The following is a 139831-nucleotide window of genomic DNA, read 5'->3' as shown; positions in this document are numbered from 1 at the left end:
CTATTTCTTTTCCTCCCCTCTCAGTCTACCTCCCACCACCATGCACACACACTTTTGAGACAGGTTCTTGCTGTACTGTTCAGTCTGGTCTTGAACTCACAATCCTCCTGCCTTAGCCTCCTGAATACTTGGGATTATAGGCACATGCCACTACACCCAACTTTCCCCTTTTCTTAAATGCAAAATACTATATAAAATTAATTCTTTTCCAATTGAATAAAGACATGTACCATGAACTCCAGCTCTTTTTTTTTTTTTACTGGGCTGTGCACAAGATCCTTTGGAGGCATGTTTGCCTCTAAACCAAATGGCCCTTATTGTTGTTTTCCAGTTTGGGGGATTGAACCCAAGGCCTCACATGTGCTGTGTAAGTGTTCTACCACTGAGCTACATCTCCAGCCCCACCACCTTATAGTTGTTTTTTTTTTAATATTTACTTTTTAGGTTTAAGTGGACACAATATCTTTATTTTACATTTATGTGGTACTGAGGATCGAACCCAGTGCCTCATGCACACTAAGCGAGCACTCTACCACTGAGCCACAACCCCATCCCCAACCTTATTGTTTTTTGTAATTTTTCTATCTCTTCTGTCCTCATCAGGATGAGAATGTTGATCTAACTGCTTTTTACTTTTAGGTCCTCTCCTTTCTCTTTTCAAATGTGTGTTGGTTTAGGAATTCATACATCTAAACAGGTTAGAATTTTGAGTAAGAAAAGGGTAAGTAGACTATGAATCAAAACTTGACAGGCACACACCTCTAATTCCAGCAGCTCTGAAGGTTAAAGCAGGAGAATCCAAAGTTCGAGGTCAGCCTCAGTAATTTAGTGAGGCTCTAAGTAATTTAGGGAAACCCTGTCTCTAAATAAATAAATAGAGCTCCTCAGCTCAGTGGAAAAATGCACCTGGATTCAATCCCCAGTACCAAATAAAACAAAACAAATTGCTGGGTGTGGTGGCCCTTGCCTCCAGGGCTGGGAGGCTGAGGCAGGAGAATCATAAATTCAAGGCTAGCCTCAGCAATTTAATGAGGCCCTAACTAACTTAGTGAGATCCTAACTTAAAATAAAAAATAAAAAGGACTGGGGATGTAGCTCAGGGCCTCACTAAATTGCTGAGGCTGGCTTTGAACTGGGGATCCTCCTGCCTCAGCTTCCTGAGCTGCTGGGATTATAGGCATGCACCACTGCGCCCGGTTTTGGTATTAATATATAGTTCTAAAATTGAACCAAATATATCCATTTGTTTTTTAATAACCTGAACTCTCATCTGTCATAGTTTGTAGATAAAGAGTAAAAATCTGTGTTAAATAAAAAAATGTATTGGTTTTCACCTCCAAGAAGTTAGGGTCCCTCTTCTTTTCTGTTATTGGCATATAGTTTTTATATCTTATTGTCATCATTCACTTGTGGGCTTTTATTTTATTATTTTTTTAACATGTGGTCTTACTATATTGCCCAGACTGACCTGGAATTCTTAGGCTCAAGGGATTCTCCAGTCTCAGCCTCTTGAGTATCTGGAACAAGAGGTATATGCACTGTGCCAGGAGTTTGGTTTCCTTCCTTCCTTCCTTCCTTCCTTCCTTCCTTCCTTCCTTCCTTCCTTCCTTCCTTCCTTCCTCCCTCCCTCCCAAGGGCATTTACCAGTGAGCTACATCCTCTGGTTCTTTTTAAAATTTTTTATTTTATTTTATTGGTTTGTTTTAGTTACACACTACAATAGAATCCATTTTGACATAATTATACAAGCATGGAATATATCTTATTCTAATTCTGACCCCAGTACCTCTCTTTCCCCTAAAATTTCTTATTTTGAGACAGAGTCTCATTAAGTTGCCCAGACTGACCTTGAACTTGCAATCCTCCTCTCTAAGCATCCTGAGTAGCTGGAAGGTGGCTCCTGGATCTCCATTTTAATAAATGCTTGCTCCATTCATGAACAAATGTCCACCAGGCCTTAATTCAACCCTGATCATTCAAACATACTGCTTTGAGATTTTCTTTCTTTTTTTTTAATATTTATTTTTAAGTTTTAGGTGGACACAATATCTTTATTTTACATTTATGTGGTGCTGAGGATCGAACCCAGTGCCTCGTGCATGCTAGGTGAGCACTCTACCACTGAGCTAAAACCCCAGCCCCTGCTTTGAGATTTTCTAGTCATTCTCCGGGCTGTCCATTAATCTATGGTGACCAACTGTCTGAGTTCTCTTAGGATTGAAAGAATGTGGGAACTTTAGTTTTAAATTAAAGTTGGAGAGGATTTTTGGGATTTTAAATTTTCAGTGCTAAACCAGGATGAGTTGGTCACCCTATTAATAATTCAGTGATGGATTTGAAGGTTGGAAGAAGTGTTGCCTACCTCTGGCTTCTGCAGCTATGGTCATGAATGTGATACTACCAGAATGAGATAGGAGGAGGGTATTTCCAGCTGGGTCTCTTGGAGGTATTAAGCCCTGACTGAGAAGGTCTGCAGCTTGCAAGAATCTTAAATCTATTCATGCAGCAGTAACCAGGCCCCAGGGAATCTAAAGTTTACAAGAGATGGATTAGTAAACCAGAGTGTCAGTTTAATATGTGTCTGTTACTTGTAGAAGTGGCTCCTTCCCTGTTTAAGATACTTGATAAAATGGAAAGGGAAAGTGTTGAAGCCAGGCATTACTGGAGGTTTGTATTGTATGTAGGATTTTAACTGACTTTCCATTGAGGACATCTAGAATAATTGCAATTGGTGGACACCATGGGTGAGGCCCAACAGACTCACCAACTATGTCCAGTGCCTGTGCCCACCATGAGCTCCCTGACACTGTGCTCATCTTTGCCTCATTTCAACACACTTTCCAGTTATGGTCCCTGAGTTTCAATTCATTTCACAACTATTTTGGGGTATGTACTTCCTGCTCTAGATCTCCATCTGATTCATGTTTGAGGGGACCCTGGGGTTATAGGACCCTGGAGTGTTTTGGGAACATTATCTTTAAAGTGGCTAATTTTCTCTTATTTGTTTAGTCAAAAAGATGTTCCTGTTCTAGGCTTTGGCATTCTGCTTTCTTTACAACATTTTCACAGTGGCTCTTGTCTCTAAACGGAGACAGTTACTTTTATGGTTTGCAAGCCCTCTGACCACAGGGACTTTTCACTACCAGCTCCACCTGCTGCCCTGATTCCCAGAGGCCTCCCTCCCTCTCCACCTAGCCTCCCTAATGCCCTCTGGTTGACATACTTTGGAGTTTGCTGCTGGCTAAGAACAGGGAGGGGCTGTCTTGGTGTGGGGTGATGGTGATCTGGAAATAGCCTTGGGGGAGGGGCTTGGCCTTGAGGCTGTGTTGAAGTGCTGTCTGTGCTCATAATACTTGGTACTCAGCAGCCAGAAAAAGAAGGCATCTTGGCAGACAGGCTGGCTTCTTGCTCTCAGGGTATTTATTTATCCACCTGAGCTAGTGACTGTACTGCTATCCAAAGGAAACGTTTTTACTCTGGGCTACCTAGGTGTTTCCTCCTGCCTTGGTCTCCACACTTGATTTAACTGGATCCTGCAAAGGAGGGCCCTGGGATTGCTTGTGGATTGGAGGTGAGCCAGCAGGCCACTCACTTACAGCAGCCTCGATACATTGGCAGGCACTCAGTATCAGCCACTTGTGCAGATGTTCCAAGTGAGGAAAGGTTGGTCATCAGGAGCAGGGGCAGTAAAAAGGTGGACTGAGGCAAGGCCCCCGGGAGTACCAGAAGTAGGAGGGGGAGCTGAGCAGGGACCAGGTATACTCTGATTTTCACTGAAGTTATCTTCCTTCCCACTGGGAGAGCAGGCAGCTGGTTAACACTGTCCAGTCTAGCTGTCCCTGAGTCATCCCCCTGAAAATCCTGACAACTGATAGTGACAGGCTGGCTGCTGCATAGTGGTGACAGGCTTGTGGCCTCCTTGCCTCTCATGAGACAGTCTGGATCATGGCTTCTGAATGCCTGTTCTTTCCCATCAGTCCTACATGGACCTCTTCATAGGGGTCTGGGTGATATATTGCTCTCCCACGCAGAGTTTTACTAAAGATAAACAGGTTTATGGGTAGAATGGTGTCACCAGGCCATAGCCCTGCTTCTCCTTTCCCCCCCTACCCCTACTGTTTTTTCAGTACTGGGGATTAAACCCAGGGGCACTCTACCACTGAGCTCTTTTTGAGACAGAGTCTTGCTAAGTTGCTAAGGCCAGTGAATAAGCTTTCTAATATAAAAAAAGGAAAAAAATCTTAATTTGCCCCAAGTTCCTTGGTTTTCTTCAGTCTTGAAAAATGGCAGAAAATGTACTGGGCCAGTGTTTCACTCTCATGCTATACTCTGCCAGCCCCCATCCTTCTGATCCCATAGGCCTACCCTCTAGCTTTGGCCCCAGACACCCTGAAGGCAGGTTCAGTTCACCAGTCTCCCTGCCCTGGGTGATGGACATTTTGCAATTAAAGTCTATATTCCCCACTTCAGAAATTAAACTTGCCCTCTCTGTACATGCATTCAAAGTCCTCACATCCTCTGACGACCATGGGCTTATTGAATGGCTTCAAAAGACCTGAGCTGGGTGTGGTGATGTATGCCTATAATATCAGTGACTACAGAGGCTGAGGCAGGAGAATCACAAGTTGAAGCCCAGCCTTAGTAACTTAGCAAGGCCCTAAGCAACTTGCTGAGACCCTATCTCAAAATTTTAAAAAAGGCAGTGAGGGGTGGCGGGGCAGGATGTGCCTATAGATGTGGATCAATGGTTAAGCACTCTTGGGTTCAATCCCCAGTACTGAAAAAAATTTAAAAAGATGTCAAGAGATTCTACAACAGCCTATAAGATACCACAAAAGGTAGCAGTGCAATGGTTAGAAACATAGATGCTAACTGGGTGTGGAGGCACATGCCTGTAACCCCAGTGACAGGAGACTAAGGCAGGAAGATTACAAGTTCAAGGCCAGTCTTTACAACTTAGTGAGATTCTGTCTCAAAAAAAATTAAAAGGGCTGGAAATGTAGCTCAGTGGTAGAGCGCCCCTGTGTTCAGTCTTCAGTACTGCAATTAAAAAAAAAAAAGATGCTGGTCAAACCAAGGTTTAAATCCAATTCTGCCATTTACTAGCTGGGTGACTTGAGAAATTGACCACTTTAGTTTCATTTTTATAAAATGAGATCAAGAATAATACCTAACACTTCATAGTGTTATGAGGATTAAACAAAATAATTACTTATGCTACATGTTCACTATTACTACAGTCCTCACCTGTGGGGTATATAAGAGTTAATGGGGGCTTAACAGTCCACCAAAAGTCTAGGGAGAACTGATTTTACCCTTTTGATTCTCATTTCCCTGCAATCTTCCACCAAAAGTGGAAGGCACTGGCCCTTTAAATAACTGGAGAAACCAGAAATTTGGGAGGCTGAGGCAGGAGAATCTCAAATTGGAGACCAGCCTCAGCAATTTAGCAAGGCCCCAAGCTACTCAGTGAAACAATGTCTCAAAATAAAAAATAAATCCCCAGTATGAAAAACAAAAAACAAAATTGGAAACAGCCTGAGAACAAAATTATGGAACTTACTTATGGAACCACTTTTGGTTCTACTTATAGTAGACACTTTGGATTTAGATTCTGGATTTTTTTGTTGTGGTACTGGGGTTGGAACCCTAGGATGCTCTACCACTGAGCTACTTCGCCAGTCTTTTCTTTTTTTTTAAATTTTGGGATAGGATCTTGCTAGATTGTCTGCACTGGCCTCAAACTTGGGATACTCCTACTTCAGCCTTTTGAGTACCTCGGATTATAGTGCCACTGTGCCTGGCATGGACTTGATCTTTTGACTTTATGTTCCTGGGCTCCAGATGCCTAGAACAGTGGCTCTCCCAGACTGGCTCTGTGGCAATGCTTTGCTGGCAAGAAACAGAATGGCACTTAGGCTGACTCTTGCTTGCGTAGGGCCTAGTAGTAGGATGGTGGTCCCAGGCCTGTGGCTGTGATGATCTGAACACTCTGATGTGAGCATATAAACAAGGTGAAATATTCCACACTGGCTATAGTGGGAGGGAACTGCAACAAGTGTCAGGGAACCAGACCCTATCTGTGGGTGTTCTTACCCTGGAAAGGAATTAAGTGGGTCAAACCCCACCTGTGCTCTCTAAAACTAGGATGAAGGAAAAGCCTGTTCTCTGAGTTGAAGATGCTAGAAGTGGGGGTAGGGGGGTGGGCTTCTCAGTGATGAACAGGCATCTCTCTTCCCCAGTGCTGAAGCCTTTGAAGAGACCAGTGACTTGATTTACATCCAGTGTTTTATTAAAGATAAATAGTCTCATAAGAGGAGAAGTAAACGTGTCCCCAGGCCAACAGAGAGTGCGTGTACTGTGTATATGGGATATTTATGAGGTCCCTGATCTGTGCTGAGGGGTGGTCAGTCAGGCAGGGCCTGGGCCAACCAGTAAGGCAGATGAGGGTCCCTGTCCTGGGGGACTCATTGTTCCTGGGTACCCCAGGAGATATAGTCTGGCCGTGTGGCTGCATGGTACTCATCGATGAGCTGCTGCACTATTTCTCTGGACGTGTCCATCTCATCAAAGTTGTCCTTGAAGATGTCCTCCTTGCGGAACTGCTCCATGAAGGCCTCCCGCTTCCGCAGTTTGTCAAACTGGCGACAGGTCCGCTCAAAGAGCTTGGGGCATGTAGAAAGCAGGAGTCACAAAGAAATTAAGGAGCATTATGGCCCAGAGAGCCAGGAAACCCAGGCTGAGTTATCCCCACAGCAAAATGCAGCAGCAGGGGGAGCAGGGATGCAGAGTGGAGAGGCACAGTCAGGAAACTGACTTGGAGAGAAATATGCAAACTCACCGAGGAGATACTGGTATGGTTGGCCATCATGAGCCCACTGACCCGGTGGGCTGAGGGCAGGTAGGGAGACTTCCTTGACAGGGCCACCTGGATGCTGGCTGGGCCCCAGGGGATGAAATTGGCCAACTTCCGTTCACGGATCCTCTGCAGGCTCTTGTGGACCTGCGGTGGGCATGGGAGCGGTGATGGTAGCCACTCCTCTACCCTGTGGGTTCAGGGGACAGGGCAAAGAGGCCTCACTTACCTGGGTGGGGTCCACCTCTCCCTGGATGATGTTGAGGATGGCGATGTAGCAGTGGTTGGTCTGGCGGTCCCGGCCTGTGGACACCATCACGTTCTTGGGCTGCAGCAGCCGCCTCATGACATCCAGGACTGTGGTCTTCCTCACGCTGGCCACCTGAGGGGAAAGTGGGTCACAGAGACCAGGCTGGCATTCAAGGCATAGTCCAAAAGAGGAGCCAACACATGTCCCCATCCAACTCAGGATACTGTGATATATCTGTGGACAATGTCTCTAGGTTCAGGTCTACCCCAAGACTCTGAGGCAGGAGTAGGCTCTTAGCAAACTCATGCCCCTGTGCATGAGCAGAAGCCAACCCCATTCATCCCCGTGCCTGCAGGAGCCAAGGCTGAGGGAAGGTGGACACAAGTCAGTAGGCAAATGGCCTGCTTCCTGCCAGTCTCTGAGCAAGAGCCTTGGGGGGCTGCAAAGGATAGTTCTTGGGCAGAGGGGAGAAAAGAAAGTCAAAGTCAGTGTCTCTGGGCCCAGGCCAACCATGCCCGGGACACTGAAGGCTGCTCTTACTGACTGGTCTGTAGTGAGGGGGGTGTAACCGGTCATGAGGAAGTGGAGCCGTGGTGTGGGAATGAGCGAGGCGATGAGGCCGATGAGGTCGTTGTTCATGTAGCCGGGGTAGCGCAAGGTGGTGGTGCTGGCCGACATGATGGTGGACACCTGGGGATGGGGGTGTACATCATGGGTTTTGGCCCATGTGGGATCTCCCTTCCCAGATGGCCTTCCAGCAATGAGGGTTTCTGGTCCAATGGAGTCTAGGATGGGGCTCACCAGCTGGTTGATCTGGGAGAAGGATGGGTTCTGGATGTGGAGGCGGTCTGTGGCAATCAGGTTCAAGGCTGTATTATCTAGCACCACCTGGGGGACAGAAGAGATTGGCAGATTTTATGGAGGCAGGAATATCAGAAGCTCTGCCTGAGCCTAGGTTCTGAAGCTCTGAGTCTCATGGCTAGACTTTTCAAACTGGCGACAGGTGCTTTCTCACCCCAAAGGAACTTTCCCAGGCCTATGGTATAGGAGGGCCCTAAACAGACTTCCTGAATACATGAAAATGATTAAATAGACAGGGGCATCAGGAATGGGGACAGACAGAACCCCAGACTCACCACGCAGTCTGCGTTCTGGGTCAGCCTCTTGAGTGTGAGGAGTGAGTTGTATGGCTGGACCACTACATCACTCATTTCATCCTGATTGGGGAACACTGAGTATGTCTGCACCAGCTTCTTGGGGTACCTGGTAAGTTTGGGAGAAGAGGAAGAGAGCAACAGCTTAGAGGCTGGGTGAACATGGGCTTCCTCGGTTATTTGGAAACAGCTAAATCTAGATGGGGGAAATTATAGAGACCTGAGTTTTCAAAGTCCATATCCACAAAGAAGGAAGAGCCAATAGATATCCCAAAATCTAGGATTCCAACTCCAAACTTAGCGACATTCCCTGGACCTTCAATCAGAGGCCAGATTCTAGGCTCTGGTTCTGACCAATTGGAATGTGAAATGTTTCTCCATCACAACTTCACTTTCCCTATTATAGGAGGCAATAGAAGGGCTTTTTCCTTCTCATGTAAGTAGGGTGATATGTCTGCTGGGCCTCCCAGTCAGTTAAGAAATCAACTTTAAGTTCATGTCTCTCTTAGCCCCCAAACAGAGACTTACCTGTCATTCAGTCGCTCTAAGAGGTAAGAGCCCAGGCCAGAGCCTGTCCCCCCAGCAATAGAGTGACAAAGCACAAAGCCCTGCATAAGAAATTGACAGTCAGTGTCTATGTATATAATAGCAGGATTTCAAACTAGACCCATCTCACAATTTTTTGGACTCCCTGTCTTTCTTATGTTCTTCTTTCTCTTCCTGTCCCCTCACACATACAGCTTAGGAGACCTTAACTTGTCTTCAAAGATGCTAGTAGCAGTGCAAGGGGTAAATGGATTGATATCATGCCTAGATTCTACAGGGGTGTTGCCAAGTCTTCCACGTGTATAGCCCCACTAGCATTTCTGATATACTTACCTCTAGACTGTCACTGCCATCTGCCTCCCGGTCTATGATGTCAAAAATGTCCTCATGAATCTTCTCTCCCTGAACAGACATGGAGAGGATCAGTGTGGAACAAGACTATGAGACAAAAACTCTGAACTAAGAATACCCTTAATTTTCCTTATAGTACTGAAAGTCCTTTTGTGGAGCACAGCTGCTTTGCCTTTTATTTGCCGTGGTTATAAGCAAGCTTGGTGGTACTAAGGATTGAACCTGGGGCCTCATGAATATTAGGCAAGTGTTCTATCATTGTATATTTAGTTCTATATATCTGAGTGACTCTGGACAGATTACTTAATCTTTTTATGCCTCAGTTTTCTCATCTGCATAATGAAGGTAATAACACACATCTATATTCCCTTATCTAAAATTCTTGGGGCCAGTTTTGTTTTGGAGCTCAAAAGAATTTAATTAATTGATACTGGGATTGAACCCAGAGGCATTTTATCACTAAGCTATATCCCCAGCCCTTTTTAATTAATTTTGTTTTGAGACAGGGTCTTGCTAAATTGCTCAGCCTAGCCTCAAACTTTTTTTTTCCCTTTTTTTTTTTTTGCTACCAGGGATTGAACCCAGAGGTACTGAAACACTGAGTCATATCCCCAGCCCTTTTATATTTTATTTAGACATAGAGTTGCTTACGGCTTCACTAAGTTGCTGAGGCTAGCTTTGAACCCACTATCCTCCTGCTTAGCCTCCTAATAAACCACACCCGGCATGGCCTCAAACTTTCAATCTTCCTGCCTCAGGAAGACGGCAAGCCATCTGAGTAGCTGGGATTAACAGGAGTGTGCTCCTATGGCTGGCAACATATCAGATTTTAGGCAGTTTGAGACATATAATGTATATTAAATAAAACCTCATGGGGGTCTGAGGTGCATTAATCAAATACCTTAATATATCAGCAATGATAAGTTTGGGTAATGACATTAAGTTGGATAGAAAATATAAAATATCCAATCTCCACTAAAATTTGGTTTTACTGCTAAATACAACATGAAATGTTTTTTAGCTTCAGAACTTTTTGGAAGGGCAGGTAACAGATTGGTGACCTGTAGTATCTACCTCTAGGGTTGAGAGGTTTAAATAAGTTAAAATGTGTAAAGCACTTAGAATGGCCTGGTACACAACACTAGCTATTGCAGGTTCTTAACAACATTATAAATTTAACTCTAGGCAAGCACCACCTCTCGCTCTCCAGCATTCACATCACTGATCTGGTTTAATCTCTCTCTAGGAAGTCACAGGCCCTGTCCCCACACAGGGAGTTGTGGGCCCAGCCAGGGAATAGGAAATGACCTGGGAGAATCCACTCGCCCAGTTGTTGCCAGCTCCCCCTCCATGCTCCGATAGGTAGATGTTCTCTGGGTTGTAAAGCTTGGCATAGGAGGAGTTGAGGATGGAATGGATCACCCGGGGCTCCAGATCCAACAGCACTGCTCGCGGGATGTAATGTTCATCATCTGCCTATCAAGGGGAATCCAGGTTCAATCAGCTAGGTGGGCCAAGTCCTGAGTTCTCCCAATCACTGGCTCTGCTAATCCTCCCTCCTCAAGCCAGCCGCCCTGGCTATTCTGTCCACAGGGTTTCCCAGTACCAAGACACTGCCCTTCCCTTCAGGTCCCCTGGGCCACTGTTGGCGTTGACCAAGTCTCCAGGGGCACCTGGTAGAAAAAGACGTCCTTGCGGTCAGTGCCTTCGGTGGCGAACTCTTCCACGATGCCCTCAGGACTGATACCATGCTCGGCGCATAGTTGTTTCCAGAACTCGAACCCAACTGGGGGAGGAGGCAGGCGGGGTAAGAAAAAGGATATCTGGGTCTGGGCAAGATCCAATTAGCAGAAAGGGGACTGAGCTCGGGGGTTCAGGGATAAGAAGTGAAGGTTTAGGTCTCACTAGTGTGTGAGGAAAGGGCTGCATGCCAGTAACTGGGTAGGGGAGGGTCCCTTCGGTTGGACAACTGGACACTGGGTCAGGGATGTCCCGCCTTTCGGACAACTACGATTCTAGGAAGGACCGATGGAGCCTAGGATCCCACAGTGAGATCCCATCGAATCTAAAGAACCTGGGTAGCCGAGGGGCCGGAGGTTCGCTCACTCTGATTGCCGCACTGGCCCAACTGTAGGGTGATGATTTCCCTCGGCATCGCTCCTCAGGCACCAGCGTTGCACCCGCTACCGCCAGCAACGCCGCCGCTCGCCTGCCCGCTCGCCGGCCCGCTCGCCGCAAGACGCAGGCGCCAAACGACCCGCTCCACCCACGAGCTTTCTCCTTTCCAATGAGAATTGAGTTCTGGAGATGGTATTTCCTTATTCATTTGGCTTCAGTGGTGTGGATTGCGCGTGCGTGGTTTCGGATCGGATTCGGCGCCTCGGCACAGGGGACGTACTTTGACGCATTCTTCGCCTTATTTTCTATGCGCATGCGCGCAGCGGCGAGAGGCTGGCTGATTACGCATCTGCGCAGTTGGTGTTATTGTGACTATCGAGCCGCGGCCCCGGATGTTGTGGCTGCCGGGGGGGAGATGGCGGAGGCTGAGGGGGTGGCCGCGACCCCAGGCCCAGTTTCAGGGTCGGCTTTCAGGGGTCGCCCAGCTATGTCAGACTCCTGGGAGCGCGACCAACAAGTTGAGGCGGCGCAGCGGGCCCTGGTGGAGGTCCTGGGGCCTTACGAGCCTCTGCTGAGCCGGGTGCAGGCAGCCCTGGTGTGGGAGCGGCCAGCCAGGAGCGCCCTGTGGTGCCTGGGGCTGAACGCGGCTTTCTGGTGAGAGAATTGGACCCTCAGAAATCCTCCAAGGCGCGAATTAGTCAGGTTTCTCTAGGGTTGTACCTCTCGCCTGCCCTATTTTCTTCGCTGCAATGGCTCCTTCCTGTACCTGCCTAATTTTGCCTCACCTCCTTCCACTCCATCTCGCCTCCAGGCTTTGGTACCCTAGTTCTTCCCAGGACCTTCTAGCTGTCTTCTCTGCTTTATATGCGCCTGCACTCGCCCCACACTTCTGGCAGGAGATCTTGAACCGCTCGCAGTGAGCGAGGGCGCTTCTTGTTAGCCAGGGAACGCTGTTTCTCTTTAACCTCTCTTCTCTTGCCTGCTCAAGTGTGGCTTGAAGATTCTCTCCAGAGATTTTCGTAGCTCTTATGAGAGTAGAGGCTTAAGGTGTTAGCCATAGGTGTGATAAGAAAACAAGCTTGAGCGGTTAGCATGAATTAGCCTGTTACATATTCTCTCACCAGTGAAGAAGGTTGAAGTCTAAGCGTCAGTGTGAGTCTCCAAGAAAATTATAAGTTTTTAAGTAACAGTTATGAAATAGTGATTGTGAGATTTCAACCGTTTTAAAAGCACTTTGATTGCAACTCCTCCCTGTTCAAAAGAATTAGAAAGGCATCCTTAGCCACGGTTTATAAGCGAGGAAATTGACGTTGTCTAATAGTGTGAGTCTTCCTGAGCTTGACAAGTGACTCTATAAATATACTTTTAAGTGTCTGTATGTGTCATGCTCCGGGAAGATGGAATTGCTGCCCCTTTCCTAAATTGTCATAACCTAAAGTGGATTTAGGGCTTCATAGAATCTACCAAGCACACTTTGGGTTTATTATTAATTAGTGAAATATTATTGATGAAATTCCAAGGGAACTGACGTTTAGGGGGACTTCTACAGGGCTGAATGAAATAAAACTATCTTGTATGCCTCAAAACAATAACTTATGTTTAATTTTTTTGTTAGAAATATACTTCTTTTTAAAATTATTGGCTTTGAAATCAAAACATCCTCATCTGAAAAAGTTTTCAGTGAGCTGGAACAGAATAAATAGTTCCATTTTCTTTGGAAGCCTCAGTGTCCAACTACTAAGTCATTTCTTTCCAGTTTGAAGAGGACCTATGTTGAAGATGTCACAACAGTCTCTGGTATTTCTTGATTCCAGAGTCTTTAGTAAAGAAGGCAAAATTTTCCTACCACATACGTGACCCATTTTTGGTAATGCTTTTCTTTGACACCTAGGTACCAACTTTCTTCCCATTGCTCACTGTGAGAACCCTTAACCATAGCACCTCATTCAAGAGCATTTATCTAGTCAAAACTTCATTTCCCACAATAGGTTTAGTTCACCCTAGGAAGAAAGTTGGTCATCATTAAACCAGTTCATAGAATATGGGGGTGAGGTCTGTATATGAGGAGCTCCTTTAACCCAGACACATCTTTAAATGCCACAGTGAACTTAATTTGCTGGGCCCTAACAGTATTTACTTAAGTTTATTAAGATGCTATGCTTAGAATCTCAGTAAGAGCTCCTGTTTTGTACTCTGGGTCTCTTAAAGCTTTGTTGTATTTGGTCTTTATCTCTGGCATTTCCTGGTAGCTTGCCTTCTGTGTATCCAGAACAGTATACTTATTATATTCCCATCACACTCTAGGAAGGTGGGAGAAAGATATAGCAAAATAGAGGTGTGACTTGAGACTGAAAGAACAGTTGGGTATGCCATTTATAGTGAGTATGCATACATGTGAAGGATACACGGATAGTGTTAAGGTCCTAGAGACTACTCTAGCTGTCATAGAATTGTTTAGGGGAAATGAGCTTCCTTGGAAAGTATAGTTTGAAGTTTAAACTGAATGTTAGACTTTGCATACTAAAAAATAGTTTCATATTGAGTAAGAACACTGACATTTCAGCTAGGAATGTGGAAAAGTGACTGTTTAGTTCTCAGACATTTTAAATGTTTAGGAAAAGAAGGAGGATCATTAACTTAGATCAGAAATACTTTGTTTTGTTCTGAATGATGGCACATCATTGACATTTTCTGCATTTTGAGGTATTAGGAAATTGGATAGGGGAACAAAATGTCATTAAAATTCAGGTAGATAGCTCTTAACTTTCAGTGTTCTGTATTCTCAGTTATGATTTTTCTGTACCTGTGACTATGCCTTTTTTTAATTAATTTTTTATTTGTTTTAATTAGTTATACATGACAGTAGAATGCACTTATATACTTTGATATATCATACATAGATAGGATATAATTTCTGAGTATATATATATATTGTAGAATCATATTGGTCATACAGTCACATATCTACATAAAGTCATAATGTCTCTTTCATTCTACTATCTTTCTTATCCCCACATCCCCTGCCTTCCTCGTGACTATGTCTTTTTACATCCTAAAAATAAATAGATTATTTTTTTTTTTGAGAGAGAGAGAATTTTAATATTTATTTTTTAGTTTTCGGCGGACACAACATGTTTATTTGTATGTGGTGTTGAGGATCGAACCCAGGCCGCACGCATGCCAGGCGAGCGTGCTACAGCTTGAGCCACATCCCCAGCCCAATAAATAGATTATTAAATAAAGTAAAACAGATTGATGTAGGTTCCTTGTTACCATAGTATTCTGAGGCTTTCAGTGTTTTTTTGTTTGTTGTTTTTTTTTAGATTTCAGAACTAATATAGTGGCTGTATCAGAGATGTTCAATCCTAAATTACTTCTGGACACTGATCTGTTATCTATACAATAATAATAGAAATGTCAAGCCTTTCCCTCTAATAGCTTGTATTTTCGTTAGCCTCAGCTCCTTCTATTTCAAATGAGTGATATCAAATCAAATGAGTGATTTGAGGGAAGAATATGAGTATTTCCTGACAGCATCAAAAAAGAACAGGTTTAGGGGGCTGGGGATATAGCTCAGTCGGTAGAGTGCCTGCCTCACATGCACGAGGCTCTGGGTTCAATCCCCAGCACCACTACCAAAAAAAAAAAAGAATAGGTTAAACACTTTTTGGTTTGCTTTTTAGGAGATAAGTGGGATGGTGGGTAAATAAGTACTGAAAATATATAGCAACTTCAAATCCCTCCTCTGACTTCCACAAAGAGCACACGGTTCGAGGAGGTCTGGATAACTGCAGACCTCCTTTCCAGTTTTTAACATTCTGTTAGAGTCTAGGTACTCTCTGAATTAGGGAGATTGATTAAGCTTAATCCACAAACTGTTTTCCTGTTGGGATTTGCTTTTGGTCTTTTGTCTGAGACAACCATATTATACTTGGGGGTCATTATGGAATCTCTTGTTTTCACAAATGAAAATAGATAAGTAGGGCTGGGTTTTTTATATATATATAAAATATTTTTATTTTATATAAAGTAAAAGTTAATGTTTGCCTTCTTCCCAAAACAATAAAAATATTTATGAGAAATGATTAAGAGTATAAAATAATTCTGATTTAAAAGGTTAGAATTTGAGTTAAAAATAATAGGATCAGGAAATGGAAGGGAGGCCCCATTTCAGTAGAGACATTTGTTATGTAGGGGGAAAAAGTCTATTATCTAAACCAAATGTGGTGGTTGAGGCAAGAGGATTGAAATTTGAAGCTAGCTTAGGTAATTTGTCTTCTCCCAAAATAAATTTAAAAATTTTAAATGACCTGAGAAATGATGAAGAGTATAAAGCAATTATGATTTAAAAGGTTAAATAACCATGTGTGAGGCTCTTGAGTTCTAGTCCTAGTACCATGAAAATAAATAAAATTTTCATGGGGCATGGTGGCACACACTAGTAATCCCATCTATTTTCAGCTACTTGGGAAACTGAGGCAGGAGCATCGAAGTTCCAGGCCAGCTTCTACAACTTACCAGGACCCTGTCTCAAAATAAAAAGTAGAAAAGGCTGAGGATGTAGCTCAGTGGAAGAGCACTTTCCTAGCATATGTAAGGCCCCAGATCTATCCTCAGTACTGCAGACAAAACAAAACGAAACAAAAAAGCTATTGAACTTTATATGAACTCAGTGCTTCTGGTGGTACTCTTTAGAGGGGGATTCTTTCTGCTTTTAGTAGCCAAGAGTCTCAAGAATGTTTTTGTTAACATTTCCTCTCTTCATTCAGTTTTTACATGTCCAAATTGTAACGTTGGGTGCTTTCTCTCCATTAATATATGGGTAGGTTATTGGCAGCTAGTTGGTTTCCTTTCTGTTTTTATGCAAGAAACAACTACCATTAGGTGACATAGATTAGATCATTTTTTTTCCTTTTAATTTTTCAGTGGCTGGCTCATAAACCAGACAGTCACAAGTGCTGTACACAAATGAGCTTACTGTCTCTATAGGATGGGATGCTTTGTTCTGAAGTGCCATTGAGATAAGCTTACTTTATAATAACAGAGAAACCTAGGAATAGTATCTTCTTTGGTTAAAAATAGTTGAGGGGCTGGGGTTGTGGCTCAGTGGTCTAGAGTGCTTGCGTAGTATGTGTGAAGCATTGGCTTGGATTCTTGGCACCGTAAATAAATAAATAAATAAATGTCTATCGACAACTAAAAAATGTTTAAAAAAGTAGTTGAGTAGTCATTATTTATTATTATAACAAAATTCTAACTTAACCTAATAATAAGGATCCACTGTTAATTGTTTATTTTTATAAATTTTTTAAGCTCTTTCTGGAGACAGATTGCTATTCTAAGGGGCATTTTATTTAGACTGACAATTTAATTGGATTTTACCCCTGACAAAATGAAGGGACACAAAGGAAAAACTGTGAATAAAATTTCACTTTCATAGACATTAGAAAATTCAAATATAGTGACAATGAATTACTAATTTCTGCTTATTAAATTTTAAAAGAAGATAATATTTAATTCAGGGGAATATGTAGAAAGACAGATATATGACTAATAGCAACATAAATTGGAAAGCTTTTCTCTAAAGTAGTTTGGCAAGATATTTAAAATGTTCATACCTTTTCCAAAGGTGAGGGAAGTAGGAAATTATTGCTAATGGGCATGGATTTCTTTGGGGGCGAGGTAAATGCTCTAAAATTAGATAATGGTGATAGTTGCTCAGCTTTATGAAGATACTAAAAACCACGGAATCAGACAATTTGCAAGATTGAATTTTATGGTATACAAACCATATCTCAAAATAAGTTATTTTTAAAAATCGTTAATGCTAATGGGTATCGTGGCCCAGGCCTAAAATCCCAGTGATTTAGGAGGTTCAGGATGTTTCAAGTTTGAGGCCAGCCTGCGTAACTTAGTGAAACTGTCTCAAAATTAAAAATAATAATAATTTTAAAAGGGATTGTGCATGTAGCTCAGTGGTAAAACTCCTCTAAACCCAGTCACCTATTAGAGGAGGGGGAAGTTAATGCCTTTTGACCTAGTAGTCCACTTAAAATAGTTAATCATAAGTAAGGGCAGAGATTTATGTTTAGTGTTTGTATGGTTTAGTTTTTATTTATTACATCAAAATCGGGAATACTTTGATTAGAGAAAGGAGTTTTTTGTTTGTTTATATATATATTTTTTGGGATAGGGTCTTGCTAGTTGCCTAGGTTGGCCTCAAACTTGCAATCCTCCTGCCTCAGTTTCCCAGTTGCTGGGATTACAAGTATTTAGACAACATGTCTGGCTAATTAGAGAAAGTTTTAAAGGACTAATGGTGTATATGTATAATGTAATCATTTTAAAAGTTTTTGATATTTTTCTGGTGATATGGAAAAACCACATCTATGTACTTCATTTATTTTTGGTAGTGCTGGGTCTATGTACCATTAAGTGAAAAAGAAGGTTGTTAAACCAAATATGTCATGTACTTTCATAATATTTCAGTATTTTTTAAAAAATATTTTTTAGTTGTTGATGTACCTTTATTTTTTATTTATTTATATGTGGTGCTGAGGATCATGCTTCTCACATGCTAAAGTGCTCTGCCACTGAGCCACAACACCAGCCCCTTCACAGTATTTTTATATGTGAATATAAAATACCAATTCTTTCTGTAAGTAATTTGTCTTCATTTCAACTTTTTTTATTCAATGGACTACACCCTAAACCTTAAAGCATTGGGAGCAATGGCAACTGTGCAGGTGCAAATCTCTCTAGATCAAAAAAGAATGGTTTCACATTGGTGTGTAACCATTGCCATGTGCTAAAAATCTTCCACATTAGTGGAAAAAAATATTAAAATCAAGATTTCTCTTGGTTTCTAAAATAGATTTACATCTTTATTTCTAAAATAGATTTACATATTTTTTGAGAATAATCTTCATGTTTTATGGAATGTGTGGATGACAGATCATTTTGTAAACTTTTTTTTTTTTTTGGCATGACTGGGAATTGAATCCAGAGCTTCCCACATGCTAGGCAGGCATTCTACCACTGAGCTACATTTCCAGTCCTTTTTATTTTATTTTGAGATAGTGTTTTGCTAAACTGCCCAAGCAGGCCTTGAACTTGTGATCCTCTTGTGTCAGTCTCCCTAGTAGCTGGGATTATAGGCTTGTGTCACTTCATCCAGCTTTAAAACTTTTATTAAGAATAATTTAAAACATATGTATAAGTAGACAGAATAATATATACCACCTTGTATTCAGCTTTAAGTTTTTTCAATTCATTGCCAATTTTGTATTTTTTTTATTATAATTCTTTTCTACCTCTTTCTTTTTATTTTTTTATGTTTATTTACTTTTTATTTTATTTATTTCCTAGGGATTGATCCCAGCGTGCATTACCACTGAGCTACATCTCTAGCTCTTTTATTTTTTATTTTGAGATAGGGTCTCACTAAGTTGCTTAGGCTTTCACTAAGATAACTGAGGCCGGTCCCAAACCAGTGATCCTCCTGTTTCAGCCTCTTGAATTGCTGGGTTTACAGTCATCTACCACCACACCTGGCTCCTCCTCATTGTTTTGAGGCAAATCCTGAATGTTATGTAATTAATCTTTAGATATTTCAGTATGTCTGAAAAATAGACTTAAAAAGTACCATTCATGTAAAATTCAGTCAGTGTTCAAATGACCAATTTTCTCATAAATGATACTTTGGCTTAAAAAAAACCAAAAAAACACAACTTTCTGGGTTAAGAGTCACATGAAGTCCTCATATTGTGACTAGTCTTTGTTTTTTGTCATTTGCTGAAGAAGTCCTTTGGTCCTATAAAGTAAGAGACTAGATTTTACTGACTGCATCCCTGTGGCTTAACATGGCCCCTGTGTTCTATATTTCCTATAAAAAGGTAGTTGAATCTAGAGGCTTCATCAGATTCATGTTCACTTTTTTGGGGGGTGATGCTGGAGGGAAATTTTTTTTTTTTTGGTAAGACTATTTCATAGATAGGGATTTACTAATTTCATTTTTATTTTCTTTAATTACATTTTCTAAACTTTTCTCAATAAACATACTGTCTTTAGAAATAACACAGAACATGCCAGGTATAGTGGCAAACGCCTGTAATCCCAGTGGCTTGGATGGCTGAGGCAGGAGGATTGTGTGTTCAAAGCCAGCCTTGGCAAAAGCGAGGTGCTAAGCAACTCAGTGAGACCCTATCTCTAAATAAAGTACTTAATAGGGCGGGGGATATGGTTCCATGGTAGATTGCCCCTGAGTTCAATCCCCTGTTACCCAACCCCCAAAAAAAGAAATAACAAAAAATAAATACCATTAAGAAAAAATAGATTGTGAGCCCACAATGAGTGGAAGGAGTAACGGGGTATGACAGTCCCTAATTGAGTAATTCACACGTGAATACCCAGCATTGGCTATATTTATATTGTTAAGTTGGAAAGTATATTTACATTGTTTTTGCCAAGTTGGAAGGTTCTCCTGCTGATTAAAGTTGGACAGTATTTTGCATGTTGCCTTATCAAATTTCTGCACTGTTATATATGCTTGTGAATGATTGGCCTACAGAAATCAACATTGCAGGTCTAAACTAACCCAGAGGAACCCTCCCTTCTTTTTCTACTTGAATCACTCTTTCTTCCCCCAACACTGGGGATTGACTCCAGGGCCTCACATATGCTAGGCAAGTATTCCTACCACTGAGTTAGGTCCCCAGTCCTTTTTCCTTCCTTCTTTTCATCCCTCCCACTTTACCTATTTCAGTCTCCTAAGTACCATATCTTCAGTTATGTCTTGCCCTTGTACATAGTTGTAGAATTGGTTGCTTTGAATTTTTACTTCTAACCTCCTAGTTTGCTTCTATAAAATTACAAGCATAATATGACCTCATTTTAACCCAATCCTGAGATATAATCAATCTGAGATTAATATTTTCTACATCTAGGAATTTTGCATTTAGGGCTGGAAGGAAAGAAAGAACAAACACTTATCCACAGGCCCCTGAGAGAATATTAATATTAATTATCTAGTTATCTTGGAAGGGTCAATTCTAGTTCTTTTTTTTTTTTTTTTAGTAACAGGGATTGATCTCAGGGGCTCTTGACCACTGAGCCACAGGGTCTCACTGAGTTGCTTAGCACCTTGCTTTTTTCAGAGGCTGGCTTTGAACTTGGGATCCTCCTGTTTCAGTCTCCTGAGCCGCTGGGATTATAGGCATTCGCCACCACGCCGGGCCAATTCTATTTTGTGTGTGTGTGTGTGTGTGTGTGTGTGTGTGTGTGTGGTGGTGGTGGTGGTGGTGCTGGGGATTGAACCCAGGGTCTGTGCTGTGAGGCAAGCACTCTACCAAGTGAGCTATATCCCCAGCCCCTAATTCTAGTTCTTTAAGGTAATCTTTTTATTGAATTTTGGTCTGTTTAAAAGAAGCTATTTTCCTAAGGAATGTTATTTTTTTAAACTTTTTTTAGTTATACATGGACACAATATCTTTATTTTCTTTATTCTATGTAGTGCCGGGAATTGAACCCAATGCCTCATGTGTGGAAGGCAAGTGCTCTGCCACTGAGCCAAAACCACAGCCCAGGAATATTATTTTATACCACACAGAAAAACTCTTCTTCCTCTGAAGTTCCTACAGTAGTTTGTTCAAGAAAAGGATATATCTAGGCCTAAAATTGACATTATGGACCAGGATTAATCTTGTTCAGGAAAATGCTCAATGCTCATAGCCTATGTGACCCAGAAAATACACCCTTTATGAGATTGGCTGTCACCTGTAGGATAAAACCCCAGTACACTTTGTCATAAAAGGCCCTTCATGACCTGACTCTTGCCTTTCCCCTTGTTCTGATCCCTACCCTCTGTGCTTTGTTCAGTCATACTGTTGGTAATTTCCTTAAATACATTTTGCTAGTTCAATCTTCTCCCATTCTGAATGTCCTTTCTTTCCCATATCATTTTGCCCTGTTTTCTTACCAGTCATCTTTTGCCCAGCTTGGAAGCCAGGATGCAGTGGTGCACACCTATGATCCCAGCAACTTAGGGGCTGATGTAGAAGGATTAAAAGTTCAAAGTCAGGCGTAGCAACTTAATGAGACCATAAGCAACTTAGCAAGACCTGTCTCAAAATAAGAAGGGTTGAGAATGTAGCTAAGTAGTTAAGTGCCCCTGGGTTCAATCCCCAGTCCTACCCCCTCACACCTCCACCCCCTGCAAAAAACATCCCAGCTTAGATATTGGTTCTTATTACCTTGTTATGTTATATTGTAAATACATGCAAATATACTTGAGAGTAAGGTTCAAGTTTTACTTTTCTGTAAGTGGACTGCTTACCACAAGGCCTTGGCAAATAGCACTCAATAAATGTTTGTTTAGTTGAATTGAAACATAGTTTATGTGACTAGTAAGTGGGGGCTATAACAGGCTACTAAAATAATTTAGATTGCTGGACATAGTGGCTTATGAGTATAATCTCAGCAACTCAGGAGGCTAAGGCCAATCTCGGCAATTTAGCAAGACGCTTAGCAAAAGGACTGGGGATGCAGTGCGGTGGTAAAGTACCCTTGGGTTCCGTCCCCAACACCAAAGAATATAGTGTAGGTCTTAGAGACATAGTATTTTTATTGCTGTTATCTTTGGAAAAACCACCCTCTTTGGAAAAGTTTAGCATCTTTTCCTTATTCCAATTTCTATTTGTTAGTAATACTCAAGGAAGGGAAGATCGCAGACAGTCTGGATTGCCTTCCTGAAGAACTCCTTCAAGCAATCTGGAGAGAACAGTGGGTGCTAGAGTAAGAAATTCTAGAGCCTTTATCTTTGACCTTGTTAAATTTGCTTATTTGTTAGGATAATGCACTAGCTTTGGAGAGAAGAGTAATGCCTTCCGCAGTTCTAGAGGCTTATTTTTGCTAAGATGCTTTCATTTTATAATCTCATAGGTAATTACGGTACCATTTAAGTGGTGGGGTAGAAAAAATTGAAATAGGGTTGTCAATGGTGGCTAAATTCCTGGTTCTCCTTATTTCTTTTCTTCCCTCATTTTTGTATAATTTTAAATCCTTTTTTTTTTTTGTACTGAGAATTGAACCCAGGGATGCTTAACCATTGAACTAAGTTCCTAACCCTTTTTTATTTTTATTTTGAGACAGGATCTCCTAAGTTGCTTAGGGTCTTGCCAAGTTGCTGAGGCTGGCCTTGAACTTGCCATCCTCCTACTTCAGCCTCCTGAATTGCTGGGATTACAGGTGTGTGCCACCATGCCTGGCTTAAATGCTGTTTTTTTTTTTTTTTTTAAGTATTTATTTTTTAGTTGTAGGTAGACCCAATACCTTTATTTTATTTTATGTGGTGCTTAGGATCAAACCCAGTGTGTCACGCATGCTGGGTGAGTGCCCTACCACTGAGCCACAACCCCAGCCCAAATGCTGTTTTTAAAGATTATTCAACTAACATGCTTTTATGTTTATTGAAAAAGAAAACCACAAGTGTGTATAGAGAAACGATTTAAAGTTCCTCTGCCAATCCCTGAATATTCACGTGTAATCATATATCCACTTAATCCCAGCAACTCAGGATGCTAAACCAGGAGGATTGCAAGTTCAAGGCCAGCCTCAGCCACTTAGCAAGACCCTGACTAAAAAAATACAAAGAATTGGGGATGTAATTTGCTGAAGTGCCCCTGGGTTCAAATGTCAGTACCAAAAAAGAAAAACCAAAAACCAACAACAAAAAAGAGGTTATTTGGGCTGGGGATATAGCTTAGTTGGTAGAGTGCTTGCCTCGCATGCACAAGACCCTGGGTTTGATCCTCAGCACCACCACCAAAAAAAAAAAAAAAAAGTTATTTGATTTACTCCTCTGCCTTTAGAGAAGCAAATTATATCTGTTCATAGGTAAGATAGCTGAGGTCCAGAATATTTTCCCAAGGTGTATAACTAGTTAGTGTCAGAACAGCAACAACAATAAAAACACTATAACTCAAGGTCATTTACTACAAATCCTGTAGTGCATGTGTTTTATTTTCTGAAATTAATTTGTTAGTTAATGATCTTCCTCCTGTTTTTCCATCTCTGTAGGTTCTTTGCACTGACATCCCTACGTCTTGTATTTTTACTTGCATTTGGCTTGATGATCATTGTTTGTATTGATCAATGGAAGAACAAAATCTGGCCTGAGATAAAAGGTGAGTTTGGTAACATCTAGAAAAATCTCAACTGGAAATGGCCTTTTCTGTGATTTTTGCTTCTAGTTTTGGGTTTTTTTGAGGGGCATGTGGAGCTGAGGACCAACTTTTGAAGTCTGAATTATTGCTTTAGGAGACACTTGAAAGGCATGTTCCCCATCTATGGTTTCTTAAACCTGGGTTCTGCCTTTGCTGCTGTTATTAAGTTCAGGAAATACATATCTACCACCTGATATATTATTGTCTAAATAATTGGCCTGAGGAATAAGTAGTCTTTAAAGATTTAAAAAAATAAATCTCCTTATTGAATATACATCTTTACTGAGGCAGCATCAATTTATCCCTCAAGATTTCTTTTAAATTGCTTATTTGCAAGGCAATAAGATAGGAATTATGACTTACAGAAAGTACCTTACGATGGTTTGTTTTTTCAATAATTATACATAAACGTTATAATTATAGAATAATATCAAAGATGTCGCAATGCAGATTGATTGATATATTCATGTGTTTTTGCCCTAGCCAAGCCTTGAATGAAGAAAAACATTGGGCCAGCTGGAGAGAAAAGTGTGTTTCTAGACAGTCCAATAGCTTGGTTAATTTAGGAAACCACAAGCTAGCCAGGCAAGGTGGCACATGCCTATAATCCCAGCAATTTGGGATGCTGAGGTGTGAGGTACTAGAATGGCAAATTAGAGGCCATCCTTTGCAATTTAGTGAGACCCTGTCTCAAAATAAAAAATGGGCTAGGGATATGTCTTAGTGGTAAAGCACCCCGGGTTCAATCCCCAGGACCAGGAAGCAGGGGGTGCAGGGGAGAATACGAAAACAAAATCATAAGCTGCAAAGTATGTCCTAAGAACAGAGAATTGAGCATTTGGCCCAGAGTGAAGAATGCATAAAAGGGAGTGCTAGGAGGTAAAATTCAAAGTACGCTGGAATTAGATTAGGATTTTTATTTTGGGGGTCATACTGGGGATTGAACCCATTGAAATACATCCCAGCCCTTTTTATTTTACTTTGAGACAGGGTCTCACTAAGTTGTCCAGGTTGACCTTGAATTTGAAATCTTCCTGCCTCAGCCACCATAGTTTCTGGGAATACAGGTGTGTGCCACCACCACACTTGGCTCCTCAGCCTTTTTTTTTTTTGCAGGGCAGGGGTGGTACTGGGGATTGAACCCAGGGGTGCTTTATTACTGAGCTACATCCCCAGTCCCTTTTTTTTTTTTTTGAGATAGAATTTTTAAATTTTTATTTTTCAGTTTTCAGTGATACAACATCTTTATTTTATTTTTATGTGGTGCTGAGAATCGAACCCAGCGCCCCATGCATGCCAGGCGAGCACGTTACCGCTTGAGCCACATCCTCAACCCAAGTCCTTTTTATTTTTTATTTTGAGATAGGGTCTTTTAAGTTGTTTAGTTTCTTAATAACTTGTTGAGGCAGGCCTCAAACTTGTGTTCCTTTTGCCTCAGCCTCCCAAGTTGATAGAATTATAAGCTTGTATCACTGTACCCAACTCCTAGCCCTTTTAAAAATTATTTTGAGACAGTTTCTTATAAATTGCCCAGGCTGCTCTTGAATGTAATTGTCCTGTCTCAGCCTCTTGAGTAGGTGGGAGTCCAAGTTTGCACCACCATACCCAGTTAAGGATTAGATTATATAAGCCCTTAAAGTTAGGCTTAGAAGTTTAGATTTTATCCTATAGGTAGTGAGTGTCATTGAAGATTTTTTTGAGTTACAACTATATACTGAGGTGATAGTAAAGATTAATTTGATAGCATTTTAAAAGAGAGAAAAAGAAAGGAGAAGACCTATTAGGAGATTATAGCAGTGTCTTTGTGGGAAGTAGTCAGAAAGACGTCCATGAAAACAAATCATGGATGGCTTAGAGAGTTGTAAAGAAGGAAGATACATCAAGACTAATAAGTAGTCGGATATGGGTTAAAAGAGTAAGTGATAAACCGGGCGTGGTGATGCATGTCTGTAATCCCAATGGTTTGGGAGGTTGAGGCAGGATTGCAAATTCAAGGCCAGACTCAGCAATTTAGTGAGGTTCTAAACAACTGGGTGAGACCCTGTCTCAAAAAATATAAAAAGGGCTGGAGATATGACTCAGTGATCCTGGGTTCAATCCCTAGTACCAAAAAGGAAATAGTGAGAAAAGCCAATTTTAGTGCCAGACATGGTGGCATACTCCTGTAATCCCAGGGAGGCTCAGGCAGGAGGATAGCAAGTTCAAGACCATCTTCTGCAACCTAGTGAGACCCTGTCTCAAAATTTAGAAAAAGGCCTGGGCATGTAGCTCAGAGGTAGAACACTCCTGGCTTCAATCCATAGTACCACCACCACCACCACAACAAATCCAACTTTGGCATTTTAAAAGTAGAAGAGTAGGAGAATGACACATTTGCAGATATTGCCAAAGGCATGCAGGGAAGTCTGTTTAGGTGGAGGTGTGAATGACGAAAATTGATAGTTTGGGTTTTTTTTGTTTTTTTCCCCTTCCCCTTAGCAAAGTTTATTGAAAAGAAAAAAGGGGAGGAAAATATCCTCAAGGGAGAGAGTGCATCTTCTCAGAGAGGAGAGTGACTTGATATAGGTTTTAGACATGTTAATGTTGAAGTGTTGGCAAGACATTCGAACTAAGTTATACAACTTTTAAATACATTCCCATCCTGTTTTATAGAGACTTTAAGGAATCGTGTAGTTTGTCTGCTGGTTTCATGACTAGTGAATGTCAAAAGACTTTACATCATTCGGGGTAAATAATGGGTGTCTCTTTGAAGAGAATAGATAGATTTCTAGGGTTGGAGTAGTTATAACATGCTTCTGTAGCCTGGCACACATTGATGTGTATGAGCAATCCAGACACACTCAAGATGGGATGGACCGTTTTTCTTGTGTAGGTAATTATAAAGGGTCTCTAGTGGTCCATTTGGACCATACTCCCTTTATCCCCACAAAATGAGCCAAGCATAAGCCTTATTTCCTTGTTTGAACAGGCATAGCAGTTACTCCCTTGTCCCACACTTGTTCTACAGCTCCCTAACTCTGGCAATATAACATGGTGTCTCCTTTTTATTGGTTATTACTGTTTTCTTTTCCCTGAACCCATTAAAACTTGAGCTGTCAGACCAACAGCCTAACATTTTCATGTTTAGTTTTCCCTACCAACTAATGCTGGTGTTTGTTTTAATATTGTAGTGCCAAGACCCGACGCATTAGACAATGAGAGGTATGGAACACTAATTAAATCCCTTTTTGTTGCTCTGATTTATTCTCTTGTAATATTCTGGTTACATGTTGTTAACCTCATGTTCTGGACACACAGTGTAACTGAGAAACCTAGTCTTTTCCAAATAATCATTTTAACAAATCCTAAAGTTTAGATAGCAATATGTTGAGATGGCCAATGTTTGCTGATCTTCATAAGAGAAGTTTCTGAAAAATCAGCATTACAGAGCCCCATAACCTAACATGCCAGGGAATTAGCTGTGATATGCAGCCCCAGTGTGAAAAATTAAAGGCAACTAACATCATTTGTCTCCTGGCTTTTATACCAGGTCATTTCGTGTTTTCTGTGACCTCTGGCTATTTAAAGTTCCTGGTCAGAAAACACATTGGTTCCTGGCATCAACAAGCCAATGCCAAAGATTCCTCTTGTGTCTTACAGCTCCTGCTTCATTTCTCAGTTCATCCACCCCATATGTTTTGTCCAAGGAATTTTCTCTGCTGTGGTTTATTTTGGTTTTGCTTTATTTATTTTGAGGGGCACGTCCACCATTGCCCTCCCTCTAGCAGCAGTGGTGTCAGTCAGACTGTGCTTTACTTGTGTCTCTGAATTGCAATTATAGTGAATTGCAATTATCTGAGTGTGGGGAAAAAAATGTTTCTAAGCACAAAGGGCCTTGGAGCTGGTGGCAGGTTTATACACGTGGATTGGGCCACTTGCTCATAGGGTGGAGTTGTCAGAACAAGTTTGCCCTCCTAGTCCCTAAATTCAAGTTTCAACCTGATGAGCCAAGAAGAAAGTCATGCTTCACCTCCAATGCACCTGGGACTAGCCACTCCCCATCCCCTGTTTAAACCGGAAGCACTGATTGCCTGCACAGCAAGATGGGGGGACCTTTAACACCCTCCTTTCACAGCTCCCCCTTCTCTCTCCCATAGCTGGGGCTTTGTGCACCCTCGGTTGCTCAGCGTGCCCGAGCTCTGCCACCATGTAGCTGAAGTCTGGGTTAGTGGGACCATTTTCATAAGGAATCTTTTGCTTTTCAAAAAGCAAAACCCAGGCAAGGTAAGATTCTCCCCTTTTTCACTTTCATCTGTAGCTTCTCAGTTGAATTTATGCTAAATTGAAACAGTTCCTTTACTGTATATCTTCATTCAATAAAGAAAAGACTGCTGTAGTTGTAGAAACAGAGGGAAGTTGTAGGATGGTACTTCTGACTGACATTAGGACTAAGGAAAGAGATTGATGACTTGGTTGGTGTGCTTGTCACCTAGAGTAGGCCATTTTCTTTTTTTTTCTTTTTTTGCGGTGCTGGGGATCAAACCCCAGGCCTCATGCATGCTAGGCTAGGCAAGCACTTTACCACTGAGCTGCACTCCTAATCCCCATAGAGTAAGCTATTTTCTTGCCCTAAAACAGGAAAGAAAGCTTGCTTCTGTGCATTCTGTGTCATACTAAACATGTGGTAGGTTGTTGGGTTTTATTTATTTATTTATTTATTTATTGTCTTCTGTTTTGTTATTTTGACTTAAAAATCCCACCCACCAGCACTTGCTTTCAGAGAGAATTTTTGGCTAAGTCCTATTCAAACCAGTTTCCCGGCATGAAAGGTATTGCTATATGGGGTTAGCCAAGTAAAAGGAGTTTGAATAGAAGGAAATATCCTTCTTTTCCTCCTGAACAGGATCATCTTTGGATGTAAGAGTAGCTACATCTTTTCTTCTGACATGTCTATGTTTGGCTCTAGAACATAAAGCATCTTCAGTCACATTTCCTCTGTAATTCCCCATCCACACCGAATTTTATTTCTTAACCTTCCCAGTTCTGCTTGCTGAGCTGTGGGATACTGACATTTATGGCTGTCTTGGGTCGCTACATCCCTGGGCTTCTGCTATCTTACTTGATGCGTAAGTATGGTATATACCTCCCCTTTAAGCAGTACCTTGCTCATAGCTTTTGCAACCCACAGCTTACCCTGGATTGAGGGAGAGAGGTTTTATATCTTGGTTCTCTAGAAAGTGACCTTCCTGTATTTATATTGCCTGTTTAGTGTCATGAAAATGTCTTTTCACCTGTAGCAGCGTCTCCACATATAAAGTCATTTCATTTCTTTTCTTTGTGGTGCTGGGAATCAAACCCAGGGCCTCATACATTGCTGGGCAGGTGCTCTATCACTGAACTATAGCCTCAGCTCGTATCCATTTCTTACTAAGTCAGTTTTAGAAATTGATAAGGGTGTATGGATATGGTGGCATACTCCTATAATCTGAGTTACTCAGGAGGCTGAGGCAGGAGGATTGCAAGTTCAAGGCCAGTCTGGCAACTTAGCAAGACCCTGTCTCAAAATAAAAAGAGCAAGGCTCTACCACTGTAGCTCAATGGTAGAGTGCCCTTGGGTTCAACCCCCAGTATTGGGGGGAAAAAATAATGAGGTTCCACTAACATATGTGAATATATGATACATCCTACTATAAAGGATTGTCTGTCCCTGTAAAGGAGGGAGTTTATAAAACATGATTCTTAGAGTTCCTCAATTAGGATCTGTTTACCCTGGACCACTCTTTTCCTCCTTAGAGTACATTTTATTTATATCAATTTAGTTGTTTCCTCTTGGTATGTATTCTGCTTAGAACTGAAAGAACTGAGTAGTTCCAGCTGTGGCTATTATACATCAGAACTTCACATGATTGATTATGTAGTTTCTGAGGCATTGTTACCATTTGGCCTTGTTTATGGCTCAGTGACACCCCTATGTAAGTGACCATACTACCAGGTTCTGTCCTTGGGCTGTCAGCAGTATACTGTGCTGTGCATAGCTCTGTACTAGACCTTGTGGGTGGCTACAGAAATCCCTGCCCTCAAACTTCCCACGGGAGACTCAAGAAGATGACCAGCAGAATTAAGCACATTTATTCCATACTAAATGTTCAAGCCCTAAGGACATAACAGACACAAAGAACAAGAGTTAGGATTTCTTCTAGTAGCCCTTTCTTCATTTTGCTACTGTTCCCACTCCTACTCTCAGTTGTCACTGTCATGATGTGGCCCCTTGCTGTGTACCATCGACTGTGGGATCGAGCCTATGTACGGCTGAAGCCAGCTCTGCAGCGGCTGGATTTCAGTGTCCGTGGCTACATGATGTCCAAGCAGAGAGATAGACAATGTAAGTGTCATGGGGAGATTTCTTTCCACTTGGGAAGTGTGGGGAAGAGAACGAAAAGCCCATAGGTCTGACATACGGGTTAGGTGGGAGAAGTGGGAGAAGCTAGAAATGGCTTGTGGGGGTGGAGAGTGGTAAATAAAATCAATATTCTATTCCAGGGAAATCTATGCAGGTTTGCCAGCTTTCCTCATTTGGAGTCCCAGACTTGCCCTTTAATCTGAGAAAAATTCTCACCAGTTGAATGAAAGAAATTTGAAGATGGCCCTGATATTATCTGCCATTTATGAAGCATTTCCCATGCATGGCTATTCATGGCTCTTCATTCATCATTTTATTTAACCATTTACAACCTTGAGAAGTGGGTGTTCCATTTGAGGAAGTTGAGGCTCACAGTTAGTAAATGTCAGTACAGGTCTTTCCAAATCAACCTGGCCTCTCATCACTACCAAAAGCTGCCTTTCAAATGAGATTAAAAACTGCCATCTTTCAGGCTGGAGGTGTACCAGCTTGAGATCCATCCAAAACATTCGTGATAGAGGAGCAAACTTTTCATTCTCTTAGGTCTTGTCAGGTTGAGTGTTTCATTAAGCCCTGGCCTTTATAGAGCCCTACATGTGGTCATCAAGACCCAGCTTATCCTGGGCCAGCCAGTTGAATACTATCAGTCCTCAAAAGCCTAATTTAACCAAAGTTGGTATCTCCTTTTGCCCTCTATTATAGTGTCCACTTGCTACCTTAACATTAAGTCTGCCCTAGCTGATCCTGAGGTGTTTACCAGCCTTGTAGTAACTGACTAGAACAGAAACATGGGGATTCGTAGAAGGAAGATGTTGGAAGAGAGATTTCTCTCCTGTGTTATCAACTCATCTTGCCACTTAGGGCTCAGCAGCCTCACCCTCATTTACTGTTATATAGGCATAAGGGTCATATTCAGAGGATCTCTTTTATGTTCTGATTTTATGCCTTTTAAGTCCAAAGAGGGTTTTTTCCCCTCAAGTGAAGGCATCAAGGCTCTGCTCTTTCCACATAGTGCGTCGCAGAGCTCTATACCCAGAACGTACCATGGACAACCATAGTGACAGTGAAGAGGAGCTTGCTGCCTTCTGTCCTCAGGTAACTTGAATGTGGGAGTACTCCACTGGCCAGTTTTTTTTAGGTTCCCTTTTATACATCTGGCAGCTTACATTTAGGCAGTAACCAGATTTCAAGACCCCAGAATCCCCTTGCTCCTGAGAGCAGTGACAAGGAGTGAAATAAGTGTTACATTGGGACTTTGTATCCAGATTTCAACTTGGGCCTGGTGACCAGCACACTCCCTCCCACATCTCCTTTTGCCCTACCATCATGGAGAATTTCTGGAGCTGGTATGATCATTTTTTAAACACCTAGCCCACCTTTAGGTTCTGGCAGAATGTCTCTTCCCGGTCACCTGTGAAAAGTAATCTCATAGTCAGTTACATTTGTGTGTGTTGCGGGTGAGGGGGTGTCAGTTCTTAAGAATTTAAGTAGCTAATTGATTCCCAAGACTGCTGTTCTTTCTATGTTTAAGAGATGGACAATTAAGAGCATTTTCTTTGGGTGTGAATAACCTAAAAGGAGTCAAGATTTTGAATAAAGTCCCCATCTCTCCCTGGTTACACTGATGGCCTTGGGGGGTAGCCTCAAAATTAGTAGAGCTATAACTAGGAACTGCTTCTGATTCTAATGGCATTATCTCTTCAGATTTGTTGGTCTTTTCTTTTTCTAAGCTGGATGATTCTGCTGTTGCCAGGGAATTGGCTATCACTGACTCAGAACACTCAGATGCTGAGGTCTCCTGTGCAGACAATGGCACATTCAATCTTTCCAGGGGCCAAACACCTCTAACAGAAGGTTCTGAAGGTGAGGAGAACCTCTGACCTGGGTTGATAGTGGCTCTGACTGTTGCTTCTCAGCTTCCCTGGACAGAGGGGATACAGGCACCCCCACACCACGCTTGTCTCCTATGCTGTGGCAGAGCAGCCTAAGGGGTGTGGGTGCATCCAGGATGGCACTGCTACTCTCATTGAAGCCCTCAGTCCCTTAGTAGACTTAGTCTCAACCTCATGGGCACAGGAGAGGAACAGGGGGCGGGAATTCTCTGGCTAGTAGTGATCATAACCATCTATGAGTAGAGAAGAGCTAACTAGTCCCATGGGTTTTGCTTCATCATGAGATACCCAGGGTGAGAAAAATATGGTTATGTGGCTTGACATTTTGTGAGTCTGGAGCACTGGAGGACCAGGTAGTTGCCGTGTCTAATATACCCTGTATTCTCTCAGACCTAGATGGTCATAGTGATCCAGAGGAATCCTTTGCCCGAGACCTTCCAGACTTCCCTTCCATTAATGTGGACCCTGCTGGCCTGGATGATGAGGATGATACCAGCATTGGGATGCCTAGCTTGATGTACCGTTCTGCACCAGGAGCTGAGGATCCCCAGGTTCTCCCTTCCAGCCGGGATGAGGCTATACTGCCAGAGCTCCTGCTTGGTGCCCTGCCTGTAGGATCCAACCTCACCAGCAACCTTGCCAGCCTGGTCTCCCAGGGTATGATCCAGCTGGCCATGTCAGGAGCCTCCCAATCAGGCCCTTCTGGCCCACCTCCCCGGAGAGCAACAAGAGGCTTCCTCAGAGCCCCTAGTTCAGACCTGGACACTGATGCTGAGGGAGATGACTTTGAACTTCTGGACCAGTCAGAGCTGAATCAGCTGGACCCTGCCAGTTCTAGGAGCCAATGAGGAGACAGACTCCTTTTAGGGGGTCATTGTGGTTTAGGTTTTTTTTTTTTTTTTCCCTCCACTTAGGGTGATGGGGCAGGGGAAGAACCCAGGTCCCATCTCCTGAATGATATTTGTATGCTGGGTGGCCTGACTGATGCTCAGAGGCCTGTTTAGAGAGGATACTCCTTCCCCTACTACCAGCTGGACATCCATTTCTGTGCTTAGGCATCGAACTAAGAGTGTGCTCTCCTAAAGGAGGCTTCTCTCCATCAGGATGGTACTTTGGGGAACAAAGTCAGGGATATTGGTTCCTTTTTGAGAAGTGCTGCTGTTTGCTTTTAGGTCTGGGTGCTCAGGGGCCCTCAATGATAGAAGAGTCCCTTTCTTTCCTTCCCTTGCCTCCCTAAAACCCCCCAAAATCAGGCAGCAGCTGGAAGAGTTGTCATCTTCTGTCAGACCATGCTTTGATTTGTTTTTTCAAAGCACACTTGTCCTTTGGTTCTGCAAAGCAGACCTGTTCCCTCTTCCTTTAGCTTGTCCTCATTTCTTGAGGGCTGACTCCCAGTGTTCCAAAATAAGGCTTGTGAAATTTAAGAAATGTGAACATGATGTAGGGATGGGAGTCTTCTACATTACCTTGGGCCAATAGGGGTCAACTGGCTGGGAGGGTTTGTGAGCGCTTCTGTGTCTTGAGGTCTCGCTGAATCTTCCGAAGCTATGTGGTTGTCTTTGGTGCTGCTAACCCCTGGCTCTATTTGACCAACAGTCTGAGCAGTGAGCAAAGCAATACCATACTCAATTATATGTTCTCTTCCTTCCTCTGCTCCTCCTCTGGAGAAGCAATAATTCCATGGGGGATGGCAAAGTAGCACTTTACAAATGGCTCTGTGGCATTCATCCTAGGAGCCACAGCTCTTCTTGCACCAGCTCCTTTACTGCTTTTATTTTCAATTGCTTTCCAATTTGGCAGGACTTTCTTTAAGGATGAGCCCAGATAGCAAGAATTATGTCTGTGCAGCAGAGACCCCTCTAAGGGTATCTGTTCTGCAACCCTTAGTAATATAATGCAAGACAAAAACCCAAAAATATTTGGTTCTAAACCTGTGCCAGCCTACTCCCTCTCTGCCTCCATAATCAGAGCTCAAGCCAAACTCTGCTGTCCTCTTTCCCTCTTGTATTAATCCTTTGCCGATCCTCAGGGACTACTCCCCCGACACCCCCATTCTTGGGTGAGGATGTTGGACAGAGCCCATTTTCATGTGCTGCAGGTGGGAGTGTACTAACATGTTTGCTCTTGGTTGATGGACAAAGTACAGAGGCCAGGGAGTGAAAACGGTTAACAGTGAAAAGGGGAAGAGCTAGGTGCCTGTTTGATAGTCACTTATGTGTGAAGGTTAGGGGTAATGGCATTTCCTCACTTTAGGTTCTCAAACAATTTGGATGTCATCGCTCTTTCCAGAGTCCAGATGTCTTACAGATGAGCTCTGATGTGGAAAAAAAAATGGGAGGTGTGGGAAAGGAGTGGGATTTTGTGGGTTTGCATGAGTGTGTAGCTTCAGGCCTTGGGAGTTGGCAAGAGGGAGGGAAGGAAGAAGAGCAAAACATTTGGAAAGTCTTTTACTGGGGGATCCTGCTCTGAATCTCCTTAAATCCTCCACTGTGAATTGAGGGTGGGTGGGTGGGTGAGTGCTGGGGAATAAATCTTGTATGAGAACAATCTCAGACTGATGTTGAGTGGTGTCCTTCCTTGATAGATTAGGTCTCCTCTTGCGAATCTGAGTTTTGGTTAATTTGAGGTGACAGCCTCAGAAGAGGAACCCCAGGTGTTAGGAACCCACCCATCCCTGTTTTTCCTTTGTGATGGCCAGAACAATCACCACAGTATGAGGCCACTTCCTCTCCTGGTAGAGCCCAGACATGAGTATAACTGACCTCCCGACTGGTATTTAGCTAGCAGTTCCATCATTTCTAATACCTAATTTTTGTCCCCTAAACATAGACAAGCACAAGTTTTAAATAAAGGCTAATAAAGTTTTGGGTAGAAAAAGGCTTCAAAAGTAGCATCATGCTCCTTTAGAATCTTTGAGCCTCAAGGACAGCTGCTCTTCGGCCTTCAGCTGACCTCAGAAACTAGAAAGACTTATTTCAGGCTCTGTCCTGCTGGCCACTGTGGTTCGGAGTGGAAAGCACCTGCCAGGTGTTGCCGTGAGACAGCTTGGGCTAACGCTTTTCTACAAGCTTTGTGGCTTAAGACTACTCCCCCACGCCCCCACCCAGGGCCCCTAGCCCTCCCTTTCCTCAGGTCTCAAACCATAGTAGGTGTCGAGCGCCCCCTGTGTGTGAAGCTCGGTAACGAGCAAATAAGGAGTGTGGCTTGCTTTAAAAAAAAAAAAAATTATATTTATGTGGTGCTGAGGCTGGAACCCAGTGCCTCGTGCATGCTAGGTGAGCGCTCTACCACTGAACCCCAGCCCCAGCCCCCAGAGTGTGGTTTTTCAAAACTCCCCTCCTCCAAGTACCTATCGGTCTTATTTTTCAAGTGATAAAGCTGCCGAAAGTGCACTGGACCGTGGGATCAGAACACGTTCATTGAAGGTAACTAGCTCTGTGTGTGACCTTGAACTAGTCATTTGCCCAGTGCGGGAGTTGATCCCTGAAATTTCTTCCGGTTTCAACTCTGGGAACAGGAAGATCTCAAGGTCGCGAGTGCTCAGCTGCGGCTAGAAGTAGATCTCAAAAACTTGTAGGCGTTGTTTACTACAGCTTTCGTTTCAGGGTCGGGGGGTGCCTGTCGCTGCCGCCTCACACCCGGGTCGTGGAAGGGTCAAGCTTTGGTGCGCAAGCTCCCGGCTGAACTGAACTACGGCGTCCGGGCTGGGCCGCGGAGTTCCGCGGAAATCCTTCCCCTTCAGCCAATCACTGCTTGAGGCCCTCCCGCGTTGCCGGAAAGAGCTGTAGCCCCGAGCAACTACGACGTCTGGCTTTCTGAATTTGGCGGCGGGAAAGGCCATGAGTAAAGCCCGGGCAGAAGCTGCGGCGGGAGGTAACGGAGCGCTAGCACGATTCGGGAGGGGAGCGGGAGAGACCGGCCTAGTGACACGGTCTCGTCTCACCGTCTCGTCTCTCTCCGCAGCCCCTGGCCTCCTCCTGAAGTACCTGCAGGAGCAGAACCGGCCCTATAGCGCCCAGGATGTATTCGGGAACCTGCAGAAGGAACACGGTCTGGGCAAGGCGGTGAGGACCTTTGAGGATTCCCTCCCCGCGGAGCTCCTGTAATCAGGCTGGGTTCCTGACCTCCCGGGGCTTCCGCCCTCTCCCATTACTGGCTGAAATCTCCCCTGCCTGGGCCCAAAGACTCCTCTTATTGCCCTCCCTTCCCTTCTGCCAGGCGGTGGTGAAGGCGCTGGAGCAGCTGGCCCAACAAGGCAAGATCAAAGAGAAGATGTACGGCAAGCAGAAGATCTATTTTGCGGATCAGGTGAGGAGAGCCTGCGCACATTATGACCTATATCAGATCCCAACACTGAATCAACTAGTATCAACTCTTTGGCACCCCACCAGCGCTCTACCACTGAGTCACAACCCTGCCCTGGGATTTGTATTCTTTAGCCTAGACCTTCACTTGGATGTCTCTGACTTCAGTATCAGAATCAATCCTGCAAAAGAAGAATGCCTTCCTAACTGGCTCCTCCCTAGCATTCTTCTCCCTTAGTGGAATCACTTTTCACCCAAACCAGAGACTTGAGAGTAATTCCTGACTTTTCCCCTGCAATGTCTAGTCCATCAAGTAGAGCTGATTTTTTTCTTGAGTCCAATTTCCTTTCCCTCTGCTATCACTGCTCTAGTCCAGGCCTTGTTGTCTACTAATGTCCCCCCAAAAGATCTCACCTCCTCGAACATGTCTTGAACACTACAGCCAGAATCATCTATCTAAATGCAAATATGATCATGTACCATCCCCTACATAAAACTCTTAAATGCCTCATGTGTGCTCCATAGAACAGGTAAAAGGCACCTGAAGACTTGCTGCAGCCAGCCTCTGGCTTCACCTGCCCTTATTATTTCTTCACCCATCAATACTAAACAATTTAGGTATGTTTTATTCCTCTGTCCCTTGCTTTTCCTCCTTCTGCCTCTGCCCACTTAAATCTTATTCAGTCCTTTGAAATTTCACTCAGTCCCCACTCTCTCCAGAAACCCAGAAATGCTCTCCAGAAGGAGGAGCCAACTTCTCCTTTTTCAGGCTCTTATGCCTTTTGAGTCATGAGGTATATAATTTTCTTTCTACTTGTCTCCCTCACTAAACTAAGGTTCCTCTGGGCAGACCTCATTTTGTGTTCATCTTTGTTGACTCATTACCCCAGTATCTAACATCTAAAAGACATTACTCGTTTAATTGAAGTAAAGTATAACAAATTACTACTCTATTGAGAATTATCTAAAAGAGGGGTTGGCAAACTTCTGTAAAGGGCTTCACAGTATTTTAGCTTTGCAGGCCCTATGGTCTTTTTCAAAAACATGCAGAATTTAGTTTGCTGTTTGCAGGTCCCTGCTGTAAACATTTATCTTGCCTATGCATAAAGTCTAAACTGCCCAAGCTGGCATTCCCATCCTTGCTAGACTGGGTCCTATTCCCAGGTGATGTGACTCTCACTGATCTGCAATAGGTTTTGTTTTTTATGATGCTGAGGCCTGAACACAGGGCCTTACTATGCTTAGATAAATGCTCTACCAACTGAACTCCACCCTAGGGTAATCCTTTTCTAGCAGCCTCTCATGAGAGGGGCTCCTTAGACTTCCATTAGAATCCCTTATCTAAATAGAGCCTCTTGTGCTTCTTCACTTGTAAGATTCTTTGGGTTTCCCGACTCCCCCTACTCCCTCTAGGCAAGGATGAAACCCAGGACTTTGTATGTGCTAGGCAAGCACTTTGCCACTGAGCTACATCTCCAACTCCATTAGATTCTACCTATTGCTGAAACTCATGATCTAGGTGTCCCCACCTTGGTAAGAATGTTTCTTTACTCCTTTAGCCCAGTGAGTAGGTTTTATCACTAATGGAAAGATGTTTCTGTCCTATTTATTATCCTGCCAACCTGGACGCTCTTTGAGGTTAGGCATTAGGTTTCAACTTTTTTTACACATTTTCATTGGGACCAGTATTCAAATGAATGACTTGTTACTGCCTTCCTGATATTTTTTTTTCCTTTTTATGCCTCACATTAATTCATTTATACTTTTTCTCTTGTCTCTGGCAGAACCAGTTTGAAATGGTGAGTGATGCTGACCTTCACAGCCTGGATGCCAAAATCGTGGCCCTCACTGCCAAGGTGCAGAGCTTGCAGCAGAGTTGCCGCCACATGGAGGCTGGTAGGACTGGGGAGCCCTTGCAAGGTGCCCATAGGGCCAAGTTCAGTGTGGAGGTCAGGAACTGCTAAGTGAATGGCTCACTGATTACAGTGTCTTGTTGCAGAGAAGACCACTTTGCTGGGCCGCCTCAGGCATTACATTAAAAGAAATGTAGAGCTAGGTGCAGTGGTGCACGCCTATAATTCCAGTGGCTTGGGAGGCTGAGACAGGAGGATCGCGAGTTCAGTGCCATCCTGAGCAAAAATCAAGGTGCTAAGCAACTCAGTGAGACCCTGTGTCTAAATAAAACACAAAATAGGTCTGGGCATGTGGCTCAGTGGTTAAGTGTCCCTGAGTTCAATCCCCCGTACCAAAAAAAAAGAAAGAAAGAAAAATGTAGAATCACTAATGGCTTTTGTGTACAAATGGGCAAGACATGCATTTGCTTCCTCTGCCGTGATCTTCAGCACACTGCCCCCATGTTTTCCTCTATTCCTGCTTTAACTGGCTACACATTAGTCTGCTCAACCTCATGGCCCACTACTTGTAGCTGGAAGACAAAGAAAAATAGAATGAACTGGTGACTCTGTAAGCCTTATTTTCCTGAATGTGGGGTCTTATTCTAGTAGATCTCAGAGCAAGGTAGAATTCACATTCCTACTTCAAAGAGTACCCCCTGACTGGGAAAGACAGAACCTCTCTGTCAGGGGTGGCAAGTGACCTCAGGAGGATGTGGTTTCAGAGCTGAAGGAGTTAACTAGTGCCCTGACTACTCCGGAGATGCAGAAAGAGATTGAGGAGTTAAAGAAGGAATGTGCTGGCTACCTAGAGAGATTGAAGAACATCAAAGCTGCCACCAACCATGTCACTCCAGAGGAGAAAGAGCAGGTGAGCTGGGAGGAAGGCTAGAGTTGCTTGCGCAGGATTGAGGACAAGGGTTGATCCTCAACAGGTAACTGTGGGCCTGAGGGATTTAGAGTAACCTGTTTCTTCTTTCTAGGTTTACAGAGACAGGCAGAAATACTGTAAGGAGTGGAGGAAGCGGAAGAGAATGGTGAGTTGGAGCTCCAAGGGAGGCTCTGGGAGTGCTTTAAAAAAATGGCAGCCACAAAGAAATTGCTGCCCAATGTCATGGTCTGACAGTTAGTGCCCAGTGTTGCCCACCTAAAAAGGGGTGGTTTTGCTGGGCGTGGTGGCACATGCCTGTAATCCCAGTGACTCTCTGGAGGCTAAGGCCAGGAAGATTGTTGAGTTCAAAGTCAGCCCTCAGCAAAAGTGAGGTGCTAAGCAACTCAGTGAGACCCTGACTCTAAATATAAAATAGTCCTGGAGATGTAGCTCAGTGGCTGAGTGCCCCTGAGTCCAATCCCCGGTACCCCAAAAATAAAAAGAGGTGGTTTTGTTTCATCAGGCAACAGAGCTATCCGATGCAATCCTTGAAGGCTACCCTAAGAGCAAGAAGCAATTCTTTGTAAGTGGCCCTCTCTCCCTTCCTCCCCTAGGGCCATCACCCTGGGATGTCTCATTCACTTCTGTCTCTGTCCTACAGGAGGAAGTTGGGATAGAGACAGATGAAGATTATAAAGTCACACTCCCAGATCCCTGAGGGGGCCCTCTGTGAAAACTGGAGGATGGAAACACAGAGATGCTAGGACTGGCCACTTTTGTTTAGAATGGCTTTTTTTTGTTGTTCCTGCTGCGCTTCACCTTGGAGAATAGTGAGAAGAGAGGCACTAGCCCAGTGCATTGGGAAGAGGGAGGGCTGGTGGCCAGGAAAGGATGGTCACACCCATTTCATTTTCCACATTTTAACAACTTGAACTTAACATGCACACTTAGAATGAAGCTAAAAGAAAGCATTTTATAATATTTATTGTGATATAATTTGATATAAAAATATTTAATGTCCTCTGAATATTCAAACCTCCCAGACATCAAACCTGAAGAAAGCAGCAGGGAGCTTGGGAAATAAAGTAGAGACAGGCTGCTATACCTCAGCATTTGAGAAGCCTAAGACATCCCCCAGTACTTTCATCCCAGGACACATTTTGATTATTTTCTGTACCCTTTCCCCCCACTCCTAAGTCCTGGGAGAAGTGCAGACAGCACTGGGTGATGATAGAGAAACTGGACAGAAAGACTGAGGTGGTTTTGAGGCCCAGAAACTGTACTGAAGTTGCATTGTTGATGTTTAGAAAAATAAAAAATTTCAAGTTTGTAGTGCTGTGTCTCATCTGCCTTTGCTGTGCAGGACTACTGCTGGGGAACAGGGCAAGGATGGATAGGGAGGAAGGAGGTGATGGAACATAAGGCAAAAATAGAAACCCAATAGCCCTGCCCTCAGCTGGCCAGAAAGCTCCAGTCTCATCTTAGACTAACCAGGCAGCCCTAGTCTAAGCCTTTCAACCTTCATGGCTGTGGGACTATTTCCTCTCACTCCTTTTTTCCCACCCAACTACTTCTAAAACATCCATGCTTGAGTCATGTTACCCAAGAAACCAAAACAGGCAGTTTCCATGTACACACAAATCATGAACAGAAATCCGAGGTTTAGAGAAAGAGCTGAAAGGCCAGGAGTTCTTTGGGATACTCAGAACAGACTCCGGTCCTGAGGACTTACAGGGAGAAGAAGACTGGGTAGGTTTGACTTTATGGTCAATATAATAAATTAATCAGAAGCTTTCACAAAACAAAACCCCTAACTCCACTGAAGATGAAGTGAAGCTGGGAAGCCCAAACACCAAGTAGAAACCAGCTGACTGGTGTGAGGTGTCACAGTCCAATCTCAGGCCCAGCAGTCCCAAGACCAAATAGGAAACTCAAAAATCTCTTGCTGGCCATTCTGCATGTTTCCAAGAGCCATCAGTAAAGTTGATTTTTCAATTGATGCAGGACGCCAATCACGATCTCCCGCAGGGTCTGGTGAGGGCAGCAGAAAACAAAGCTCAGGAAGGTACAGAGCTACCTTTTGACATGCTCTTTAAGAAAAGTGCATTAAAGAGCTAGGGGTGTAGTTCAGTGGTAGAACACTTGCCTGGGGGATTCTATCCCCAGCATGGCAAAAAATAACAAAACTGCATGGAAAGAGGTATATGATAAAGCAAGTATAATAAAATGTTACTGGTAGAAGGCAGTTAACTTTTCTTAAATATTTTTTTTTGGTTGTAGGTGGACACAATGCCTTTATTTTTTATTTATTCATATATGGTGCTGAGGATTGAACCCAGCGCCCCATATGCACTAGGCAGGCATTCTACCGCTGAGCTACAACCCCAGTCCCAGCAGTTAATTATTCTAAAATTCAATGTTGCAGTATGTTTAAAGCATTTCACAATTATAATGTTGGGAAACAAATAAGTCTTGAATACAAGTTCAAGCCTTGAGAAAAAGCAGCCAGGCTTTAGAAGCAGAAGATAGTTCAATACCATTAATATATCTCTTCTTACAAATAAACAATCAAAAGCTCTTGGGGCAACTATTTTAATGGGCCTGGGAGTGAGGGCCTGAAATCTGCATGTTTCCAAAAACTGTAGGTAACTGCTGCAGGTGATCAGGGCTTCCACACAAGGCAGCCAAAGAATGATACATGAGGCAGCAATAGTGTAACATGGGTTAAACAAAAGCCAAGAGAGGGCTCTGGCATTGAGTGCTCACACCATACTTGCCAATGAGACCTTAATGTGAAAATCTCGGCTGGAAGCACAGAAGATAACAGAATACTGAAAGTTGAAAGACACTTAAAGTGGCTATCCTACTTTTCTGAACAAAAAGTGGCTTTGTTCACTATATCTGAGGGTAATGTTAGAACCCCAGATCATTTCTGTCCCATACCTGAGGCTTACAGTGCTCCTCAATCCAGCTGAAAACACAAGCTGATAGCTCTTGGAAGCTGGCCACAGAGATGGAGGCATTGAAGGACTCAAACAGGGAGTCCATGACACCTTGAAACACATTAAACTTGTCCTGGTCAGAGACCTGGTCCTCTCCCTCATGGGGGTTGTCCTGATGTGCCTTCACAATCTGCTCATAGTTTCTGAAAGCAAATAGGCATAGATGAGGTGCTATAGCAGCTCCCCACCACCCAGGAAAAAAATGATGAGGTTGCTCTATGCACTTGCCCACCACCCCTCCTTTCATTGGAGTTTTGGGGATGTATTCAATACTACTACCAGGTCAGAAATGGTGAGTCTCCAGCTGTCCTTCACTAACAGGCGTTTTCTGAATGCCATATATAAGGTGCTATCTGGGATACAGTCTTGCTTCACAGTGGCTGACTCAGGTAGTGCGAATATTATCTACACATATTACCTGGTGTAGCCTTTGCACAAGGCAAAGGTGTGTGCCGCAGTCAGCCTCAGTCCCCTCAGAAGCTAATTTCCCCAGTTCAGCACCCCTCTTACACTTTCATTATCTTTAGGGCTGTGACATCCTTGCGTAGTGTAGACACCTCCTCTTCCTGCTTTTTCTTCTCCTTGTGTAAAAACTGGATGTAGTCGATGGCTGGGGTGGAAGCAGAGGAAATCTCAACCAGGAGAACAAAACTGAATTTGATTTCCCTCCTCCACACCCATTATCCCATTACAACCACCACACCAGGACCAGGCCTGGGATGGGTATGTAGTGCTGCCCTCTTCACAGCCCCTGTTGGCTCCACCCCTCAGTTCTCTCCCCGTCCATACTCTTCTGTAGAACGATGGCTTTGCTGAGCTTTTGAGAGCCAATGGAGAAGTCCTGCTGCTGGCAGGTGGGGACGATGGTCTGAAGGTCATCATAGCCTCTCTGTGGAAACAACATGAGAAAGGGGATCCTTAACCCTGAGGGATTAAGTCAAGATGGCACAAAGCTTCCATGACACCAGTTCCATTCTCACAAACTGCGGGGGGTGGGGGTGGAAAGAAGATGTTCATGCCCAGGGACTAGATCATGCACAGCTCCTGGAAAGATGATGTTCATGCCCAGGGACTATATCAGCTCACCCGTAAGGCTATTTGGAGCTGTTTGAGGTGGTCTGGGCAGAGAAAATCTAAAATACATAGCGCCCCCCCCCCCCCAATCACCTTGATGGCGTCCCTCCTCTTCTGCTCCGACTGGGTATGTGCTCGCCGCCGGCGGTCTTTGTAAGATTCCTTGTAGGACTCCTGGTGGTAATCACTGTCCTCATCATCTACGCTCAGAGTTGGGGGCAGGGAGAGGTCACCTTAGGGCCCAGTGGGGCCCAGCTAGCCCACCTTTCCCTGATGGGAAGAACCCAGTGCCCAGAGATGGCAGATGGGCAAAGAATCAGTCAAATATCCTGGATGAGGTAAAAGACACACCCTGTGTCTGGCACTCAAGACTCCAACACCCCCATGTGGTCAGCTGGAGCTTCCCTGTCTAGGAAAGATACTAAAATGATGGCATAACTGAGACCCCCAGGTGGGCAGGAGGGTGTTGCTGCCTACCTGTGTTGGGGACAGAAGAGGCACTGGTGGAACCGATGCTATTAGCTCTGGACACTACACTTCCCTTACGAGTGTTTTCTACAAAAAGCCCTGGAAAAGAGAGGTTCCAATCACTAAGGACTGGAATGGAGTGCATTGCCAGCCCTCATAGACAACTGTGGGCACAAAGGCTTCCTTAAATGACTGCCAGCCGTCCTGAGCCACCCACTTCCTGCCATATCATGCTGCAAAGCTCCTGTCTCCCATATCTACACTGCTCCATAGTCAAACCCTCTGGCTCACAAAGGGACATCTGAACATTTGAGAACCAGTGAACAGCTGTCACTATTTCCATCACTTCCTGGTCCAGAGCAGAGGAATCAGGTGTCACCCATGGTTGCTTCCTGCCCATTCTCCAGTTCCTTTTTCATGTCTCAAGCCAGGACCTTGGCTCAGAGACAGTGGACTGTGCTCAGGTGTGGCTAGCAAGGCCACAAGAATTTATACAGCTGAAACAGGAGAATCATTCCAAAAGCCCAAGACAATAGGGGAGGCACTCACTCACCAGGGTCCAGGCTGTTGTCACTGTAGGCATACTCCACCTGCAAGCACCAAGCAAGGGAGAAGCCCATCAGACACAAGTGTGCTGACAGCCGAAGGGTTCCCCGAACGCAAAGCTGGGATAGGCTGTGAGAGCGCCGCCCCTCTGCATGATCCCTTCCGCCCCACTCATCCTCCGGCCCCCAGCCCCCTCGTTCCCTCGCGCTCGCGCGCACACGCCTCGTTTGTCTCTACACCTTGGCAGCCGCGGGGTAAAAACTGTCTATCTGCAGCCCTGGGAGACTCTGGGGACAGGAAGGAAGCCCCTAATCTTCTCGAACCCCTGTGTGCACGAGCCCAGCCCGCTCTTCCCTGGAGCCGGCGCACGCGCCCACGGGGCTTGCCTTGACCCAGGGGTCCTCGGGAGAGGCGCCTGGCTCCGTCATCTTGGACCTATGGAACCGGAAACAACTAAGCGGGCGGGCCCCCTGCTGCGAGGAAGCGGAGAGGCGCGTCCACGTGACTAGAGTTCACCAATCCACGACGGAGAGGCAGGGATGGGGCGAGAGTGCTGCGCACGCGCGTCTCAAGACTTTAAAACTGACTGGAGGTGGTTCTCCTTGGCGTTGGACCTACAACTGGTCGGTGATAGGGATCTGCTCCTCGCCTGTCCCTGCCTTTCTGCAGTTTAGGGTCTAGAATGGCGGCCACATGAAGCACCTTCTATGAAATGGGATCCCTTCAAAAGGCTTTTGTGAGGGCTGGGGATAGATAGATATATATATATTTCGATGTAGAGCCAGTGCTTCTCACGTGAAGGGCCATGGGTTCCATCCTCAGCACTACCCAAGGGGGAAAAAGTTTTCTAAATATTGTTGCAGATCCTGTGCGCATGTGCACTCACCTGCACCTGCAGACCTTGTCCCTAGGTTAGAAACTGGGCGGAGCACTCCTGCTTCACATCATCTGACCCCATCAAGCTGCAAGTTCTGAGGGCAGAGCCACTACCCAGCATTGATCTTCCAAAACCCAGCCCAGTAGCTGGCAGGGTGCTTGTGGAATTAAATAATCCTTGCAAAAAGTTTGTTGTTTTGCTGCTTTATAGTGAGGAATTAGAAGTACCTAAAAAGTCTCTCACTCAAAAGTCTCTCTCACAGCTAGTAAGTGGGAAGAACGAGGATGACATCAGTCTGGCTAACTTCAAAGGCCATATACTTAACCACTGTAATCCTGATTTCTGGCTCAGGTCTGGGCCCTGAACTTGTGGCATAAGAGTCCAAAGACACTTTAGAGACGCTGGAGCAGGAAGCAGACACCATACAGGCAGCACCTGTAGACATTCACCTTTAATTCTGTTAGAAATTCCAGTGTTTGCCCTGACCCCAGTCAGTGGTGGGCATCAGACATTTGTGGGCAAGAATAGGGATGGAACTCCACAGGGGCCTACTCCCCAATAAGCCACATCTTTACTGTTGATTAAACGTCAGCATGCTGCATAGGATTCCTGTGTCTATCAGGCCCAGCCATGTCCTGCACAGCTTAGCTTGAAGCCCTCTAGGCCTGAGACTGGAAGAGCATCAAGGTACCCATTCCTCCACAACACTGGATCTCATCTACTCCAGAGGCCACTGCGGTCCCACAGAGAATTCATTATCAGTCACGGGCCTGAGGAGTTTTGGATATGCGCTTCTGCAGGAGATTCCAGGCTTTTTCCACCTTCCGACAGTCCAGGATATTGGAAGAAAGGACAACGTCAGGCAAACACCCACTGGACATTCCCTCCCTACAACCCTTTCTTTCCCTGGGCATCAACCTGGAGTTGGGTGACATGTGGCTCCCACAAGGTGCTCAGCACCACGTGGCTCTGGTCCACAAGCTGCTGCCCACTCATCTGGCTCTGTAGCCTGCTTTGAGCGGCAGCTTCACTTAGGCCATCCCTCTCCACAATGCGTCGTACAGCCTGGGCACAGACGAGGCATTTGTCAGGAAGGATCCCAGCTCAGCCTGCTGGATCAGAGCAGGATACCATCTGCAGTAGGGATGGGGTAAGGGTGGGGTCCAGATACCTCTGTCTCAGGGATGACAACGGTCCACACCTCATGTACCATGTTCTGCCAGCCGGCTTCAAGCAGCATGGCGGCATCAATCACACACACATCCTTTCCTGTGGGGAGACCCCAGTCACTGTCAGCAGCACTCTAATGCTTACTATCAATCAGAGGCCCACAAAAACAAGTCCCAGGGAAAGTGGATAGCCATGCTGGGGGCAGGGAAGCTCTCGGGGAGAATCTGCTCAACTCTTCCCTTCAACTGTTCCCATCATCCCTCCCACTCACCCTCAGCCACAGCTAGATCCATCTCCTCTCGGGCCAGCTTTGCAATAACTGGCCACACAATGTCGGTGAGTATCTTCATCTGCTTCTGGGGAGGGGAAAGAGGAAGTAGGCAGAGGTTACTTTCCCTGAGTGATGGAGCCAGCCCAGGAGGTGGGAGTTGGGAACAAATGAGCAGAAATCCAAATTCTGGGTCAGAATTTAGGAGGAGCTAAAGAGCCCTGAGAGGTGTGTGTTTACCTTGTTTCCAAACACCCGGCTGCCTAGGATCTTCCTATTGATGATGCCATCTTTATGGAGAATATCTGAGTGACAGAGAAGGAAGACTAAGCAAAGAGACCAAGCCATCTCCTCACTTCAAGCCACCTCTAGCCCTCCCCAGTTGTTACCTGTTCCAAAGGCCTCCACCACAGGTTGGTATGCAGGGCCACTTGGGGCGTAGGCCCGATGGCCCAAGTGGTCACTGTCGATGACAAATGCCCCCAGGCCCTTCAGCCGCTGAGCTATTGAGCTCTTCCCAGAGCCACTGATGCCAGTCAGCCCAATCACGTAGAGACCTGAAGGGAGCTCTGGCCTCTTCTGGGGTAGATGAGAAGGAACCCCATAGTTACTAGGGCCCTTAGGTTCATGCTTGAGGCTGAACCCCTCAATTTTTACTCTCCAGCATTTCCAGCACGCCCAAACACAAGTGAAAGAGGAAAGGTAGGCTTACATTTGGAGGCCGAAGCAGCTTTCCCAGCAGTCTTTGGCGGGAGTTGGAGGAACTGACTTTCTCTTCTTCATGTTGCTCGTGGCTTTCGTCCTTCACCAGCTGGATCTGATACAAGGCAAGCTCCTCCAAGTCCTGGGGTAAAGGGGGAAGGATGAGAAAAGAGTGAGAGGAGGAAGGAAGAACCCAGATCCCCTTTATCCTCTTCTACCTACCCAAGGAAGGGAAGCTGGGAACCAGTTTCTTCCTGCTTCTTCCCACCACCCTGACCCCTCTCTTCCCTCCTCTGGAGCCATGGTACTTCCAACAGCACCCCATAAAGGTTTTCCCCCTTCCCATCCACACCCTCTGCCAGTCTCCCAGGGGTTACATTCTCAAGGCGGAAGCGGTTGGCGGCCATCCCCCCACGATAGGTCTCCTCGCTGACCACCAGGAACTCCAAGGAGGGGTCAGAGCCAGCAGGCCCATAGGGGTCCAGTAGGGGGATGATATCAAAAGTCAGGGAGGGCTTGATGTCCACCAGGAACTCACTCAGATGTTCCACACGTTCTGCATAAGGCTGGAGCAGCTCAGGGAGCAACTTGCCTGGGGAAGGAGCCCAGAAAAACAGTGAGGCTTTTTTACTGGGGAAGAAGAGTGTGGGCCTGTTTGGGGAAGAGTGTCCCTAGGCCCTGTATCTCCAGAGGAGGGTGACAGGAAGAAAGTATTAAACTGGGAGTCTGTTGCAGGGGGACATGAAGGGGAGGAAATGGACGAGCACCATAGTCTCTGCAAGGGCTGGCATGAGTCCAGAGAACAAGCCACCGAGAGATTACTCCAGAGAACTAACAATGCTAATGGGCATCAGAGTTAGAGAATCCCAAGAGCCATGTCATCCCTGAGTTCATTCTTACTGTCTGTAGCACTACTACCTTACAATTCATTTGTCTATTTATTCCCAGTGTCTCAAATTTTACAGTTGATCACCTGGAGAATCTTAAAAGTAGATTCCTTAGTTCCACATTTGGGAGGTCTAACTGGTGATTGAACCACAAACTAAGAAAGCTTCCTCAATACAATGAATCAAAATGCATTGTTGTCATATATACCTAATTAAAATTAATTAATTAATTAACTTAAAAAAAAGCTTCCTCAGCACCAACTGTCAAGCATTGCGACATTTGGAATGGGTGTGAACTAATAGCCCTATCTTTCTTGATCTTGGCATTAACGGTGGTGGTTGGGAGAGGAAATTTGGGAAATCCTCCACTACCCTAATGCAGGGTCCCTCTCACTCACTCTTTAACAGATCTTTATCTGCTACTCCCACCACAAGCTGCTCCTGGGCCAGGATGCATGCAACACTGAGCAACACCTTGTGAGCATTGTGCAAGCGGTCAAACGTGCCACCCACAGCCCCACGGTGGTAGCCACGCACAGGCTGCTTTGGAGACCTAGCCACAGGGGAAGCTGGCCTAATGGTGGAGGATAAGGGTACATCCAGAGACTCCACAAGCAGCATTCCGGTCCCATAATCCGGGTACAGCAGCACTGAAGACAGTTGTGGACAACAGCTGTAACAGCTGGTGGCATATCGTTCTAGTTGTTGCTTAACTGGATTGTACTGACTTCCATCCAGGGTCTGGAAGTCAGTCAGCACTACTTCTGGCGGGTGGGCCAAATTCTGGACTGAGCTGGGCAGTGGAGGGAGAAAGGCGCTCTTGGTTTGGATGTTGGTCAGTAGAATTCTGACGTCCAGGTGCCTGTGGAGGTTGGCGCCAGCGTAAAGGTGCGCGATGAAATCGAGAACCTCAAACGTGGCCTGCACCGGGCTGGACTGGGGCTGGGCAGGGCCCTCCAGACTCATGCCCGGCTGCAGGTGTACATAGAGTGTGTGATTCACCAGGCGGGCAGCTGAGGTCAGGATAGGAGCGAGGCGAGGGGCCAGGGAGGCCAGTGGCGTCGTCAGCACCAGGAGGCCCGACTGGAATACAGCCATGCTGCCTAGGCCTACGGACAGTCAGGGAGAGGAAATGAGGATGGCTAAGGGGCTATTGGTTGAAGCCGAGACCTGCACTGAGCCTTGGACCCAGAAGGAGACCTGGAGCCAGGAGAAGGCCTGGCCGATCGCGCAATGACTTCTCTGAAGTAAACCAAAATCCTGGGAAGGGGGAACTGGAGAGGAATCCCTGCGTCATAGGGCTGGGGATCCAGGAACTGGGCCCTCTTACTAAACTGCACTGGGTCTTCAAGAAATCGAAGGAGGGGCCTAAAGGGGGACGCTGACGTTTAGGTTGGTTCCCTACTAGCTGAACCCCCAAGGCTTTGGTTCCACTTACACCAGCCGCGGAGGCTTCCCGAGCGGCGGCCCGGAAGCACTGCCTTTGGAACCACAACTCCGAGGTATGGAAACCGAGAGAGGCCAAACATCTCAACTTCGGAACTCAAATCTCACGGAACTCTCGTGAGGTTTCTTGTGGAACGGAGCATGTACTGTTGATGAGGCGGAGCTGAGCGCGGAGGTTGTGAGACTGATTAAATCTTGGCTCCAGATCCATCCGGACTGGGCAGAAAAGGGCAAGGCAGGCTTGAAAGCCCAGATGGCGGATTCCCTTCAGTCCTGGAGAAGAGAGATTGGTTTCAACTAGGTTAACCAAAAGGCAACCAGAACTAATACCGGCTTTCCTCCTTAATTCCAGTGACAGAGGTAGGGGTCACAAAATTGCACTTGCACTAGGAGAGGCGTTCCTAGAGCCTCCTGGTCCTCCCGCTCCCAGCCCGAGGATTTTCATTTGATAGATTACTGGGCAACTTTACCCAAGTCCCATTTCGCACATGGGATGTATGGGACCCTGAATGTTCCAGGGGTACATAGAGACCGGTTCTCATGGCTTCTATAGGATGCTCGCCGCACCACGCACCTTAGTGCGCCTGCTTTCAAGAGAGGAGAAGGAGCTCTGCGTGTGAGCTCAGTAGAGCTACCAGGGTCTCTAAACAGGAGAAAAGTGGGTAAGGGCGTGAGACATAGTGGTAAAGATTTACCTCGAAGTTAATGAGGGCTGATTAGACTGGAGTTTGGAGCGGTGTGGGGGAGAAAGCCAGGTTGCTATTAGAAGACTTTTCAGGTAAATTGTTCACGGAGATCTGAAAAGGGAAAGCAATCAATCCTCAAGATTCCAGTAATGAAGCCGGGCGCTGTGACGCACACCTGTAATCCCAGCGGCTCAGGAGGCTGAGACAGGAGGATGGAGAGTTCAAAACCAGTCTCAGCAACGGCGAGGGACTAAGCAAATCAGTGAGACCGTCTCTAAATAAAATACAAAATAGGGATGGGGGATGTGACTAGGGGTTGAGTGCCCCTGAGTTCAATCCCCGGTACCCCCCCCTCACAAAAAAAAAAAAAAGAGAGAGAGGCTTTAACCTTTATTTTATTTATTTGTTTTTATGTGGTGCTGAGGATTGAACCCATTGCCTCACCCTTGGTAGGCAAACGCTCCACCACTGAGCTACAGCCCTAGCCTGTCGTATTCTTAAAGCCTCTAAAAGTGTATAATCCCTCAGCCCCACAAATCTGCCTTTGTAGTCAAGGAATGCACAATTGTGAAGCCACAAAGGCATTAAGGGACCAGGCTGCTTGCAAGTGACATCTTAAATTGGATTTTAAAGAGAAAAACTTGATTTGAAGAAGCAAAGACTGTCTGAGAATGTCCCAAAACATCTGGACAGTCTCATCTGGCACACAGAGTTACTCTTTTTCAGCAAGTGTGTTATTTAGCCCCTTCCATGTTCAGGTGGGGTTCTAAGCACAAGGGATAGAGCAGTGAGCAAAAATAACAAAGTCTCTGCTCTCCTGGAGTTTAGATTCCTGTGTGTCTTGGGATGGGGTGGTGAATTAAACAATTTAAAAAATTCTGTAATATATCTATTGGTGATGAGGGCTATGAAGAATAATAAAGCAGAGTAAGGGGACCGACCATACTGGAGGGAAAGGAATGCTGTTTTAGATAGGGTGTTCCAGGGAAACAGCAAACACCTGAGGGAAGAGAGAGAATGAGAGATCAGGGATAAAGCAAACCAGACAGAGGAGATGGCAAATGCAAAGATCCTGAGACAGGACCAGGGGGACCAAAGTGAATGGATATGAAGAGTGGTGGGAGATGAGATCAGAAGAACATAGGGGTCAGATCACAGCAGTTCTTGTAAACATTGGCTTTTACTGAAATGGAAAGCAACAGAAGGCATTTTTTTTAAAATATTTATTTTTTAGTTTTTTTCAGCGGACACATCTTTGTTTATATGTGGTGCTGGGGATCGAACCCGGGCCGCACGCATGCCAGGCGAGCACACTCTCGCTTGAGCCACATCCCCAGCCCCCCAGAAGGCATTTTGATGAGAAGAATTTCATTTTTAAAAAAATCATTCTGACTGTACTGTGGAAAATTTTACTGTTGGAGGGCAAGAGCAAAATCAAGAAAACCACTTGGGAGGCTACTACATAGAGAGAGATGATAGTGTGAGGAACAGGATGATTTCCCAATATGCTTTGAAGGTTGAAGATATAGGGTGGAGTTGTCAGTATTTGCTGAAAGATTGATTGAAAGATGAGGGGAGCTGGGTGTGGTGGCGAACACTTGTAATCCCAGCAGCTCAGAAGGCTGAGACAGTAGAACTGCAAGTGTAAAGCCAACCTCAGCAATTTAGCCAGACCCATCTCAAAATAAAAACTGGCTGGGCACAGTGGCACACGTATTAATCACAGCAGCTCAGGAGGCTGAGGCAGGAGGATTACCAGTTCAAAACCAGCCTCAGCAAAAAGGCCCTAAGCAATTCAGTGAGACTCTGTCTCTAAATAAAATACAAGACAGAAGGGGTTGGGGATGTAGCCCAGTTGGTAGAGAGCTTGCCTCACATGCACAAGGCCATGGGTTCAATCTCCAGCACCAAAAAAAAAAAGGGCTGGGGATGTGGCTTCCTTGGTAAGCACCTCTAGGTTCACTTCATGGTATTAAAAAAAAAAAAATGGGGTTGGCTGCAATTAAGTAATAATTCAAGGTTTTTGGATTGAGCATCTGGACAAATGGAGTTGTCATCACCCACTGAAATGAGGAAGACTGAAGGAGGAGGAAGTATTCCCCAATCATTGAACACGTTATGATTACTAGACATCATGTGACACTGAGTAGGCAGCTGGAAATATAAACCTGGTGTTTGCAGGAAATGATGAGGTTGGAGATATGTACATTTTTGGGGTGTTGTGGGGGGCATTAACATCTAAATGGTATTTGAAATCATTCCACAACGTAGATTATTGAGAATGTGGATATATGAAATATAGAGGGGTCACACTTAGACTCTCTTACCACCTGTATGTTTGCTTGTTCGCTCTCACAGAAGTGCAAAGGAGAAGCCTGGGGTGGGGGCAGGCTGTAAGAGCAGATCCCATGCCTCAGAAATTCATACCACCTTGGCCCTCTGCCCTTCCGTGGACTTCCTGGATGCTGTAAGGACAGCAGATTCATCTGGGCCTGCAGAGCAGGGAGACCAACAGGGGTGGGGTAGCTGAGACTCCTTCCTCCAAGTTGCAGAGGCAACCAGCAGTCCAGTGGGCCAGAGAAAATCCTTATCTGGAGGACAGGACAGAATGTACTGCCGCCTTCCCCTGATGTCCCACACAGAGGCCCAAGAACCACAGTAGGTTTCTCTACTGGTCCTTCACTTCCTCTGAGACATGACCCCCCAACCTAGTCCCTACCTCAGTACCACCCCCTTCTGGGACACTCCTGCCCCTTTCCCCTGCCTGTCATCCCCTCTCCTCACTTATACCTGTTCTCTCTTGGCTCCCTACCTCTGCCCATCCCCCAGCAGACCTCCACAGAAGTTAGGAGATTGGCTCCTATGGTTCCTGCCATGGAGTGCCCCTCTGTAGGATCAGGAAGTATAGACCACTGAACACACTAGCCAGGACTGAAGCCCCAGCTGTACCTCCTGGGAAGAGGCAGCCTTGTGGCTGATGGGGACCTCTCCGCTGAAGAGTTCAGTTTGAGGCAGGGGAACAAAGAGGTACTCAGTGGGGTGTCCCCTTTGCTTTATTTAGCATAGTGGGGGTCTAGCTCAGTAGTAGAGTGCTGGCCTAAGTCAGCACTGGGTTCCATCCCCAGCACTGCAAACAAAACCAAACCCTCCACACTAGCACTTTACAGGTATTATCTCACTTGGTCTTCAACCCATGAGAGAGGTATTGAACTCATTTTACAGATAAGAACAGATTCAGGGTTGGAGTTGTGGCTCAGTGGCAGAGTGCTTACATGTGGGAGGCACGGGGTTTGATCCTCAGCATCACATAAAAATAAACAAAACAAAGATATTAAAAAAGAAAAAGGGGCTAGGATTGTGGCTCAGTGGTAGAGCACTTGCCTAGCAGGGGTGGGACCCAGGTTCCTCAGCACCACATAAAAATAAAGGCATTGTGTTGTGTCCATCTACACCTAAAATAAATATTTTTAAAAGAAAGAAAGAAAAGTAAACAGATAAAGGCCAGGTCACAACCGGGCTTTCTCCAAACTTGAGTCCACCTAACTTCCACTGCTGCAGACTTCCCTTGGGCATCCAGACAGTTCTAGTATGCAGGCAGTCCCCTGGATTTGAGGCGTGACCCCGTGTTATCTCCCTCTGCTGGATATCTGTCTCCACATAGGTAGAACTGGGGCTCCGAGAATTGTCCTGATCATTCACCTGCTGCGCACCAGCGCAATGCAGCCGCCACCCCTGCGCTATCCCCTGCACATCCTGTGAGGCAAAGGAGGGCGCGAGGAGACAGTAGCAGACAAAGCCTTTATTTCGGGGCTGCAGGAGACGCACCGAGCTCAGGGTCCTCCGGTTCTCTGGTCCCAGCTGCCTCGGCAGGCTGGTCTGCGAACACAGCACGGTGCATGGCGGTCACGTAGCTGCAGCCACTGGGGTCCTCGAGGCGCAGCCGGGACAGGGGCAGGAAGCGCTCCGTGCTGTAGTAGCGCAGGGATGGCTTTGGGGCACGCAGCGCAGTGAGGAAGACCTGCGGGGCCGGAATAGAAGCGTGGGCTTGGATCATGGTGTGCCTCCCTCGAGTCCCTGAGAGCACTCACCTCTGTCACCTCCTCTGGGTCCTGCGCCTCACGGATGATCTGCTCGCAGTGGCGCTGGTAGAGTGAGAAGAGGTGGCGGGTCTGGGCATCTGTGTGGTTCAGCGCCCCTCCCGGGCCGCCCTCTAACTTTTCATAGAAGGCGGTGTGCACTGGACCGCACTCGATGAGGCTCACACTGCGGACAAGAGCGGCGAGTTGGCGGAAGCGGACATCAGGGCTGGCCTGGGTCCGCGGAGAGGAAAGCCGCTGCGCGCGCAGGCTGCTTTGCATAACCGAAATGTTTGCGAAGCGGCTGACTGCCGGAGAAGTGCTCCCGTGTCCACCTGAGGCTTCGAGGGAGACTTTAGTCTGGGTGGGTAACTAGAACGGTGTGACCTCTGTGGACCTATGCTTTTCCATCACAATACCGACACCTTAGTCGGCAAGTGAATGAGATCATGTGTGTCAAAGGCCCAGCACAGTGCCCGCCACACAACCATCGGAGTCTGGGAAGGAGGGCCAGGGACCCACTGGAGAGCGACCCCAACAAAAATCCCGGGCTTGGGTTTCCAAGGGTTCAGAAGTTTCAGGTGACTTACTGGACTCCAAAGGGCAGCAGCAGAACCGCCAGACTCTCGCACAAACCCTCAAGCGCGAACTTGCTGGCGCAGTACACTGCGTTGAAGGGAAGCCCTTGGAAGAGAGGTGAGGTCGCTGAGTTCTGCAGCTCAGACCTGCGTCCAGGCGGGGAGCGGCCTGGGGAGGCCCCGCCCCTTCTACTCACCCATCAGGCCTCCCACGCTCCCGGTCACCAATATGCGGCCTGAGCGGCGCCGCTTCATGTCCGGCAAGAAGGCCTGCAGTGTTCGCACCGTCCCAACCACATTCACGTCCAGCACCGAGCCCACGGCGCCCAGCCCGTGGGCCTCTAGGGGTCCAAGAAGACCCCGTCCCGCGTTGCACACTGTAAGAAGAGAGACCTGCCCTATGCGACCGACCAGTCACCGACCGACCAGTGACAGCCCCAGACTATCCCCTGGGGTTCCCTGTGCTTGGGGCATTCTGATTTGGGCTCTGGAAAAGGATGGCTCTTGTACACATTTCGCGGGGGAGGCTCACCCAGCACATCCACACGGCCCTCGGTCACGCGTGCCCGGGCAGCAGCCACAGAATCTGAGTCCCTCACGTCCAATTCCAGCGTCTCTAGCGAGTCGGAAGGGCATCCCCGGGCCCGGGCTGCCTTCCACAGCTGGCCTTGAGCCCTCAGGTCCCTCAACGTGGCATACACTGAAGGTTTGGGAGAGGATGAAGATTTGAATGCCCTGCTTACCTCTAGGGGAAATCTATCCATGCTGGCCCCTCTTATACCTTTAAAGCTCCTGGACGGGTCCGAAGCCAGCCGAAGGGCCAGGTGCAGGCCGATGCCGGAGGAGCAGCCAGTGATGAGCACCACGGTGCGATCCATGGGGAGATTCTTGAGAAGCAGCTCAGGAGTAGCAGGTCAGGAGCAGCAGAGTCCTAGGCGCAGGTCTCTGGGCTGGATATCACCTGCTTCACCCCGCCCCTGCCTGCAGTGCCCCCACCCCTTGTTGTGTCTCAGAGGCAATCTCAAGGCTGAGAACTCCCCTGACCGGCTCTCCCCACCCTGCTCTGGATCAAAGCAGAGAAAAGGCCACTGATTTAACACCAAATTTCCCTAGTTGCTGGTCAGAGGGAGGGCAAGCAGGAGGGCACTGAGCAGCACCATGGGTAGACTTCCTGGATATGTCTGTGTCCTAAGGGACAATTTTCGTTACCAAAGTTTGCTGCTTTGCTGTAAAAGTAAATGCTTTGGGGGGGGGGTTCTCAGTACAAAGGCCGGGGGTTAGTATTAAGCATAGGAGGCAAAAGGGAGGTGGGGAGAACTGGCCCCACACCAGGGTCCATGCTGTAGCCCAGACATCTTGGCAGTGACTTTTTCATTCTGACAGACCCAGGCTGATTCATGAGTTTATTATATTGACAGAAAACTTTAATCCCAATTTACGGATGATGGTAAAGGGCAGTTCACTTCCCTCCAAGCTACCCATACCTGCCCTCACAGCAGGCCTTGACTCCTCCAATGGCTGGGGCTATCTTGTGACACTATCTAGCTCCAGGCTCTAGAATCTGTCCCAGCCTGGAGTTTGGGAAGAACTGGGCCCCAGGGATGGTCAGTCTGTCACAAAGAGCCATTCACCACCCTGGGGTAATATTTGAGGAAGACCTTCTTGGTTAGGTCCACAGTATCACCTTGAGGCTGACTGGAATATCTCTTTTTGCTCAGAACAAAGGACTTCTCCAGCTGGAAGACATTTTTGTCAAACTCCTTCTGTTTAAAAGGAACACTCTGAGCCAAGCTGCCTGCCAGTGTCTCCAGGAAGAGGCGCCAACGTGGAGCATAGTAATCTTCTACCAGTCCCGCCAATTGTTTGTTAGCGTAATCTAGGATGTTGCCCTCTGGACCCCACAAGGTCAACTGATAGAGGCTATTCTGCTCATAGAATTGGGCCTCAGTCTCATTGACTGCCATTGCCCGGGCCTGCTCCAGCCAACTGCCCAGCAAGAAGCGTTTGTCAGTAGCTAGCACCTCATCCAGTACAGGCAGAAGTTCATAAGCTAGGATGCCTCCAGCCTGCAGTAGGAGAATCAGGTCCTTCTTCCTGTAGGAGATCTTCACCTCCTCATAGTACAAGCTGACCATCTCTTGGATTGCCTGGCGGGTGATGTCCACCAAGTCATAGCGGAAGGCCAAGCTGGTGGTTAGGTTGGGTGCTGCTTTCAACAACAGCCGCCAGGCCTCAAACACATCCGATCGGTTGTACCAGACAGTGGTATTTATCTTTAGGGAAGGCCGCTTGACCAGTGGGCTGCGATTGTGCCCAACACAGGCCTTACCAGAGCAGTTGTAGACACTTCTGAGCAATAGCTTCCAGGCTTCCTTTGCATCTTCCTGAGACAACCCATACCGCCGGTCAGCAAAGCCAGTCACCCACGCCACCAAATCTGGTACTGGGTCCTTTCGCCAGCCCAGCTCAGTCATGAGGGTATAGACCACTTCATTCTGGCCAATGCCCTCAGGAGCTATGCCAGTGCCTACCATGGTGGAATTGGGGTAGAGGCGTGCAGCCTGAGGGCCTTGGTTCACAGCCTCCAGGGATCCAAATAGGCCATGGTTGCCCCCGAAATTATGCAGCATGCACCAGATGAAGGGCTGGCCATAGAAGGAGTCTGTGCGGCTATACACAGGCTGGTTCTCGGCAAACAGGTCCAGAACCAGGAGACGGCCCAGGGGCACAGCCCTCAGCACAGCCTTGACCTGGTCAGGCCCCCAGAACTTAGGCTGGTGCTGGAAAAGCCAGCCTTGGAGCAGCCACACGGCATCAGGATCCGCTGCAGTGGTGGGAGTGGGAAGGACAGACAAGAGGGGTGATAAGAGGAGAAGGCCAGGGGAGTGCTGAGCCCATTCTACAAATGATGAAAATGGAGGTCCAGAGAAGGCAAATGACCCTGTCACAGGGGACACCTTCCCCCTCTGGCTGCCCCATGGGGACATATATGGGGACACACCACTACATATTTCCTTCCTCATCCTACCTCCCCCCTAACTGGGATCTCCAGGATAGTGACTTCTTGCTTCACAGGCATTAAAATTGAGATGTTAAGACATGGACTCCTGGGCCCCAGCTTCTGAGCCTTGATTCAGAAGTTCTGGGTTGGGCCCTAAAAATGTGTATATCTGGGGCTGGGGCTGGGGCTCAGCAGCAGAGCACTCTCCTAGCACATGCAAGGCCCTGGTTTGATCCTCAGCACCACATAAAAACAAATAAAAGGTATTAAAAAAAATGTGGGTATCTGGGCTGAAGTTGTGGCTCAGGGGTAGAGCGCTTGCCTAACACGTGTGAGGCATTGGGTTTGATCCCTGGCACCACATAAACATAAGGGTACTATGTCCATCTACAACTAAAAAAAAAAATTGTTTTTAAATGTGCATATCTGATAGTGCTATGGTTTGGATATGTTTTGAGTATAACTCCCAAGGGTTCATGTGTTTAAAATTTTATCCCCATTACAAGGTATTAAGAAGGTGCAAACTTAATCCCATTATGGTGTCTGCAGATGAGGATTTGGGAGTAAGCCTTTGGGATTTCATTGCAGTAACTAAAAGTGGACCAATAAGATAGGCTCCAGGGTGGGGCTCATGCCACTGGTTCTAGACTACATTTGCAGCAGCTCTGTTCAAGGAAGACTGAGCCAACCTGCTCCCTTCCTGGCTAACATGTAGACCTCCATTAAGCCATTCCTGCCTTGGGCCCCTTCTACCCATCCTTACAAGTGGCAGGAAGGAGCCTGGGGTTCACATTTGTGAAGCAAGATGGATACCTACTAGTTTGGGGTATAAGCCCCAACACTGGCCTGCATTACCTGCTTTAGCAATGAGGGAGAGATCAAATCAAATCTTTTCAGTAGTTAGCACTTAGTGATTCTTTACAGGCCAGGCATCATGTACCTATGAATTAGTCCCATTGTACAGATGAAACAACTGAGACACTGGGAGTGAGGTAACTTGTAAGTTACCAGGGACTATTAGTGTCAGGGTTTGCACCCTAGTTATCTCGCTCCAGAGCTCATCTCTCAACCACAATGGGATTAAATGAGATGGCATGTGTGCCTGGGAAACTGTAAAGGGCTGTGTATTACAGTGAGGGGTAGCCCCAGTCTCTCCTCCCATCCCTACTGACCTCTGCCATCCCCATCTACCTGAAGGTCCAGGGGTCTTCCCTTGCCCACCTCCCCAGGGCACCGTACCTGCGATCATGGCCTCATAGACAGCAGTGGTGATTGCAGCAAGGTAGGAGGGCTGTGAAGAGGGAGGTTGCATCTCATTGAAAGTGTCAGCCCCGTAGATGTGGTTGGTACCAAACTCTTTGCTCAGCTCCCATAGGAAGAGGCTCCCAATAAGGGGGAACATGGGGTCTTCTGGAGCCAGAAGGTAGGGGCAGGAGTAGGAGCAGTTGAAATGTCCCCAACTGCTCAATCGGGTGACATTCATCTGTGGGAACACCCTAGTGGAGAGCAAAAGCTCAGAGAATTACTGGAGGCTGACATAGCATTCCTCTTGGCCCATAATTCCTTCCTTACCAGTCTAATTTATCTCTAGTTCCTGGAGTGCATCTTTGTTTCTTGTGCTTCTTCACACACACTGCCCCCTGCCTGGGCATCTTTTCCTCTTCCCTCCTTGCTTATCCTCTTGGTTCTTCCCCACTATCCTTTAAGTTTTACCTGTCTGGAAAGCTTTTGCTATCCCTCCACCTCCACTGGCTGAAATTTTAAACACATTCCTTGTTCAAGATAAGGCTCAGTACTGCTTCTGCCCTGAGCCCTTTCTGGCCCTCTTCCACAAGAGCCAGTGTACATTCCTGCCCTTATCACTGGGTCATATCCCTCTGCTAGCTTATCTCTCCTCAGAGACAGAGCCCAGGGCACCTTCACCACTGCATCCCTAGGGCCCAGCAGACAGCAGTATCTGGCAGACTTGCACAGCTGGACAAACATCACAAAAGGAATGAGGTTCCTGCTATCACTCACAGTGCAAGGGAGGCCAGCAGTGTGAGTGGTGGGAACCAGGTGTTTGTGGGCACGAAGGAGGCCCCTGGGGGTGTTGGCAAGGCTTCCTGAATGAGGGGATGTTTCAGTTCGGCCTTGAAGACTTTTCTAGCCACAGGAGAGGAGTGTATAGTACAGAGAAGAGGAAAAGAGACCAGTGTATCCCCTACTACCACTAATTAGAGCAGCTGCTAGCAAACACTCTGCCAGGTCATATTCACACCCAAACCCTGATGGTAAAGGTGGTAAGGATCCCATTTACAAGTGATGAAAATAAGGCACAGGGGAGTCATGGTAATCCATCCAAGGTCACACAGTTCGTTGGTAGCAGAGGCAGGAATCAAACCCAGGCCTGCATCCATAGCTTCAGTATTTAAGTCATGTTTTAACAGAAGAAAAAACTCCATTGTTGAGCTGCACAGGGAGAAGGGAAAGCCTCACCTGGTGAGAGCCTTGGGGATGTGCCCTGCGAATGCAGGTAACACGGGGATCATGCCAAACGAGCGCATCCGGTCCAGGATCCGATGCTGGGAGAAACAGGAGGGGGGCTGGTGAGCATGACCTCTGCAGCCCCATGGGGGTCCCTTACTCACTCAGGACACAGTCACTGTGATCTGGTCAAGAGCCCTGAGTCTGGTCAAAAACCACACCCTCCCTAGGTCTGTGACCTCAGCACCAATTCTGCCCCTTCCATTTCCCATTCTTTTTTTTTTTTTTTTTTTTTTTGGTGGTGCTGGGGATTGAACCTAGGGCCTGCTACATGCAAGTCAAGCACTCTACCAACTGAGCTATGTCCCCAGCCCCCTTTCCCATTCTTTTACCTGTAAATAAATCTGCTTGAGGTGCCAGAAGCGGGACAGGGGGCCACCCCAGGTGTGCAGATTGCCCATGCGCCCCCAGGCCAGGAAGGCAGGACCAGTGAAGTATTCATTGATTTCTGACTCTGTCAGGCCCAAGGCCAGGTACACCTGGGGAAGAGGGAGATCCCTTCACATATAAATATATTCATTGACATTTGCCAACTGATTCATTCAACAAACATTCACTCATTGCTTCTCTGTGCTGGAAGCTACAGTACTAAGTCAAAATTGGACCACAATCTAGGGAAAACAGATCTGAGTTCACTAAGCTGTCATCTTTGATGTATGGGTGAGGAGATGGGACACAAAGGGGTTTTCCCAAAAACCAGGAAGAAGTCTTAGAAGGTTTCATGGAGCAAAGTTCACCAGATGGAAGGGAAAAGAGCCAGAGCACTTGGAGGTTCCCTTGGAGGCAGATCGAGACTGCTAATATGGGAGAATCTACAGGATCAGGAGACTGGTCTGGGGTGGCGGGTGGTAGGGGAGAGAAGCCCTGGGTTCATCAACTGTTTTAGCATGATGCTGGGGTCTAGCTCATCTCAGGAATGGAAGCCTCAATTTCTGAGGTCTGGACCCATTGTGCACTCCACAAACACTTCTGGAGCCCTTATTCTCTGTATGCCTGACACTGCTGGCCAGGGGCAGATGGACAAGTGGGGGACGTGTGGTGGACAGTAGAGTGTGGATGGGCTAGGTGGGCACGCACCCGCTGCCAGATGGCCTCCTGACCATTCCAGGCCAGTGCCAGGTTGATGCCATTCAGTGCCATCCAGTCAATCTCTTTCTCCCAGCGGGCCCAGTCCCACCACACGAAGGAGTAGCTTTGTGTGCACACATTCTGGTAATAGCGGTACCTGCAGGTGGAGGCAGGAGTTGAGTAGGTTACTGGGGGCAGAGAAGATATTTCCTATCCCTGAGTGTCCATCACCTGGAAGAGCTCAGAGATAGTCTGGCTCTGGAATAACTCCCCTGGCACCCAGTGGAATTGGGGAAGAGTTCCAAATGTGGGCCCTCTTCTGTTTCTTTCTAGGATCCACCCCAGGTGGAGCTGAGGCTTGAGTAGTTGAGTTTCTGAGGTGCCTGCCCACTAGTTCCCAATACTCTAGCCTGGCAGATATTTGTGGGAACATATTTCATTCCCATTCAACACTTTCAGAGCCCCAGCTATAGTGTCTATGTGGCAAAGTTGGTCCTTGACTAGGAAGTGGAGGGTCCCAGTTCAGGAAGGGGGCTCCCTGCCCCACAATCTGAGGGGGAGGTAGATGTGAACACATCACCTTCATGCAGTGTAGCAAGTGCTAGAATAGAGGTCTGTGAGCAGGGTGGACGTCATTCCTCAGTCAGCATCTTCAAATAGAGTGTAGGGAAGGAATGAAATAAAATTTGCCCATCACAATTATGCACCATCATAGTGCAAACCCTCACAATCAACACTGCTGGGGGACATCACTGTTTCCATTTTTCAGATGGGCCAGCTGAGGCTCTGAGAGGCTGACATAAGAACGCATGGCTGTTAAAGGTGAAGCTAGGATTTGAAAGCAGAGCTATTGGACTCGAAGGCCACCAATTCCTTCTCAGGCTTTCAGTTTTCTGCAGCTCCAGCCCATTGTTGGAGTGAGGCGAAGGGTAGGCGCCCCCAGGGCTGGAGGCTGGAGGCAGCTGCCCCGGAGGCGGTCGGGACCCATACCTGTGGGGCGTGGTCTCAGCCAGCTCTTCCGGCACCACAGGCAGCGGCTGTGGTAAGTGCAGCTGAGAACCCGACCAGACCACCTGGCAGCCACAGAAGTCGCGCAGGTAGCGGTGCAGCCCGGCGGCGGCAGCCACACCCGTGGAGCCGCGCACCTGCACGCGCGCTCCGCCGCCGCCGCTCAGGCGGTAGGTGTCCAAGCCCGACTCGGTCGCCAGGGCGCGCTCCACAGACACCGAGAAATCGGCCGCCGGCCCGGGCCCCAGCAGCCGGACCACCAGCGCCCGCACGACCGACTCCTCCCGGGCCTCATCGACCGAAGAGCCCCCAACCCCTGCCAGAAGCAGGAACCCCAGAGCTGCGGCCACCGTAGCGGCCTCCATGGTCTCATCATGGCGGCGCCCAGCCAACAACCAATCCGGGCTCGGGACCAGGATAGCGGAACAGCGGGTGTCCAATCAGCTGTGGGCCTCCGGCCACGTGAAACTTAGGCTGGCACTCCGGTTTGCTGCCGGGAGACTCTGCTTCCGGGCCCAGACCCACCCCCTGAGAGTTGTCTTCTGACTACTTGCGCGTGACCCCATCAAACTCCCAGGGCCGCTCGGGGCGCGCTGCCCTTCCCAAATTGCCTTCAGGTACAGCGCGGGTTCATCGGCAAGTCACTTCCCTTCCGTCCAGCCACCCACCCTTTAAAAGAAAAAATGGGGGTGGGGGACGTGTTCCGTGGCGCACTCCTGTAGTCCCAGCCACTGGAGAGGCAGAAGCAGGAGGATCGCAAGTTTAAGGCCAACCTGGGCAGTTTAGACCAAGTCTCAAAATAGATGAGAAAACTGGGGGCGGGGTAGAGTTGGGGAATGAATCTAGGGCTTCACGCTTGCTGGCACGCAGGCGCTATTCCATTGAGATACATACCCAGTTCCCCTCCTACCCAATAAATATGAATTTGGAGATTATTTTTTCTTTTTTAAAATTTATTTATACATTACCAGGGATAAATAAAACTCAGGGCGCTTAACCACTGATCCACGTCCCCAGCCCGTTTTTAAATTTTTTTGTTTTGAGACAAGGTTTCGCTAAATTGCTGAGACTGACTTTGAACTTGCAATCCTTCTCCTTCATCCTTCCGAGCTGCTGGGATTATAGGCTTGCGCCACCATGCCCAGCTGAAATTTATTTTGTATTAGACACTGCCATAGCTACTAGGTACTAGCAAAATACTAATAGATGCTCCCCACCTTCCTTACCTGGGGAGACCTGGATACAATATTTATGTTGGAATTTCCTTCATGGTTGCTACGCTGTAAAGAAGTGCAGGGGAACCTAGCCTAAGGCTTCCAAAAGGCAGCCACGTTTAATCTGAAACCCAAGCATGAGTAGAACTTGTCTAGGAGAAGAGGTAAAGAGGAATGCATAGAGAAAGCACCAGGGAGTTAAAGAACATGGTGATTTTTAAGGAACTGAAAGGTCAGGTGGTTAAAGGTGGGCATAGGAGGGCACTCCATAGGGCCCTCAAAGGGCAGCAACAGCAGACACAGTGGCACACATCTGTAATCCCAGCTACTCCGGTGGCTGAGGCAGGAGAGTTGCAATTTAGTGAGTCCCTGTCTCAAAACATTAGAAGGGCTAGGAATGTAGCTCTGTGGAAGTCACCCTTGGGTTTGATCCCCAGGAATGGAAAAAAAAATTAGAAGGTGGCAGCAGCACAGACTTGCCTTCTTCATACAGATGGGAAACTGAGGGCCAGAGGAAGTGACTTGGGCAAGATCCATAAGCAGTAGTAACAGGGAACAGACAGACATGAGTTGTGGGAACATGAGGTTAAGGGAATAGTTTTTAAAATGGGCCCCATCAGCCAGGCATGGTGGTGCACAGTGATTTGGAAGACAGAGGCAGGAGGATCACAAGTTCAAAACCAGCCTCAGCAACTTAGCGAGACCCTGTTTCAAAATAAAAAGGGCTGGGGCTGGGGCTCAGTGGTTAAGTGCCCCTGGATTCAGTCTCTGGTTCAGGGTAGAGGGGGGGAAAGGCCAAATGTGCTGACCTCCAAGTGATTTCACTTTTAAAAAACAATTTAGGGGGCTGGGGATGTGGCTCAAGCGGTAGCATGCTCGCCTGGCCTGCGTGCGGCCTGGGTTCGATCCTCAGCACCACATACAAACAAAGATGTTGTGTCTGCTAAAAAAAAAAACCTAAAAATAAATAAATAAATATTAAAATATTCTCTCTCTCTCTCTCTCTCTCTCTCTCTCTCTCTCTTAAAAAAAAAAATTAGCTGGGTGTGGTACTACCTGTAATCTGCAGGAGAAATGTAAGCCCGAAATAATGCTGTTAAGAGGAACAAAAGTAACCCTCAAGTGGGGGACTTTTGTGACTTACACATATAGGATTCCAGAATTTAGGGAGATAAGGATAATTCCCTCAACCATAGAATCTGTTACGAACAGGTTCCAATTAGAATTTGTCAGCATGGGCCAAAGTGGCCTAGAGTTGTCTTGGCAGTGGGGACTTGAAAGTCAAGAGGTAGCTAGGTGCAGTGGTACACGCCTGTAATCCCAGCAGCTGGGGAGGCTGAGGCAGGAGGATCACAAATTCAAAGCAAGTTCAGCAAAGGTGAGATGCTAAGCAATTCACTGAGACCCTGTCTCTAAATAAAATATAAAATAGGGCTGGGGATGTGGCTCAGTGGCCAAGTGCCCTTGGGTTCAATCCATAGTACCCCCGCCCTCCAGAAAAAAAAAAAGAGGTGTATCTAAACCTGGTGTGGTGGACCATGCCTGTAATCCCAGCATCTCTGGAGGCTGAGGCAGGAGGATCACAAATTCAAGGCCAGCCTCAGCAATTTAGCAAGGCCCTAAGCAACTTAGACCCTATCTCAAGATAAAAATAAAAAGGGCTGGGGATATGGCTAGTGATAAAGCCCCTCTGGGTTCAATCCCCAGTACCAAAAAAAAGTGTGTCTAGGCAGGAGTCTCTTGAAACTTTCCTGGGGCCCCAATAAAACTAGAGGGAGGAGGAACACACTATCCCTCTCCTCTCTGAGAGGACCCACTCTCTCCCTTGAGAGTGTCCCCTTTTCCCCTTTCCTGTTCCTTCTAATGAATTCATGCCTGTTACTCTGAATGACATATCTGAAAACTTTCTGAACTGATTGCAAGAATCAGGGTTTGAAGAGGGGGGGTCTCTGCTGCCTCAGTTTCCCAGCAGACCCCAGCCCTGTAACAGTAGCAGAACAGCTCTGGGACTAGAATTATTTGGAATTCCTGGTTCCTTGAGCAGGGTTCTGGCCACTACTCCCCAGACAGTGCCACTTCTCAGACTGCCTGTCTGGACAGGGAGGGTTTAATGGCTGTGTGAGGCAGAGCGTGGTGGGCTCTTGGGAAAGACATCTGAGTCCTTTGGAGGCATAGTTGATTTTGGGGATAATGGCTGTGTGAGGCAGAGCGTGGTGGGCTCTTGGGAAAGACATCTGAGTCCTTTGGAGGCATAGTTGATTTTGGGGGATTGTCATCATAGGAGTGGAGGAGTTTAGGGACAGGGAAGGGGTTTGAGCGGGGTTATATAGTGCAGAGGAACCTGAAAGAGGACATAAGAGCCCACTGAGTGTGTCTACTCCTCGCTGCAAACAAAGCTGCAATGCCCTACTCAGTCTGGCTCAGCAAGCAGCTGAGGTGTGGCCCCTCCTCCTATTCAGTTGCTAGAATATGGAAGTTTCTCAGTCTTCCCCAGGAAGAAGTTCCAAGACTACCCCTGAGACTTCTCCCTGGGCCACCTTCTATTCCCCCCTCAAACCCCCCTTGGCTCCAGGTGAGATCTGTTAGACTCTCCTCCTTCGGGTTCTGTTTCACCAGCATTTCTGGATCTTAGGGAACATGTAGATGGTGGGGTGAGGATTGGGCTGCTGGTCTCCTGTCAGACTAGTGCCTCTGTGTCAGGTCTGGATTCAGCCAGGTGGTAGGGGGTTGGCTGGCAGGGACAGCAAATTGGGACCACCATCCAGGGGGCCTAAGTCCATGGTTGCTGGATCAGGAGTGCCTCTTGTCACACTCCCACCACCACCAGAATGACACACACACATTCTTAGAGGCTGGGAACTCTTGTTTTAGTAGAGGGCTGACTTCATAGATTAAGATACATCTCCAGGATAAAATATTAAGCATTCTCTTGAAAAAAAAAGGAATATGTTGCTGAGTCTCAGAAAATGATACCCCCAAATATGCTGCTTTGGCGCACTGAGTGCTTTGATCTAAAGAACATTGGAAGGGCCTCAGAAGCACAGGCTCTTTTTCTTGTCTGTTTTTGCAGTGCACAAAGTCTTTTTTCCTGATCTTCTGCCCTTCTCTCTCCTCCCCTTTCTCCACCAAGGCAGGGGAAACTCTTCCCCAAGGTGGGTTATAGAAACTGATACCCATTGCCCCAGAAGCCAGCCATAAAACCTGGAACTATTACTCTTTCCCCTGACTTAATTTTTTCTTTCTTCCTTTTTTTTTTTTTTTTTGTGGTACTAGGGATTGAACCCAGGGGCACGTTATCATTGAGCTACATCCAACCCTTTTTTTAAAAAAATTGAGACAGGTTCTTGGTAAGTTGCTCAGGCTGACCTCAAACTTGTGATCCTCCTGCCTCAACTTTCAGAATCCGTGGGATTACAGGCAGGCCCACCATACCTGGTGGTCTTCCCTTGTTTTTCTTTATAAGAGCTAGCCATAGAAAAATTATCTACATACAATGTCTGTTAATAAGTCATAAGACTCTCCTTCCAGAACGGGTGTTGCTCCGTACTATAGGAGAAAGGAATGCTACACGGAGGCCAAGAAACTAGACAGATCTTGCTGGGTTTTCCTTTCCAGTCTTACCATTAGGTTAGACTCTTTTGTTCAGTCACATTTCTACTTGGTCATCCACTCTTCATCAAATCTAAGCATAAAAATGAGCCACTTATTTCTGAAGGCTCCTATGTCACATAAACAACTTTTTTTTTTATGGTACTGGGGATTGAACTCAGGGGCACTTGACCACTGAGCCACACCCCCAGCCCTATTTTATATTATTATTATTATTATTATTTTTTAAATATTTATTGTTTAGTTTTCGGCGGACACAACATCTTTGTTTGTATGTGGTGCTGAGGATCGAACCCGGGCCGCACGCATGTCAGGCGAGTGCGCTACCGCTTGAGCCACATCCCCAGCCCAGCCTATTTTATATTATTTAGAGAGGATCTCACTGAGTTTTTAGCCCCTCGTTTTTGCTGAGGCACGATCCTCTGCTTCAGCCTCCCAAGCCACTGGGATTACAGGCATGCACCACCATGCCCAGCTTGTCACACAAAACTAAATCAAAAATAAAAGAAAAGCATAAATCAATTATGCTTTTCTTTTATTAATTAGTCTTTTGTTATAGATAGGACTGTTGGCTATGCTTTTTTGTGTGTGTGCGTGTGTGTGGTGCTGGGGATTGAACCCAGGGCCTTGTGCATGCAAGGCAAGCACTTTACCAGCTGAGCTATACCCCCAGCCCTTGGCTATGATCTTTCTGATGGGCAAGGAAAGATATCACATCTTTCTTCCCCTACAACATGTGCTAGTTCAGAATGTTCTACAGAATATATTTTTAAAAGGTTGGGTGTGGTGACCCACATCTGTAATTCTAGCAACTTGGGAGCAGGATCACAAGTTCCAGGCCAGTTTTAGCCATTTAGCCAGACCCTGTCTCAAAATTAAAAAAAATAAAAAGGACTAGGGATATAGCTCAGTGATAAAGCACCCCTGGGTTCAAACCCTAGTACCAAATATATAAATGAATGTGTGTGTGTGTGTGTGTGTATACATATTAATTCAAGCTGGGTGTGGTGCACCCCTATAGTCACATCTACTTGGGAGGCAGAGGCAGGAGGATCCCTTGAGCCCAGGAGTCCCAGACCTGGGTATCAGTGAGATGCACCCCCGCTCAAGAAAAAAATAAAAACAAAAAATATCAAGCTAATGAGTATAGTACACTACAATTGTGTTACAAATAAACAAACAAGGGCTGGGGCTGTAGCTTTGCAGCAGAGCACTTGCCCACGTGAGACACTGGGTTTGATCCTCAGCACCATATAAAAATAAACAAAGGCGGGCTAGGGATGTGGCTCAAGCGGTAGCGCGCTCGCCTGGCATGCGTGCAGCTTGTTCAATCCTCAGCACCACATACAAACAAAGATGTTGTGTCTGCAGAAAACTAAAAAATAAATTAAAATAAACAAAGGCAATCTGTCCATCTACAACTCTAAAAAACAAACAAACAAACAAACAAACAAACAAGCTGGGCACAGTGGCACATGCCTGTAATCCCAGCAGCTCGGGAGGTTGAGGCAGAAGGATCATGAATTTAAAGCCAATCTCAGCAAACACGAGACAGTAAGCCACTCAGTGAGACCCTGTCTCTAAATAAAATACAAAATAGGGTTAGGGATGTGGCTCAGTGGTTGAGTGCCCCTGAGTTCAATCCAGGTGCCAAAATAAATAAATAAACAAAAAACTACTGTGAAAGTGCTGGAGTACTTGATCACTGAGAGTGGAAGACTTGCTTATTTATAATAGGGCCCTTTTTACTGTTTGATTCTTTTACCATGTGACACATTTTATTACTCTTTCAGTTAATGTGTGAAACAAGCTGCCTGGGGGCCCTGCTTGCTCTCCATCTCATCTGTCTTTTGTCCCTGGCCAGCCTGTTGCTCTGCCCACACACCCCAGAATAGTCTCAGGAGTGCTTCTTCCTCTGCCCTACCAATCCAGTTACTTGCCGATCAAGTCCAGCTAGGAACCCAGCCCACTTGGCCTGAAGAATGAGTTCTCCCCTGTCTGGCCATTAGGGGGCAGCCTAAACCTAGGACCTGCCTTGTGGTCGCTGGAAGCTGTTGGGGGAGCAGGGGGCACTCCCTGAATTGAAGGGCAGAGACTGCCAGAAAGCTTTGCATACCCATGCCATATGCCTTATACCCAGAGCTCCTGGAAAGTAAAATGTGTAGTCCCATCCAATGAAGGTGGTGATGGAATTGTCCCTTATCTATGATGGCTGGGACTCCCCAAGACCAGGAGGCCCATGTGACCCTACCCTACACTGATTCTAAGGCCTCAGATGGCGGGTATTTCCTGAACAAAAGTACAGACCAACTCATACGTTTGGGGTTCGGGGATTCTACAGGAAAAGGTGTTATCCTTAAAAACAGGAGCAGTGGGGGCTGGGTTTAGTGGTTGAGGGCTTGCCTAGCATCCATGAGGCCCTGGGTTCAGTCCCCAGTACCACAAAAAAATTCAGGAGCAATAGAACCATCCTGTTCCTTACCCCCACCCAGTATTCCGGGACTTTCTGCAGACTCCAGCTCAGCCCATGGTCAGTCCATCTTTAGCTGGCTGTGCTGCAAACAGTCCAAGGCCACTATATTCTGAGAACTCATACCAAGGACCAATGGGGTATGCTTCCCCTAAGTTCTTATCAGCCAGACAAGAGAGGAATTTCTTTCCAGGGAAATGCTGGGCCTCTTTATCTTCCACTTTGTTGAGATTACATGCAAAAAACTTTACCAATTTAAAATATACAGTGAAGTGGTTTTAGAATTGTGCAACCATCATCTTTTTTTTTTTTTAGTTGTAGTTGGACTAACACCTTTATTTCACTTATTTATTTTTATGTGGTGCTGAGGATCGAACCCAGGGTCTCGCACGTGGGAGGCGGGCACTCTACCGCTGAGCCACAACCCCAGCCCGCAACCATCATCTTAAGGCTAACTATATTTTCCTCATCCCCCAGAAGAGACTCCTCCCTCAACTGCAGTCTCTCCAACGCTTTTTTTTTTTTTTTTTTTTTGGGTGGCACTAGGGATTGCACGATGCATGTTCTACCATTGAGTTATATCCATGGTCCTTTATTTTTTTATTATTAATTTTTTAGTTGTAGATGGACACAATACCTTTATTTATTAATTTTTATGAGGTGCTGAGGATCCAACTTAGTGCCTCACACATGCTAGGCAGTGCTTTACCACTGAGCTACAACCCAGCTCTCGTTCCTTTATTTTCTAAGACAGGATCTTGCTAAATTGCCCAAGCAATTCTCTTGCCTCATCCTCCAGAGTTGCTGGGATTACAGGTGTATGCTACAGGTCTGTTTAGCATTTAACTGCCAGACTGCTTTCCAAAATAGCTGTTCCATTCAGCAGTGAGCTAGGGTTTCAACTTCTCACAAACACTTGGAATTGTCTCTCTTCAGTGGATGTGCTATGGTATCTCATTTTGATTTGCAATAAACCTGTGAAAAGATGTTGAGCATCTTTTGACCATTGAAACAACTTATTTGGGGGGCTGGGGATGTGGCTCAAGTGGTAGCATGCTCACTTAGCACTTGGTTCGATTCTCAGCACCACATAAATGTAAAATAAAGATATTGTGTCCACCTTAAAAAAAACTAAAAAAAAAATTTTAAAAAAATGAAACAGCTTATTTGAAGAAATGTCTAATGCTTTGCCTGTTTTAAAAAATTGTCTTTAAACTGAGCACAGTGGCACATGATTGTAATCCCATCTAATTGAGTGGGTGAGACAGGAAGATCACCAAGTTTGAGATTTGAGGCCAGCCTGGGCATGACCCTGTCTCAAAAATAAATAAGGGCTGGGGTTGTAGTTCAGAAGCAGAGCACTTGCGTGAGGCATGTGTGAGGCATTGGGTTCAATCCTCAGCACCACATAAAAGTAAATAAATAAAATAAAGGTATCGTGCCCATCTACAACTAAAAAAAATTTTTTAAAATAAGTAGAGAAAAATTTAAAAAGTAATAAAAAGGGCTGAGGATATAGCTCAGTTGGTAGACTGTTGGCTCACATGCACAAGGGCCTGGGTTCATCCCCCAGCACCACAAAAAATAAAAAAGTAAAAAGGGGTAGAGATGTAACTCAGTGGTAAAGCTCCTTTGGGTTCAATCCCCCTACAGCCAAGGGAGGGAAAAGTCTTTATTCTTGGTTTGGAGAGTTATTTATCTTTATTTATTTTTATGTGGTGCTGAGGATTGAGGAAGAGTTATTTATATATTCTAAGTCCCTTACCATATGTATGATTTGCTGCAAATACTTTATTCTTTTCTCATACAAGTGGTTGAACCCAGGCCCTTGCACATGCTAGGTGAGTGTTCTACCACAATGCCCCCTCCCTATCCCCTTTTTAAAAAGTGTGTCTTTATTTTTGAGACAGGTTTTTGCTAAACTGCCGAGGCTGGCCTCAAACTTGGAATCCTGCCTCAGCCTCTGGAATTATTAGAGGTGTTTACCACCATACCCAGTGTTCTTTCCATTTTCTTGATTTCTGACCTTTAAAGCACATCTTATCTACATTTTTATCTTGTTACTTGTGCTTTGGGTGTCATATCTAAAAATCAATGCCTAACTCAGGGTCACCAAGATGTGCTCCTATGATTTCCTCTCAGGGCATTTTGGTTTTAACTCTTACATTTAACTGTATTTTGAGTTCATTTTTGTACAGTATGAGGTAGCAGTGCAATTTGTTCCTTTGTATGTGGATACCCAGTATTAGGACCATTTGTTAAAAAAAAAAAAAAAGTTTGTTCTTCACCAAAATACCTCGGTCCCTCTGTCAAGTCACCGGAACATAAACGTTGAGATTTATTCCTGGACTCTCAATTCTATTTCATTGATTTTAAATATCTATTCTGATTAGGCCTTTTTGAGGCAGTAACAGAGCACAGGCGAAAAGAGCTCATTGACCAGAATTTTCATCCTAACCCTTTTATCTGAGGAGCCTGGGGTGGGCGTACTTCAGAGGCAGATGCACTGCTATTGGGGAGTAAAGGTTGAGGCTAGAGTGAGATAAGGACCAAAAAGTGAACAGTATGTCCTGGTTCCTCCCACCCATCCCTGAGCAGCAGATGTCAGATTGCACTTTTTGTGAGGCCCCAGCCCTGGAGGAATGAGGAGGGAGAATGTGTAAACCTCACAGGACAAGTTAGGAGGGGAGAAGGGCCCTTCTTGTGCAGCGGGGTTCCCTGCAAGGTCCTGCTGGCTCTTTGGCCTGCTGCCTGCCTACCTCAGCATTTCACATTCCTCAGCTTCCCTGAGAAACCCACGCAGAACCTCCACTTACACCATGACCAATTACTCCAGGGCTCAAAACAGCCAGGCCTCTGAGCCCAGAGAGCACACTTGGAGAAGGGAGAGGTCAGATGCCCAAACCCCCTCCTCCCCATCCTGTTAGAATATACAGTGAGGGAAGAAAAATTGAAGCCGGGCTTCCCTGTCCCCTTCATGCCACTTGCAGTGTCTGCAAAGCTGCCTTGGCTCATCTGAGCGAGCAGCCACCTGGGAAACTTGAGATAAGGTCAAAATTTCACAAACTGCCCAGTCAGGGCCATGGCAGCTGTGGCCTCTGATCGGAAATAAAAGCAGAAAAGCTGGCAGGATGCAGAGTGTGTGGGGCACCAAATGGACTCAAGGGCTGAACCCAGAGCGACACAGGGGCTGTGAGCACAGACACAGGCAGCCTCACTGGAGAGTCAAACACATTTTATTCAGCACAGGAATGTCTAAAGAGAGGGGCCTTGGGTAGGGTTCCTGACCAAGAACTCTGCTTCAAATCCCACTGTACACAGAATAAAGATCACCACGTGAACCAGGGCACAAGAGGTGTGGGGCTTTGTACAAGATCTGTGTCAGGTCAGAATAGGCCAGCACACAGTGAAGCAGGGGCAGGGTGGTCCATGTCCAGGGCCAGCCCAGCCTAGAAGAGTGTGTGAACAGCTCTCTGTAGCTCACTCAGAAACACCAGGGTGGGAGGAGGGCATGAGTATGGCTGCTTCAGGGTATTACCTCCACCTCGAAGGTTGTGGGGATGAATTTAGCTAGAGCAGCTCAGGATGCTGCGCCAGCACATGATTTGAAGGCCCCAGCCCAAGGGCGTGCAGGGGTGATGGGTGTGGTTCCTTGGCAGGGCTGTGCAACTCTTACTGGAAGCTCTGCCAGTCAGCTCCAATCAGCAAACCTTAAATAATGCTGACCTTCCCTGCCTAGGCCTCCCCTCCTGAGACCAGAGGTCAGTGTGGAAGTGAGAGAGAGCACTACTGGACAGAGCAAAGTGGCCTGCAGGCAGAACCAGCCTTGATGACTGTAGTCCTGTACTCAAGACATCATGATCAAGGGGTAGGGAAGGTCTCAGGTTCTCCACCAGGAAAGAGCTTGAATCTGAGCTCTCTGCCCTGAGGGTGTGCTACGGGCAGGGCCTGAGCAAGGCCTGAGCAAGGCCTGGGCAGTAGCCAATCCAAGGGAGGGAAGCCTGTTGGTGTGCCAACCAGGACCTCTGTTCTGTGCACTCCCAGCTGTCCTATGTTGTACTGGGTGCAAATGGGGGTGGGGTGGGGTGGGAGTGTAGCATGGAGGTTAGGAAGATGCTGCTGGGTATCTTGAGACCCTTGAGGATAACAAAGAGAAGTCACTCAAAATGGCCAGTTAGGTCTAGCTGAATTCCTGATTAAAAAGCATTGGAGAGGGGGAGGCAAAGAACAACACATTTTCCTGCATCCATCCCTGCTAATCTGAGTAGGTCTTCTTAGAGCATTCCCCCTGGAAGAGAGCTCCCCTCCAGTACCCAGCCAGTAACTCCAGTAGCAGGAGTGGAGGACTCAAAAGTGTAGATGCCAGTGGCATGGTTGCTCCTTCCATCAGGAAGCCCAGGGCTCAGAGCATGGCATGCCTGCACAAATCAATTCACCACCAGGGGGCGAGGAGAGCCATCTCTGGCTGGATGGAGGCTGGGAGGTAAATGCTGGTGCCCAGTTGGTATAAGTGCCAGCCAGAGCCCAACTTCTCTAAAACATTCATACCCGACACACAAAGCTGGATGGTGAGAGACCCAGGGAAGCCAGCTCCTAATGATTTGGCTGGAGAAGGGGGTGTGGGTGACACAAATGCCCTGGTGTCCAGGAATCACAACCAACAGGCAAAAGGAACACAGCTAATCAGTGTGGAAGGAGGCAGGGAGGGGACCAGGGTGCATGGTCCCACCAAGGGCTTACTCATCAAACTTCCCTTCCCGAATGTGTTCAAAGGAGAAGGGTAGGAACTTGAAACCGGTCCCACTGTAGAATTTATTCTGGAACTCGACCCTGGAAAGAGGGAAAAGAACAGATGTCATCCCACAGAAACTTCTGTTTGTTTTTGAGAAAATATCTTGCTATAGTGCCTAGGTTGGCCTCCAGCTCCTGGGCTCAAGCAATCCTTTTACCTCAGCCTCCCCAGTAACTGGGATAACAGGGATACGTCACAATGCCTGGCCCATAGAAACCTCTTGAAGCTTTTTGGGACTTCCCAGTAGACCCAAAAAGATGTGCTGTGCCTACCTTCCTCCAGGCCTCACATTCCTGGGTGCACTTGTGAAAACTCTGTTCTCAGTCCACTTCCCATAGTGTGGAAACCACTTTTAAAACCCAGATCTGCCCTCATCAAGAACTCAATATAGGATGAGTGGACAGGGAGTTCCTCAGTTCCTGTTCTTGTGTTTTCCAGAGGGTGTTTATGCAGAACTCTTTGTAGAGAGCCACATGCAAAAAGCATCAAGTTGGCTTGAGTCTCTAACGGCAATGAAGTTCATGAAGAAGGGTCCCCCATGGGCCTTCCTGGAAAGGGCTTACATAAACCACCTCTAAGGGAAGCCCCTTCAAGGGTCCCTGGGCCAACACCACTGTTCTTGTTTGTTCCTTTTCTTCGGAGGAGGAAGGAGAAGGGGGGCTTGCGAGTGAATGCTGAAGGCTTTCAGTTTGAGGGCGGAAATTCCTAGGAAAGGGGGGAAGTTAGGAGGGGAAGTCTTCTCAAAGCAATGGCAAAAATATTCTCCAACCACAAAAACATCTGAGAAAAAATTCTTCTCTGGGGACCAAAAGGAAAGACAGGGTCTTAACTCCCTTCCCAGGCAGTGAGGCGACCATTCCTGCAGCTCTCCTTGGGGCCCTTTCTAACTCAGAGGGGCAGGAAGAAGCGGGAGCAGGGCTGCCTGGATCCTTTCCTCCCCCACTCGCCCTGGAGGGCTGCCCAGCAGCCAAAGCACCACCAAATATGGGCAGAAAAATGCATGATTCAGATGATAAAAAAGCCAAGGAGAGTTGCCCTGAGGCACAGTTTCCACTTGGTACTTTGTGACACCACAACCCTGCAAGAACAGGCAGGCGTGGGGACTGTGAGGAGACAGGTGACGGGAGGGTGCAGGGCAAAGGCTTCAGGAAACTTTAAGGCTTCAAGAATCCTTTAGTTCCCTTGCTTATCCTCTGGCCTCAGCCACCGCTTGCCCTCCAAGCCAAGGCGGCAAGATTTAAACAGGGAGTGGGAAATGGCCAGTGACACTGGGGGTTCCCAGAGGTCCTTTGGCCTTGGGTTACTGACTGAGGACACCAAGTGGCAGCTGTCAGCTCCACCCCCTGGGAGAAGAGTGAAGCAGGATTTTCTGTGTGGGAGTGAGAGCACTGCTTTGTCCCTCCACTCCCACATTCCGCAGGAGCTGGGCCAAGGTCCCAAAGCCTCCCTGGCCCTGGACACTTCCCATTTGAGATAGCCCACTCCTCCTGGGAAACAGGATTCAGGAGGGAATGGAATGGTCCTTCAAAGTGAAGTCAGTCACAGGGTTGCTCCAAGAGCAGTTCCAAACCAGGACCTGGGTCACCCCACATTCAATGCCCTAAAAATTCCTCCTTCAGGTTCCAGCTACTGAGGCTGCCTCTGCAGCCACATGGTGGGGAACAGGGGTAGCTTCTGCTTCTCACTTCTGTTGGGTCTAAATGCTGTGTGTGTGTGTGTGTTGCTAGGAATGGAACCCAGGGGTTCCTCACCTCTGAACTACATCCCCTGCACTTTTTAATTTATTTTGAGCTGGGCGCAGTGGCGCACACCTATAATTTCAGCAGCTGGGGAGGCTGAGGCAGGAGGAACACGAGTTCAAAGCCAGCCTCAGCAAAAGCTAGGTGCTAAGCAACTCAGTGAGACCCTGTCTCTAAATAAAATACAAAATAGGGCTGGGGATGTGGCTCAGTGGTAGAGTCCCAGAGTTCAATCCCCAGTACCCCCCAAAAAAGAAAAAAATTTCTTTTGCGACAGTCTGGTCTCAAACTTGCCACCCTCCTGCCTCAGTCTCCAGAGTCACTGACTTAGCAACAGATTTATATATACTCTCTTCATTCTACAATTGATAGCCAGTGAACAAGCCATACTACAGGGTCCAGCTCAAGACCTAGGGGAAACTGTCCACATTGGTGGGGTATATTGCCCCTGAATTCCAGTGAGGCAGTCAGAATTTTGACCCCCTGGCTGGCTAATCACACAATACTAATTTCCAAACAAGGCAAATGGAGTAGGTGCTATGCTTTCAGATGGCCATGGGGGTACCACCCTTCTCTTGGTTCCCTTCTGCTTACCATGTGGGCCCACTGGGGTCTAGAAGGGGACACATATCTGGGATGAGGCAATAAATTCTGCTGTGTGGGCAGACAGAAGATCCCTTTCACACCACCTGAGACTGCCCCTCCCACCAGCTAGTACTTGAGGCTGGAGACTTAGGGTGGCCACAACCACAGACATCTTTTGTTTTTTCCATGTTGCTGGGGATCAAACACAAGGCCCCACACATGCTAGCTAAGCAGTCAACCACTGAACTACATTCTCAGCTCAACATCTTATGCCTACCTAGGTTCATCTGACTTAACCTGTCTCCCCAGTCAGTGGTCCTTACCCCAAGCTCCCAGCACAAAACTGGAAAGCAATTTCCCTATCAGTCTCCCCACCCTCCTCCCCTGAACCAAGGAAACATGCACTTCCTGAAAAAGTATAGACATAAAAGTCCTCTGTGCTGGGACAAGAACGGCCTCCTGGACACTCTGAAAGCTCTTTTTCTTTATGGGTCACTGCACTGCTCTGCTCAGGGAGTCTCCCTGGCTCTGCCATGCCCAAGCCACTAAAATGCACCTCTAGAATCCAAACTGATATGAGAAGAACCTTGTGAAGGATGACAGGTTTCTCTATCATGGCTTCCAGGTCCCACAGGTGGCAAAGGACACCCAGTGACCCATAGAGACTAAATGGGAGACCAAAAGAGATCACTCCTACCATGGACAGAAAACCATTTTTCTTGACTGGGTGAAGAAGGAAGGGGTTCTGGGACCCCTTCCTTTTCTGGAGAGGTGTGACTGAGGCAGTTTTGGAAACTCAGTCTGGATTGAACTGCTTTTCTGGCTCTTTCTTCTCTCTCTGAGCAGTTCTGATGTCCTATCTGATGGTCCAAATGTCAGTCAATGATGTCAGCCTAGAGCCACATTCCAGGGGTTCTTATTTCTCCTGGGGCTGCCTTATCTCAAACACTCCATGTTGTCAGACTGTGGCAACACTGCATTCCTTATGACAAAGTGCTTCCCATTTATGCCCAATTAACCATCAACAAATTTGTGATTGCACCAGTGTGCACATTCAGATACATGTAGAATCTGCTAGATAAGAAGGAATCAGGTTCCTTGGAAGGGAGGCCACAGGCAACAGTCTTTCTGCAAAAACATCAGCTGTAACTACAATCAGATCCCTCCCTGCCTTATTCCTTCTCTGAGGAAGAAATATCTAACTATGGTGGGCAAGAAAACCAAGCATACAATGCATGGTAGGCAGGAGGAAAAGAGAGATACAACTCAGAAGACAGACAGACTTGGCAGATTAGTACTTAACCTGTTATGTTTTAAAATATGTCACCCACCTTCTTATAACAAGTCATGATCTTAGACTATTGCTGTATATGTTATCAAGTCAAATATTTTTTCCTCTCGTTCTCACTGAAGAGACTTGAGAACTTTGTGCAATGGAGTGGCCCTGGAATCGGGAAACACCACGGATGAAATAAGAAGCATGAGGATGCCTATGTTGGATGCCTGGACAACCAGCAGGGATATCCCTGTGGCCATCTTCCACGGGACCAGCTGTTCCTACTTCTGAGCAGTGACCACAACTCTGAACTCCTCCTGCTACTCTGGACAACTGTTAAGACCCAAGAACCCTTGGCGCACATGCACATTCAGCCAGGAGAGGGCGCATAAGCACCAATTTCATTCACTTTTTTGGAGTGGCCCCAGAAGTGCCATTGGTGACACCCCTCCAAAGAAGGGATTCTGAAAGTTCAGAAAGGAGTTTTTCACTGTTTTTTTAATCTTCTGCCAATATTAACTAGTAAACAGAAATAAAACTATGACGTGCAGCAGGCGTATTCCTTGCAAACTGTATCTAAGAGCATTCAGATGGTATCTCATGCTTCCTTTTGGGATCTCTCCTTTCCAAAGAGGCCAAAAGCAGTTTCTTTATGAGATACCCTAGCCAGATGCCCTCTCTCCCAGGCATCCCACTATTCAGCAGGATAGCCACAATCTATACCTGAACACCTGTTTAAAGGATATGCCAGAGCACTGTGACGGACACTTGGTGTGTGCGTTATTTCCTGTTTGCTCCCAGTAACCTTATCACATGGATATTGTCCTCTCTCTCCATGTGAGAGAAAGGCAGGTTCAGAGAGCTGGTGCTCTGCTCAGGGCCACCTGCTCAGTATAGTAGGGTCGAGATCCAAACTCAAGTCAGCCTGACTCGAAAGCCTGTTCTCCTGTCACTCACCCACCTCCTCAGACTCCTTCGGGAGAACATGGGAAGACACTTTCACTCAAAGGCCATGTGAGCCTGAGGAAGAAGTAATTCTTTTTTTGGTACTGGTGACTGAACCCAGGGGTTTTCTACTACTGAGCTAAAACTCAAGTCCTTTTTAATTTTTATTTTGAGACAGGGTCTTACTAACTTGCCCAAGCTGACCTCAAACTTGTAATCCCCCTGCCTCTACCTCCAGAGTCACTTGGATTATAGGCATGTGCCATCACACCTTGCAAGAAGTAATTCTCCTAGCAATGAAGCATGGCATCACTCCGGAGATGAGGCCCAAGTGTAGGCAGCCTTCCTCATGACCCAGCCTGCCTGCCTTGGCCATCTTTTCAACAGCTCTGTTCCAGCGCCTTGATGGCTCCTCACCCTGCCTAGGGAGGAGGTAATGAGCCTTCATGTGGGCTGGAATCAAGGTGGGGTAGTCACTGTTCCCTCAGCTCAGGGCTCAGGAGACAGAGACATTAACAAGAAAGAAAGGAGGCCAAGAGGGCAGGCAAGAAAAAGTGAGTCATCACAGGCTGGTTACGCAGACGCTCCCTCACCGGGAGTGGCTGAGGAAGTGTGGTGGGGAGGTTCACTGATAAGCTGAGAACAGGGAGCCAAGCCAGCGGTCTGAAACAGGCAGACTCCTAACCTCCCAGCTCCAAGTAAACAAGGCACTGGGTAGGGAGGAGGCAGCCAGGAGGGGAAGGGCCAAGCCAGAGAAAGCATCTACTGACATGGCGGCAGTCTCCCAGAGCAGCTTTTGAGGGAATAGTCCCAGCCAAAGCTTTGCTGCTTCCCCCATAACTGAGCATAACCAACTGTGAGGAGGTTGGGCTGTAATCCAGTCAGGAGAAAAGTCAAAGAAAAAGGAGAGCGAGAAGAGCTTGCCCCTCAGCAAGTGCTGCTAGATTTCCTCAGGTCTGGAAAACATGACAGACATTCAAAATCCTCTTCTGGCCTTAAGACCACCAAGACATCACTGAGGCAGGTTCAGTGAGTTTATGACCCCTCACCACTTGTAACAGTGGGGGTGAGGGGTGAGTGTTCCTCTGGGGACAGGATCCAGGGCTTCCAGAAACTCTGGATTTTGAGACTCCAAAAAGGAGGGAGAATCATAACATAAAGAAGGAAATGGAGCCCAGTGTGGTGGCGCCTGTAATCCCAGCAACTCAGGAGGCTGAGGCAGGAGGATCATGAGTTCAAAGCCAGCCTCAGCAACTAAGCAACTCAGTGAGACCCTGTCTCTAAATAAAATACAAAATAGGGCTGGGGATGTGGCTCAGGGGTGAGTACCCCTGAGTTCAATACTAGTACCCCCCGTCAACCCCCCCCCCAAAAGAAGGAAATAGAGACATAAAGGGTTGCCCAGTTTTTAGTATTAGTATGTCCCATGCACATTGAGAAATACTAAAAATTATTCACTGTTTAAAATTCAAATTTAACTCAGTGTCCTATTTTTTTATTTGCTAAATCTGACAACTCTCATTGAGGTCACCCGTCACAACCAAGTTTTCCCACTCCTGAGCTCACTCTCTCCAGGCAGAGCCATTAAGAGTCACACAGTACCTTAAAGAGAACAAGCAAGCAAACAAGAAAACCCAAAGTTGTCTTTCCAGCTGCTTTAGTATACCCGGCTGTATGATGTAGCCAGGAACCCCCGGTCACAACGAAGCCGTTAAGCTACTATCCTGCCCAAACAGCACTAGCACAGGGATAAAAGGATAAAGCTGGGATGCAGTGTGCTCTAGCCCTTTCCTGGACCAAGACTCTATAGTGCTTTTACTGCTCTAAAGATATGAGAGAAAAAAACAAGAACAAAATAATCTTAAACAGAGAACACCAACTCCAGCAATGTGTGTTTTTTATTGGGGTGGGGGTGAGCAGGTGGTGGTACTGGGGTTTTAACCCACGGGCACTTTACCACTGAGCTATATCCCCAGCCCTTTTTATTTTCATATAGATAGGGTTCTGCTAAATTGCTGAGGCTGGGGGTGTAGCTCAGGCCTAGCTGCAAGAGGCCTTGGGTTCAATCCCCAGTATTGCCACAAACTAACAAAACAATAAATTGCTGAGTCTGCTCTCAAACTTGTGATCCTTCTACCTCAGCCTCCCAAGTCACTGGGATTACAATTAAGTGCCACCACCTAGCTTCAAGAGAATTAGAGAACGCTAAAGGCAGGGGATGAGAACCTGATGACACTTACCAGGGAACCCTCCCTGAAACCCATGAAAAGATAAGCTAGGCTTTTCTGTGGTCTGTTTCCAAAGCTCAGTGCCAACACAGGCACTAGGGTAATGCCATGAGAGCCAGCAAAGGGATAGCTCCCACCTCCTAGAAGACAGACCCTTGATTTTATGCAGAAGGAGAGCCGTGCACTCCCTGCAGGCAAGGAGGTGTCCCACCCCTATCTCCTGCTCCTCACCAGTGTAATCGCAGTGCGTGAAGGAAGGCTGAGAGGCCCTCCATGATCAGCAGGATGGCCACGGTCAGTGTGGCAAAAGCGGCAAAGATGAAAAACAGCGCCAGTCCTCCGGCTAAGCTCTTCACACTCAGGCCGATGTGGATCACCATGGTCCAAAGCACCTCGGAGAGTTCTGGGAAATGGGGAGACACAAAGTCTGATTCAGTCTAACAAGAGGTGGCTGTGGACCTTGTATTTATCTCTGGCATCCTTCCCTGGAGGGTTCCTTGCCCTGTGGATTCCCACAGTTAGGTAGGTTCACCATGCACAGCTAAACTAGCATAAGTGGTAATCAAAGAAAAAGGATAGCGAGAAGAGGCCCCTCAGCAACTGCTGCTGGATTTCCTCAGGTCTGGAGAACATGTACTCATTCTGCTTGGATTCAGGTGCCAGAATAATTCTAGAACCTTCACATGCTGGATAAACCTTCACGCAATTGAGGGTGTGCCCAGAGAAAGGAAAACCCGATTCTGGGTGGGAGGGAAACATACTCACGTGCATGAGCAAGGCTGAGCGCCCAGAGCCGCAGGTAGGAGGCGGTGTTGGAGATGCAGCCCAGGCAGTACTCAATGGTGTGGATGGCCTGGTGGACCATGGTGTCCCCAAAGTCAAACTGTTGTGGGAGGTAATCAGAGAGATGGTATCAGGCCAGTAGGGAGTGCAGGAGTACTGAGTTGTTTCCTAGTACTTTTGAGCCCAGGCCAGTTCAGGGGACTACACTTCTTAAGTCTGGCACCTCACCTTTGGAAGGGCTGGGAACACCCAGTGCTGTACTCAGGTACTTAGTAGAGATGCCTTCTCCAGAAATCCTGCCTGGCTTGGCTCCCAACTGGGAAACCCTACCCCTTCAATATACTACACTGCATCGATTTCCCCGCAAGTATTGGAGAGTGAACCAGGGGTGCTTTACGACTTTAGTCCTGTTTATTATGACACAGGGTCTAAGTTGTTCAGGTTGACACTGAACTTGTGATCTTCCTGCCTCAGCCTCCCCTCCTAAGTGGCTGGTTAATGAGATTCTTCTCAACATGTTTGTTTTCTCTCCCTGCTGGGCTTTGAACTCAAGTCAAGTATGTGCTGTGTCTGGCACTCAGTTGGGAGGAAGACTGGGCTTGGGATCATAAGGACTTGTCAGTGGACTGAGCCCAGCTGATTCCCACCTTCTGCTGATGCCCACCAGGGAGCCCTGCTGGGAATCTGGCAGCTCTCTCAAGCCTGCAGAAGACTAAGCCTCTATGACATCTTTACTTATTCTTTTATAGCCTTTTGGGATCAAAATCACCTTTTTCTTCTGTGACTTCTGAAGACATTACCAGGAAAATTTTGACAGTCTTACCAATTCCCACATGGATAGCTGCTTAAGGCCAAACAGCTTGCCTTGGGTTTTTGTTTTCCTCATGCTCCCTTTCTTCCAGCTTTCCTTTCAACATCAAGAATTATTTCTAAAAGAAAGAGGTGGGCTAGAACAGGCTCTGAGGAGTCCACTTTAAGGACTGCTCCAAGAACAACTGGGGGAAATACAGGTTTTTGAGTAGTATATTCTAGAAGCCCCAGGTGGAGTAATCAATAGCCCATAAAAGACCACAGGACATTCCCCTTCTTGGGTCTCCTCCCTAGAGCCGAGCCTAGGAGCCTCATGGACCTCAGGACTCCTGTGGCTCAGCCACTGCCTGGCCCTCAGGTCAGTGTCTATTTTTCACCCCAGTTTCTAAACTGTATTTAGGGACTAGGCTGGTAAAGCCAAAGTGCAGTGGGACCAGTTCCAGCATGCCACCTTTCATGAATGCCTCACTTTGTTTCACCTCTGACTATGCCCTGCCTTATTTCTGGACTTTTCTCATGGAACAGGCTCTTTGAATCTCTTACCTACCCTGAAAACACAGTAACCCTAGTTTTCCTGAGGTACCTTAACCCTAGCAACGCTGTGAGCAGCTTTTCCCCACTACTGCTGTCTGTGCTGAGGGGAAGTCAAGTCCACAGCTCTAAGACGCCCAGGGGCTCCCTGAGAAGCTGCCCTTTTTAGCATTTTTATTCCCCTCAGGATTCTCCCATTGAAAAAGGAAAGGGAGAGGGGGAAGCTACCCTTCCAGGCATTATCCTCACTTTCTCCTCTCCTTCACTCCCATCTTCCTGCTTGGTCATAGTTTCTGAGGTGATGTGAGAAGTAAGTGAAAAATCTAGCCCAGCATTTGGAAGCACTGGCCCCACAGAAGTCAACTTGGACGGAACCATGAGTCAAGGAGCACTCCCCATCTGCAGGCTTATCTCAGCTTCCCCTGGCTCCATTCATTCCATATCTTGGCTTCTGCCTTCTTCTAAGGAAGGTGGCCACCTTACCTCCCCATGGTTAAATACTATGTCCTTGACTGTGTTTCTGTAGTGTCTGTCACTTCCTCCTTCTTGAGACACTTGTTTTCCCTTGGACTTTATTATTCTAACTTTCTGAACATTCTTTATTCATCTCCACCACAGTTCTTCCTTAAACACTGAGGTTCCCTGGAGTTCCAACCTCAGCCCTTTAGGTCTTTCCTGTGGGACTGCCACTCAGGGCCTCAACAGTCCCAAATGAACATCTCCATCTCCCTGTTGCCTATTCTCAATTAGCTGTGCTATGTGTTGCTGTGCTGTACTTTCTGGTACACCACAGGCCTTGATTCAACACCACCTGAACAAAATTAATTAGCTGCTCCCCTCTGCCTCCAAAAAGACCTATTTCCATTCCATGTCCAATCCTGGCAGTCTATCTTACTCGCACTCTCTATATTCACCAAGGCACTGGGACCTTAGCTTTTGAAGCCAGGGGTGCTTCACCACAGCACTATATCCCCAACCCTTTTTATTTTTATTTATTTATTTTTTGGGTCCCAGGGATTGAACACAGGGGCACTCAACCATTGCGCCACATCCCCAGCCCTATTTTGTATTTTATTTAGAGACAAGGTCTCACTGAGTTTCTTAGTACCTCGCCATTGCTGAGGCTGGCTTTGAATTAATGATCCTCCTGTCTCAGCCTCCTGAGCTGCTGGGATTACAGGTGCCTTTTTATTTTTTGAGACAGGATCTCACTAAGTTGCTGAGGCTGGCCTTCAACTTCTGATCCTCCTGCGTTAGCTTTCCAAGTTGCTTGGATTATAGGTGTGCCCTAGCTTCAGCAGCTTTTACTTTGGTTTTTTTTTTTTTTTGATTTATTTGATTTATTTTTAGTTGTAGTTGGACACAATACCCTTATTTTATTTATTTATTTTTATGTGGTGCTGAGGATCGAACCCGGGCTGCACGCATGCCAGGCGAGCGCGCTACCACTTGAGCCACATCCCCAGCCCCAACTTTCTTAATGTCTCATATTGGCCCCTTCATTTCCAACTCCTCCTATAAATGCCTTACTTCACTTCAGGCTGCCCAATTCTTTCCTGAATCACATCAGACTAGATGGTGTCCCTGTCTTCAGACTGTGCCCCTCCCCCACCCAACAACCCCTACAACTCTAACCCTGGAGCTAGTTCAGCAATGCACATGTGCCTGTGTTGCTCCAGCTTTTCCACTCTCGGATGGCTCCTGTTGCCCCAAGGAGGCAACAACTACTATGGCATGTTTCTGCCAAACCTCTCGTCTCATCTCCCACCAGTCCTCCAACTCCTGACTCTGCTCCAGCCAAGCTGAACACCTGCTCATCTCCACCCCCAGAAACCCCTGCTTGTCCAGGCTATGCTCAGGAATAAGTCCCTGAGGGAATCCTTTTCTGAATTCTTCCCAACCTCATCCCAGTGTTTCTCAAGGCCTTATCTGTGCTCCCACAGCATCCTGAGCAGTGCCCATCATGGCATCCGCCACCCAGACTGTCTCCCCACTTTGGGAGATGCTTAAAGGCAAGAACTATGGGCTTTTTTCCCTTGGTCTCTACAGCACTAAACATATGGCTTGATGACACACAGAAGGTGAATGAATGACTAGATGGGTTGGTGAGTGTTTGGACAGGTGGGTGAGTATGGGGATGAGTTGGTGAATCACCTCATGAGAAGCCAGTGGGGAGGGGGCTGTTGACCCTTGCTGAGTGGTTACAACTTTTTAAAAAAATATATATTTATTTATTTTTAGTTGTAATTGGACACAATACCTCTATTTCACTTATTTACTTTTATGTGGTGCTGAGGATCCAACCCAGGGTCTCGCATGTGCGGGGTGCGCTCTCTACCGCTGAGCCACAACCCCAGCCCCTAGTTACAACTTTTGAGACTATCAAGTGTCCTGGTCCTTATTTGCAACAAAAATGAGTGCCTCCCAGGGAACACACAAGGGTTTGCATCCAAGCAAAATGGGGAAATTCTAGAAGCAGGCTGGACTTTTTAAGGGAATTTTCTTTGTTTAGTATCATTATGTAACTGATATAGTTACCTAAATTTTGGCTGAAGAGTATCAGTGCCTGATAAAGATACAATGTTATGACTATTAAGGAAGCACAGTGAACTAAATCTCTGAGTTGGGTGGCCAAAGACTGGGAAGGCTGAATTAGAGTCTATCTTCTTTGACTGTCCAACCCAAAGGACATGGCTACAAACAAGGACATTGATAAAAGATGGCTGGCTGAACCATTCTGACTAAGACCATGCATTGTGTACTCGATGAGGACAACATTTAGAATGCAATATTGTGGGAGGTGGTGATACCGGGAGAAGGTTGGGTTTCTTGCTAACGTGGAACATTGTCTCCCCAATCATGCCAGGCAGCTCAGCCAATGACTGCACAGAACAAAGAAAATCCTTGATGCCAGCAAAGGAGCCTCTCCAAATGTCAGGAAGACAAGCACTGCCTGTTTTACACAGGTCAGTGAGGTTTTCCATTCCCATTCCACTGCCCTTAGACAGAGGACCAGGAGAGCCAGGAAAGGAAGGGTCTAGGCATTTTAAAGAAGTTTTGTTTTGTTTTTCGGGGGTGGGGGGTAGGAGAAAGATGTAAACAGTGCAGCAAGGCCTTTTAAACACCCAATTCAGAACATGTGTTGCCAAATGAAATATTGCTGAGCTAGAAGGCCTTCCACTCTAGATGTGGCCTGCATATTTAGCCAAACTTCTTTTCATTCTGTTGCTCTTAACATTTGTCTGATATATAAATTCTTCACCAGACAGATTACTCTTCCTGGGATGCATCCGAGAGGCAAAGCCTCCTAAAAGTTGTCTCCCTCTCCACTGGGTCACATGGAGATAGAGCTGACCCCAAGCAAGGGTCTAGTGGTTCTAAGGGGAAGCATCAAGCTGATGAGGGCAGCAGGATGTGGCTGGCTGCATCTCAGACAGGGAGGAAGGGTAAGCTATGCTCATAGGTACTCAGAGGAGCAGGGTGCACAGCTACTCCCAGTGGGAGAGCAACGACATCACAGGAGAGGAACATGAAGACCCAATGGGACTTAGCCCCCAAGGGAAGTCACTTCAAGAATGCCAGTGCAGACATTACTTGCAGCTCCTTCAAAGCCACTCTTAGAGGTATTAGATCTGCAAAGTCAATGACACAAAGACAGAGGTGATCAACATGAGATGCAGTTAATGGAGATGAGCTTTTTCAGAACACAGGCTCACAAACTGGTTAGAAATGGCCAGTGAGATGCAGGATGCACAGTGTCATGTGTGTAGCCCCAGGGTGTTGCAGGGTCAGAGTGATCACAAGGATGGGAAAAGAGAAGCCCCCAAATAAACATGAAGGCTTTTGTCTTACCACTTCGTCCTCGGTAGGCTTGAAAACACAAATTTACACTTAGTGGGAATGCACGCCACACACAGGGTCATAGGTTATGAGCACATACTACTGCCTGCTTCTTGGGGAGGACTGGCAACGAACATTACATGGACTAATAAATTAGTCTACACATGCAAAATGAGAATAGCAGGAACTGAGAGCAGTAAGATAAATATTTTTAAAGGCACCCCAATGCTTGTAATTAAAAAAAAAATCATATACACAGTTGAAAGCGGTCAGACAGACTGAAAAGTTCAATCTAGGTCCTCTACTCATTTATACTTTAAAAATGAATATTTTGCCAAGGGAAGAGGAGCCCAAGTTCGGGACCAGACTGGGAAATATAGCAAAACTCTGTCTCAAAAAACCAAAAGCACACAAAACAATGGGGGAAAAAAAACCCAAAATAAACAAAAAAAAGAACATTCTGTTTTAATAAATAAAACGAATAGTTAATATTTAATAGTTCAATTCAGAGACTTTATGCTATGAATGGTCAGGTAATGACCTATTAAAAAAAAAGAGGCAAATAAAAATTAATAATAAAGGGGCTGGGGCTCAGAGCTAGAGCGCTTGCCTAGCACGTGCAAGGCCCTGGGTTCGATCCTCAGCACCTAATAAAAATAAATAAATAAAATAAAGATATTGTGTCCAACTACAACTAAAAAAATATTTAAATAATAATAACAAAAACAAAATATCTACAACAAGAACACATCAGTAGCATAGGACTTAAAAAGTACCACTGATTGATTATACTCGGTTAACAATGTAAACAGAACAACTGTCAGAAGGATCAAGGGACAAAGAAGCCATCCTGAGTAGTCTGTTTCAGGTAACAAGAACTGGGATGCTGGGTGCTGCTTGGGCTGAGGAGAGCAGTTAGCAGCTGAGACTGTGTGCACAGTACTGCATGCACCATGGAATTCAAGAAGAGCAGAGCAAAGCTGCTGTGGGCTCTATAGGCAACACTGGAGTTAGAGCAAGGGCCCACAGAAAAAGCTGTGGTACCCTAAGCAGCCCAGAGGGCAAACTGATTGTTAGTATTTTTACTTTTCAAGAAGACTGGAGTAAGCTTCTTAGGAAAACAAGACTAGGACTGACCCAAGGTGGAAGGAGAGGAAGCCCACACCACTGGATCTTACCTCTTCTGCGTCCTCTGAATGGGTGGAGAGCTGGTCATGCTGAATAATCTCAGCATCCTCCTCTGTCGGTCCGTTGCCCACCCTGATCCCACCAAAGTTGAGAGTTCCCTACACAGATGAACAGAAAGAGCAGAATTTGCCTGGGCTTTAATGTGACATTCTGTGAGGTGAGGAAGGGCGATGGTTAGTACATACAAACCTCAGAAGAGCATATATCCTAACAACAAGGGCAAAACTCACTAATTGAACAGCTAAGTAAAAATGAACAACTGTTCCCACCCCAAGCACCACTGCCCCAGACCCTACAGGTGGTAACCTGAATTTACCACCTCAGCCAGCTGCACCAAGAGGCATCAACCTAGCCTTGATCGATGCCGAGAACCCTGCTTGAATGAAAACTGAATACAAACACATTCTCTTAACAAGTGCACCTTTATCAGTAAAGGCTGCAAGGGCTTAAATTTGTTGGAAATAAAGATTAGGCTTTCTAAGAGGGAGAGAAGCCAAGAGACATAGTGAGTGCACGCTAGTCTGATAAGCTTTCAACAGGAGCCCAGGAGTTCCAGCAATCTCTCCCAGAAATGTGCAGGATCTCTGCCCAGGACCAAAGGAGTGCCTAGGTTAGGGAAGTAAAAAAAATTAATGTACATTCACTTAATGTACATTTATTTGTGGCTAGAGAATACTGAGTTAAAAAATAACAACAGATCAAAGAGGTGCTTCGGAGAGTTTTAGAGTGTTAAAATGACTGTTACAGGGCAGAAACTGACTTGGCGTTTGTTCCTTCTGTCTTCACAAGTACAGTCTTCAGCAGAAGGGTGTACAAGTTTGGATAGAATTTTAAAGTCAACTTGAGAAGCAGCCCTAGAACCACTTCATAAGTCTCTCTCCAGGAAAGAGGTGGAGGGCTATCCTGCAAAATGGCCTATGGGGCAGCAGCACAATGTGCAAGAAGGTTTGGCCAACTACACTGTGGTTCTTCTCCTTAGCTTCACCTTTTGGGGTACCCCTTTTACCACAGTTCACTGGCTAGCTCAGACCCCAATGTCTGCACAGATTCTCCCTTTTTCTTCTTCTGAGTGGGGGTACTTGGGATTAAACTCAAGTATTTAAACCGTGTTCAAATACTTAGGCCTTACCCCTAAGCCATATCCCTAGCTCTCTTTTTTATTTTGAAATGGGTCCTTGCTAAGTTACTGAGACTGGCCTCAAACTCACAATCCTCCTGCCTTAGCCTCCCAAGTTGTTGAGATTATAGGCATGTGGTTCCATACTCAGAGTCTCCCTCTTTTTCTAACAGTGGTCCTCATATGCTGGTCAAAAAATCAGCAGCATTATAATCGTCTTAAAGCTATACTTTTAAAAAAACTTTCAAATACTATCTCCAGAAATTATAAATATGGTAGGTCTAGGGTGGGGCACAGTAAATCCATATTTAAAAAATATTCCCCCACGTAGAAATTACCTAATCATTGTGAAGAGTCTATTAAAAATGTATAACACATGTACCATTTGGGATAGAGCAATCCCATTGTGTGACATGCTTGCAAAACTTTAATAAGCTATACAAAGATATTCCCCAAATTGTTTATAATGGCAAAGAATTGGGAATAACCAACACATCCATCAATGAGAAAGTGATTATGTAATTTTGGCATATCCAACAATATTCTCTGGAATGCCAGGCTACCTAGAGAGTAGGCATCACTGTGAAATAACTAATAATACACATTCAATCTTAAATAAATAAATAAATAAATAAGGGGCAGAAGAGCCACAGTTTAAAACCCAACTCTTAATGTGTTTCCCCGCACCCACATACACATACACATACACACACACACACACACGTTGTATCCAAAGATGACAGATATATGCTAGAGGCAAAGCCCCTCCCTATTAATAATACCCTGGAGGTGGAGGAAAACTGCAGTGGGAACCGATGTTTTCTTCTTAGTTATTACTATGCACACTCTCCAGCCAAGTGTACCTACTATTTTATTTTTCAAAGTGTCAACAGGGGATTGTCTGGATCATGGATCACTTTTATTTCTTCTTCCATTTATCTATTTTGTTTTAATACCCTAAGAAACCAACCCAAAGTTTATGGGTGATTCTGATATGTAGTCATATTTGGGAACCACTGAAACCTGTGTACCAAAAAAAAAAAAGCACAAAAGCTGGGAGCAGTGGTACAACCCTGTAATCTCAGTGACTGGGAGACTCAGGTAGGAGAATTGCAAACTTGAGGCCAGCCTCCACAAATTAGTGTGACCCTGTCTCAAAATTAAAAATAGGCATAGTGGTGCATGCCTGTAATCCCAGTGGCTCCTAAGGCTGAGGCAGGAGGATCCCAAGTTCCAAGCCAGCCTCAGCAACTTGGCAAGGCGCTAAGCAATTCAGTGAGTCCCTGTCTCTAAATAAAAATACAAACAGGGCTGGGGATATGGCTTAGTGGTCAAGTGCCCCTGAGTTCAATCCCCAATACCCCCCACAAAAAAAAATAATAATAATAACAACAAAAGGCTGGGTATGTCTGTAGCTCAGTGATAGAGCATCCCTGGGTTATATCCTCAGTGCCCCCTCCCAAAATAGGGGCACAAGAGGGAACTCCAGTGTGTCCTGAGCTGGGTTATAGGCTTCAGGATGGTTTCAGGATTCAAAGCTACCAAAGCAAAAGGCTTTTCTGTTTTTCCAGCAGATAAAGTGAGGGCAGACAGGTTAAACCTCCCAGCCAGACAATAACAAGTACCTCTTCAGAATGCAGAGAATAAGAGTTATGGATAGGGGGATGAAAGACACACATCAGCACAAAAACTGAAATTAAAACTGTGATACACCACTCACAGACAACTAAGAGGACAAAAACCAAATCCGTGTTCAAATACTCAGCCCTCTGGCATTAAGAATCTAGAGCCCTTCTTGTAGAGTGGTCATCCTGAAGCCACTGAATGGGCTGCTCCCCAGAAGCAGATGTTTGGTTAAAGAACCACTGAGATAAGAAGACACTAAGAATGTGAAGGGCTCCAGACTGGGATTTTTGACTTGGAATTTATCGTAGAAGTCACTGCCAGGTTTAAAAGCATCAAGACCTTCTCAGAAGTACTTTATGATGCTAAGACTAGCAGAAATAAAAGTGCACGGAAAGAACATTAATAATGGGCTGTATGTGTTTTAAGGGTTTTATTTCTTACAGGAAAAAGAAAGTAAGCCCCTACACTTGATTAAAATTTCTTTTGACCCAAAATACCAGCCCCTTTAGAGTAGTTCTAGTAGGAGGGCTAAGCATTTTTCCAAAAGGATCAGGAACACCTATTGGAGGAAATGGTTATCCATCTAAGTACTTCATTTTCTTTAAAGGAGTATATGCTACTAGAACATGGAAGTACATGAGTAATCACCATAATCACCACTAGGGAGATTCTTTTTTAAATCTTGTAGTTTCATAATCTAGAATATACTGAGCTAATTTGATATTAGTGCATTATGAGATTGTGGTTAAAAGATGTTTTTTAAGGACAAATACTCAAATGCTAACATTCAAAGTGTTATTACTGAATCACAACGTAGTATCAGAAGAGGGGAAAATCAAGACAGAAGATGACTTTGGTTACTACACTGGATATACAGTAGGCACAAGACACATGGGAAAGTGGAGGTCTCACTGAAACAGCTGAGGACATAAGGGTTTCTGAGTCTTTCACAAAAAGGAAATATGTACACATTCTCACTTTAAAGAGCATTAAATAATTTTGCTAAAAAGGACCCAAAGTCTAAGAATCATTCTGAAGCAGAACTCTAAAGTACAAGAAAACCAATTTAAGAATCACAGAGATGTTTTTGCCTCCCTGTTGAAAAATCATCCAATACATGGTCACAAAATACAGACACAAAAGTAGATGAGTCCAAGAGCTGCCATTTTGGTTTAAGATGATGGGACTTGGAGAGGGTACAACAGCCACTTCACTCCCATGGATGGAACTGTACTTACATATTTGAATAGAAACTTAGTAGATCAAGTAAAGATGATACCAGAATCTATTCTTAAGAGATGGAAAGCTCTTCTGTCATCATCTCAATGAGGAACAAGGACATACTTCCCAAGAGTGCACATGTCCCATGCTCTCAACCGTGTTAAAAAAAAATTCTGCTGCACTGTTTGCCACCTCCTTAACAAAATGTTTGGTTTGCTGGATTTAATTCACTCACTGTTGCAGCCGCTGCTGCCTCTAGTCCCTGTTGGCTCGGGGTTGGGCTGACTGGGGCCTCCACAGGTTGCCCTTCCTGATAGTGAATGGAAGAAAAGAAGAAGGGAGAAGAAAACAAAAGAGGGAGAAAGGGAAAGGGGAGACGAATGGAGGGTACATGGAAGGATGAAGATGGTCAGAAAAGGGAGAAGGGTCTTGTAATTCAACTGCTCTCCAATAGCAGGGAAAATCTCACAGCTACATGAGAGTCATGCAACAAGATCTTTTGGGTTTTCTCAGGCAGTGCAATATGTAAGCATTACTGGATAGCCAGAAATTACACACAACACTGAATGTTTGGCAATTCTAACTTTGTGTGTGTGTGTGTGTGTGTGTGTAATTCATATGCACATATACATTAAGCAAACATACATATATGTTGCTTTGGGGGGAAAAAAACATGCTTTAAACCAAACCTTTTGCCCAGATGTGTTGGTTGGTTGAAGTATAATTAAAAAAAAAAAAAAAAAGTCTCAGTGTCATTCCTATGGTCACCCAGGCAAATCATATGAGTGGGTTCACCTGTCTGTAGCTTTTGCAACCTTGTTTTGGCTGATGCTGCATCTAGACAGGTTCAGGCCTGGATTCTGATGAGCACAGCATGAATAAAGCATGACCAGGAAAGGTAAAAACTTGTGATTTGTTCTAACCCAGCTACTAAAGCTGAATCCATATGTCTGAGCAGCAAGTATATAATACTGACTTTGGCAGGCCTAGTTCTCATGCTGGGATATAACATGAATGTGTTTTAAGAGTGTACAGATTTGTGCACAGCTAATTATATCATCTGAGAAATCATCTTGTTATTTACTTATTATTTGTTTATTTCTTTTTGCAGTACTGGGGATTGGACTTATGGCCTCACATATGCTAGGCAAGTACTCTACAACTGAGCTACATCCCCAGTCTTATTACCTAGATCTTAAAAAAAAAAAAAGTCTAGTAATTTTTAATAGTAGATATACACTTACCAAATGCTTCCTCCTCAAATATTGATGGCGAAGAACCAGTGGCTTAAACAGTAGCATCCAAGGTACACACAGCAGAGCAACCACTACCAGGAAACACTGAATTCCTTTCTGCAAAATAAGGATAGGGCACGTCACTTTAAAGTACATTAATCAGATGTACAGTTTCTAAATCCAGCACAAATTTCCTCCAAACAGTTCTTTCTTACTGATATATTAATAACACTGTCTAGTGTCTCATATTACTTAATAGATGCTGTGGCAAACTTGAGAATTGTTCCATAAGAGGATAGTTCTAAATTTCATCTTTTCTGGATATAGAAATGACAGTGAACCCTCCAAGATAAGACAAATGGTCTCAATTTATATCTGGGTGTATGGGCCTAAAACTAAATATTACAGAAAGGTATTTTAGGTTTTTTTTAGGGTCAGAGAAACATGTGGCTTCCTGACAACCAATGAGAGCCACCCTCTGGGTTGACACACCTGTCCAGAATACAGCATTGAAATACCAGAATCCGGATAGGAAAAGAGGAACATGTTGATGAAATGGATCAGAAGGCTAGGTGCGTTCTCAGAAGAATAAGCATCATAGGCTGTCCATTTGTAAAAAATTAGGATAACCAAGTAGCCAAACAAAGAGGACATGAAGATCACTTCAGGAATAAATCCAAAGTAGATATTCAGGGGCTTCTTGAAATAGCTAAAAAGGGAAAGAGGAAAAAAATGAAGATTATGGCTCAATAGACCAGGGCCACTCCTTCACTGAATATAATATTCACTACATTTTTCACCCAGGAGCACTTTTATGTTATAGGGGACTGAACCCAGCGCTTCCCTCATGCCAGGCAAGCAATGTTACTTCCCTGGCCCTTTTTGAGAGAGGGTCTTGCTAAGTGGCCCAGTCTGGCTCCCTCAATTCTGTCTGTATCACTTTAAACAACAGCAGCACCCAGAAGCACTGGATGCAACAGAGACAATGCAGAATTAACTACCACTTTCAAATTTCTGGCTCTTGAATGGCTTCAGAACCATACCCACCATTCTCTCCATGAGAAAGAGACTAAAAAATTTAGTGTACTTTGGGACTACAGTTTATAACTTTAAGTGAGTTTCACATTAAGGAAGAAAAATAATTCACTCAATTTGATGAAAATTGCCTACTAATTTGCTTTCAAAGATTTTTACTGCTGGGCTGGGGTTGTGGCTCAGTGGTAGAGCTCTTGCCTAGCATGTGTGAGACACTGGGTTCGATTCTCAGCACTGCATATAAATAAAGCCCATTAACAACTAAAAAACCTAAAAAAAAAAAAAAAAAAATTTACTGCTGCTGCAAACTGCTAAGGGACTACAATTTAGCTTCATTTAACACCATAAGATTTTTGAAAAATTACTTCTATAATACAGTCAGGTTCTGAGTTATTAATGCCTCCCCAAATATGATACGATGTCTTTAGGCAAAAGCATTATCTGAATAATTCATTCTTTTTTTTTTTTTTGGTACTGGGGATGGAATCCAGGGGTGCTTAACCAATAAGCCACATCCCCAGCACTTTTTATTTTGAGACAGGGTCTCGCTAAGTTGCTTAGAGCCTTGCTAAGTTGCTAAAGCTGGTTTTAAACTTGTAATCCTGGGCTGGGGATATGGCTCAAGTGGTAGCGCACTCGCCTGGCATGCATGCCGCCCGGGTTCGATCCTCAGCACCACATACAAACAAAAGATGTTGTGTCCGCCGAGAACTAAAAAATAAATATTAAAAATAAATTCTCTTTCTCTTTCTCTCTCTCTCTCCTCTCTCTTTAAAAAAAAAAACAAAAAAAAACTTGTAATCCTTGGATAGGTGCAGTGGCAAATGCCTGTAATCCCAGCAGCTCAGGAGGCTGAGACAGGAGGATCTCAAGTTCAAAGCCAACCTCAGCAATGGCAAGGCACTAAGCAACTCAGTGAGACCCTGTCTTAAGTAAAATACAAAAAAAAAAAAAAAATAGGGCTCAGGATGTGGCTCAATGGTTGAGTGGCCCTGAATTCAATTCTCAGTAAACCACCCCCTCTCCCCACCCCCAACCCCCCCCCCCTGCCAAAAAAGATTTGCAATCCTCCTGCCTTGGCTTCCCAAATCTCTGTGATTACAGGTGTGTGTCACCACATCCCAGCGACTATGCACACTCTTATGAATATAAGAACAGAGCAACTCACATATGGTTGAAAAGGCTCAGACTGACTCCAAACATCATATGGATGATACCAAGAATAACAGACATCTTCATCTTAAAGGAGTTGAGGAAGGTCAGCTTATTGGTAGCAATGTTCCAAATCTGTCACGACCCAATAAAACAAAAAGGTATTACACAAAGAATTCTCAAATGGGAAAATATTATTCATCTGATTAAAACATTTTTTTGTTTGTTTTGTTTATTGAACCTGGGGCTTTCCTCATGTTAGGCAAGCAATGGACTACATCCCCAGCCCTTTATATTTTTACTTTGAGATAGAATCTTGGTAAATTGCCCAGTCTGGCTTTGAATTTGCAAGCCTACTGATTTAGCTTCCTAAGTATCTGGGATTATAAGCATGTATTACCATATTCAGCTAAGGGTTTTTTGTTTGTTTTTTAAATGGAACATTCTAAACCTAAATTTAAACAGAATAATAAACTGCTGTATCAGTCAACTTCAACAATTCTATCAATTTATGGATTCATACCAATATATTTCATCATGCCCACTTCCCACTTTTATATTATTTTGAAGCAAAGTCTAGATATCAGATCATTTTACCTGTAAATATTTTAGTATGGATCTCTAAAAGGTAAGAAGTTTTGTGTGTGCTGGTGACCTCACACATGCTAGGGAAGTAAGCTACATCCCCATCCCTTTAAATTTTGATACTTGGAATTGAATCTGGGGGTGCTTTATCATTGAGTCATATCACCAGTGCTTTTTTGTTTTTGTTTTTGATAGTAGGAATTGAACCCAGAGTACTTTATCACTCAGCTATATCCCTCGTCCTTTTTATGTTTTTATTTTAAGGCAGGGTCTCACTAAGTTGCTTAGGGCCTCATTAAATTGCTGAAACTGACTTTTAACTTGTAATCCTCTTGCCTCAGCCTCCCAAATCACTGGGATTACAAGCGTGTTCCACTGTACCCAGCCCTAGTCCTTTTAATTTTTTCAGAAAAGGTCTTGCTAAGTTGCCAAAGCTGGCCTCAAACATGTACCCTCTTGCCTCAGCCACTCTACCTGTTGGTTGGGATCATAGGCATATGCACCATGCCCAGATAAGGATTCCTTTTTAAAAATATATCCATAATACAGTCACCACACCAAAAAGCATTATCCTTTTTTTGTGTGTGTGTGCTGGGGATTGAACTCAGGGCTCTGCTAAGCATATGTTCTATCAATGAGCTAGAACCCAACCCTAATAATGATTCTTTAATATCATAAAATACTCAACATTCAAATTTCTCTGATTTTGTCCAGACTATTTTTTGGAGTTCATTTATTTAACGCAAAGTCCAATTAAGGTCTTACACTGTGATAGCTAATTTAGTTTTTAAGTCTCTTATCTATAGGTTCTCCTTCTATTTTTCCTTTTTTGTTCCCTACAAAATATAGTTTTTTTTTAAGAAACTGGGTTATTTATCTTGCAGATTACCCCACACCTGTTTTGTTGATCATATTCCTTGATGATGTTGTTCCACCTATCTGTGTGTGCATGTGCATGCAGTGTTGGAGACAGAACACAGGCCTGGAACATTTTAGGCAAGTACTGTACGACTGAGCTACACCCCCAGATCTCATATATCTTTTTTTTTCTTCAGTAATGAGGATTGAATCCAGAGGTGCTCTACCACTGAATTATTCTCCCCTTTTTATTTATTTTTAAATTTTGAAACAGGTTCTTTCCAAATTGCCTCAATTGGCCTTGAACTTGCAATTCTCCTGCTTCAGCCTCCCAGGTAGCTAGAATTACAGGTTGTAGAAGTGGGTGCTATCATGCCCAGACTCCTTTATCTTTCACTATCAACTTCTGTAGTTCCTATTACCTAAGGCTTGAATGCTTGTTAGTACTGTCTGACAGTTTTATCTGCCTCCATTGGGCCATCTGTTCACGCTGCCTAAACCATGGCTCTCATCTAATCATCCTCCTGTGCCAAAACCTTCCCTGAATCCCCACGGTCATCTTAAGGTGAAAGTGCAAGCTCTGTAGCCTAAGACAGAGCTTGTACCTCCTAGCTCAGCATCTTTTCTATTTGAACTGTCCTGTCCAAAAAGAGTTCATCTGCCGGGTGCGGTGGTACATTCCTGTAATACTAGCAGCTCAGAGGTTGAGGCAGGATGATTGCAAATTCAAAGCCAGCCTCAGCAAAAGTGAGACACTAAGCAATTCAGTGAGACCCTGCCTCTAAATAAAATACAAAATAGGGCTGGGGATGTGGCTCAGTGGTTGAGTGCCCCTGAGTTCAATCTCTGGTACCTGCCCCCCCCAAAATTGATTGATCATATTTTATTTGCCAAAGTATTTGGAAAAAAAAACTCTAAGATAATTTTTTTTTTTAAGTTTGCAACTTTAGCAAAGAAAAAAAAAAGTCTGAAATCCATAGGAAAGAAGTATTTCAGCTTTGTTAAACCTTCTGCTAAAAATACTGGGAAGGGATCTTGAAAAATCAGCCTTCCCGGAGTCAATATTAGCCACCTCAGAAATAAGTAATGCTGGGCATGGTAGCATACTCCTGTAATTTCAGTGACTTGGGAGGCTGAGGCAGGAGGATTGCAAGTTTGAGGCCAGGCTCAGTAACTTAGCAAGAACCTGTCTCAAAATAAAAAAAATAAAAAGAACTGGGGATATAACTCCATTGTTAAGTGCCCCTGGGTTAAATAACCAGTACCACAAAAAAGAAAAGAAATAAACAAGAAGTGTGAGTCTCTCCTGACTTTGAAGTACTCTGAACAAATAAATCAAGGTTTTCTAAAAATGTGTCAACTAAAAAGCAAGTAACTATCTTCACTTTAATTCTCTCATTTCAGGGTTACAAGTGAAAATAGCATATGAGAAAGAATACTCTTACCGGATCAATACCAAAAGGGTATGGCCCACCAAAAACTCCAGGGACAGTTGGGTTCAGCTGGAGAACAGGGTTTCCCCGAAGAGTCTCCTCCCTATCGTGTTAGGAGAAAAACCTATTTATTTTTGATCAAGAAGGGAAACTACTAGGGTTCATAAAATAACCCCAAAAGAAACTACTACAGCAATCTTGTCTCTTTAATAAAAGATGGACTAGTAGTCAAGAATAACACACACAAAAATTAAAAACATATATATATAACTAAGTAGGGAATTTGAGGAATCTGCTTTTTAATTCTGCCTCCACCCCCTCAAAATGCACTTAATTTATAGTCTTGGTTCCTTGATACATGGAGAACAAATCATAAAGCGCTTCACAAGTTGGAGTATAAACAAGACAAAATACTGCATTCTTCTGAAATAGGGATATCGTCAACCACTTCCTTTCAGGGATTAGTTTATTCCTTGTCTTACAAATCAGAGCTGAACATAAAAGGATTATGTTTTGACTTTTAGCTTCTTCCGTAACTTACGTCCAATTATATTTGGTGAACATTGGTCGCACACTCCAGGATGACCCAAAGATATTAAGAGACTTGGAAAAGCAGTCATTGTAGATGAGGCCAGTATAAATGGAGAAAACTCCCATCAACAGAATAATGTATCGACCACTGAACACAGTGCTAAACATCTGGGAATCAGAAGAAAGAAGTAATGAGAATGCACTCACTGCAGCTCATGCAGTGACACTGTTATTTAGAATACACTAGCTTCTGGTGCTACTTTACTCCATCCTGGTTCAGAGAGCTTGAAGTATAGATCAAATACAATGTTAAGAGAAATTTGCTTGTACAGCACATGGTCTCTTTAGTAAAAAATGAACTTATTCTATCCCCTTTTGATAAATTTATGCATAAAAGACTTTTTGACCATAATTTCATAATGAATGCCTAAGAAATCATAAACACTTCAGTCAAATACAGATATAACATTACCTCATTCTCATTCTTCTGGGAGAGGATCCGGCTCTCCCTTAACACCATCCACACAGCAAAAAGGGTCATCAAAATGCCATGGCCAAAATCTCCAAACATCACAGCAAATAGAAAAGGGAAAGTGATGATGGTATATGGAGCTACAAAAAAAACAAAGAAAGAAAATCACCAAGTACACTAAAGAAAGCACAAGCTGGGCATGGGAGTGCCTGCCTATTGTTCCAGCAGTTTGGGAGGTTGAGGAAGGAAGATCACTCATTCAAAGCCAGCCTCAGCAACTTAGTGAGACCCTAAGCAACTCAGTGAGACCCTGTCTCTAAATACAAAAGAAGGACAGGAGACATGGCTCAGTGGCTGAGTGCCCCTGGGTTCAATCCCTAGCACCATAAATAAATAAATAAATAAATAAATAAATAAATAAATAAATAATAAAAGAAAGCACAATTCCCAAAATATCACATTCTTCTCCATGTTTTAATTAACATCAGTATAAGGTGGCTTATTCCCAGGTTGTTGAACAGATGAACTCTCAGGGAAAATCTTTCATGGCAGGAACTCTACACCCTCACAAAGCAGCTAATGAAATAATGTGCTACTGTTAACATTTTAAACTAAGAACACAGGAAATGAAAAGGAAGCTTTGGTAGCACTGTGGTTTGTCCCATTACCTTCTTTCAACCCCTAGGACACTGTTCCTAGAACATGCCAGCTGTCTTCTCTTCGTAAGCAACCAATTTCTAAGCAGAATGAAGCTACTTACCATCTAAGCAATGAGGAAAGAGCCTAGAAGCAAAACAAATATCCTGCAGAAGGCTACATCTGAAACAAATCCTCAAACTTTTTTTTTTTTTTTTTTTAGCAGTGCTGAAGATTGAATCTGGGGCCTCATATATGCTAGAAAAGCACTTTGAGCCACATACCCTGCCCCTCAGATTCTTGATTAATAATTACCTCTCCAAACAGAGGAGAGAAATGATTTTTGCTAATAATGGTCAATAACTGCTATATTTTGTTTTTCTAACCTTGGAAAAGGGAAGACAGGAGGAAGCCATTTTTGAATATAAGACATCTTAGAGAAATATTTTTCTTTTGTGTGTATGTCTTTTTTTTTCTGTACTGGAAATTGAACCCAGGGTGCTTTATCACCAAGTTACAACCCCAGTCCTTTTTAAATTTTTTTGAGGAAAAAGTCTAAGTTGTCCTTTAACCTGCAATCTTCCTGCCTCAGCCTCCAAAGTCACTGGGATTATAGGCATGTGCCACCATGCCTGGCTAGGAAAAAACATTTTTCTTAAGGCAGCTGCTATAAATGGGTATTTTATGGCTGTGAAGGCACGTGCAAGAGTCCAATCCAAGCTGGGCATGGTGGCACATGCTTATAATTCCAGTGGCTTAGGAGGCTTAGGCAGGAAGATCACAAGTTCAAAGCCCACCTCAGCAACTAAGCGAGGTTCTAAGCCACTTAGTGAGACTTTCAAAATAAAATATAAAAAGGGCTGGAGGGCTGGGGATGTGGCTCAGTGGTTGATCAACCCTAGGTTCAATCCTGGTTCAAAAAAAAAAAAAAAAATTCAATCCAATAAGCTCTTAAAGAAGTACCACCTGGCTGGGCACATTGATGCATTCCTGTAATCTCATCGAGGCAGGAGGATCACAAGTTCAAAGCCAGCCTTAGCAAGGTCCTAGGGAACTGAGATCCTGTCTCAAAATAAAAAGGGCTGGGGATGTGGCTCATTGGTTAAGTGCCCCTGGGTTCAATCCCTTGTACCAAAATAACAACAACAACAACAAAAAAACAACAAAACAATAAAAAAGATCCATGAGATGATAAAAGATGTCTTATATTTAAAATGGCTTCCTTCTGTCTTCCCTTTTCCAAGGTTAGAAAAAGAAAATATAGCAGTTATTGACCATTATCAGCACAAACTGCTTATGTTAAATGGGTACCCCTTCACAGGTATTACACACGAGCTGAGGTATTAACAGCATCTTTAGTTTTAAGCCAGTTGTTCAAAAGTGTTTAAAGTGAAGTGTTAAAAGACTCAAACAGACAAAAACTTCTAGAGGAAAATGATTCAGACATTTTACCTTTCAGATATTTTACCTGGGTTTATCTCTCGGTAAGTCCCAATTCCATAAGCATCTACTATGTTTTGAAAGCCGTATGTGAACTTGTTGGTTTTGTTGTAGGTTGGAGGAGTCTGGTTTGTCTGCATCCTGTTCAGAATGGAGGGCACAGTGGAACCACTGTGTTCCTGGGAAACATCAGCACAGGAATCAAAATTAGATTATACGCCTACTTGTGGTGGCTATATGGGTGTGTGTATATATATATCAAAACTCAAGTTGTACGCATAAAATCTATGTATTATCTCTTGTGTAAATTATATATCAATAAAACTAATGAATAAATAAGACTATAGGCTATTTTTCCCAATCCTTGGAGAAACAGAACTAAGTGTAAATTTATAATTAAAGTTCAACTAAGTATGGGGATGTATATCCTTCTTGTGAAAAAAAAATTTAACTTTAAGCAGAATACAATGGCATGTATCTGTAGTCTCAGCGTTTGGTAAGCTGAGGCAGGTGGAACACTTGAACACAGAAGTTGAGACTGGCATGGGCAACATAGATGAACATAAATAAACTCTAAAATGTGTAACCAATGAAAACACGGAACCTCCTTCACATCAGCCTTTCTATGAATACTGCTGTTTTCTCCTCCTTCTCTGAAGAAAGCAATGCATTCTGCCTCTCGTCCACTACCTTCTCCTCCCTCCCTTACCCCTGCAGTCTGGCCCAGCAGGCTCCTTCAAGGTGCCTGGCTCATCAGCAGATGCAAAGGCCCTCTCTGCCATGTGCAGGCCCAACACTGAAACTCTTCCTCTTCTCTCCAGTACAAATTTCTTTTCCTTAGCAGTCCCCTCCTGCTCACTAACCACTACTCCCTTCTTTGCTGGCTTTCTCACTTCACTTTACTTACTGACCTGCAATTTCCACATTTGTAAGACAATAGTATTCTAGGCTACATATAACATGTATTGTCAGGATCCAAAAAGAATATGTTAAAGAACTCTGAAAGTTAAAATGCCATAAAAATGAAATCAGTTAGTGTTACTACCCTCTCTTCCTGGGTGCAAGCTTCATGCTAGCTTTGGGAACTCACCGTGCCCCTTCTAAGTGCAAACTGGATGGAATCGAGGTCAGTGACTGGGCACCAGACCTCTGCAATCAGGCATTTCTGGGTCACATCTATGTTGCACAGGTTTAGGGTATGGTAGATGGCCTTCATCTTCCGCACTTTGATGAACCAGACCCGGATATTCTTAGCAGCTGCCTGCAGAACCCTCTGCCGATGATCCTCTGTTTGATTCAGAACCTTTTAGCAGAGACAGAAACAGAAGAGGGATCCTTCATACACCAGCCTTAGATCTCAGGATATGAATGGCAAAGAAGCACAGTCTCCAAAAACAGGTTTCCAGGAACTATTTTATTCTTCCTCTAACTAATTTTTTTGGTGGGGGAAGGGTAGGGGGAGAGGTAATCAAATTATAAAAAATATTAGTTGTAGTTACTAATATTCATTTTCACTTAGCATAAAGCTGAAGAAATACCTGAGGAAATGTCGGATAGCTTTTCTCTCAATATTCAATCTTACCACCTGTCCAGGGCATAATAAACACAGGTCTCTGGCCTTGACTCATTTTTGCATGTTAAAGAACAGTGACTTTCCACATAAAGCCTGAACTCAAAGTGGGCAGCACAGGTACAGGAGTTTACAAATTAAAAACCAGACATTTAACAACAGCAAGCTGCAGACTGCCCTGCACATGCAACAGCATCAGGGAACATGGGAAAGAGGCAGTGCGGACCACGTGCCTATGTTGGAAATGTTAGCCAGGAGGCATTGTAACATCAGGAGCACCCACAGTCCCCAGATGGGTTTGGGCTGCCATATACCACTGCCATTGAGGGGCCACTGCCATCAAGGGGCCAAGAGGCTTTATTTATCTTTTAGAAAGGATTCTGGGAGGAAAATAGTTTCTGTGTTGATCCTTTAGAAACTAGTAGATTTCTCTCAGAGGAAAATGCAGGGACATTTTAAATTCCATTGCCTTCAAATATTTAAGATTTCAGTAGCAGGACAGAGTCTAAGCCCACTGCTCCTACTAGAAGGAACTGAGTAAACAATCCACTCTCCACACTTCTGTATGAGAATCCATGTTAAGTCTCCACATTTCTTTGAAGAGGGAATAGCTCCATACAAACCATGTTAAGGTTCTTCAAATTAATTCAGAACAAAGCAGCAACTATTCCTTGAAAAACTATCTTGCACAGAGGAAGGTAACTTCCACAGAGAGGTTTCAAAAAAAAAAAAGAACAACCACATATGCTCAGGAAACTTATGTCACTTTAGGATAGTCACTATCTTTCCTTGTTGTTGACTATTTCACAAATACTACTCAAACTTCTGAAAGGATACTAAATAAACTTACAACCAATGTTCTATTGACTTTTTTTCCCCCATCCTACTCCTTGGTGTTCAATTTCTTTCCAAGATTTCAGTTCCTACAGCTGGATGTTTTTTTGAGGGGGCAGGGGTATAGAGCATTAAACATAGGAGCTCTTCACCACTGAGCCACATCCCCATCCCTTTTTATTTTTTATTTAGAGACAGGGTCTCACTAAGTTGCTGAGGCTGGCTTTGAATTTATAATCCTTTTGCCTCAGCCTTCCAAGTTATTGGGATTTCAGGAATGTGCCACCATACCTGGCTACAACTAAATTTTTTAAAAATCAAATTTTAGGGCTAGAAATGTAGCTAAGTTGTAGAAAATTTGTCTGGCATTTTTCAAAGCCCTGGGTTTAACCCCCAGTATGGGGGGAAAAAAAAAGTCAAATTCTAATAATTTAGGGAAGGGAACAGTGGCTCATACCTGTAATCCCAGCAGCTGGGGAGGCTGAGACAGGAGGATTGGCAAGTTCAAAGCAAAGCCAGCCTCAGCAAAAGCAAGGTGCTAAGCAACTCAGTGAGATTTTGTCTCTAAATAAAATACAAAATGGGGCTGGGATGTGGCTCAGTGGCCAAGTGCCCCTGAGTTCAATCCCTGGTACAAAAAAAAAAAAAAAATTCTAGTAATTTATAATAACTACTGTACATGCTCTTAATTTACCTATAAACCTTGAAAGAGATAAAAAAAAAAAAAGCCCCAGAATGTGTTAACACTATCATCAACCAGCAGTTCTAAAAACACTGTTCCTCTAGTTGAACAGACAAGTTTATCTCAAAAGAGCTCATTAATGCTAAGTTACTGTCAAGATGGTGGGTCATATAAAATGGGGTTGAAGGGGAAGATCAGAAAGGGAATTATTATATATCTTTGATAATTTTGTCATTGCTAAAAGGAACTGCCTTTGGGATGAGACACGAGTCAAAGGAAGCAATCATCACATTTCTTCTTTCAAGAGGGAAGCCCCAGTGCTTGCTCTTTCCTTCTATAAACTACTATACATAAACTGCTCCCTTGGAGCACTGTAATGACCGTGATGTCCATAAACCACCCACACTGTGACTTGGTAAAAATCTAACTCAATCACTTCTTGGTTCAAGAGGCACACTAGGGGTCTTTAGATGGATGGACTGTGTAATTAGATTAAAGTTGACCAGAGGATAGCCATGCTGTTCAGAGTAGCTGCCAAGGGAGTAGAGAGTGAGGGCAAAACTGGCTTTATGCGTACTTCTGGAGCATTGCATGTTTTTGTTTTTTTTTCTTAAGTAAGCATACTTTTTATTACAAAAAAAAAATCTCAGACTCATGAGGGAGAAAGGAATTGAATAAGTAATAATGATTCCAGATGTACAGCATTCCTGTCTTGTTTGCAGATGACTAATGCTATTTTTAACAGTCATTCCCAGAGACTTTTCCCAGCCCCCAAAGGGATAGTACCCAAAGACATTTCTTTTTTTGGTATCCAGAACTGCTATAGGTATCTAATAAACTGTCAGTTTTGAAGAAAGAGAATGGTCCTCTACTGAAGTTAATTCATATGAACAAATTCCCTCTGACCCTCTGTGTACCATTTGGAGATCGTCAATCCTGGTATTGACTCCAGAAGCCATTTCTTTCCTTTCCTGTGGCGTCTCAGGACAGGGATAGAGTGAGGCTCGGAATCTGGAATGTACAGATACAGCCTTAGAAACACCAAATTTCTAAACATATTCAGTTTAAATAATCTCAGAAAGTAATCCTAAATTACTAGTAGGCTCAACACAGGATTAAAGCAGACTGATGAGTTAACCAACACTAATAATTTCTATTAAGTGGCCAGTAGGTAGAACAATATCATTTGAACTCTGTGTGTGGTGAGGATGGGGCAGGTACAGGGGATTCAACCCAGGGGCACCCTATCATTTTGGCACATCCCTGGCCCTTTTTTTCCCCCTTTCTTTGAGACTGGGTCTTGCTAAATTTCCCAGTCTGCCTCAAACGTGATCCTCCTGCCTTAGCCTCATGTAGCTGGGATTACAGGTGTGTACCACCATACCCAGCAACATATGAATTATTTTGACATTCTCTGCAGCTATGAAATTTCCCTGAGACTTAAAAAAAAAAAAAATTAAATACTATATTGTAAATTATTGGAGAAAAATAGAATGGAAAAAAATTCTGCTTATAAGGCAAAATTTTAGAAAACCTAAGGGCACAAGTGTCTGTAGTACTATAGAGGTTTGTAGATCCACTGTCCCCTCAAAAAAGAAAACTGGTTTTTGTTTTGTGGTGCTGGGGATTAAACCCAAGGCCTTGTGCTTGCACTCTACATTCTACCACTGAGCCATACACCCAAGGAAATTGTGCGGTTTTGTTAAGTACTGGGGATTGAACCCAGAGATATTTTATCACTAAGCTGTATCCCCAGCCCTATTTATTTTGAGACAGGATCTTTGCTAAGTTGCTACGGCTAGTCCCCAGCTTGCGATCCTGTGGCCTCAGCCTACCAAACTGCTGGGATCACAGGCATGTACCACTGTCAGACCCAGCTGAAATTGTGGTTTTGGTGGTACTTCAATAAATTTAAGCTTTTTTTTTTTTTTTGGCAGTTCTAGGGATTAAACCCAGGGTCTTGCACATAGCTATACAACTATCAGCTCTTTTTTTTGTGTGTGTGGTGCTGGGGATTGAACCCAGGCCTTGTGCATGCAAGGCAAACTCTCTACCAACTGAGCTATATCCCCAGCCCACAACTGATCAGCTCTTTTTATTTTGAGACAAGTATTACTAAACTACTAAGGCTGGCCTCAAATTTGTGATCCTCCCACCTCAGCTTCCTGAGCAGGTAGGATTACAGGCATGAACCACCTCTCCCAGTTTGGAGTACTCCTAATGGTTTAAAATACAATCCGCACTTCACTACTTTGAATATTAAGACTCAACAGTTAAGTAACACAGCTGTGCCATCTTGGGTGGAGGCAAGTATTTCTTACCCTTCACAGATTTTCTTGACTCTGTTTTTCAGCTGATCGCCTTGGAAGAAAATGATAAACACAGACTTGTGCACGTAGTCACCCTAAGCTCCAGAAGCAAAAGCCAAGAGTTCAGACCTCTAAATCTAGATGAAAATATTTTAAACAGTAACTTTCTATATGATAAAGGAACAATAGGGGACTGGGGATGTGGCTCAAGCGGTAGCTCGCTCGCCTGGCATGCGTTCGGTCGGGGTTCGATCCTCAGCACCACATACAAACAAAGATGCTGTGTCCGCCGATAACTAAAAGAATAAATATTAAAATTCTCTGTCTCTCTCTGTCTCTTTAAAAAATAAATAAATAAATAAATAAATAAAGGAACAATAGGAATCCTTTAAGGATGTGGTCAGCCTGTATTTTAACCAATACCCTCACTCCTTTCTTAAGCTTCATTAAGAGAATAGCTGTCTTATAATCTCTTAATTCACAAAAATCTTCTTTATTTGTTTTTAAACATAACCAGAAACTTGATAGAAAAGCTAAGGTGATATTTCTCTTAGTACAACTTAGTTTATTTTCCAATGCAACTTTAAATCTTATATGGCCTGAATGACAAAAGTATAGAGGGAAGGAAAGAGAAGGAAGCCAGAGGTGTTTGCGGGCTTATCTGTTCTGGGGCTTGGAAAGGGAGCTGAATAACTATAAGGAACTGAGTCACCGGGGAGAATGTTGATGAAGAATCTCATAATTGATTCATGTTAATTTATACCTAGTGGGAAAGGGAGATAAGCAATCAATTCCAAATACCAAGTTTACACCTAGAATATGATGCAAGGACTAGAAGGAAAGATTAGAAAAAATAAAGTATACAGGACTGTCTAGTTGGCTCTAGTTTCTCATACTCAGAGTATGTACTGCTTTTACAATAACAAAACTTTAGAAGGATAAAAGAAAAACCACAGAAAGTTAGGCTCAAGAGCCTTAAATTCAGGGTTGGGGATATAGCTCAGTGGTACACTTCCCTAGCATGCGTGAGGCCTTGGGTTCAATTCCTAGCACTGTAGAAGAAAAAAAGTCTTATTCTCCAGGCTACACTGGGGTCAATTCTTTGTGCAGCTGCTCTATTATACATATTAGCCCTCCCCTTTCCTGAATTTGTTGATAATATAATCTTTCTATTGCCAAGAGGAAACTTGACTGAATACTGCAGAGAACAATTCCATATCAGTTATGACTGCAGACTATAATGTTTCCACAAGAGTCTTTAGTAAGACTCAAACCTTACCCCAAGGTAAAGTGATTCACTTTAAATATCACCACATTCCTACTTAGTATGGAGGATAAAAGTCACAATATAGCTGTACCATCAACCCAATCTGAGAAGATTCACAATTCAGTCTCTCTTCTTAGAATAAAGAATACTAATTTAAGAAATTCCTAAGATAATCTAGAACAGAAAAACCAACTCTAGACTTCTGAATAAAATGAAATAAAATTTTTGCAATAAATTTAGCCTTTGCTTGTAATCCCTGAAATCAGGACCCATGTGCTCATATAGATTTAGGTTATGAACTCTGTCCCGTATGTCAAAATGCCAAGATGTTAGGCTGTTCCTACTTTCCAAAGCACTATATGGGGAAGATCATCCTACCTTATACTATATAGATATTTACACATATGTATATGTGTGTGTGTGTAATTTTTTTAGAGACAGGTCTCCCTAAATTGCTTAGAACCTCACTAAGTTGCTGAGATTGGCTTTGAACTTGCAATCCTCCTGCCTCAGCCTCCCTAGCTGCTGGGATTACAAGTGTGAGCCACCATGCCAGGCCATTATATATATATATAATGTAAGTATGTATGTGTGTGTATATGTATGTGTATGTATATATATATACACACACACACACACACATATGTATACACACACACACACACATACATATATATGTATATGTATATATTTTTTTTCGGTACTGGGGATTGAACTCAGGGGCACTCAACCACTGGGCCACATCCCCAGTCCTTTTTTGAATTTTATTTAGAGGCAGGGTCTCATTGAATTGTTTATTGCCTGGACATTGCAGAGGCTGGCTTTGAACTTGCAATCCTCCTGCCTCAGCCTACCCGAGTCGCTGGGATTACAGACATGCGTGCCCAGCTATAATAAATATTTTTGAACTAAGTTTCTGATTTTCCTAACAAACAATAATAAAATCGTACCAAATAAAATTTCATAAGATTTACAAAGATCATATTTATGCATAAATATGACCAAATTTGTAACCAGATGACTTGCTTTAATTTTAATATAAGGCAAATTTTCTTTCAGTCCCAGACCAGTAACAGGAAATATGTAAAACTAAAGTTTAAAGTGATTGGAAAAAAGCATATTTCCAATCAAAATAATACCTATGTGGGTAAAGGTTGAAAATAATGTGTATGTCATGTGTATATCAGATACACACATGGTGAGAGTTACATCAGAGGAAAGGAGCAGTCCTTCAAGTTCTCAGATCAAAGCAGGGGTAAACATAAGGGATGCTCTGTGGAAAGGTGGGATTCAGATGACAGACACAATGTTATACTACGGCTCTGGGTGCCCTTTACAAGACCTATTCCACAGGATGCAATTTCCTTGTCTTACAGTCACAGGATCCTCCAGGGGGTTCTCGATTTCAGCCTGTCTCAGGAACACATTCCCTCGGCATACTCGCCAAAGCATGCGTTCAAAAGTAGGGATACGCTCTCGGTTAATCACACCAGCCACAAATCTGTGGGCAGAAAAAAAAAAAAAAACAGATTAGGAATTCTGTTTCATGTCAAGGGATGGAAGGTTTTAAGACAAAGAAGGAAAGTGGGAGAAAGGCAAAGATTTAACACAGGAGACTATCTTTTGTCATGTCAAATGGGCTGCCAGAGTCTTATTCCTGACTACTTCCAGCACCAGAAGAGGTTTGACAGACAACTCAGGAACTGAATCCAAAAACACCCAGAAACACCTCTGAACAGGATCAGGAGAGAACACACCCTTGTAGCAAATGAATCCCCAGCCTCACTGCTCTTTTGAACAGCAAAGATGAACATGATCCCACTGAGAGAGTAAGGCTGAAGTGGTACTTACCCAAGTCTTAAAGGCGTGCCTCTTCCCATCTCACTTGGCTCCAACAGGGACGAAGACTCTTCCAACAGGTCTGGATCCGCCATCTGCTGATGATGCAATTCAGCCTGAATTCACAAATCAATTAATATCTAATGAAAATAGTTAGTGGCATGCAGGGAAGAGGAACCAGGAGACTTTTAGAAAATAAAGATGGGAGAAGGGACACCAAAGATAAGACACACCCAAAAAAAAAAAAAAAGAGAGAGAGAGAACAAGGGAAGAAAATAAACATGAGGTAAAGAAAGCATAATTGCCCCAGGAAAGCATCCGGGCAAATGGTTTCAGAAATAAGGAATAAAAGAAAAACATTAAGTGATGGTGACACGTATAAATCTGTTACTTGGTGGAAACCATTTTCTCTCTGATGTTTCCCTGAATGAACCATGAAAGTGCCAGGAAATAGCTTTACATGTAGACAAAAAGCTGAGATCTCTCTCCTTTTTGAACAAAAGTGTGGCACACACTTCTAAATATTTAATTTCTAGGCAGCTACAAATTAGAATTTGCTCCATGTGACAAAGTGGAAGGTGAAGAGTCTCTTTCCAAGTGAGAAACTGTCACTGTCTTGAATATGGTGCGATCTGGAGAAAGAAAGAAGGAGCATCTCCAAGACGTCTAAGCTTTCCAGACTCTTAGAAATTCAGAATATGAAAACTTACAGCACAGCCACGTGTGGAATGCCCCAAAGTATGGGACTTAAACCCGGGCAGGCCTGTGCCTTCATTGCATATTTCAAGGTCCTGTTTTCTGACTAGGAATCCAGCAATATTTTTAAGGTTCATATAGGCTTTACAGTGGAATGATTCTTGGAGAACATAACTCAAGAATCAAGTGAAATGATGGCACATACCTGTAAACCCAACTACTCAGGAGGCTGAGGCAGAAGGATCACAAGTTCCAGCCTAGCTTTGGCAACTCAGCAAGACCATGTTTCAAAAATAAAAAGGGGTGGGGATGCAGCTCAGTGGTAGAGCAACCCTGGGTTCAATCACCAGTACCATTAAAAAAATAAAAAAGTAAAGTGCAGAAAAAGTAACAGGTAATAACCTAATCTAGAGCTCCTGGGCTGGTTTAATTGGTTAGATTTAAAATGAGTTCCACCATGACAGTTTATACAATGCAATGAAAGAGGAGAAGGATCTTCCCACACGGAGGTCTCTATCTCCTTACCTCTCTATCCACCTCATCCTGACAGCCCCTTTACTCCCATCAGAAAGGAGAAGCTGCCCTCAAAAATAAAGTCCAATCAACTTCTCCACTGCTTAATCTCCCCAACTTTAACTTCCATATTGCTTGACCAAAGGACTAGAAGTAGCCAGAACAATCTTTCAAAAGCAAAACAAAACAAAAAGGAAAATTTTTCTCTATCATTTTAATTCCAAATTTCAATTTGACTCTAATCCTTCAACATTATCAAAAAATGTCATATGCCACTTTATCACTTGATAAAGTCATATGACCACAAATACAACAAGGAGGGAGGAATACTAAGTATAAACCAGATAAGACTAAAAGTCTGAAAAAGTGAAAGCAACTGTTTTGGGAAGTAAGGATCAAGGCTAATCCACAAAAAAGAAAAAAAAAAAAAAAGAAGAAGGAAAAAAAAAAAAGGTGGACACCAGAGATTATAAACTAAGATGAGATAGTAGGAACAACTGGTTCCATCACAAGGAAGTAGAGGGGATTCTTTTGTTTCTATTCCAAATAGGCTGACTACAGCTTTTTTAAAGGATCAGATGACAACATTTCAACTTGTTCTTGGTCTATCCTTTGGCAAAAAACAGTGAAACAGACTGCAACTCACAAGACTCCCTCCTATGTGCCTGTGTGGTTCACAGGACCTGGTTTAAGTAAACCCTAAACATCAGACACAGTAAAACACATGTAACCCTAAAGACAAATGACGGAACAGCAAATAGCATTTAGCAGCCAGACTACTCCAAAGACTATATCTGAGGCTCCAAGAATAAAAACAACAGAATTAAAATTAAGCAGAAACCTCAATATTCTAAACACTAATTTCACTACTTCATATTTAAGAATACCGAGTCTCAGAAAGTTTAAAATTCATAAATAAAATTATGCCTGATGGGAAACTAGGATAATGAGACCACTAACTAAGGGCATTTTAAATAATATCTGAAAGCATGTTGTTAGGCATCCAAAACTTAAATCATAGAGAACCTAATGACAATAATAATATTACCAATGTTTCTCTAAATTATTTGCTATGTTCTACTGAGTAACTCTTTCCCCATTTAGAATGCTGAAAACCATGTCTTAAAACAAGTAGCAGAACAAACTTTAGTTTTGTTTCTATAGCATTTATGCATAAGCAGCACATCCAGGCAAGCTACATCAATTACTAAGAGCAAACACTTTTACCTTCCATCTACATTAAGAAAGAAATTACATTTCATCACTTAAGGTATTCACCCAAGCCCCAAAGGAGATGGCAGATGGTTAAGGAAAATAAAGAAAGCAGATGGATGGAAAACTCAGAAGGAAAGGAAGACGGGGATCTGCATGCCATTAACCATTACTTTTCCAGTCTTCTTTACGTTCTCATATGTTATGGTGCTTATGGTAAAAGATGCAGAGAAATCTCTCCAGCTCTTACAGCTCTTCATAAGCAAGAAGACTGAGAAAAGGATAATCATTAACAAGTCATTTTAAATGCTCTGGATAAGAAATGGCTAAGTTGAATTTGTAATCAACTTAAATAATAAGACTATTCAATATATATTTACTTTTCCTTTCTAAACACCTTGCCAATTATAACCCATATGTCTAAATATGAAAAGAATCACTCTGATTTAGCCATTTTCTGCTAACTCAATATGGTAAATTATTAATTCCACATTCATCAAATTATAAAAAAGAAGAGGAGTATATAATTAGTAGTGTTTTAGGCCATTTGCAAACACTGCAATTTCAGGCACGGAAGAAAATCTCATGAAATCTCAGTTTTCAATATTTGAGGATCCCAAGTTTGCTCACCTTTTGCATTATTTAATGTGCACTTGCATGCACAGATGTAACACCATGTGAGGCCTGGCAGCAGCAGGGCAAAGTCTATGGAAAGGGATCTGACTGAGGCTACAAAATAGTAGCAAGAATGGGCAAGGTGCTGACGGTGCACTGGGAGAGAAAAGGCAGATTTTTGCCAAAAGCCTTCCTGCATTGCTTCGAGGGTGCTCGGAATGAAAGGGGAACCGATGGCAAAGGTGGGGGAGAAGCTCTCATGGCCAAGGCCTTGGGCTCAAAGTACTTTCAGAGATGGGAGGGAAAGAATTTTGTATATACAGGAAAGAGAAACAAACTCACCATGGAAAGGAAAGGTCAAGAAGGTCATGAGGGTCAATAAATCTGCTTTCTCAGGATGGGCATTTAACGTTCAGATTTAGTAAGCACAAAATAAATTCCTAAACCCCTAACTTAGAATTTTTAAATTGTGTGTCATCTTTCCTAGTGGTTCTCTTGGTTTATTTTTATTTCTTTAAAAAATGAGTCATTTAGCCAGGTATGACACACATTTGTAATCTCAGCTATTCCAAAGGCTAGGGCAGGAGGATCACAAGTTCAAGCCAGCCTCAGCAACTTTGTGAGACCCTGTCTCAAAATTAAAAAATAAAAAGGGCTGAGGATGTGACACAGTGGTTAAGCACCCTTGGGTTCAATTCCTGGCCCCAAAAAATAAATAAGTTAAATTAAAAAAAAGAAAAAAAGGCTGGGGATGTAACTCAGTGCTACAGTGCTTGTCTAGAATGTGTGAGGCCCTGGGTTCAATTCCCAGTAGTGAAAAAAAATTAATAGTTTAAATAACTACTTCCCTTAAGGGAGCTCATTTGTCCAGTTGTGAGTTTTTATTCAGAATTTCTCTCAAAATGAACCAGAATGAGCTGGGGATATAGCTCAGTTGGTAGAGTGCTTGCCTCACATGCACAAGCCCCTGGGTTCAATCCTCAGCACCACAAAAAATTAAAAAACTAAAAAAAAAAAAACAACAGAATAAGAAGCTTCCTTCAATCCTTAAACTCTGGAGATCATGAAAGATATTTTCATATATCACAACAATATCCCAAAAGTGAAGTAAAGGTCCTACAAGAAGGGGTAAATAACCTGAAGGTAAAAGAAATAAGCTCAAAATGATGCTAAAAGTAGTTGAGGTTTGACCACGAGGCCAGATATACACTGGATTTGTGGACAGCCACTTGGACATGTTTAGAAAAGCACCCATCTGTGAGCATAGTGAGCACTAGCTCAGGGATGTTTCATAAAATGACTAATTATACTTCACAAAGATTAATTAAGTGCTCATTATAGGCTCAGAGATTTAATGAATAAGAATATAATAATGTTTAGGTGGTGAGCATACTGGAATTCCACATAATTTGTTCATTAATACACATGCCTGTTGCAAAAGATCTTAAACACTTGAAAAGAGAAAATCACACAGTCCCACACCCTCTAATGCAATGATATTGGGGACACTAGGGGAAGACATTACACGAGTCTCAAAATTCTCAACATGGTGAGCAGACTGAAAATTCTCACAAAACCTCTATTGATATATAGCCAGATTCTGATTCTTGAAGGACCAGGCAATTAAATTCACATGAGCTTTTCCACCATTCTTTGCCTCCACAGATCTTTTCAATTAGAATAGCTTCTCTGAGTCAAATCCTTGGTTACTGAGGAATGTATCACATCCTTGGCATATTTGCTCTAGACTAATGGTTTTCAAACTAGTATGCTTCAGAATCACCTTATTAAAAAGGATGGCTAGGCCCCACCCCAAGGTTTTTAACTCTACAGGTCTGGGTTTGACTGATCATTTATGTTTTTGTTTTCTTTCTTTCTTTTGTACTGGGATTTAACCAGAAGTACTTTACCATGAGCTACATCTTCCCAGCCCATTTTATTTTTTGAGACAAAGCCTTCCTAAATTGCTGAGGTTGGTCTTGAATCTGCAATTGTCCTGCCTTAGCCACCTGCATTGCTGGGATTACAGTGTATTTCTGGCAAAATCCCAGGTAAGGCTATTACTGCTGGTTGGAGAACCCTTGCTTCAATCTAGAGAACTACAGAGAATTGTCCCTTCTCAAAAGACAGAAATTAAAAATAAAGCTGAGCACTTTGGTGCACACCTATAATCCCAGCTACTCAAGAGTCTGGGGCATGAGGATCCAAGTTTGAGGCCAGCCTTGGCAATTTAAGAGACCCTGTCTGAATATTAAAAATAAAAATGGTTGAGGATGTAACTTAGTATTACAAAACTCCTGTGTTCAATCCCCTGTAAAAAAAAATTTTAAAGTAAAGCTGAGGGGCTGGAGTTGTGGCTCAGTGGTAAGAGCACTTGCCTAGCATGTGTGAGGCCCTGGGTTCAATTCTCAGCACTGCATATAAATAAATGAATAAAATAAAGGTCCATCAACATCTAATAATCTTATGGCAAAGACACTTGTCAAAAAGAGAGTTACCAATATTTTAGTCTATCAAAAAAAAAACATATTCAGGTTGAGAGCAACTAAGACTCCTCCCTAGGTTTAATTGAAGAAGGAAACTTTCTACAAGCCTGACTTCAAGTCCTTTCATAGGAGTCCCCTTGTCAAGCTGTCATCTGACAATTTAGTCATTTACATATTTTTTTTAAAATTTTTTTTTAGTTGTAGCTGGACACAATACCTTTATTTACTTATTTTTATGTGGTGTGGAGGATCGAACCCAGTGCCTCAAACATGCTAAGCAGGTGCTCTCTCTATTGCTGAGCTACAACCCCAGACCTGTCATCTACATATTTAACCCAGGAACTTATTTTTTTTTCCTCATAATGAAATTGCATTTATTTGAAAAGCCAAACAAGCATCCTACCAATATTTTCATATATCACATGAAAAATTTGAAAAGTCAGTGTGACATGTTACCTAAAGCACTAAAAACCTGTGCCAAAAGATTTAGAGATTAAACTTTTGTTATCATTTTGTCTGTAACCAAATATTTATTTCTTCAAGTTAAATCTTAAGAATATACTTACCTTATGATATATAAATATAATACCAAATTTCAATTATGTGTATACATGATTTTAGAGTTCCTTTCCCCATCTTGAAGATGAAAAATTGCAAAAATATGAAAATATACAAAATCATGGTTGGCTGTGTACTGCATGAAAAATGGAACATAATCTGACATTTCTTCAACTAAAACAGGATGCAAAAATGATATTGCTTCCAAATTAGCAAATTAAAATAATTATTGGAATAAAAATATGGCCCACTTGTGCAGGTATATAATATCAGCTTCTCAAATACTAAAAGAAACAATAGTCTGACCTCATCAAAAAACTGCTGAGTTTTGCGAAGTATAAATTTTAATTCAGTCAGTTCCAGGAAGTTTCTCTTCAGAGCTTCCTGGTTTGTGTTGATTTCCTTTAGTTCATTTTCAATCTTCTCAAAATTGGCCTAGAGGGAAAAAAGAAAACTATTAACCCAAACTAAGTTTAATATACTACTCTAAAAGACATTAAATGAATTTATCTCAAAGAACTATTGCCACACCAATAGGACAAAGATACATTATACTGGACTGGGATTGTGGCTCAGTGGTAGAGCGCTTGCCTAGCATTGTGCAAGGCCCTGGGTTTGATCCTCAGCATTACATAAAAATAAATAAGATAAAGGTATTGTGTCCAATTACAACTAAAAAATAAATATTTTTTAAAAAAGATGTATTATACTTATCAAGCAAATGCTGACTTACATTTTCTTTTTGCAAATTTTTGCTTACAAGTCTTTCTTTATCTATATAGTCTATGGTACACTCAGTAAATTTCTTGGTTAATTGAGATGGATAATATATTACAAAAAAAACCCAGTGGCAATTCATTTAGTCTATGAGGTTAATAAGTGACAAGACAAGTTGCCATTAATCCAATAAGTGTTCAAGAAACCAATGAACATTTCATTAGTAGCATATGATGCTGTCTGAAATACTATTTGATACCATAAAAAAGAGAATTCACTTCAATCCCATCTTCAGGAAACTTAAAATCCATAGACAATGCTCACAAGGTTAGCAAGAATTACCAACTCAGGAAATTAATTTTGGCATTTAAGTAGAAAGAAACTTATCTGGCTTTCTTAAAATTGTTTACCTCTAAGTCAATCATGTCCCGGGGAAAGGGCACTTCTGGATTTTCGCCAGTGTCCATAATTGGGATGTTAGCTTTTCTTATCTCTTTCTCAACAAATCCTAAAATGATAGAGTAAAAAAAAAAAAGAAAAAGAAAAAAAAAAAATTCATGTCCAGCTGCATGCCTGGAATTGCCACTACTGGGGGTGGGAGGGCCAAAACTTGATTACAAAGAATTTCATTCTAAGAAGAAGGAACCTTCATATAAAGAAGCACCTTTTTTCTCCATACCCCTCTCTTGTACTTCACATTCTCCAACACCACCCCAAAAAGGATGGTTAGTTCACAACTGCTTTCTTTCCCCCTTTGAATCTTAAAAACTGGAATTAACCAACTTTGACTCTCCACACTATGCAACTGTATCTCCAAGTATGGTGGTTCTGTTTCAGATACCATAATAGGCCAAGGAGAGCCCCAGAAGAAGAGTACAACTAAGTATTTGATAACACACTACAGTGAAATAACTCTAGATCAAAAGGGTTTTCTAAAGGGCTGGGGCTGTAGTTCAAAGGTGGAGCACTTGCCTGGCAAATGTGAGGCACTGGGTTCAATCCTCAGCACCACATAAAAATAAATAATAAAAATGAAGGTATTGTGTCCATCTACAACTAAAATAAATAAATAAATGTGTGTGTGTGTATGATTTGTTTAAAATAATCAGGCCAGTTTTAAGCATAAAAATAAAAATAAAACGTAAAAGACTTAAAACACCAAAAGAGGGCTGGGGTTGTGGCTCAGTGGTAGAGCACTTGCCTAGCATGTGTGAGGCCCTGGATTCGATCCTTGGCACCACGTAAAAATAAATAATATAAAGGTATGTGTCCAACTACAACTAAAAAATAAATATTTAAAAACAAAACAAAAAAACACCATAAGAGAAAAGAATATTTCAGGGAATAATTACCAACTTTTTTTTTTTTTAAAGTGGGGACCAAATTCCCCCTATCAGCTAACTGTAATCTGACTTGGTAAAATGGCAAGAACCTGGGTAACAACCTGATTTAAAATACTGATTCCATCACAACTACTTATTTTCTTGGGCAAGTCACTAAACCACTCTGATCTTTAGTCTCCTCAATTATTAAATGAGGTAACACCTACATTGAAGGAATGTAGTTCGAAATGAATGAAACAAAGTATTCATTCATTCATTCATTAGTACCCTAGCCCTCAACAGGAACTTCATGTTAGTTTCCTTTCTCATAAATAGTTCACCTTAAAAGGTAGCTCTTCTGATACCTAAAATTGATAATGCTGAGTCTTACCGCTCAGAATTCTGTAATGTAGTTATGTTATTAAAATCCCACAATAGGGGCTGGAGTTGTGGCTCAGTGGTAGAGCACTTGCCTGGCATGTGTGAGGCCCTGGGTTCAATCCTCAGCCCCACATATAAATAAATAAATAAAATAAAAGGGCTGGAGTTGTAGCTCAGTGGTAGAGCATTTGTCTTGCAAGTATGAGGCACTGAGTTCGATCCTAGCACCACATAAAAATAAATAAATAAATAAATAAATGAAAATAAAATAAAAAGTTCAATTTACAACTAAAGAAATGTTAAAAAAAAAAAAAAAAAATCCCACAATAATCACAGTGTTTTTGGCTTACAGCCTGTCATTAGAACAGGTTTCCAGTAAGCACTACCTAGCCCAAACTCCACATAATCTGTATGTATAAAAGAAATTCATCTTAAAACATGATCACATGGGCTGGGGATGTGGCTCAAGCGGTAGCGCGCTCGCCTGGCATGTGTGCGGCCTGGGTTCGATCCTCAGCACCACATCCAAACAAAGATGTTGTGTCTGCCGAAAACTAAAAAAAAATAAATACTAAAATTCTAAAAAAAAAAAAAAAAAAAAAAAAAACATGATCACAAATTTTTTTTCTCTTATTTTTCTCCTATAGTATTTTCATTCTTTTATTCAGAGGACTAATATCTCTAATTTAAGATAAACGATTCATTAGAAGAACATCATACAAGACCAATAGGCACATACGAAGTTTTCGATCCATTTCTTCACATCTTCTAACTTCATTCACAAATTTTCGCTGGAAAACATTCACATCTGGATTTAACTGAGAAATAAGAACAAAATACCAAACATTCAAATACTGCATCTATTTCCTCTGTTCACAAGTAACAACATACTACAAATTGAGAACCTAACTTTGTGTCACTGTATAACACAACATTAATCAAAACTATCCATATTCACAAAAAAAAAAACAAAAAACAACAACAAAAAAAAAACTGCCTTGTGACCAGTCACACCAGCTAAAGCTGGAATGGAGGTAAAATGGGCAAAGGAGCCAGGCACAGTGACACACGTCTATAATCCCAATAACTCCAGAGGCTGAAAATAGGAGGATCACAGGTTTGAAGTCAGCCTCAGCAACTTAGTGAGACCCTGTCTCAAAATAAAAAATAAAGAGGGCTAGGGATGTTGAACAAGTTCCCCTGAGTTCAATCCCCAGGGGGAAAAAAAAAATTATACGTGTGTGTGTGTATATATATATATGCACATATACACATATATACATATATACACATGCATATATACATACTTAGATAGATAGATAGATAGATAATCCCCTTAAATTCAGGAATAAGATAGGAATGACAGATACATGGCATTTTGCCCTACTTTCTTATGACAAAAATCTCAGAAGCCAGGTGTAGTGGCACACACCTGCAATCCCAGTGGCTTGGGAGGCTGAGACAGGAGGACTGCAAATTCAAGGCTAGCCTCAGCAATTTGGCAAGGCCTTAAGTAACTTAGAAAGACCCTGTCCCAAAATTAAAAATTAAAAAATTAAAAGGACTGGTGATGTGTCTCAGTAGTTAAGCACACCTAGTTTCAATCCTCAGTACCAAAAATAAATAAAATTGTTATGGAAGAGCACAGGGGCCAGAATAGCCAAGAAAATTATGATAGATAAGGTAGGAAAACTTGTATCCTATACAATATCAAACCTTAGTATTAAGCTATGGCAATGAAATTATTGCTTTATAAGCATAGAAATAAACAAAACAAGCTAACTGACCAGAGGAAAACCCAAAACAGATGCAAATATGTATGAAACTTAATATTTTAGAGAAGAGGTCACGAGTAATAAAATAACACACTATTCAAAAAGTTCTGAGATAACTGGTTTTTTACATGGGAAAATAATAAATCAGATCCCTACTTCACTCAATACAAAAAAATAATAAAGTCCAAACAGATCACTACATAAACAAATACATTTTAAATAAATTTTGCAAGAAAATATAGAAAAGTGTACTGCAAAAAGAAAAAAAAAAGAACAGGAAAAAACAGAATTAGAAAGTCATTTTTGTAAGTACCAACATAATCACTAATACAAGACAGGTTTGGTCAAGGGATACAAAAACTACTTAAAGATTAAAAAGGTTTTGGAGAATAGTATATTCAGTCTCAAAGTATCACCCCATTTTATTTCTTAATCACAAAGGGAATAAGAAACCTTTACAATGAAGAAATCTAGCAAACAATACCTTAATCAAGTGATCAAATTTATCTTCACTAAACAGAAGGACATTGTGTGCCTTCTAACATATTGAAAAGGGCACTCGTTTTATGTAGTGTTCTTGCCAAAAAATGTTTAACTTTTAAAACAAATTCTGTGGAAACACTTAGACAACTCCAAACTGAGGGGCTGTCTCTAAAATAAATGGACTGGACTCCTCAAAAATATTAATGCTGTAAAAGACCAAACCCCAAGCTACACTTGTGTAGAATGTGAGAAGTAGACTGGATTTCTCCTTGGCTATTCCTCACCAGTCCTTTCAGTGGTTCTTTTTTTAATTGATTTTATTTTTTTTTAAGTATACAATAGCGGAATGCATTACAATTCTTATTACACATATAGAGCACAAATTTTCATATCTTTTATATAAAGTACATTCACGCCAATTCATGTCTTATACATGTACTTCGTAGGAGTTTTTTTGCATTACAATTCTTATTACACATATATACCACAATTTTTCATATCTCTGTATATAAAGTAGGTTGACACCCAATTTGTGTGTACTTTTGGTAATGATGTCCATCACATTCCACCACCCTTGCTAATCCCCTGTCTCCTCCCTTTCCCTCCCTCCCCTCTTCCCTATCTAGAATTCATCTATTCCTCCCATGCGCCCCCTCCCTACCAAGTATGAGTCAGCCTCCTTATATCAGAGAAAACACTGGCATTTGTTTTGGGGGAATTGGCTAACTTCACTTGGCATTATCTTCTCGAACACCATCCATTTACCTGCAAATGCCATGATTTTATTCTCTTTTATTGCTGAGTAATATTCCATTGTGTATATATGCCACATTTTATTTTATCCATTCATCCACTGAAGGGCATCTAGGTTGGCTCCACAGTTTAGCTAGTGTGAACTGTGCTGTTATAAACATTGATGTGGCTGTGTCCCTGTAAGTGGTTATTATTGATAATTCCACCCTTTGTTTCTCACTCCTTCCTCATTCTACCAACACAGGTCTAAAAACAAAAATCACAACAAGCACCTTGAACCTAGCTTCACAGGGCATTATTTGGAACAACTGGGGCAATCAGAATGACTGCACATTAGGAAACTGCATTAACATTAAATTTCTTTAATGTGATCATTGGACTGTGGCTATCAAAAAAATGTAGAGCCAGGCATGGTGGCACACTCCTGTAAAACCCAGTGACTTGGGAAACTAAGCAGGAGGTTCACAAGTTTGAGGCCAGTCTCACAACTTAGCAAGGGCCTAAGCAATTTAGCAAGTAACTGTCTCAAAAAAAAAAAAAAAAGGACTAGGGATGAGGCTCAGTGAAAAAGCACCCCTGGGTTAAATTCCTGGTATAAAAAAAAAAAAATCTCTGAATGTCCAGAGCCAAAGTCAGTGCATCTGTAAGCCCAACAACTCAGGAGGTTTGAGGCAGGAGGATTTTAAAATCGAGGCCAGCCTCGGCAACTTAATGTGACCCTGTCCCAAAATTAAAAATTAAAAAGGGCTACGAATGTAGCTCAGTAGTAAAGTTCCCCTGAGTTCAGTCCCCAGTACCAAAATATAAAAAATAAACAAATAAATAGAGGAAAAAGAAAAGTAAAGTCACAGCCTGGAAAGAAATTAGGAGTAAAGAATTCAGAATACATGAAAAACTTGTTTTTACAAATCCCAAAAGTGAATAAGCAAAAGTCAAGCAATTCAACTAAAAAACAAGCAGATGAAGCCAGATACAGTAGTGCACACCTATAATCCCAGCGAAGTCAAGAGGACTGCGAATACAAACTCAGCCTCAGCAATTTAGCAAAGCACTTGCAACTCGTAAAATCCTGTCTTTAAAAAAGAACTGGGGATGCGGCTCAGTGGTTAACCATCCCTGGGTTCACTTTGTGGTACCAATAAGATACAAAAAAGGGGCTAAGAGGGAGCTGGAGTTGTGGCTCAGTGGTAGTGCGCTTGCCTTGCATGTGTGAGGCACTGGGTTCGATCCTCAGCACCACATAAAAAAAAAAAATAAATAAATAAACAAAATAAATTTATTTTAAAAAAGGGGGGGGGGGCTAAGAGCCAAGCGCAGGGCTGGAGATGTGGCTCAAGTGGTAGCGCGCTCGCCTGGAATGCATGTGGCCCGGGTTCGATCCTCAGCACCACATACAAACAAAGATGTGTCCGCCGAGAACTAAAAAAAATAAATATTATCTCTCTCTCTCTCTCTCTCTCTCTTAAAAAAAAAAAAAGAGCCAAGCACAGTGGCACTCAGCTGTAATCCCAGCTCAGGAGGCTGAGGCAGGAGGATTGAAGAGTTCAAAGCCAGCCTCAGCAAAAAGCGAAGTGCTAATAAGCAACTCAGTGAGACTGTCTAAATAAAATACAAAATAGGGCTGAGGATGTGGCTCAGTGGTTGAGTGCCCCCGAGTTCAATCCCCAGTACCAAAAATTAAAAATAAATAAATAAATAAGTGCTAAGGATGTGGCTCAGTGGTAAAGCGCCTGTGGGGGCTCAATCTCTGGTGTACACACACACACACACACACACAAAACCCAAATAGATGATATGAACACATATTTCATGCAAGAGGAAGCCCATATGTCCAACAAACAGATAAAAAGATATCAACTGTACCAATGCAGAAAATGCAAATTAAAAACTACAAGATATGGGGCTGGGGATGTGGCTCAAGCGGTAGCACGCTCGCCTGGCATGCATGTGGCCCGGGTTCGATCCTCAGCACCACATACAAACAAAGATGTTGTGTCCACCGAAAACTAAAATAAATAAATAAATATTAAAAAAAAAAAACTACAAGATACCATTTTATACCCATCACATTGGAAAATTTAAGACTAAACATAGAAGTTTTGACATAATTGTGGAATGACAGCACTAATAGGAATGTGACCAGGAAGATACTTCCATTGGGAAATACACTATGACAACATCTAACAAAGATGCACACAATACTCAGCAATGCCCTTTCTTAATTATAAGCCCTAGAGCAGCACAAAGATAACACAAAGACAACATTCTCATTTTTTCATGAGTATTCAGTGAAATTTTCTTTTATTTATTTTGCAGTGCTGGAGATTGAACCCAGAACCTTGAGCACGCTAGGCAAGCACTACCAATGAACTACATCCCCAGCCCTTCAGTGCAGTTTTGCAGAGGCTCATGATGCACACACCACAATAGAATGAATGATGAAGTAGATATGAAATCTATACATCTTCTATTAATTCAGACAAAAAAGAAAATGTAAAAACAGGGCTGGGTGTAGCTCAGCAGCACTTGCCTAACATGAGAAAGATCCTAGGTTCCCTCCACAGAATCAAATAAAAGAAAGAAACAAAGAAAAATCCACTCCACTCTTCTTTACCACTGGGCCACATCCCCAGTCCTTTTTTATTTTTTATTTTGAAACAGGATCTCACTAAGTTGCCTAGGGTCTTGCTAATTTGCTGAGGCTGGCCTCGACTTGCAATCTTCATCTCAGCCTCCCAAGTTGCTGGGATTGCAGACATGTGCCATCATGCCTGGCTCATAAAAACATTATTTGATAGTATGTTGTCAGTTTATTATTCCAATTTGCTGTTGTAGGTGCTGGAGATGAAACCCAGGGCTTCTCACACACTAGGCAAACACTCTTTCATTGAGCTATATCCCCAGCCCTTTCATAATTTATTTGAGACAGAACTGAAGATGTAGATCTATGGTAGATCTCTTGCCTAGCACACTGGGGGCCTTGGGTTCATGTTCTAGTATGAAAAAACAAAAAAACATTGTTTCTGAAATTTGATCATGTTTGATATAGGTACTTTTTTTTAAATACTGGGAATTGAACCCAGGGGGGCTTTTCCACAGAGCTACATCTCCAGTCCTTTTTATTTTGAGACAGGGTCTGACTAAATTGCCCAGGTTGGCCTTAAACTTGCAATCCTCCTGTCTCAACCTCTGAAACTGTTGAGATTACAGGCATGCACCAACATGCCTGGCTCTATACTTTCTTTGTATGACTGAAATACAATTTAAGTAAAAGATAAGAAGATAATAGATAATAGAAAATAATAGAAAGGAACCAGGCATGGCTGTGCACGCCTGTAATCCCAATGGCTCCTCAGGTTGATGCAGGAGGATCTAGAGTTCAAAGTCAGCCTTAGCCAAGGTGAGTAGCTAAGCTACTCAGTGAGATCCTATCTCTAAATAAAATACAAAATAGGGCTGGGGATGTGGCTCAGTGGTTGAGTGCCCCTGAGTTCAATCCCCAGTACCACCCCTACCAAAAAATTTTTAAAAAGAAAGAAAGATGGGGCTGGGGATGTGGCTCAAGCGGTAGCGCGCTCGCCTGGCATGCGTGCGGCCCGGGTTCGATCCTCAGCACCACATACAAAGATGTTGTGCCCACCGAAAACTAAAAAATAAATATTAAAATTCTCTCTCTCTCTCTCTAAAAAAAAAAAAAAGAAAGAAAGAAAGAAAGAAAGGAGACACAATAGAACTGGAGAAAAAAAATGCAAATTAAGTATAAAACAGGTTTCACTTATGTTCCAAGTCTAGAAAACTTGAAGAAGGGCTGGGGTTGTGGCTCAGTGATAAAGGGCCTGCCTAGCACGTGTGAGGCACTGGGTTGGATCCTCAGCACCACATAAAAATAAATAAGTAAATAAAAGTTACTGAGTCCATCTACAACTAAAAAAAGATTTATAAAAGAAGAAATCAGAGCTGAGGATATTGCTCAGTTGGTAGAGCATTTTCTAGCATGCACAAGGCCCTGGGTTCAATCCCCAGCATAACATGCACACATACAAAATTGGCAAATCTTACTGTATATTAATTGTACCTCAATAAAATTTACACAAACATTGTTGTAAATGAATATACATTAAAAAAAGAAGAAGAAAACAAAACTTGAAAAAATATTGAACATAGAAAGTCATGATACTGGGCTAGGGATGTGGCTCAAGTGGTAGCGCACTCCCCTGGCATGCATGCGGCCTGGGTTCGATCCTCAGCACCACATACAATCAAAGATGTTGTGTCTGCCGAGAACTAAAAAAGAAATAAATATTTAAAAAATTTTCTCTCTCTCTCTCTCTCTCTCTTTAAAAAAAAAAAAAATTGTTTAAAAAAAAAGAAAGTCATGATACTGAAATAGTTTGTGAAAAAGTAAGATACTGAGGGCTGGGGATGTGGCTCAAGTGGTAGCATGCTCGCCTGGCATGCGCAGGGCGCCGGGTTCGATCCTCAACACCACATAAAAATAAAATATATTGTGTCCACCTAAAACTAAAAAATAAATATTTTTTTAAAAATTATTAAAAAAAAAAAAAGTAAGGTACTAAGAATTAGACCTAGTGATCTTGAGAAACAGAATTACAGGAGGACAATAATCTTGGAGCGTTGTAAAAGCAGGGATGGTGTCTGGGAACTAAGGGCCAGAGATGTAGATTCTGGGACTCACTGAATAAAGATGTAATATTTAAGACTAGAGAGATCACCAAAAGAAATAAAGGAAGTTTTGGGGTCAGAGACGCTTACCCAGAGACAGCAGAGATCTTGGGGAACACTGAACCTATATTAGGGACAGGTAGGATCAAAGAAAGGCTAGAAGATAAAAAGTCCATCAGAAAAGTAAGAAAAGGAATCAATCAAGGAGAACAGTTAAAGAAAAATGGTTCAAAATGCTTCAAAGAGAATGAAGAATGAAGTCACTGGATTATATTTGTCCAATTTCGGCTCAGATTGAGAATTTGAAAGCTTGCTAATTCCAGGAAGCCTATATTGATTCCTTCTATCCCTTTGTGATCACTGCTCTTTCATTCATCCATTTGTCTCAACAAATATTGATTGTACCTTGGATACAGCCATCAAAGATAATAATGAGGGCTGGGGTTGTGGCTCAGTAGCAGAGCGCTTGCCTCACACAGGTGAGGCACTGGGTTCAATCCTCAGCACCACACAAAAATAAACAAAAATAAATAAATAAAGATATTGTGTCCACGTATAACTAAAAAAATATTTAAAAAAAAGATAATAATGAGCTGGGCATGGTGATACATGCCTTTAATCCCAGTAATCTGGGAAGGTAAGGCAGGAAGGATTGCAAATGTGAGACTAACCTTAGCAATTTAGTGAAGTCATAAGCAACTTAGCAAGACCCTGTCTCAAAATAAAAAATAAAAAGTGCTGGGCATGTGGCTCAATGGTTAAGCACCCCAGTACAAAATAAAATACCCTAATGAACAAAAAGAATGCCCCTGTCTTCATGGTGCTTAGATAATAGAAGAGAAAGACTTAAATTAAAAAAAAAAAAAAAATTTTTAAGACTTAAATCACCTACTCCCACTGATAAATATAAAATCATGACCACAATAAATATTATGAAAGAGAAGTACATGGAGCTTTGAGACCAGTGTAACAGGAGGATCAGAGTCTGGGAGTACTGAATTATTAACTTCTCCCTCCTTTTAGTGGTGTGTATTATGTCTTCCTTATCAGATTATAAGGCCCTTGGGGCATACATTTTTTACTCTTAGACTGTCCGTTTTGCATGTGTTTGTTTGCTGGGGATGGAACCCAGGGCCTCACACATGCTAGGCAAGTGTTCTCTTTACTAATAAGTTATATCCCTAAGCCTGTCCATTTTCTTTTGATATCATCTCCAAGTACTCAAAATAATGGATTATCGGTATGTGCTTAGCTATACCCTTATATCTAATGCCTCTGATTTTTTTTATTTAAAGAAGTCCTATTGTATGAAGAATGACAACAATTTTTTTAAAAATATCTTGCTATGTGTATTAAAGAGCCCAAAAGCAAAGTGAAAACCTTGAAAATGCTATAACAGGCTAGTAGGTTTACTCTTCTGGCATCCCAACAATTACTTTGAGAGTGTTTAGGATACTTCTCAAAAGAGGAACTAGCAAAAGCATGGAAGGATTGGCACAAAACATTCTCATCTCTGAAAAGACAACTTGAAGCACACATTCTACCAGTAAGGCGGTTCTTTTTTTTTTTTTTTGGGGGGGGGGAGGGGGTACTAGGAATTGAACCCAGGGTCTACCACTGAGCTATATCCACAGCCTTCTGTATTCTTTTATTTTGAGGCAGGGTCACTAAATTGCCCAGACTGGCCTCAAACTTGAAATCCTCTTGCCTCAGCCTCCCAAATAGCTGGATCTGCAGACGTGCACCATTGCACCCAGCCTAAAATGATAATTTGAAAATAAAAAAACAAATCACTCATGATAAGAGTTATTGGCTATGACAAGAAAAATTGAATACAGTAGTAATCAAGAAGCAGCCCCACAACTACTTACATCACGAAACTGAACCTTTCCAAGTTCTCCTAATTCACTGACACAACAATAAGCAGCTTCTGACTGTAGAAATAGCTGGGCGAGCGTCATCTCCTCACTCCGGAAAAGCTCCCCCATGGTTGCAGAAAGTAGTCAACTGAGTCTCTGGCTTCTGTTCCAACCTGAGGGAAGAGAGAAAATGATATGACTTTGGAAATCACCTAAAAACAATACCCAAGAGATGCTCTTTTGTTTTGAATTTTATTTCTTTCAGCCAGTGCTGACAGGTTTTTAACAACTGTTTTGATATCTTACTCAGAAAGATGGAAAAGAGAAGCCTGGTATGGTGGATGAGGCAGGAAGATAGAGAAAGTTTAAGACCAGCCTCAGCAACTTGCCTGAACCTATCTCAAAAAATAAAAAGCACTGGGGAAGTAGCTCAATGGAAAAACACCCTTAAATTCTAGTACTGTAAAAAAAAAAAAAAAAAAAAAAAAAAGAGAGAGAATGGAAAATTGCAAAAGCAGTTACTGAATCTGACATCTGCAGTGTCAGATGTAAAGTCACATCCTCTGCAGTCAACATCAAGATTAAATGACAATATTTTGGGCAACCTAATACATAAGAATGCATTCGGATTAAAGACAGGAACTGGGAACTCCAAACAGCTCTTTAAATATCCTGGATATAATATGAGGCAGTGACATTTCACACTGCTCAGTTTTTGTTTTGTTGAGCAGGAAACAAATAGAAGAAACTTTGATTAATTTTTTTTAATTTCCTTTGTGACTAGGAATCAAACCTTGGGCCTCGCACATGCTATGCAAGTACTCTACCACTGAGCCATACACCCAACCCTTGATTGCCCTTTTATAAAAGACGTCTGTATTGTGACAAGTTTTCTCCCCTCTACTGACAATGCCCATTAGGCCAAAGCTCCATCATTATCCTAAAGCTGGAGCTATATAAGGGGTTTAACCTTCCAAACTCCTCTGAAAATACCATTCCCCCACTATGGAATCCAATTAACTATTATCTAACAAAGAGAGACTGCATATTAAGCTCATCAAATCAAGCATAACAGGAACACATCTGCAATGACAAAGCAATTTTAACAAGCCACAGAGAAAAAGCTTTCCACCTCTGCAGCTTTCTATTTCTCATCTCCATCTTCGAGATAATTACATTCTTCCAGTCAAATTTTCTCACACAAAAGCCAATAAATGTTTCCTTTTGGGGAAAACACTTGCCGAGTATGAAAGACAATTGGCGCTATCAGTGGTCCTGAAAGTGAAATTATTTACTCTGAATCAGCTTACGTGAAGCACTGGACTCTACAGTATCTAACCGCAGCAAAACATACACTATTTTTAGTACCATAAGGTCATCGTATTCCCTATTGATAAGTGAGACTGACATCAAAGGAAGAGTCACTATTCTGGAAGGCTGGGAGACATTTTGAGAAACTGAAGGACAAAACCCTTTCTGCATTTCATGTTCAAGGCAGCAAACTCGCACGCCCACACGCACACGCACACACATACACATACATACACACACACACACACTCCAATATAAGCAAGGATTTCTCAAGAGACTATGTGGGTTGATTTTAAGACTGTGTGTACCTGAATCATCCAAATCAGCTGTTACCAGCCCCACCCCATCCCGCTTAATAGGATATATTCCCACAACCTCGAAACACATAAAACTATGCCTGCTCAGTATATAATTAAGGGGCTGCCATTAACGATAGCCTCCAATGAGTGGCCTCCCTCTTCTTGTTCTTTAATGAATACAAGTCTCCCTAGAATCTCTATCCCTCTAGAGTCAAACAGAAAACGAATTAGGCCCAAGTGGTTTCTTTGGGTCGCAAAATGAAATATGGAGAGCAATTCTGCAAAAGATAATAAGGCGACCCTCGTGCCCTGCCTCCAAGGAATTCACGGCAGTCATCCAGTCCTGGCTTCCACCAAGGTATTATTCACCTGCTTCATTTCCTTTTCCTACCCAGTGAGAAAGGAGGAATTCTCTGGACCCAGGCACACCTATCTCCCGGGTAAGGGAGAAAAAGGGCAGGAATCCCCAAACTAGGGGACCCTTCATCAAGCACCCCCCACAATTCTTCTGGCTACCCCAAAAACCTTCAGTCCCTCTAACTCCTTAAATCGGGGAAGTAATTCAGGTCTTTCAAAGGACAGTGAATCTCTGGTCCCTTTGCCCATAGGAGGGGTGCCCAAGGTGAGGAATGATTCCCAATTTTCTCTCAGAGCCCCAAGATCCCTGCTAATTCCTTCCACAAGGAAGGCGGATATTAGAAGGATTTCCTGCGTTCCTCGAAGGCCGCTCCCGGACGCACTATACTTATGACCCCCGCTCACCTTCGGCTGCCGGCCCAGCCGCCGCCGCAACCAAGAAAGCTCACAGCCTCCGCGGCTCCGGGCAGCAGCACCTCGACGTGCGTGCGTCAGAAAACCCCGCCCCTGCGCCCCCGCCAGCCCCCGCCTCCACGATGACTTCATCGCTATTGACCAATAGGGTGCCGCCTCGCCGGGGCTGCCGCAGTGCGGAATCGCTGGGGTGCGGACGAGCCTCAGCCTGGTGGCGCCATCTTGGTACCTGCGCTGTGATTCCTAGCAGTGAAGATCGGCCGGGGCAAAGCTGACAGCGCGGGTGGTGTGGGGCCTGGGGCGCTGGGTACTAGGAGGGCTAGCGGTGTGGGTGCTCGGAGCCCTGGGTTTCTGAGCCCTTCAGAGTCCATTCTCCCTAACCCTTATCCTTCAGACAACCTGACTGCCCTTTTTTTATTTTGCAGACGATTGATTCACACCTTTTTCTCCTTGAGGGAAGTAGCATGAAGGAAAGGGAGACATGATTTAAGAACTTTTTGAGGGCTTGGGTTGTAGCTCATTCGTAGAGCGCTTGTCTAGCACTGATGAGTGAGGCACTGGATTCGATCCTCGTACCACATAAAAAAGCAAGCAAGGGCTGGGATGGCTCAGTGGTAGAGCGCTTGCCTCCTGGGTTCAATCCTCAGCAACTCACAAAAATAAATAAAGGTATTGTGTCCATCTATAATTTATATATATATATATAATTTTTTTTTAAGAAGCAAACAAAAAATGTTTGTTTTTTTAAAAAAACTTTTTGTGCCCCATACTGGGGTTGACTTGCTTAATGTAGATTTGTTAGTAGAGCATTAAGAGTCTCGTGTTCTTAAATATGGAAAGTACACGTCTAGACTAGAAATGCAGCTTAGTGGTGGAGTCCTTGTCCACCACTATGTGAAGCCCTAACTTCAAATCCTAGCACCACTAAAACAAAAAACAAAAAAACAACAGGGTCCATTTGTTCCAGCAACCACCCAGGGTTTATTTTTCTCAAAGTAATTGAAAAAACACCAGAAGACCATATGTTGTGAAAGTTATTTCTTCAATCACTTTAACCGCTTAGGGATTTTCAGTTCCTCAAATTTGTTAGAATTATGTTTTTTAATGTAAAATGATGCCTATTATTTTTTAAAAACGCCTTTTTCAAAGGTCAATAATTTTCACCTTTTTTGCCTTTCTCTTAAAAAGGAGTAGGGACCCCAGGTAGTTTGCCAATAACCAGAATCCTATCAGGAAGAACCCGGAAAACCGGTTTTTCAATTCTCCCGTGGGTGGGTGATGGAATCCTATGGAGACTGAAGTATAATGAGGGAGATATCTTAGATTAAAAACTGGTGCTGACAATTTTGTATGCCTGGCAAAAGCATCATCAATCCTGCTTTACTAGCCTAAACAAAATAATGAAGGGCAAAAATGCAAATTTTATGTCTCATATTAAAGAGAAGACACAACTTGACTTCATTACAATTTTCTTGAGAAGCAGTGTCTTGGAGAGATCCCCATCACCTTCTCTTTTCTCTGCTTCCTATTTTTCTCTGCTTTCCTGGCAAGACAGATAGGGACCCATATTTGAAAGCCTATCAAGTTTTAGAAGACTATTACACAATGACTGTCACATCCTTCCTCTAAGGCAAAAAATCAACTTCAGTCAGCTGTTTGCTAATCACAAGTTTTTCATACTCCATCTTTAAGACAGCCTTTCCTCTGGATTCACTTAAATTTCCTTGAACTCTTGTCTTCCTTGAAAGTACATCCTCTCAGAGCTTCTTTCCTGTTTTTTTTTTTTCAATCTCCTGCCATCGATCTTTCCCCATTGTTGAATTTCTTTCCCCTCTGTTCCTCAATGTCTTATCTAATGCCAGGCTTAAATGTCTGTGTGTGGGATTGATATCTATTTTTCTGTCCACCTCTCTTCTTCAAGGCTCAGATATGGCATATTTAAGTGCATGCTGGGTTATGTTTTTTGTTGTTTTTTTTTTTTTAATTGTAGGTGAGTACAATACTTTCATTTTGTTTATGTGGTGCTGAGGATCAAACCCAGTGCCTCACATGTGCTGGACAAGCGCTCTACCGCTGAGCCACAACCTCAGTCCACTCCTAATGCTTTTTAGGCAACAGATGCTTGCTGAGGACCTACTATGTGCCAGACACAGTACTAGATTGTAGGGATAGGAAAATGAAACAAACACACTTCCTACTCTAGAGGAGTTTTCAGTTCCCTGAGAAGTTAAGTTCCAATATTTACAAAAGGGAGAGATGAGTGCAATGATAGTTCTAGTATGTGCTCGGCACTTTTCTAAGTGCTTTGTGAATATGAATTCATTTAATCCTCAAAAATAACCCTAAGGGCTGGGGATGTAGCTCAAGCGGCAGCGCGCTCGCCTGGCATGCATGTGGCCCGGGTTCGATCCTCAGCACCACATACAAACAAAGATGTTGTGTCCACAGAAAACTAAAAAATAAATATTAAAATTCTCTCTCTAAAAAAAAAAAATAACCCTAAGAGGTAGATAGAACCATTTAAGGGAGGATATGGTGATATTGAGATCGGTGTCCAAAAGCATCAAATTTCAAATGCTATTCAGTCTGGGGTGTAACTCATAGGTAAAGAACATACTGACATGAGCAAGGTCCTGGGTTCAATTCCCAGCACAGGAAAAAAAAAAATGCTCTTAGGCCAGGAGCTGTGCTCGTTTCTGCAGTTCTAGCTACTCCAGAGTTTGAGGTGGGAATATTGCTTGAGCCCTGGGATTCATAAGCCAACCTAGGCAGCATAGTAAGAAACAATTTCATAGAAAATGATGAATAAATAATAAAATGATATGCTGCTGACCACGTACAGCCTTAGGTTTTTTTTCATTGTCAATGGACCTTTATTTTATTTATTTATTTATGTGCAGTGCTGAGAATCGAACCCAGTGCCTCACACATGCTAGGCAAGAGCTCTGCCACTGAGTCACAGCTCCTGCCAGCCTTAGTTTGTTTTTTGTTTTTTGGGGTTTTTTTGTGTGGTTTTTTTTTTTTTTTGGTTGTTTTGTTTTGTTTTTTTGGTGCTGAGGATTGAACCCAGTACCTTGATGCACGCAAGGCAAGCACTCTACCAACTGAGCTATATCCCCAGCTCCCACCTATATTCTTAGAAGATGTGAGCAGTTTCATATAACGCTTAGCCAATAATACTGCATCTAAAGGGAAGCTATTTCTCTTCTGTGTGCTGGAGATCTAAACCTAGAGCCTCATATATGCTAAGCAAGTACCACTGAGCTACATCCCCAGACATTTTATTCATTCATTTATTTGTTTATTTTTGGTATTGAACCCCGGAGGGCTCTACCATCATTGAACTACAGCCCCAGCTCTTTTTATTTCATTTATTTATTGGTACTAGGGATTGAACACCCAGTGATGCTTTACCACTGAGCTACATCCCCAATGCTTTTTATTATTTATTTATTTTTGTTTATTTTGTTTTGCTGGGGATTGAACCCAGGACCTTGAAACAAACACACTTCCTATTCTAGAGTTTTCAGTTCCCTGAGAAGTTAAGTTCCAATATTTACAAAAGGCAGAGATGAGTACAGTGATAGTTCTAGTATGTGCTCGGCACTTTTCTAAGTGCTTTGTGAATATGAATTCATTTAATCCTCAAAAATAACCCTAAGAGGTAGATAGAACCATTTAAGGTAAGTGCTAGGCAAGGGCTCTAACACAGAGCCACATCCCCAGCCCTTTATTTTTCTGGCTAAATTTTCTGGCTAAATTGCTGGGGGTCTCACTAAATTGCTGATGGTGGCCTTGAACTTTTTTTTTTTCCTTTTCTTTTGGTACTGGATATTGAATCCAAGGGCTCAGGAGAGATTTACCACGAAGCTACATCCCAGCCCTTTATATTTTATATTTTGAGACAGGGTCTTGCTAAATTACTGAGGGTTCATTGAATTATTGAGGCTGGCCTCAAACTTGCAATCCTCCTGCTTAGCCTTTTGAGTCACTGGGATTATAAATGTGCACCACCATGCCTAATTCCTTTTTATTTATTTATTTATTTTTGTGATAGGGTAAGACTGAGTTGCCCAGGCTAGTCTCAAACTTGTGGATGATCATCCTGCTTCAACCTCCTCCTGAGTAGCTGGAATTACAGATGTGCACCACCACACCCAATTTATTTATTTATTTAATGTTTATTTTATTTTATTTTAGTTTTCGGCGGACACAACATCTTTGTTTGTATGTGGTGCTGAGGCTCGAACCCGGGCATCACGCATGCCAGGCGAGCGTGCTACCGCTTGAGCCATATCCCCAGCCCCCACCACACCCAATTTAAACTCTTAAACTCTTCTATCAAGAATCTGGATGTTAGATAATTCTACTACAACCTTTAGGTGACCTGTGATAAACTTTCATCATTGTTCTTGAAATGTTGTTTTACAGTCTGTTTCCGTAGTAGAAGTATTCCTTTTTATGATTTCACTGAGTTCCTCAAAATAACACTTCTGCTTTTACTTTCAAAGCCTATGAATATTTAAGATAAAGATCTTTTAGTAATAAATAAGTACTTCTTATTAGTAGATTTTGAGGCTTCCTTTGAAGTTAAAAGAAGGCCAATTTTCTTTAGCTCTGCTAGTGATTATATGGACAAGGAAATATGAACGTTTCCAAGCCATGTGACATTTTATTCAACCCTCATGATTCCTGTGACAAGCACATGAGGCAGAGAACCTTTTAACTTGTAGGAGTTGGGAATGCTATGTGAAGAGGCTTCTTAAAGAAGTGAAATTTAAAATATACAAGAAGGCTGGGGTTGCGCCTCAGTGGTAGAGGGCTTGCCTAGCACGTGTGAGGCCCTGGGTTCAAACCTCAGCACCACATAAAATAAATAAATAAATAAAGGTATTATGTCCAACTACAATTAAAAAATAAATAAATAGGGCTGGGGATGTGGCTCAAGCGGTAGCGTGCTCGCCTGGCATGCATGCGGCCAGGGTTCGATCCTCAGCAGCACCACATACAAACAAAGATGTTGTGTCCGCCAAAAACTAAAAATAAATATTTAAAAAAATAAAATAAATAAATAAAATAAAGGTACTGAGTTCATCTACAACTAAAACTATTTAAAATAAAATAAAATACACACACACACAAAAAAAACCTTGAGATATAATCCCAGCAGCTCTGGAGGCTAAGGCAAGAGAATTATGAGTTCAAAGCCAACCTCAGCAATTTAGCGAGGCCCTAAGTAACTTAGCAAGAATCTCTCTCTCTTTTTTTTTTAATATTTATTTTTTAGTTGTAGATGGACACAATACCTTTGTTTATTTATTTTTATGTGGTGCTGAGGATCGAACCCAGGGCCTCCCACATGCTAGGTGAGTGCTCTACCGCTGAGCCACAACCCCAGCCCACAAACATCTCTCTAAATATAAAAAAGGGCTGATGATGTGGCTCAGTCATCAAGCGCCCTTGGGTTTAATCCTAGTTAAAAAAAAAAAAAAAAGATTTCTGAACTGATCAATGTGGCAAGTATATCTGTATCGGGTAAGTCACATGGAAAGAGACCTAGAGTGAAGAAATGCATTGGGAAATTTCAAAAGAAAAGATCTAGTTAATTCAATGGTGGAAGGAGAGATCTGAAGTATGTTAGCTCCAAGAGGGGAAGGAACCCTATCTATCTTATTGACTGCTATATTTCTATTGCCTGTCATTCAGCATGTATTTAATAAATATTTTTGAAAGAGAGGTTGGGGTTGTAGCTCAGTGGTAGAACACTTTCCTAGCTTGTGTGAGGCACTGGGTTCGATCCTCAGCACCACATAAAAATAAATAAAGGTATTTAAAAAAGGTATTTAAAAATTTTTTTAAATTATTTTTGAAAGAAAGAAAATAAAACTGGGAATGTAGTTTCTTGTGGCAAACTGATGTGGGTTGTCTGTATTTGCAGTGATATAGTTGAGTTTTACTTATGGCTTAGTTGTTTGATGTTACATGAGCACTATTCTACTGACATACATTCTCAGACTGGCTTTTAAAAAAAGAAAAAAAAGGACTTCTGCTGGGCACAATGGTGCATGTCTGCAAACCGAGCATCTGGAGACTGAGGCAGGAGGATCACACATTCAAACCCAGCCTCATTAATTTTTTAAGGCCCTAAGCAACTTAGCAAGACCCTGACCCTGTTTCAAAAATAAAAAAGGTTGGGAGTGTAGCTTAGTGGTAAAGCACCTCTAGGTTCAATCCCCAGTACCAAAAAAAAAAAAAATTCCTTTTTACATTTTTTAAATTATAGATGGATACAATGCCTTTATCTTATTTATTTATTTCTATGTGGTGCTGAGGATCAGAACCCAGTGCCTCACACATGCTAGGCAAGCACACTTCCACTGAGCTACAACCCCAGCCCTTCCTTTTTAAATTTTGAGACAGGGTCTCAATAGACTGGTAAGGCTGGCCTGGAAGTCCTGATCCTTCTGTCTTAGCCTCTCAAGTGGCTGGGATTACAGGTATGTGCCACTGCACCATCAGGCATAGTTTAAACATTTCAAAAGTAAAACCTCTTTTTTTTTTCTCAGATAGTCTCTTCCCAACATGGTGGTGCACACTTGTAATCCAAGCAACTCCTGGCTGAGGAAAGAGTCTCACAAGTTTGAGGCCATCCTTAGCAATTTAGCATGACCCTTTCTCAAAATTAAAAATAAATAAATAAAAATTAAAAAGGAGGCTAGGGGGGCTGGGGTTGTGGCTCAGTGGCAGAGCGCTTGCCTCGAACATGTGAGGTACTGAGTTCGATCCTCAGCACCACGTGAAAATGAATAAACAAAATAAAGATATTACATCCGTCTATAACTAAAAAATATTTTTTAAAAAAGGGGGGCTAGGGATATAGATTGGTGGTAGAGTACCCCTGCATTCAGGTTCCCAGTGCCACATACAAAAAAAAAAAAAGAAAAGAAAAAAGATAGTCATTTCCCCGTTTTAATTAGTCTTATTCTGGAGCTGGTAAACATTGACTGATCTATTTTATAATCACTTATATCTGATACCATCTACTTGTTTGGGAATCCTTCTACTTCTTGCTTATCTTTTTTTACTCCCTGAGATTATTAGACACCTAAAGGACAGATTATGCTTCTATTTCTTTCATATGCCCTTGTTTATAATAACAAGTGGTTATTAGGTAGCCACTGTGCGTGTGTGTGTGTGTGTTTTGTTTTTTGTTTTCTGGTACTAAGGATTGAACCCAAGGGTACTTAACCACTGAGCTGTATTCCCAGCTCCTTTTATTTTTTATTTTGAGACAAGATCTTGCTAAAGTAATTATGGCCTCCCTAAATTGCTAAGGCTGGCTTTGAACTTGCAGTCCTCTTGCCTCAACCCCTGGAGTTGATGGGATTTCCAGGTATGTACCACCACACCTCGAACGCAGCCACTCTTAACCACTTGTAAACACCACAGGGCTTAGAGCATGAATTATCTGAATAGCTCAGTTGCCTCTTTCAATTTGAGCCCATGAAAAAACATTCAAATTTTCTTTCAAGTCATATGATGGATTCAGGAACAGAGTCTGTACTGATGGTTCTTTCACACCAATCAGGGCCCCTGGGATTCATAGAAAAATGTGTCTTTTGGACATATGAGTCATTCCACCAACGCACAGCTGGACTCTCACCCCCAAAGCACAATGGAAATGTGGAAATCTAAGTGAAGTACAAGGAATCTATATCTGAACCAGAGTTCACACTCTTCCTGTTCTGTTACATTGTGAAATGGAAACCCTGTTTCCTGGGAAAAGGGCCAAATTCCACAAATGAAATAGTTTTGCTTTAAATGTGCACAGCTGCTAAACACTGACTGTGCTTATGCAGAGTGGTTTGTTTGAAGATCTGGTATTGATTCCAGATAGAAAGTTGAGCTGGGCTTGTAACTCAGTGGTAGAATGTGTAAAGTCCTTGGTTCAATCCCTAGTACTTCAGGGGCAGGGGGTGGGGTGGGGGATGGTGGTCGGAAAAGTGATCTGTTCTACCAAATAGAAAGTTGCAAGGAAGGGGACTCCTCTTACCTACAACAGAATAGGTGTAACAGAAACAGTCTTGGAAGCTGGGGACATCTGTCAGTGGCAGAGAGACTGCCAAGATTGTGAAAGGCACTGGATTTTACAGCCGGCACTGCATAAAAAAACTCAGTCTGGAACACAAATTCTTGACTGGTTCAAGTGAAAGAAAGGGAATAGGGGCATGAACTTTGCTTGCCAACAACGGAATGTCAACTGTTCTGACTTGTCCCTTCACTGATAAGATCATATTTCATCCTTGGAGCATCCTTAGTATGCACATATATCTATATATCTATGTATATTTTTATGGGAAGCTTATAATATAGACAAAAGTAGAGAGAACAATATAATGTATACCTATAACCTTGCTTCAACTGTGATCGACTTATGGCCAAATTTATTTTATCTAATATTCCATCTTCTTCCCCCAGAACTATTTTGAATCAAATTGTTGATGGAATATATCATCTATAAATACTGCAGTTTACATTTCTAAAATAGAAGGATGATTTTTATTTTTAAAATTACTTTTTCTTAGGGGGGAGGTACCAGGAATTGAACTCAGGGGCACTCAACAACTGAGCCTCATCGCCAGCCCTATTTTGTATTTTATTTAGAGACAGAGTCTCACTGAGTTGCTTAGGCCTCACTGTTGCTAAGGCTGGCTTGGAACTCTCAATCCTCCTGCCTCAGCCTCCTGAGCTGCTGGGATTACAAGCATGTGCTACAGCACCTGACTAAAATTTTACTATTTTTTGAGACTCAGTCTCGCTACATTGCTTTGAACTACCAGGCTCAAGCAATTCTCCTGCTTTAGTCTACTGAGTAGCAACAAGCTCCACGATTTTTTTGGAGGGAATACCTGTGATTGAACCCACGAGCACTTGACCACTGAGCCATATCCCCAACCAGACAGGGTCTTGCTGAGTTGCTTAGCTCCTTGCCTTGAACTGGAGATCCTCCTGACTCAGCCTTTCGAACCACTGGGATTACAGGTGTACACCACCGCGCCGGGCCCAGGATTTTTTTTAAAAACAAAACATACCCATGATGCTGCTCTCATATCTCGCCCCACCCAGTACTGGGGATCAAATCTAGGGCTTCACATATACTAGACAAGCACTCTTATCACTGAGCTACATCCCCAGCCCTTTTTTATTTTGAGACAGGAACTTACTAAATTGCCCCTGTTGGGGCTCAGGCTATAACTCAATGGCAGAGGGGGTGCCTGGCACATGTGAGGACCTGAGTTCAATCCTCATCACCTCATAAAAATAAACT

At 43.7% G+C, this 139831-nt stretch overlaps 8 protein-coding genes across 17 annotated transcripts; 2 read left to right on the top strand and 6 right to left on the bottom strand.

Annotated features, from left to right (window-relative positions):
• Positions 1-6270: 6270 nt before the first annotated feature.
• Positions 6271-11412, bottom strand: Tubg1 (tubulin gamma 1). The gene is made up of 11 exons (XM_046446523.2): positions 11264-11412; positions 10831-10943; positions 10466-10633; positions 9140-9208; positions 8789-8868; positions 8243-8369; positions 7908-7994; positions 7647-7796; positions 7086-7238; positions 6842-7003; positions 6271-6665 (listed from the first exon to the last, which is right to left on the bottom strand). The coding sequence occupies exons 1-11, from the start codon at positions 11310-11312 to the stop codon at positions 6468-6470; spliced, it is 1356 nt and encodes a 451-aa protein (XP_046302479.1). The 5' UTR covers positions 11313-11412; the 3' UTR covers positions 6271-6467.
• A 216-nt stretch (positions 11413-11628) lies between these two features.
• On the top strand, positions 11629-33806 carry Retreg3 (reticulophagy regulator family member 3). Of its 2 annotated transcripts, none has more exons than XM_046446573.2 (9): positions 11629-11929; positions 23351-23457; positions 26667-26697; positions 27633-27759; positions 28517-28601; positions 29720-29857; positions 30888-30970; positions 31606-31738; positions 32158-33806. In XM_046446573.2, exons 1-9 carry the CDS (start codon positions 11691-11693, stop codon positions 32613-32615), a joined length of 1401 nt encoding a protein of 466 aa, XP_046302529.1. In that variant the 5' UTR covers positions 11629-11690; the 3' UTR covers positions 32616-33806. The 2 variants fall into 2 exon arrangements, with proteins under 2 accessions (XP_046302529.1, XP_058435934.1); XM_058579951.1 differs by lacking the exon at positions 11629-11929 and adding an exon at positions 22501-22519.
• A 488-nt stretch (positions 33807-34294) lies between these two features.
• Positions 34295-40166, top strand: Psmc3ip (PSMC3 interacting protein). The gene is made up of 9 exons (XM_058579950.1): positions 34295-35192; positions 35373-35640; positions 35731-35831; positions 35986-36075; positions 37856-37967; positions 38689-38834; positions 38947-39000; positions 39358-39417; positions 39496-40166. Exons 2-9 carry the CDS (start codon positions 35607-35609, stop codon positions 39550-39552), a joined length of 654 nt encoding a protein of 217 aa, XP_058435933.1. The 5' UTR covers positions 34295-35192; positions 35373-35606; the 3' UTR covers positions 39553-40166.
• Mlx (MAX dimerization protein MLX) lies at positions 39803-44425 on the bottom strand. Of its 2 annotated transcripts, XM_046446569.2 has the most exons (8): positions 44311-44425; positions 43932-43968; positions 43388-43477; positions 43004-43110; positions 42626-42725; positions 42347-42446; positions 41778-41979; positions 39803-40865 (listed from the first exon to the last, which is right to left on the bottom strand). In XM_046446569.2, exons 1-8 carry the CDS (start codon positions 44350-44352, stop codon positions 40809-40811), a joined length of 735 nt encoding a protein of 244 aa, XP_046302525.1. In that variant the 5' UTR covers positions 44353-44425; the 3' UTR covers positions 39803-40808. The 2 variants fall into 2 exon arrangements, with proteins under 2 accessions (XP_046302525.1, XP_046302526.1); XM_046446570.2 differs by lacking the exon at positions 43388-43477 and having other exon boundaries at positions 44311-44419.
• An 812-nt stretch (positions 44426-45237) lies between these two features.
• Coasy (Coenzyme A synthase) lies at positions 45238-50063 on the bottom strand. Of its 3 annotated transcripts, none has more exons than XM_046446564.2 (11): positions 49970-50054; positions 49267-49547; positions 48227-48937; positions 47319-47533; positions 46952-47083; positions 46629-46818; positions 46480-46544; positions 46243-46327; positions 45973-46070; positions 45720-45866; positions 45238-45622 (listed from the first exon to the last, which is right to left on the bottom strand). In XM_046446564.2, exons 2-11 carry the CDS (start codon positions 49355-49357, stop codon positions 45560-45562), a joined length of 1797 nt encoding a protein of 598 aa, XP_046302520.1. In that variant the 5' UTR covers positions 49358-49547; positions 49970-50054; the 3' UTR covers positions 45238-45559. The 3 variants fall into 3 exon arrangements, with proteins under 3 accessions (XP_046302520.1, XP_046302522.1, XP_046302521.1); XM_046446566.2 differs by having other exon boundaries at positions 48557-48937; positions 49970-50053; XM_046446565.2 differs by lacking the exons at positions 45238-45622; positions 45973-46070 and having other exon boundaries at positions 45838-45935; positions 49970-50063.
• Positions 50064-53739: 3676 nt separating this feature from the next.
• On the bottom strand, positions 53740-55862 carry Hsd17b1 (hydroxysteroid 17-beta dehydrogenase 1). Its single transcript, XM_046446568.2, has 6 exons — positions 55396-55862; positions 55147-55314; positions 54812-54991; positions 54627-54720; positions 54049-54223; positions 53740-53978 (listed from the first exon to the last, which is right to left on the bottom strand). Exons 1-6 carry the CDS (start codon positions 55490-55492, stop codon positions 53760-53762), a joined length of 933 nt encoding a protein of 310 aa, XP_046302524.1. The 5' UTR covers positions 55493-55862; the 3' UTR covers positions 53740-53759.
• A 141-nt stretch (positions 55863-56003) lies between these two features.
• Naglu (N-acetyl-alpha-glucosaminidase) lies at positions 56004-62606 on the bottom strand. Its single transcript, XM_046446563.2, has 6 exons — positions 62200-62606; positions 61219-61366; positions 60474-60620; positions 60094-60179; positions 58855-59111; positions 56004-57438 (listed from the first exon to the last, which is right to left on the bottom strand). The coding sequence occupies exons 1-6, from the start codon at positions 62580-62582 to the stop codon at positions 56228-56230; spliced, it is 2232 nt and encodes a 743-aa protein (XP_046302519.1). The 5' UTR covers positions 62583-62606; the 3' UTR covers positions 56004-56227.
• Positions 62607-72728: 10122 nt separating this feature from the next.
• Positions 72729-130599, bottom strand: Atp6v0a1 (ATPase H+ transporting V0 subunit a1). 6 transcript variants are annotated; one of them, XM_058579949.1, is made up of 23 exons: positions 130495-130599; positions 128135-128295; positions 119309-119387; positions 117277-117374; positions 116456-116584; positions 110082-110164; positions 109605-109731; positions 106976-107058; positions 105572-105665; positions 102659-102871; positions 101597-101747; positions 99493-99632; positions 99031-99188; positions 98502-98592; positions 95630-95748; positions 93919-94135; positions 93436-93543; positions 92427-92501; positions 88218-88325; positions 87052-87069; positions 81841-81958; positions 81307-81478; positions 72729-74340 (listed from the first exon to the last, which is right to left on the bottom strand). In XM_058579949.1, exons 2-23 carry the CDS (start codon positions 128249-128251, stop codon positions 74247-74249), a joined length of 2592 nt encoding a protein of 863 aa, XP_058435932.1. In that variant the 5' UTR covers positions 128252-128295; positions 130495-130599; the 3' UTR covers positions 72729-74246. The 6 variants fall into 6 exon arrangements, with proteins under 6 accessions (XP_058435932.1, XP_058435929.1, XP_058435930.1 ...); XM_058579946.1 differs by lacking the exon at positions 92427-92501 and having other exon boundaries at positions 110082-110185; XM_058579947.1 differs by lacking the exon at positions 92427-92501.
• Positions 130600-139831: the final 9232 nt, after the last annotated feature.

The sequence above is a fragment of the Marmota monax genome, unplaced genomic scaffold (genome assembly GCF_021218885.2).
Source record: "Marmota monax isolate L192 unplaced genomic scaffold, Marmota_monax_Labrador192_F-V1.1 WCK01_AAM20220418_F8-fsc00346, whole genome shotgun sequence".
NCBI classification, from domain to species: domain Eukaryota; kingdom Metazoa; phylum Chordata; class Mammalia; order Rodentia; family Sciuridae; genus Marmota; species Marmota monax.
This window is presented reverse-complemented; position numbering and strand designations above follow the sequence as displayed.

Coding starts and splice junctions, on each gene's coding strand:
- Tubg1 (XM_046446523.2), bottom strand. CDS start 11,312: ATGCCGAGGGAAATCATCACCCTACAGTTGGGCCAGTGCGGCAATCAG. Junction 8,370..8,788: donor TTAGAGCGACTGAATGACAG/GTAAGTCTCTGT, acceptor CAAACTTACCAG/GTACCCCAAGAAGCTGGTGC. Junction 7,239..7,646: donor CCCTCACTACAGACCAGTCA/GTAAGAGCAGCC, acceptor CTTTCCCCTCAG/GTGGCCAGCGTGAGGAAGAC.
- Retreg3 (XM_046446573.2), top strand. CDS start 11,691: ATGGCGGAGGCTGAGGGGGTGGCCGCGACCCCAGGCCCAGTTTCAGGG. Junction 11,930..23,350: donor GGGCTGAACGCGGCTTTCTG/GTGAGAGAATTG, acceptor CCATCTCTGTAG/GTTCTTTGCACTGACATCCC. Junction 29,858..30,887: donor CAAGCAGAGAGATAGACAAT/GTAAGTGTCATG, acceptor CTTTCCACATAG/TGCGTCGCAGAGCTCTATAC.
- Psmc3ip (XM_058579950.1), top strand. CDS start 35,607: ATGAGTAAAGCCCGGGCAGAAGCTGCGGCGGGAG. Junction 35,832..35,985: donor AACACGGTCTGGGCAAGGCG/GTGAGGACCTTT, acceptor CCCTTCTGCCAG/GCGGTGGTGAAGGCGCTGGA. Junction 39,001..39,357: donor GGAGGAAGCGGAAGAGAATG/GTGAGTTGGAGC, acceptor TTGTTTCATCAG/GCAACAGAGCTATCCGATGC.
- Mlx (XM_046446569.2), bottom strand. CDS start 44,352: ATGACGGAGCCAGGCGCCTCTCCCGAGGACCCCTGGGTCAAG. Junction 43,969..44,310: donor CCGAGGACCCCTGGGTCAAG/GCAAGCCCCGTG, acceptor TGGTGCTTGCAG/GTGGAGTATGCCTACAGTGA. Junction 42,447..42,625: donor AGCCATCGTTCTACAGAAGA/GTATGGACGGGG, acceptor CTTCCACCCCAG/CCATCGACTACATCCAGTTT.
- Coasy (XM_046446564.2), bottom strand. CDS start 49,357: ATGTTTGGCCTCTCTCGGTTTCCATACCTCGGAGTTGTGGTTCCAAAG. Junction 48,938..49,266: donor GGGAAGCCTCCGCGGCTGGT/GTAAGTGGAACC, acceptor GACTGTCCGTAG/GCCTAGGCAGCATGGCTGTA. Junction 46,328..46,479: donor GCCGGGTGTTTGGAAACAAG/GTAAACACACAC, acceptor TCCCCTCCCCAG/AAGCAGATGAAGATACTCAC.
- Hsd17b1 (XM_046446568.2), bottom strand. CDS start 55,492: ATGGATCGCACCGTGGTGCTCATCACTGGCTGCTCCTCCGGCATCGGC. Junction 55,315..55,395: donor CCCGTCCAGGAGCTTTAAAG/GTATAAGAGGGG, acceptor CCAAACCTTCAG/TGTATGCCACGTTGAGGGAC. Junction 53,979..54,048: donor ACCCAGAGGAGGTGACAGAG/GTGAGTGCTCTC, acceptor CCGGCCCCGCAG/GTCTTCCTCACTGCGCTGCG.
- Naglu (XM_046446563.2), bottom strand. CDS start 62,582: ATGGAGGCCGCTACGGTGGCCGCAGCTCTGGGGTTCCTGCTTCTGGCA. Junction 59,112..60,093: donor ATCCCCAAGGCTCTCACCAG/GTGAGGCTTTCC, acceptor GCTCTCCACTAG/GGTGTTCCCACAGATGAATG. Junction 57,439..58,854: donor CTATGAGGCCATGATCGCAG/GTACGGTGCCCT, acceptor CCACCACTGCAG/CGGATCCTGATGCCGTGTGG.
- Atp6v0a1 (XM_058579949.1), bottom strand. CDS start 128,251: ATGGGGGAGCTTTTCCGGAGTGAGGAGATGACGCTCGCCCAGCTATTT. Junction 107,059..109,604: donor CCCTGGAGGATCCTGTGACT/GTAAGACAAGGA, acceptor TCTGGAGCTTAG/GGTGACTACGTGCACAAGTC. Junction 81,479..81,840: donor GCTCAGCCTTGCTCATGCAC/GTGAGTATGTTT, acceptor CCCATTTCCCAG/AACTCTCCGAGGTGCTTTGG.